The sequence below is a fragment of the Tripterygium wilfordii genome, chromosome 2, assembly GCF_013401445.1.
Source record: "Tripterygium wilfordii isolate XIE 37 chromosome 2, ASM1340144v1, whole genome shotgun sequence".
Lineage (NCBI taxonomy): Eukaryota > Viridiplantae > Streptophyta > Magnoliopsida > Celastrales > Celastraceae > Tripterygium > Tripterygium wilfordii.
Window position 1 is genome coordinate 8068781 of NC_052233.1, and position 131315 is coordinate 8200095.

The window sequence follows — 131315 nt, forward strand, 5'->3', positions numbered from 1 at the left end:
TCAACGATTGTAGATTTAGACGACTATAGTAACCATATTTACTCCGTCAAATCACGTGGATGGTTAAGATATGTTATTGTAAATTTTTTTTTTTGAAATACCACAAATGTTATTGCAGCACTTACTGCTGAATCAAATATTATAGAGGCGGGTCTCTCATGTCTGGCTAGCAATGGAAAGACATACGAGTTTCATAAGTAAAATTTAAAAATCCTTATTTAAAAAAATCCCATATATATTTCACTTAAATATATATTTGAGATATTTAATAGATTTGTTACTTCTTGAGTGAGATAAATGATGTGACGAGACTGATGACAAAGAGGAGAGGCGGGGGCTACGGCCTTGAAGTGTTATTTAATGGAAATAACAGGGACAAAGACGTAAATGCGCCGAAACAAAAAGAAACCAAATTTACTGGGTAAAAGTTGTCGGTATGCGTGCTATGAAATGAAACTGCCTCTCTCTCTCTCTTTCTTCGCTGTTTCAAGAGCTCAGACTTCTTATGTTCTCTTCTTTTATCAGTCATGGCTAGGGTTTCACCATCTCCTCCCATTCATCCTCTCTCCCGCAACAACACATAAAACCTCTTTGTAATGCCCAAACTACTGCTCTCATCGCGCACAGAGAGCCCCAGATTGTTCTCGCTCCCTCGAGATTGCTACTTCTCTGGACCTTAAATTGACTTTGATCCTTTTTTTTTTTCACTGTGATTCAGCTTGAAATTCGTCATAGAAGCGCTTAGATTCAACATCTTAGAGGAACAGAGTCACTGGGTTGGATTGTTTGATTTTTATTTTTCATATCTTTTTTGTGGTTTTTCAAAGCTACTCTCTGTTATTGGGAGTTTTCAGAGAAGTAGAGCTTCTCTGTCTGTATATTGAGTCATATATCCATTCAAATCCAACCATTTGGCTTTTACTACCTTCACTTCTCTCCAAGCCTCTTCGCCTTTTCTTTTCCTCTAAGTAAGTTTCGAGATTTTTTTTTTTTGTGGACGGACTTTACTAAGATCAAAGGAATCTTGCTTCTGAAGCCGTAAGTAACCCAAAATCAGCCAGCAAAGCTTCTGTATCTGCGTCTGTTTTTCCAAGCGGATTTGAGGGGGTTTGTTGAGATGGCTATGGCGGTGGCGCAGCACAGAGAGAGCAGCAGCGGGAGTATCAACAAGCACCTTTGCGTTGATACCGGGAAGTATGTGCGGTATACGGCCGAGCAGGTGGAGGCGCTTGAACGGGTCTATGCTGAGTGTCCCAAGCCGAGCTCTCTGCGTAGGCAGCAGTTGATCCGGGAATGTCCCATTCTTTCCAACATCGAGCCCAAGCAGATCAAAGTCTGGTTTCAAAACCGCAGGTGAAAAATATGAAGGAAAAAAGTTGCCAAATTCTATCATTTTTGGCTTTTTTGGTTTGTTTCTTGATGGTGGAATTTGGCTTTGTTTGGTTTGGACAAAAGTTTACTGTTTAGTTATTCCATCAATCAAATGGCAGAGCTAGGAGTGTTATTTTTTTGATAATAATGAAATCTCCGGCTTGGAATTGTTTATTCGGCGTACAGGAGTCGAAGTTTATTTGTTTTCTCCGTTGAGAGTTTAGACTTTAGTGAAATAGAAATTTGCTTGATTTCTTTTATTTTTGGGCGTAAAATTGTTTTAGGTGTCGAGAGAAGCAACGAAAGGAGTCTTCTAGGCTGCAGACTGTGAATCGGAAAGTGTCAGCAATGAACAAGTTGTTAATGGAGGAGAATGATCGACTGCAGAAGCAGGTGTCTCAATTGGTGTGCGAGAATGGCTATATGCGGCAACAATTGCAAACGGTCAGCGGTTGTCCTAACCTTTTCCATTGTATAGTTGTTGTCTTTTGTTGTTCACGGCCCTGAATCTTCTTCAGCTTCTACTGTTTTGCCTTTTGAATTCATATTGAGGTGCTTGAGTTATTTTCTAATGTGTTTCTTAATATCAACTATTATGCATCTGCAGTGTTTTTAGGTGCTACTGGATAAGATAATTGTCCCAGAGTAACAATCTTCTATACAGGAATTACCATCTGGGACCACAGTTGTTAAAAAATACATTTCATTTTCGTTAATTTCTCTATTCTAGTTACATGGTCAAAGTGATGTCTAATTTATATGATTTGGGACAGATTAATCTATATTGTCCTGTTGCCTTTTAAGTTGATATGAGTATTGGCTGACATTCCTGCAGGCGTCTGGGGCAACTGATGCAAGTTGTGATTCTGCAGTTACCACTCCTCAGCAGCATTCTATGAGAGACTCAAATAACCCTGCTGGGTAATATCAGTCACTGATGCTTCTTTCTCCCTCAATCACCCACCCTCCTAGTGCCAATATATTGACCTCTCTCTTTGTTGCCGGTCTGCAGACTTCTCTCCATAGCGGAGGAGACCTTGGCAGAGTTCCTTTCAAAGGCTACAGGAACTGCTGTCGATTGGGTCCAGATGCCTGGGATGAAGGTATCCATTCTTTCAGGTCAACATTATCTGTGCTATGTTTCTTACTTCTATACCTGTGTGTCTGACCCACTGCTTTAATTTCTGCATCAGCCTGGTCCGGATTCGGTTGGGATCTTTGCCATTTCACAGCGCAGTGGTGGAGTGGCAGTTCGAGCCTGCGGTCTTGTAAGTCTAGAGCCTACAAAGGTATGTCTTCTGATTTGAAGTAATTTAAAGTTATGTCATATGTGTGTCGTTTTTCAGAGTTGATTTTCCTTTTTCATGTGGATAATGCTATTGTGCTGTGTAATGTGTGTCATTGATGACATTTGAACAGATTGCGGAGATCCTAAAAGACCGTCCATCTTGGTTCCGGGACTGTCGGAGCCTTGAGGTTTTCACCATGTTTCCAGCAGGAAATGGTGGAACAATAGAACTTATATACACTCAGGTAAATAACAGTTGTTAAGATTTGATTTATTCAGTCCTGCTCTGTGGGTTACCTTTTCATGATTGTAGTACTGCGATCAATTTTTTTTTTTTTTTCAGACATATGCTCCAACAACTATGGCTCCAGCAAGGGATTTCTGGACTCTGAGATACACTACAAGTTTAGACAATGGCAGCCTTGTGGTATGTTTGTCTTCTGTAGTCCAATATGTTACTGTGTTGACTTATTAGTATATTATATGTGCTTATCAACAATGTAAATCCCAACTGGACCATTTCAAGTTTCAAACGTGGTGCTTGCCTTGCCTGACCTATCTTGATGGTATTGCTCAAAGTACCATTTATATCATGTACAAGAAAAATTTAGTACTCACGATGTAATTCCAAATAAACTCAGAGGATTCTGCTGACTTGTGCATTTACATGCGATGATAATAATACATCTCTGCTCTCTGAAGGTTTGTGAAAGATCTCTCTCCGGTTCCGGCGCTGGCCCTAATGCAGCTGCTGCTGCTCAGTTTGTGAGAGCCGAAATGCTTCCCAGTGGTTATTTAATTCGACCATGTGATGGTGGTGGCTCAATTATCCATATTGTTGACCATTTAAATCTGCAGGTTTGAAATGCTGGCTAGTTAGCTACATATTTTTGGGACAAAATTACATTATTTAATTAGTTGTGTTTTCTCAGGCTTGGAGTGTGCCTGAGGTGTTGCGACCTCTGTATGAATCATCAAAAGTAGTGGCCCAGAAGATGACAATTGCAGTGAGTAGACTATCATTGATTTTATACATTCTATTCATAATGGGTTTTACAGTTTTTGCTGTTTTAAACAACATTTACTTTTTCCGATGACTAAACATGCACTGGCACACAGTGTAGTCCAGGCTCTTTGTTTTTGTGAGATAAGCATGCCTCCAGTCTAGATGAAACTTGTCTAGTGGGCGGAGATGATAATCTGATCTGTCCAAATGATCTTGCACACTGTGTCTGGGAAAACTCTCCGATTTAGAGCTCTTTATTTGTTTACCGTTTGTGGTGTCAAGTTGCTGAAATTGAGAGGATTTTTTTTTCCTGCCATGTCTCTTTATTGCTCTCTTATTCCTAAAAAGTGGTACTGAGTCTGTTTTTTTTCATGAAGGCATTACGTTACATTAGGCAAATAGCTCAGGAGACAAGTGGAGAGGTTGTGTATGGTTTGGGCAGGCAGCCTGCTGTTCTGAGAAGTTTTAGCCAAAGATTAAGCAGGTATTCCTTTGGCATTTGTATTTGTATTTGCATGTTTCAGTTTGATGTATCTGTATAAATCCATTATTCTCTATACTCTTCTCATTGGCTTTTAACTTTTTTTGATGCGTCTGTAGGTTTTATTCTAATGATTCTACATCTCTGATTTTCTTGTAGAGGTTTCAATGATGCTGTTAATGGGTTCAATGATGATGGCTGGTCATTAATGAGTTCTGATGGTGCTGAAGATGTAATAATTGCTGTTAATACAACCAAGAATTTGGCCACTTCTAACCCTATCAATTCTCTTTCATTCCTTGGAGGGATTCTTTGTGCAAGGGCTTCCATGCTGCTTCAGGTAGTTTTGAAGCCACCATTCAGTAGTTATTTTGGTCTGCAACCTTTTTACTGTCATTTGGTGTTGTGAACTTGCTATATCACAACCTTATTGTTGTCAGTGTCGCTGTTTTGTAGTAAGCACATGATAGGGTAATCTAACATTGTCGGAGTGTTGTATGTTTATTTAACTAAAAATGCCCTTATACCTGGCATATTTCAATCTTAACTATTTGGTGATGTCAACTGCCTGAACCACTTGGTCACCATGCCTTTTGCTATTCATATTTAGTTATTTACTGATTCTTTTTCACATAGCTCAATTCATATTTGTTCTGGTATATTGTTTAGGTGCTGAACGCCCTGTTTTCATTTGTACCCCTCTGGCCCTCCCATGAGTCTTGTGAATAATGCTTGGAACATACTTAAGACTTTTTACTAATGTATTATTACACCGGTTTGATGCGCTTAAGCGTGAATAACACTTGCGATTGATGTGCCAAAGTTTGCACTGTATTTTGTTGATTTCAAAGGAACACATACTGTGAACTTAGGTGCAAAGTCTGGAAATCATTTTTGATGCTGAAAGGAATGAAGTTTATATCTGGCTGTTCAACTGCTGAATTTGAATTTTTCTATTTCTTGGCAGAATGTTCCTCCTGCAGTGCTAGTTCGCTTTTTAAGGGAGCATCGGTCAGAGTGGGCTGATTTCAATGTTGATGACTATTCTGCTACATCATTGAAGGCATGTTCATATGCCTATCCGGGTATGAGGCCCACAAGGTTTACTGGGAGCCAAATTATAATGCCACTTGGGCACACAATTGAACATGAAGAGGTATCTTCTCTAGTAGCGTCCCCTTCGCATTTGAACTGAATGCATGAGGTTTATGCAGTTTCCTTTACTTTTGTTTTCCACATTATTAGGGTACAGCCTAACAGGTGTCTGGTTTGTCTTCCCTTGTAGCTTTTAGATGTTTTGTGAATTATGAGGTTGAACATTGTTTATATTTGTGTTTCATGCAAATTTCGGCAGTGTTTGGGTTACGACATTGTTGTCAGATGATATTCAACATATTATCCATGTGGCAATTCTTCCTAAATCTTAACTTTACATCTCAGATGCTCGAAGTTATTCGACTAGAGGGTCATTCTCTGGCACAAGAAGATGCTTTTGTATCGAGAGATATTCATCTCTTGCAGGTATATATGTTGTGTAGTGACCTATTCATTTTGGCGCAAGAGCCAGTTATATATTGCTTGCTGTTATAAAATTATGCGAAATCAGCAAGTGTCAATATCCTGGTTCACATATAACTTGGGTATTTCTATGCATAGAAATGGTTGAACAGTGCACTAGCAATTTGAAAGGAAATCAATGTAAGCACAGTGGCACTGGTGGTGCATGTGTAAGTAGTGGGCAATGCTGGTCTTAGTAAAATGTGAATAAATTAAGGGTTATTTTGTAGTACACACAATATTTCATTCCCAATTAAGACATAAAAAACCGATTACTTCCACCATGAATCAATGGAAAGACTGGTTAAAATGGCCATTATCAACACAATTTATCTCAGATAACATGGTCTAGATTAGTACCGCAACAATGGCACATGTGAATGGCTTGGGATTGAGCTATTTATCAAACAGCATCTTTCCTAATGTTTGTCGAACTGAACCTGTTTACCATAGACCAAATCTGCTATTATTGATGAGTATGTGGCGTATTTGTGCATGCTAATTAATGTATAAGCAAACTTGCGGTGATGCAATGTTGGGCTTTGTGCGTGATAGTATAGTTGTGGTAAAGGCTTTTTGAAAATTACAACCTAGCGTTGTCTGCAACTGAAAAGTGCCATGTTGTCTATGTCTTCATACATCTAGTTACTCTAATAGTTTGTTTTCTGTGACAGATTTGTGGTGGAGTTGATGAGAATGCTGTGGGAGCCTGTGCCGAGCTTGTTTTTGCCCCAATTGATGAAATGTTTCCAGATGATGCACCACTGCTACCATCTGGTTTCCGCATCATTCCACTGGATTCAAAATCAGTTAAGTGTGGTTCAAAATGATTTCGTATTCATATTATTCTCCTATCCTTATAAACAAAGATTGCATTATGGTTGCACAAAATAGTAAGAACTTCTGCAGTTCTGCTGCCATAGTTTTTCTATCATCTTTATTGTTGGCTGGCAACCCCTTGGTGCCTACTTAATTAACTGTCTTTTTGGCTGCTCAAATCAAATCGGGAAAAATTGTAGAAGATGTGTTTGTTTTTGAGGTTTTTGATATACCACTTTCTGTTTCTCTTCCAACTTCTTGTGAGATCATAAATGCAATCTCTTCAAGCCAGGGTTTAAGCATGGAGTTCTTACTTCCAACTTCCATGGACCAAAGATACTGCTTTGATTGTAAATTTTCCACTAGTCGTTCATAAGAATGCAGATAAACATTAAGATTTTGATGCATTGGAAACATGTTTTTGCCATATCTATTCCAGACCTTATTTTGGTGTATTCCTAGGAGAACATACTGATATACTGATAATGCAGGGTGATGGCCAGGATAAAATGACTTCGCATCGCACTCTTGATCTCACTTCCAGTCTTGAAGTAGGCCCTGCAACCAACCCATCTTCAGGAGATGGTTCCACGTCTCAGGGCATGCGATCTGTGCTAACAATTGCTTTCCAGTTCCCTTTTGAGAGTGGTCTACAAGAAAATGTTGCCACGATGGCACGCCAATATGTTCGAAGCGTGATTTCCTGTGTCCAGAGGATTGCCATGGCCATATCTCCATCAGGATCAAGCCCTGCTATGGGATCAAAGTTATCTCCAGGTTCACCAGAAGCTCTTACTTTAGCTCAATGGATCTGCCAGAGCTACAGGCAAGCTATCTTTAGTGTACTTATGTAATGTGGTTAAGTTAGCGTTGTTCTTTATAATTTAGTTGCATGATCTGTTAATAGCCTTTTGTATATCTGACGGCTGATGGAGATCATCTTCTGCTCCTGCAGTTACTATTTAGGCGCAGAGTTGCTGAGGTCCGGTTCTCCGGGTGGTGACTCAGTGTTGAAACATCTTTGGCATCACCAGGATGCTATTTTGTGCTGTTCATTGAAGGTAATATTACACTGTTAAAGGAAACATCTTGATTATTGCTGAACATTTAGGCTAAGTTCTGTAAAAAGTGTGCTTGATAGAGCTTCTGATTTCACACACTTAGAACTATCATCTGTCATATGGTGCAGTCGCTGCCAGTTTTCATCTTTGCCAACCAAGCAGGGCTTGACATGCTAGAGACTACACTAGTGGCTCTTCAAGACATCACACTGGATAAGATATTCGATGAGTCTGGCCGCAAATCATTATGTGCTGACTTTGCGAAGTTAATGCAACAGGTAATCTTTTCATTGAATTGTCATGTATTCCTTTTGCCTATAATAAGCATCCATTTGTGGTCCAAAATAGTGGCCATTTTTCCGTTTTCTACAATCAGCCATTGCATGTGGAGCCACATTTTGCTGTGTCTCAACTCTCAACTAGTGCAGCACTTTCTTTAGTTGATGTTTATACCTTGAAAACACAATGTGATGCCTGCAAAATGCAAATACACCTTTAAGGGACTGAACCATAAGCTATGGAATCCATGCAGGGATTCACTTACCTGCCTTCTGGAATATGCATGTCGACAATGGGGCGCCATGTTTCATATGAACAAGCGATCGGATGGAAGGTCCTTGCTGCAGATGAGAACACTGTCCATTGTCTTGCCTTCTCATTTGTAAACTGGTCTTTTGTGTGAATTTCTAATTTATTCATCCAAAAGTCCTCTGGATCTGGTTGAAAATGAAATCAATAGTAGGGGAAAAGCAAAATTTTGGAAAGAAAAAAAAACATTTTTGTAATATTGAAAACTTCCAGCTTCAGGTTTGGATTTCAATTGTATTATTTTTTTTTAATTCTGTTTAGTGCGCCCCACTCTGTTCCGTTAGCCGTGTAAATATGATATTAATTTGAGGTCTGAGTTTTGTGCTCCACTTCTGGGCTTCTGTTGAAGTCTGGCTTTCCTTCCTTCATGCAGAATTGATCGTTTGAACATTTTTGTGTCGAATCGAAGATGAAATAGTGTATGAACTCTCTCCAACTTATGTAGTACTTGAAGAAAGAGAGTTGATTTAAAAAACATTGAAATATTATTAGTAGTAAGCATTAGTTCATTAATTAGCATTACAATAGATAATCCCAAAAATATCTTCTACTATTCAATGCGAGAATTGACTGCTACTTCAACCGTTCAATATGATAATTTACCAATCATCCATCAAATTTTCAACATTTGATTTAAATGTTAAAGCAAAATTTGATTATTAATTAACGTAAAACTAGCCTTTGACCTCAAAAAGCGACTTCATGCGGTAACAATACAAGCTTTACTCCACAAAACTTGCGGTGCAGTCTAGCACAGGTCGCTCAAGGTACACAATGGCCACGCCCGCAAGATAGAGCACAGGTTTCAAATCCTGCCAGAGTTAACAAAAGGAAACAAATTTAAACCCTAAAGGCGTAAATTATCGAATTGTCACGTTTTGATTGTCAGGGTGCAAATTGAAATATGAGTTATCTTTCCATGATGAAATGTGTTATTAACCCCACGTCATACATGGTCATGTACAACCTGGATGAGCGGGGTCTTCTCTAGAAAAGAACGACGGATCTCGTTGTATTAGCTTTCAAAGTCATTATAAAAAGATTAATAATTAACATGTTTTTATAGGGTTTATGATTCTAACATATATTTTTTTGTCTAAAATAAAAATTAAATTGAACTTGAAAATGATATAGAATGTTCAGGTTTATATTGAACAGTATATGGAGTAGAATATTTCGGATTTATATTAATTTTTCAATTTGAGTTTTGTTTGGAAAAAAAAATAGTGTTGAAATTACAAATCCAATCAAAACAATTTTTACAAAAACAAATAAATAGAGCGGGTCATACGACAATCCCAATACCCATCAACAATTCAACACAACATAAACAAAAAATTTTCGTTAATGTTGTAAAATCCGGAGTCGCTAATTTGTACTTTCGCAAAGCCCTCTCTACTCTCTAGTCTCTCCATCATCAGCACATATTAGCCTCCCTTGTTCGCTCGCAGCTGCTGCTGCGATATTTTTTTGGTGCTGCCTCTCTCGATCTTCACGGACTGGCTTCTGCTCGATCTCACTCTTTCCTTTCTATCTCCAGGAAAGAAAAAAAATTAGGGTTTCGTTCCGAAAAAGCAACAAGCTCGCTCTCTCGAATCTCGGGGGTTCAAAAGGAAGACCTAGATTCGCTGGTCCTGTTAGGATTCACAGATATACACGGCTATTTGCTTCCAGCTTAGTTAAATCTTCGCCATGTTTTGGAAGCTCCCGTCTATCTCTGCCTCCTCTCCTGTAAGCCAATTTGTTATTCACCTCTTTATTTTCAGCTTCTCTGCGTGCCAATGGAGTGATTATATTCGTGCTCTAGAATTTCTCTGTCGGATGCTGCTGATTAGTTGGAAGATGAAAACTGTTTTGAATTCGTATCTGCAAATCATGTTCGCATCCAATTTTTATCGTTCAAGTGGCAGTTGTTAGTATCTTTCTATTTTTTTGGTTAATGCAATGTAATAATAACTTTACTTGGAACTTGCTCTAGAGTTAGCAACTGAGCTATGGTTTTTTTTTCTGCTGAGATTCACGTACTTTTTTTTTTCCTTTAAAAATAATAGCGAATGCTATTTGTGATACATGTGATTTGAAGAATGCTAGCGATATATGTCATATTTTGTTTAGTATCTATACACCTTTATCATATGCCTCCAATTTGAGGAAGACTTTACGAGTTCCTTGAATTCCTTTTGCTATGCTGGACCGTCTATTGGTATGGATTTTGTTGCAGTGGAGAATTTTATATTTTAGCTTTGTAAGATAACTTTATCTTGTTAACTGTTCCCCATAGTTCCGCATTGGACCTACTGGCTGTGTGCTATGTTGAAACCTACTGGCTATGTGCTATGTTGAAACCTACTAGCTGCGTGCAATGTTGACAATGGTGGAAGTAATATTTATGGTGGACATTCTGAGTCTTGTACTTTTGGAATTGGTGCTTCAATGGAGTAAAAACAACCATAACACATTAAGTCTGTTTTGTCGTCTGCATCTCATTATACTTTTCTTGTGTTGACTTCTGCGTTGTTAACAATGAGCGTTTTTAATCACAGATTGAGTAAAGTGCACATCATTGTTCACATTCCATGAATTCCCCCTCCTAACTTGCTTCCATTTTTGTAGGTGGACTCACTATTAGACAAAGAAAATTTTACTTTGGACGAGCTTCTTGATGAAGAAGAAATTATCCAAGAGTGCAAGGCTTTAAACAGTCGTCTCATTAATTTGTATTTTCTTGTCATTTTCTTTCATATTTTTCTTCTCCTTTACATTTGTTGTTGCTCAATTTTTATGTGGGTGCTATCTGCTTGATTTGTCTACCAATTTCTCATTGAGGATCTGAGATGTTACTCTATTTTGAAGTGAACGGGGCGTAAAGGAAATAAAGTGCATTAGCTATGCAATCAAGCTTGTGAATCCGTAAATCTAGAAATCATTTGTATTATGATTGTCCTTCAACGGCCGTAAATGGGAAAAAGTTTTGGAGTCATATTGTTATGAGTGAAGAATAAGTATTCGAATATATAGCTTAATTGGGTTGTCAATAATTCCTTGCACGTACTTTGTCGTAGAAGCTACGTAAGTTAGCCTGGGCGTGTCGGTGACACCTCATATGGCTGGATAGAAGTCAAAGAGCTCATATGATCGGATTTCTTGATTGCGTAGGATATCTAAAATTGATGGCAGTGTCTTTGGAATGAATTAAGATGCCTTCTAGAGTTTAGAGGATCCATTTTTAGTTTTACCTTGTTTCTTTGCTAAAGTTGTTCTTGTTTTCTTCGTCTTTCTGTACCGCATTTGTTAATTTTCACCAGGAGGTACAAAAACTGACTTGAGAAGAGTGAAAAGCAGTCATACACTTGATTTTTTTTTTTGTAATAAGGTCAAGTGTAATCAATTTCTTTGGTGTTTTTTGTAAGTTTTCATTCATCTGATGAAAAATGTGTAAGTTGTTCTGATGGATGCTTATAATATCTTCTTGTCCATAGTCTTCGGGATAGAGCCCAAGTGGAGGGACTGTTGCGTTACATTATAGAAGAGCCCCTAGACGATGCTGAAAGCAAACAGACATTCAAGTATGCTATTTTTTACCATTTCACCCCATTTCCCTACGCATTATTTATGAGCTTTCTTCCTTTTTGATAAATTTGTTTCATTCTTTAGATTCCCTTTCATTGCTTGTGAGATATTTACATGTGAAATTGACGTTATTCTCAAAACACTAGTGGAGGAAGAAGAGGTATGTGCTCGAACTATTTTTTTATGGCCATGCATCTATATTTTAGAAATTACGATGGCATTGTTTCTATAAGTTCATATTTTCCCTTTGTGACTGCAGCTGATGAACTTTCTTTTCTCCTTTTTGGAACCAAATCGTCCCCATAGTGCCTTGCTGGCTGGGTATTTCTGCAAGGTATGTTGTGAGGATAGTTTAAATCTAAATATATACCGTACTAGTTTAATTTAAATTTCTTCTCTTGTTTCATATTTGGTTAAAATCCCTTTGTTAATTATGTCTTCTGTGAATTTTAGGTTGTTGTTTGCCTGATGATGCGCAAGACGGTTCCCCTAATGAACTATGTTCAAGTAAGTAACTTTGGGGCTTCTATGAGTATTTTGTAGCCCTATGGCAATTGGTAGAATGTTTTTGAGGGATTATATGATCTACCATACCGAAAAACCTTGTTCACAAGTCTCCTGCCCTCTGTGTGGTTCGGACAAGGAAAGTATCAATGAGTTTCCTCTCCCTCCCTCCCTCCCTAAACCCTATTGTGCATTGCGACAACATTGATTATTGACGATTAGTGTGTAGAAGTTTAAGGATGTTGTGAGCAGAGAACATGCTCATGACAGCAGGCTGTTTTATCATGAACTTTTGATGATTACCTGATGTCCGACCCCTCACCCCTTCAATTCTGTTATAGAAATCTTTTGATTCTTCTATACTTGATTTCGTACAGGCCCATCAGGATGTCTTTCGCCAACTGGTTGATTTAATAGGAATAACATCCATTATGGAGGTAACTGAATGTTCCTCCCCGCTGCTGTGGTTTCCATATGAATAATATTCATGTTACAATTTTTGGACTTTTGATGTGACACGAGTTCTTTTAAACAGGTGTTGATTCGTCTGGTAGGTGCTGATGACCATGTGTATCCCAATTTTTTGGATGTGATGCAATGGCTGGCAGACTGCAATTTGCTGGAAATGATCGTGGATAAGTTAAGTCCGTTGGTAAGGGGAAAGTTTAATCATAAGTTGATCGAGAAAACAATCTGAGTTATGATAAGTGGATCAGTTTACATGTTATATAAAAATGTGTAACTGCTTATGTACTCTCGTTCCTGAACTTTCTACGGGCTGTTTATATTTTCATTTCTTTTGTTGTTACTGATCATACTTATTGAAGATCCTTTGACTTCAACGTATATGCATTTTTCTGAACAAGTTTCATCAGTTCTGAAGATTTAACTGTTTTTGCTTTCTTGTATTCCATGCCTCTGTCAGGCTATGCTGAAGTTCCTTTTCGCTTTTAGGTTCATTGTGCCTTTGCTATATATTTCATTTTATCCATATAAATTCGGGTAAATTGTGATTCCCACATCAAAACCTTTAGAGACAAGCTAAGCGATGTTTCTATGGTAATTTTTCTATCTAAGAAAAGTAGTTTCTATAATTATTTGTTTGACACCAAAATTGTATAATTTTTAGTTGTGAGTGTTTGTTTCTTAACTAAAGAGTCATCCTTTTGTCTTCCTCCATTTCTAGGTTCTCTAATTTTGTGTGTGGGGCATTATTATCATCTCAAGGATGACGTGGACTTCATTTCACTTTAAAATTTCAAGAATGTTGTAGGCTAAAACGTTCACCCGCAGTAGTGCAGGGGGTCATGCACTTTGTTGCATTATAGTCAATACTTCTTAATATCCTCCTTATATATTACGGGTTTTTCCTCTGATTATTTGGAAAAAGCTGGAGGATAAACAGATAGTTTGTTCTAGAGAGATAGAAATTAGAAAGAGATGATGTAACTCTGAAGAATGGGACCAACATCATCACTGGGAGATAATTGAACATGCAATGATGCAATTGTACAAATCATGAGACAGAAAATTTTTAGATTAAAGTATTCAATGACATTTGCAGTAAAATATTTGACAACCTTCATTTCATGTTGAGCAGAGCCCTCCTGAAGTCCACGCTAATGCAGCAGAAACGCTCTGCGCAATAACTCGAAACTACCCATCAGCCTTAGCACATAAACTCTCTAGTCCAAGGTTTGTACGGTTGACTTCAACTTCAACTTTGAAATCACATATAAGTACTACTATAATCTCCTTCCTTTCAAGCGACCTTCTCATTTATGTGAATTTTGCTCATTAATTTAAAATTTTCATGCAGTTTTGTTGCAAGGATATTTGATCATGCACTGGAAGATTCATGTTCAAAGTCTGGTCTCGTCCACTCGCTTTCTGTGTGTATCTCTTTGCTTGATCCAAGAAAATCTGCAGTATCTTCTGGGCTGATGCATTCTTTTCGAAATCAAAATTTCTACGAGTCTCCAATCCCTGTTAATCCAGATACCATTAATGCAATGCTCCCTAAACTCGGTGAGCTGATTCATATTGCCAGCATATTTATTTTCTGGCGTAAAAAAAGTTATCTCTGCTGTTGCTTGTTTCAAGATTCTTTCTTGTATGCCTATTGATATTTCTTTCCACTATATTGTTGTTGATTATGTTCATATAGTAGAAATGTGCATCTATTTGGTGTGAGCATTGTGGAGCTTATAGTATCACACTTAGTCGGATGTCTGTAGATTGCTGCACCTTCCAGTATGTTGCATTGTATTGTTGCTTGTTACCTTTTCTTCCTTTATGTTCTTTTCCTGTAAACCTGAACATGGGTATCAAGGACTCAACGCCAATATGGAGGATTGGACTTGATTGCTCTCCCTTTCTCTCTATAATTCCCAACTCTGGGTGGTTTATCTTCGAATTTTGTAGTTACTGATTTTAGAAGTTTTCTATTCTTTTTTTCAAAATATTCGTATAAGTCAAATTTTCATTCCAGAACAGCGATTGTACAAAAGGTATGATTGGGCAGTTCGTGAAAGCATTTTGTATTGTTGATATTTTATTGTGCATTTGCTTTGATGTTTCCAATTCTGTAATGGCTATAAAACTAAGATTCATCTTCTTGTGGACAGGTGACTTGCTTAGGTTACTGAATGTGTCGTCTGATGAGAATATCTTACCTACAACATATGGGGAACTGAGGCCGCCTCTGGGGAAGTATCGTCTAAAGGTGAATTTCAGTTTGCTTGTGCTTTATTGAGCTAAGCATAATGTTTGTAAATCAAGATTGTCTAGCATCATGAAGAAGTGGACACCACTGAGATTTAATTCTATATTATGAATAAACATTCTGTGTTTGAAGAAATTCCAACCCTCTGAACTCTTCTGAATTCTAATATCCATTTTAGATTGTTGAGTTCATTGCGGTGCTATTAAGAACGGGCAATGAAGCTGCAGAAAAGGAATTGGTCAGCACGGGAACTGTTCAACGTGTTCTTAATCTTTTCTTCGAGTAAGAGTTTGTTTTGTCATGGGATTAATGCATAATTGGAGTTACCAGAGTGACATCAAGAAAAACATTGAGGAGATGTAGTTTTTGTTTTTATTACTTTGGTTTTTCATCCAAATAGTTGGGATTAAGGATGATGATTGCCTAAAACACATCACTAATTGCTTTAAAATTGCAGGTATCCATACAATAATGCATTGCATCATCATGTAGAAAGCATTATATTGTCATGTTTGGAGACCAAGAGTGATACAATGGTTGATCATCTTCTTCGAGAGTGTGATTTGATTGGTAAAATTCTCCAAACTGATAAACACCCCACTATCTCTAATGATTCTAATCAGGTACATGCACCTTAATATATGCAATGCGTTCATTACATTTATGCCTTATTTACTTCTCTTAATTGTGATCTTGCCTCGTGTATGCAGCCAACTTTACCGGCTACTGGAAAACCGGTCCCACGGGCTGGAAACCTTGGACACGTAACACGAATTTCTAATAAACTTGTTCAGTTGGGAAGCAACAACAGCCGTATTCAGGAATATCTTCAGGTGGGTTCTGGATGGATGTATTATGTTGCATACCTTTTCAAGTGTTTGAAATTGAACCAAACCCATTGATCCTAAGGTATGAGGTTTACTTTGAAGTTTGAATTGTATAGTGAGTGAAATTAATTGACTAGGTAGAGGATATGCTTCTTATTAGCCCTGTAAAAATATGTTGAATGCTTGCCACTTGGTAATGAAGTAACTTCTATTTTATCTTGGAATTTGATATTCATTTCAGATATTGATTGATGGATACAATTCTTTTGCTATAGAAGATGGACAATTTTTTGTAGGTTTTGCTATCTATGTTGAAGCTGATGTCTCTTTGCCTTTTTTGTGACCTGGTTTTCATTTCTTTTTCCCACTCTCTTCTTGAAGGGCAATAACGTAAGGATCATCGACATGTAGTGATGTATACATTGTAGAAAGAGGGATGATGTATATAGTTTCTTAATATCTTTGGAATCAAACACACTTGCAAACTTTTAGGCACATTTCATTTCCTGCATCTCCTTACATGCTCCAGAGTGACGGTTTAGATGAGCTTCTCTTGTTTCCAATATCCATGTGTTCTCATTTTAACTCACTGCTCTAGTATTTGCTGAAAATCTTGATATTAACTGTTAAATATAGCCATACACTCTCAAAAGGACCTATTAGAGAGAGGAGAGGGTACCACATAATGTATATACTATTCACCCAAACTAGATAATGTGGGACATTTATCTCTTAACATTGCCACTCACTTGTGGGCTGGACAACCGAAGGTCCAAGAAGAAATGGGTGGCGGTAAGGCCGTCCAAGAATACATCGGTGGCCCGCTCCAATACCATGTTAAATTTGGTCATGAGTGGTCCATACTCTCTCTCTAATAGGTCCTTTTAGAGAGAGTGTGTGGCCCACTGATAAGCCAAATTTAACATTAACCATGGAATTTTAGTCTTCAACAGCAATGACATTGTTTTAAATGATACTCTTGATTTGTTCATTCCAGGGAAATGCTGAATGGTTGGAGTGGCAAAATACTGTTTTGCAAGAGCATAATGCAATTGAAAATGTTCACCAATGGGCTTGTGGGTACGTCACTAGCTCGTATTTGTTATTCATTGTCTATAATCTGACATGCAGTGACTGTAGGCGCACACACTTTACAAACAGTTGTTTTGGTTGTGCTTCAGCCTGTGGGTTACTCTGAACATTAAAGGATTTATGTTTAACAAATGAGGTTGACGTGTCTGAATGATGATTATAAGCGATAACAAGTTCTGCTTTATGAACTTATGTCCTTTCATTACCCCCATTCTCTCTATCGTGCTTCACCTCTGAATTTTACGGTGTATTGATATATATATTCTATTTTATGAGATAATTCTTTTTGGTAAATACTCTATCGTTACAAGCTTTATTTGTGTATTACCATTCGCCTTTGTAGGTTATGATTTTGTTTTACTTTTTGCGGTGAGCTGGTGTTGTTTGAAGATTGATGTTTCTGTTGCTTGCAGAAGATCTGCTTATAGCAGACCACCGTTGTTCTCCTTTGTATCAAGCAAATATAGCTGTGAGACTGATGGGCCATGTATTCTCTCATGATTTCGACCTCCTGTTCTTGTGGATAAACGTTTTCCCTCTATTTCTAATGCGCAGGCGCCCAACGGCACTACAAGATAGGAGAGATAGCGATGAGGATGACCTTCATGACAGAGATTACGATGTAGCAGCTCTGGCTAATAACTTGAGCCAGGCTTTTAGATACAAAATATATGGAAATGAAAATGCTGAAGAGGTATTATTCAGTGTCTTTTATTTATAGTTTTTGATTTTCATCCCCTCGTAAAATTTAGTTGATGAATACATTCTTACTTACTGGTTACAGGACCATGGAGCTCTCGAAAGAGATGATGAGGTAATTATGTGAATTTATATATCCATATTCATAGAACTCTTAATGGGTAACAATGGTAATTTCCTTTATTTAAAAGTTTTGTAATGGTAAGAGTATTGCAGAGTAACCATACTTTTTTTCCCAGAATGTTCATCATTGAAAATGTAATGGAAATTGTCACAACTCAATTGTATTGTTTTATATATTTACATAGAATGTATTATTTTTATTATACAGGATGTTTATTTTGATGATGAGTCTGCTGAAGTTGTTATATCTTCCCTGAGGCTTGGTGATGATAAAGGGAGGTGAGCTTTTTATCATTATCCAGTGGTGTTGATTATTAATATGAAGTCTGTTGGAAGAATTTCTTTGTCCTAGTTGAGTTGTGGATATTATACATGTGATGTGCACCTCTAATTCCCCCAGGCTACTGTTTAAAGTGTATGTGAACATACTATTTTGCTTAAGCTTGGACTTAGATTTTGTATGTTCATTATTTAGCCAGGACCAGAAGGGATGCATTTAGAAGGATTGGCACATGCCTGCAATATGCCACATTGGTCCAAAAGCTCTTAATAATTTATTATATGTCTATTAACCTGGTAGGATAGGTTGCTGATGTGGTTAGTATTAATGTTTGGAGAGAATTTTGTAGGTCTAGGACTTCCAGGTCTTCCTTACATTTTGTCTGTATAAGGTGAGAAAGTATCAGGACTCAAGTCTGTGATTGACTGGGCAGAGGTTTGAATCCGCGTCCCCATTTAGCAATATAAAAAAGAAAGTTTCTGATTGAGCGTGACTACATGGCCTAGTTAGTCTCTGGCCCTTCATTATTTTTGTGTTGAATTTTGGGTCTAAGTTGCTTCTTAACTATTGGTTAGACTGGGTCACTTATAAAAGTTGCATGGCAAGTGTACTGCAAAAATCACAAGTCTGATCAAATTTCTTGACCATTACTTTTCAAAAAAATTTCTTTATCAAATTTGTTACATTACTTATGAAAGAAAATATTTGATCTTTGCGCAATGCAGCAGCCTCTTCACTAATTCCAACTGGTTTGCGTTCCAAGATGACAGAATGGGTGATGCACCGATGAGCACATCCCCCTCAGAAATGATGGATGAGATAAATTTGAATGAAAATGCAAATGGTGGTGATAGCGGTAGTGATGATGAAGTAGTGGTTGGCGAGGATGATGAGCTCACTGAAAGCAAAGATTCTTTGAATGGCACATCTACTTCCACTGAAAACTTTCTTAATGGGTTCCCAGGAAGTGGTTCGGGGAACATTGGCGACTTAAATCTACAGAGTGAAACGGTAAATGCTTCCCAAGATATGGGGGGATTCTTCAGGTTTGAGACACCAGAAAATGAGAACTTGTTTGGAGATAGGCCTTTACCTGAATGGGTTGGATGGGGCGAATCATCAGAGTTGCAAGTAGGTGGATCTAGTGTCAATCCTTTTGAAGATCATGGTAATCCTGATCATTCCCATGAAGTTGAAGCAGTGGCACCTGATGTTAGTTCTCCCTCAAGGGAGGAATCCTTGCTTCCCAATGGGTCGCCAACTAGCATGGGGCCTATTGATGGATTAGGGAGCTGTGATTCTTGTCAGAAAGCTGCATCTGTGCCCTCGCTTTTTGAAGAGGATGTTGAATTTGTAGGTGTCGAATTGGAAGGGACTGAGAAGGCTATGGAACAGGCTCTCAAGGAGGGGATAGTTGGTGAAGCAGGACCCCTAAAGAGAAACATGGTTCCGAAGGTTCCAGAAAAAGATAATCCTGATGATGGTGGGGTTGGAATTAAGGAATTCAATGATGCAAACTACTGGAGAGTTGATCAAGAGGTAGCTGTTCTGAGTGATGGTTGATCCTTTTTGGGTTGGCTGAACCTGACACTTGGATACCACAACCAGAGACCCAGTTTTGTTTGGTGACGACTTATGCAGCAGACTTATGTACAGTATATTTTTTTTGTTTCCAAATGGGACTGGATGGTAGGTTGTGCTTAAGGTCTTTAATATTTTACTAATTATTACTCTTATTGTTTATTCAGGGTTTTGTTTCTTCCTATCACTGACTTAGTAGGGTTTTGCCCTTCCCATTCGTATTTCTGTTGTGCTGCATCAAGGATCATTCTTGTTGTTATTTTTTTTTTTTTTTTTTTTTTTTCACTTGGTTACGATAGTGTATTTTGGTATACTTAATTTATTAGCTCCTTGCCGTCTGCCTGGCCTTACCTTCTGGGTCTGAAACTCTCTCCACCCATTTTCACTGTTGGGTTTGAGTGTTAGTTGATGGCGGTTCACCTTCGTTTAATCTGTGTGGTGGTTGAGTATGATATGATGGTTTATGTTTTGCTTCTGGAAAAACTCTAATCTTGATTTGTGTTCACTTTCAGAGATCTTTGGTCCTGCTTAGGGCCGTATCTTCTCTGGTATGAGCTTGAGATTTTTTTTGGGCGGTGAATGTGAGCTGCTCAAGGATTTCCAGGATTAATTTGTGGTGGCTAAATGGCCATTCACTTGAGCAAAGGAAGTCATCACATGTTAGTGGAAATTTGTGAACAGTGAGAAAACTAATGGAGATAGAGGAAGTCATGCATCTTTGCACAATGTGCTTTCTGAAATGTTAAGATGATTGGGTTGATGGAAATCTGGAGGGGAAATGATGGGTAAGGGAAGTTAGTTTCTCCACTCTTTTCTTCTATGTAGGTATAACGAGATCTGTGCATCACGCCAGGCGAACAAGACTCCTGTAGTGTCCATGGGTTGGAGAAACGCAAGTGTGATCTGTAGAGCATTCACAAGGCCGCCATTCCCCCTTGGTATTTTTATTTGTCTTCTGTGATGCTTGATTAATCCTTTTGATTTCTTTGGACTTCTTTTATTTGTCATGTGAATGTCTACTTCAAGGTAAGGTGTAGCCTGCTGTTATTTTATGTTTTGCATTCTTAGGGTCTGTTTGGCAAATAATTTGAAGGAGCAAGTATGTTACTTTGTAGGATGGCACTCCACTCGTCGGGCAATTGTACCTTTTTATGATCACCTAGTTTCCTTTTCTTTGATATGATATCCTTTATGAACTTAGTATAACTGGGTATTTTTTCTAATGCTTTGGCGAAGGATGTTGATTTGAAGCTTTTTGAACACATCCAGAAAGTTGGAGAATTTATCATCCACCTTTTGTTTCCAAAGTCTCTGTGGGAAGGAGATCGATGGCATGTATTGTTTCACCGGAACATGTTTTTCAATATTGGGCCAATCATGTGCTGTGGTCTGATTTTTCTAGTCTAGTGCGCATTTCTCGTTAGAGTCTGATTTTCGCTTGAGCGGTTCTTGGCCTTGCTCAAACGATAATTCTTCTGTCAGAGAAGTCTCATGGAGTCGCTCAAGCGACTCATCCATTCGCTTGAGCCTGGGCAGCTTCATGATGGAATAGGTTTTTCCTTTTAGTCTTAGTAGTTTGGCTCAATCATACGTTAGAGAAGAAGTGTTCTATTCTGAATTTTTCCTAGCCATTCTGAAGAATATTGAATGCGTATCGACCGGCCACACCCACATGGGCTTCTGCCTTTCGAAGTAATTAATGGATGTGAAATTTCCCAATATACATCAGAGTCGAAGAAATTAGCATCTTGAAAGTTTGAAGCACATAGATTCGAATTCAAGATATATTGGTCGTGGAGGAGTTTTGTCTTTGTCTTGGCAGTCTTTCTGGAATTCAAAATTGGCCTCCATTTGTGTACCTGGGAGAAACATCAACATGAGAGCAGCACATAGATTTTTAGATGAACGAACATCTTTGTTCAAACTTAGCTTTCATGCTTTTCTAATCGCCAATGATTCTTAGTAAAATATTTATCATCATATATGTTTTATGGGTAGTGAAAAGACACTACCAAACAAACAAGTATGGCTTTAAGGCCTTGTTCACATAAAAAAAAAAAAGACAATTTGGCCAGAAAATTCATGATTGCCATGACAGACAGTAGCATTACATATTCTTATCACATCATGCTCGCAGAGATGCCTGCCACTTGTCCAATAAGAGATTTTTTTTCCTTCCAAATGCCACTTGAGGACTGACTTGACTTGGCCGTCCAACATTATTTTTTTATGACAGGATAATGAGGGTAGGATTATAAATCATTTCATAAATCATAAAGTGGCTTTGAAATGTTTTTGGATCGATCGGCACACTGTGGCTAATGGAAGTATAGTTCATCATTTAGGTTTTGACATTACTTTCTCAGCTAAACTGCTAAAGCAATTCAGATAAGAAGCCCCCAATTTTCCCATGAAATTTTCTTTCCCATTTTCCAGATTCTCTCCTCTTTTCACCGTCGCCAATCACCTTTGGATTTTCATGTTCAATTTCTCGTGATGGCGTTAGGAATCAAATTCTCGTGCTCTACTTATCGCGTTTTGTTTGAGTCTTCCACTGGACAAAGACAAAAAGGAACAACATTCACGTCCATGCGTCACCGATATGTCAACATAAGATGTCGATCAAGACGCGAGCGAAGCCCATGGGGCCCAACGCACGAGCGGGCCGCCTTGGGCCCACGTCATCAAATCTGTGTCGTTTAATTATGATCTCTTAGACTGTTTTTGACCGACTTCCCTCTGAATTTTCAACGTCTTTGAAAATGGGATTGCATTCATGATATTGGACATGAAGGTGACCTTGAAGAGATGGAGATGTATATCCCAATGAAGTAAGAGGAAGACCAGATCCCAACAATCTATGGGCTGGGAACTGAAATCATGAAAATGTGGAATTGGAAAAATAGATCAATGCTTTTAAATATGTTTTGTAACTTCCATACCACTTTGACTCTTTGACTTCAACCTTCATGACTTTGAAGAGAGATGGAAAAAAAAAATCGGTTTCGAACCGGATAACATCATGTGTTTGTGAAATATTTACATGTCTGGATCCTAATTTAGATTAGATTTTGAACGCACTAAATTGACTAAATCCGGAATATGTTTAAATTCGAAAAAATAAAACAGACAATCATCTAATCCGGGTTAGGGTCCAAGCAAGTAAACTAGGCAATGTTTTTGTGTTTGGACCCGGATTTCAGATTTATAACCTCTGTCCAAACTTGGTTTAATCCGAGTTAGACAAATTCGATCATCCGAATCGAATAGGATTTTACCATCCCTAACTTTGAGGAGCTAAATTTGCTTCGTGGATTGTGTTAAAGAATAGATTTGAAGGTAAATACAAAGCCCAACAGAGACCAAAGTCCCGCCCACCAAAACTGCGACACAAAAGGGACTGCACGTCGATGTTCTCATTTGACCAGTTCAATCTTCGACTCTCACGTGCGTGCATTGAAGGATTTGAGAAATTTTGTTTGCGGGTACCAAACATCTTTGAATAAAACAAGGGTTTGGGGATTGTAAATTGTCTGTATTGTGGAGTTGTTTGGTCAACACAGGGATTGCATTTTACTGATCCCAAAGGCTTAGGTTCTCCATTCAAGTAACAAAAATGTTAGGCATCCCGGTCATTTTAAAAATTCATCTCGTCCCTTGATTGATGTAAGTGTAAAGAGCCCACAAAACTTGATAATTGAACCAGAGAGTGACATGTCAATCACTGGAATGACTGTGATCCTATTTAGTGGCATCCATATCACTTTCTGTTGAAATAATGTGAGAAAATGTACATGATGGATGGAAACAGTTTTTATTCCAATACAAGCACTCCCTCTAGCCAAACTCTAATGATCTCAAACTCATTGCCGTGAGACATGTTAAAAATAAATGTTCTCTCGTGAGCGAACAATATCCTTATTAGTTGTTTCCACCAGATGACGAAATGAAGACAAACAATGACTGTCAGAATTTGGAACCTCAATTCAATTCAAGAGTTCGTTAACCATAAAAGGCCAGGCCAATAATAAACTAGTGTTTGATCATTGTAGGGCTGAAATTAGGAACGCAATTTAGAGTAGAAACTGAACATAAAGAAAACAGTTGCCTCACCAAAACAGATGAAGAAGTTTCAGACGAATAAACATTAAAATTAGAATAATCATAGCAATCCAACCATTGACTGAGATATAAAGTGCATTCACACAGAAGAATAATAGAGAACATAATAATTCATAATCCAGTACAACAACAGACATATCAGCATTTAGTAGAATAGCTGGTCAATTCCATCTCACCACTTATTAAAGATTGGAGTTCTGTGTGTCCTTAATCCCCTAAATCATACATGATGAATAACCACAAACTCTTAACAACTTCATTAAATATCTCCAAACTAAGCAAATATGCTCAAGGGACCAGTCTTATTTGATGCTTCTAGTCCGTTTTCAGCACTCCGCATTCCTGTAACCCACGTCCTGCAAGACATACCATAAACCTAATAATCATCCAGAAATTGCAAAGAAAGTTTTTTTATTATGGATGCATTGCAAAGAGTCTTAATACATTGCAAAGAGTCCTAATAAACCTAATGCTCAAGGATTATTTTTGCACTCACCTTTCAACAATATCATTGCCTGATTTCAGGAGAATCGTCAGACTTTTTGTTGTTTTCACAAAATCACTGCATTGCAAGAAGTGGAAAATGAAGTAAATCCGGAATTAAAAATTCTAAATATCACACTCATTTGGAATTCATAAAGCCAAGTTATATAGTACTCTGCAAGGCAAAAATGTGATGCATGAAGTAAAAGAAGTTTCAGCGTACCTGAATGGCTCATCTCCAGTTCGTTTCACAGCACCTGTTGAATCACGGTAGAGAATATGGCTCATCTCTGATCTTCCAATTCCAAACATGTTGGCCAGCCTCCCGTACAGCTCTTCATAAGAACTAATGAGCGAAAGGTCAAGGGTCCTTCCCAAATCCTCTGACTCCAAGAATACCTTGCAAACAATGTCAAGGGCAGAATCAGTAGCATGAAAACTCTGGTGCCATGGGTACCAAGCACTGGATGACTTGTCTGGTGAAACTTGCAGCTCAAGTGCCGCTCCTGAACTATCAGAACTTTTTTTCTCTAGTTCTCGAGTCCGGTCAGATGAGCTCCTCTCTGTAAGAATTTGTGAGACTGCATCAGTGGAACAGCTACGAGACATCTGCTGCTCAGTTAATATTGGTTGTCCAAAGAGTAAAAACTGGTGTTTCTTCACATTATCAGATTTCTCCAAATTCTGACTAGAATTCCCTATTGATAGCAGGCAAGATAACTTCTCATTGCTATGTTTGACACCTGTCATGATGCCATCAGAAATTCTAGAATGTGAATCAAACCGCTGGAAACTGGACAAAAAATGCCCTGACTGCAGTTTGCTGTTAAGCTGAAGATCCGATAAAGAAATTCCATATTGAGCATGCCTGGCTCCCTGTATGCCTGCAGGAGTGTTATCAGATGGATAACACAAGGAGCTGCTTGGCCCAAGGGGATTGCCTGTGAATGATGGCAAAGGAAATTGACCACCAAGAGGGAAATCCAAGTGCGACTGGAACCGCAACTTCTTTCTTGGAGGTGAGAACGGTGACATGTTGATGACAGGCATGTTTGATACCAATTCAACCAACCAAGGGCTGATACGTTTTACATTGGGCAGCAAATCCGGCTCATCCCATGTCACCTAAGACGAGGTTTGCAAAGTTATGTAAGAAGAAGAAATGACTGAAAGAGGCCCTTGCACCAAATAAATTTAGATTGAATTTAAAACAATTTGAAACAGAAATCATTGTCATATACCAAAAGGCACAATCAGCAAATTGATTTGGGTTTGGACTTGGTATAAGAATCAGCAAGGTAGACTCACGAAGTCATAATAGCATCGCCAAGCCAAAAGCACCAAAGAAAGTTCTACTATCTTCAAAGTGGGAATACAGTGAACAAAAGACCATCAGAGAATGAACATCTGAATAAAATACAAATGGTAAAATGTACAATGAGAATTAGGATAACTCCTCTAAACCCATTTTCTTTATGACTCAGCAAAGATTACGCAGTTGGGATATTGTTATAATGTTAATTAGTCTGAAGAAAGATATCCCACTTCAAATAATATTTTATAAAATAGACCTCACACGATAACTTTCTCACTTCCTGTACTGAGAAAGCGGTATTTCACAACTATAAACGAATTTTAACAGCTTGTCAGAGCCTATATAGTAATTATACGTTCAGATTATAGCTTAGAAAACTCCTAAACATTCACCAGACAACAAACAGCAGAGGTCCTTATCAAGATGATTAAAGCACTGACCTTTTGGAATAAATGAGAGGTCTATGACACATAATGTTGTTTTAATAAAGTCATCAGAAACAAAAATCCAAATAATAAATGCTCTACGAATAATTAAAAGCTCCTAATACTGTTACTTAATATACAATGAACTAAATGAAATGCTCTAAGAATATCTACAAATAACATAACAAAAACCTTGGGCCAAGCAAATTAATTTTGAAGAATGGACTAGGTGTTGATGCCAGAAAGATATTTCAATAACAAACTAGGCGTTGCAAATGAATGGACCGGAAAAGCCTTGTTGCTTCCAAATCAAATTCTGGCATCTGTTTTCATTACCGTCCCCAAGACAAGTTTACGAGCGGAAATAAAGTGTACCAATCAAAAGATTTAACATCTCATCAGACACATCACTTGTGAACAGAAATGAAGAAGTGAATTCTTCGGATAACCAAAAAATAGTATCTAAACGAATAATCAATCAATAGATGAGAAATTTAAAAGATGCTAATAACAGACAAGCAGAACCTAGGAGAATCTAAACAAATACCAATCAAAGGGACAAGGAAAAAAAACCTGAAGAAGCCGCCAAGGTGAATTAGGCCAGCGGATGGGATCAGCAACCTGAACAAACGAAACAGTTCCTGAGAACCAACTTATTCGTGAAGAATCCTCCGTCTCAAATGCCATCTTGAACCTCATCCCAGAGCACCAATGCACCCTCATCGCAGCCCTCACTGCTGCTGCCTTCACAAAGAACTCTGGCGTGCTTGCACGTGGATAGTAAACAACCTCAACGGGCTGCCAAGTCACAGCAAGCATTGCCGCCTCCACAACTGTCTCTGGCCTAACTTTCCCTTTACCTTTCAAACTACCTAAACCAGAACTCAAATTCCCATTACAACCATTCCTCGTCATCTTTCCCTCATCTTCTCTCAAGAAAACAGATAATCCCGCATACGGGTTGATACAATTTCCCGGACCCGGGTTCCATCCAGTCACGGAATCATTTCCATTACCCATCCCACGCTTAGCACGGCGAATCCCAACACAGAGATCGCCATTCTCGGCTCTCAAGAAGACAATGGAATCCCCCGCAACCAATTTCTTCTGGTTTACAAAAGTGCTCCACCCAGTAGTCAACAAATGCCGCCTCGGGGTCCCTCTATATATGTGTCTAAACTTCCAAATCTCTCCGTGCACGTCTTTCGCAATCACGGTCTGCACTGGAGGATCCGCTGAGTAGTCCAGTCGCGGAAATATAGTCTCGGCACAGTACCGCGGCACAGAGAAGCCCCCACCGTTGTTGGCGTCCGACTGAGTGAGTGTTTTGGCAAAAGAAGCAGGCTTTTCGGGGTTTTCAGTTCCATTTGGACCCACGACGTTGTCGTCTTCAAGATCAAGGTCGATGCTGTCTGGCAATGGTATTAGCGTGATCTTGGCATAAACTTCATCCGTTTCGGGATCAGCCAGGAACTTAACGGCGGCGACGCGGCAGAGAACGAGGGCCGGGATTCTCTGGGAGGAGGGGAAATCGACGGTGGTTTGGGTGTGCTCTGCGTGGCCTTGAGGGAAGTACAAAACTTTGGAGTTCACTGGAGGGATCTGGACCATGCTACCTGCGCAGGCATGCCATAGCTGAGGATCCAAACTCTTCTCTGCTGCTTCCTTCATTTTGATGACCTGTGTATTCGTGAGAGAAACAGCGAAAAAACCACCTCACTGTTGCAGAAGTAAATGCTGTGAAGAACAAAAGAGACGAAATTATTGAAGCAAGTGAACAAATGGAAAGTGAATCAATTCATTTAATTCCCATAGAACCTAAAGAGGGTTGATGACTAGAAACTCTCGCTACCTTTTTGTAGCAAAATAAAAGCTCCGAGAGGCAGAAGACTCCGACCAAAGCGCGCTTAGTCTCAATTTTCAGTACAAGAAAAGCCTAAAGTTTGTTGCCAATTCTGGGTCATCCGGTGTCGAATTTGCGCAGTTATTTCACTGTGGGAGCCTAGAAGACAAAACCTCCATCCACAAGAGACCTAAAATCAAACACGTTGCCTGCGTATGATAGACATCGAACCCAAAATGTCCTTATCAACCAACACTCTGACTCTTCATTACACTGGTCCGGGTTTTTCTTTACAACTCAAAAAGGGGCATACCTTCTATATTTCATGCATCGACACAGGGACATTAATCGCCGATCAGTGGATAGCAGCTGATACAGTGTCGTACATAGAACAGCTAGCTACGATAGCGTTCAGTCTCAGACCCTCCGATTTATTTCCATACCAAATCAAAAGATGAAGCGAAATCAGCTTCACAATCCGAATTTCCCGTTCTCCTGTCACACAAAAACACATACCCACATGATCTTTTGTGCTTATCGGATCTCAAATCAAGCAAGCTCTCTCTCTCTTCCTGGTTTCTCTCTTCTCTCTCCAGTACCGAACCGGAACAAAACAAACAAGGCAATCTCTCTCAATCTTAACTCCCTTAACCAAGATATATATATAATGCTAAAACAAGAGAATTTATTAGTACTAGTTAAACTTTGGGTTCTGACTTTTGAATCTCGTTTCGTGAAAATATCGCGAGTTTTTTTAAAGCCATCTGATCCCAGTTGGTTTGGACTATTTGAGAGTGGCCTGCACGCGCTTGAAAAAGTAGTACAATTTGGTCCCCTCAAAAATGGGACCCAAACGACGTTACCTATATGACTGTGAATCTTGGCCCCGTGACGTGGACAGGTTCTTTAACTATCCTATGATTCTTCCTGAAAAGAAAGTTTCTTTTGATGACCCAATAGAATTTTGATACGTGTCATATGTATTATTGGGCTCGAAGCCTCCAACATATTAAGCCAAGAAATAAAATTAACAAATAAATAAATGTCAAGTTTAGGACTGGAGAAGACAAAACAGTAATCATTTTCACATGACGTTCGATGTTTTTTTTTTTTTTTTGGTCATTTTGTCCTAAATTTCTTCGTTTTGTTCTTCTCTTAACATTTCGTTTAAGAAATACCATGCACGTAGGATCCATGTAATAAAACATGAAATTATTATAGATAATATTATTGACGTGTATGAGTCGATCGTAAATATCTAATAAACCTTCAATTATTTATTGTAAAGTAAGTGCATATATATGAAAGAAGAAATATATGTAGGAAGTGAAGATTGCCCTTGATGATAAGGTGCTAAGCTTTGATTGTGTCTTTTTCCTTCAATGGTGATGCGCTTTTTCCCTTTCGTTCATGTCAAAGTGCTCTATCTCGCTAACAATCCTCAACCGAGATAGTTAAAACATATATTAAATAGGATGATAACCAAATTCAAGCCCCCGCTTTCGCTTACCTACCTAAAAAAGAACTGCTCTCCCTCTCCCGTTGCCTCTCTTCACATGGTGCGCATTGTGTATATATATATATATATTCTTCAAATTGGTATATATATTTGTTTGTTTGTTTATCTGGTCACTTCCAATGTGACCGTTACATACACAGCTGTTTGTATATATTTGGATACATATGGTTTGGTCCCAATATGGATGAGATCCTGCACCTGCAAATGACTTTAGTTAGTTGAAGAAACGACAGGGATACCGACACAGTACATCAAACGGCATTAATAAAAAAGACACATGGGTTGGCCACCTTGTTAACAAAATTAATGTGGCATTCAATTAAGGCCAATTAGGGCCCTTTCTTATCTTTATGCATTTAGATTTTAGACTATACGTATTATTCATAGACTATACGTATTATTCATACACATGCATGATCAAAGAGTGTGTATTGTCCTGATGTGCCGTCTCTGGACAACCCCACCCAACACACAATGAATGATAATACTTAATATGTTGGGTTTGTCTTACTATAGTAAACCAAATAGTCCCTTTTGGAGGAAAGGACCCTCCATTTGCACCAATTTGAGTTTGTGTTTGTTATGACCTTTATTTAAGGTTCAAAGATCTAAGCATGCTTTTGGTTTTCTGGTAAAGTTTGAATTGAATTGAATAGTTTCAAGTCTCAATGACAACAGATTCAACAAAAGAAGGTACTCTATATCTACTATATTTAAGACTTTTCAGGTTCTTAAAATGTGCAAGATTTCATCATAATTGATTAATGTGCAACCCCAAAATTTGGTTTTCCATTTGAGTTTAAGTTGTTTTACAACTTTTAAATAGAATTTGACTACAATTCTCCTATTTAGAAAATGATATTACGATTTAATTTAGTGTTTAGGGTTGAGAATTTATAACTTAAGAATTATGGTTTTGATTTTTTTTTTCTCCTTAAAAATTTATTATATTTTAATATTATCAGCACTCAAAATACTTAATAACACATTTTAAATCAAGATTTAGCCTGATTTTGAAATAAATTATAGCTAATTCTAACTTAAAAAAATTGTAGTGGCCATCCCCTGTTTTACAAGGCAATAGTTAAATTTACTTTAATTAGGTAAACCCTATTAAAGGTGGTGTTTAGGTAGATGAGAGACCTAGATATTGACTAGGCAGGGTACCCATCCCATCACCTCCACACCAACAATCACAAACTCAGGACTCAGAGAGAGGCAGTTTAAGCTCCGCTCCCTTCAAAATTCTGTCGATTTTAATCGTACAAAACAATTATTTACGGGGCCCACTCTCATCCCCTACCCCTATTATACCCTCCCTAGTCTTGACAGTCTAAAGCGAGACACAACTGTCGCTCTGCCAGAAAAGATAAAACCCATGCTTTGAGAGCTCTCTAACATGCGCCTTGGGCAATCTTTGCTGCACCACAACCTTGTTGTTTTGGCCTTACTTCCAGATCCAGTGAACCGTGGCTGAAACAAATGGGCTGACGATGACTGGAATGGGTGAAGTGGGCCTCCTTCATGATGCTGTCTGTGAGAGGACGCTATAATGAACGGTAGGCCCAACTGAGTGAACAAACAAACCCAGGAGCCTGTCGGTTTTGTACTCGCTCAGATAATGAAGACGTTGCAAATTTTGACTCACCCGGGCTGATCTGTTACTCGGGTTCTAGACTCTCTTCTTTTACCGGGAAAGCCCAACCCACTGGTCACTTTGTGACCAATGGACCAGTTTTAAGATGACCGCCTCGTGGACATAGGGGCCACTAATTTAGTCTTAAGATTGAGCCGAAGCTTAGAATAGGACTTTTAAACCCTCTTAAGAAGCATGTCCGTGCCATTGACTCTCGGCCCACGAAACTCCAAAAAATTAAGTCCCATTGGCTCGAATGCTCAAGTGGCAGTATAGTTTACTAAACACACTAACACAGGCAGTTGAATTTCATCTTTCCTGGATATGTTAACAAATCTAGATTCAGAGGACAGAACGCACCAACTACATTCACAGCCCTAAAAAACAATTACTAGAGGTAAGAGGAATGACGTAGAGCCATCAAAAAAGAAGGCGGCATAAGTAATCTTTACTGGAAAACGCCAATCAATTTCCGGATAAAATAATAACCAAAGAAACTATAGAGTATACAAAACATATAAATAAACCACAAAGTTCATCATTCAAGAATAAACAAATAGTGCATATATTTTTAAGACCTAATACCTCCTCCTCTAAGCTCCACTGCCTCACTTCTATGACTTCTCCAACTTGCTCCCTTTTCCTAAAAGGGCTAAAACATGTCAAGCATCACAATAGGGCATACAACACAATTACCCTCATCCCAACATCCATCTTTAATTCTCTAGCTACTTCAAATAATTTCTGGACTGCTCCCTGCTGCCAAATATGGGGGTCATCTAAGTCTCCTAGCTCTTATTCGATTAATGTACAAGAAACAAATCAACTTAAAAATTGAATAGAGACTACAAGAGGAGAAACAGGAAAACTCCTTACTACAAAGCTTGTCATCCTAATAAGAATTAAACAAAGTGCTATCCAGATGAAGCCATTGTAGTCTCCCTTGCAACTGTATTTGGCAGCTGACAAGCTATAGTTCTCATCTCCACAACCTTTTTATGAGAGTTGGAGTGCAATGACGGGACAAAGGTTGGACTTGCAGCAGGGCGATACTCTGGGAGGAGGCGACCAGACCTGTAACGAACCCCACAAGCATTGCAAAGAGTTTTTGGCCCAAGTGGCCCCTCCCTCCATTGTGGGGTCTTTGTAACCTCACAATGAGTGCATTTTCTCGTTGGACCAGGTGGCTGAGAGGATGGACGCCGCGAAGATGATTTCTCAAGCTCTGACGTACATGAAAGCAGAGTCAGGTTCTTCTTCTTCTTCTGTTTCTTCTTGGCAACATCCAATGTTTTCTCTGCATAATAGGTTTCAGATTCTGACTCCAAAGCAGCCAAAGAATGAGATCTGGAACCTGAGAAAGTGGAGGTGATAAAAGGGATCATACGACACGGATTGAAGTTTGAAGGCCGTGGACGCTTGTTTCGTGGGCGTTTCACTGGGATAAATTTGGGGTAATAGGATATGGGATTTTCAACCAAGGAAGAGCTGCTGTTTTCAAGCACAGACACTGGACTTGAGGAATGAAACACGCGTGAATGTTTTTCATCAGAAGCATCACTATCGAGGTGAATGCTTAGGCGGGAAGAGGATTCAGTAGTCCCAGACCATTGTTTTGCCTTAGGTTCACTTCCCTGAACGTCCACGAAAAGGAAATTACGTTAATGAGAACGATGAAACAGGCCCAACAAGAAAAAGAAAAAGTGAAAAACAATATGATATGGGATACAAATATCCTACATTTAGTCACCAGAACAAATAATACCTTGCTCTGTATTACAGAAAAACCTTGAAATAAAATAGTTTTAATTTCTTCTAACAAGTACAAGTAAAACCAATTTAATAAGAAAACTTGAAAGAATTTCGCTGCCATTTACCTTATAATTTGCATAACAAAAATAAGCACAAAGGCCATCAAGCCCTTGAAGCCAAATGAATGTATTAATAAACTACTTGTGTTTTCATGTTTGTGGTCACAAACAGAAGGTAAAAAATTTCATTTGAGAGTTGGAAGATGTTCAACAGCTGAAAATATGACATCCAAGGACAAAAACCCAACAACTAAGGCAGCATAAAAAAGACAAGTAATTACAGTGATTGTAAACAGTGAAAAAATATATAGACAAGAAAAAACAGTACAAAGGGAACTTAACTGCTATAATGTATGGTCCATCAGAATACTCTCTTAAAAAATTATTGCAAGCTAAGACCTATATAAGGGACAATATGTACACCGCACTAGTCGTCATTTAAAATATCATGCATGCAAACGTGCCAAAGTCAAGAGTAAACTATGTCCTGCAATACTTTTTTGTCATTGCATATCCCCTTCCCAGTCGTACAATCTCAACCCCTTGAATTTACATCCGAAACCACAATTGGTTGGGGGAAGTTAAATGGAGATCTGCTCAACTAGTCCTGCCCAAGATGTGTAAATCACGCAATATGTGGTAGGCTAAAATAAAAACACCCTGCTTCAGCCTGTTTATTTATAAAGATATATAGTATATAAGCTTCTTATTTTTTGCATATTTCATTGGATATACATGCATACATCTTTTATATAAAGAAACAAATATACATGTATATATGAACACCTAAGATTAGAAAAGTCTAGAAGACAGACACTTCTTAACAAGTAGTCAAAGTATATAATCCATATTATTTACCTACAATACTTGAATGAATGAATACGTGAAAAGAAAGAAACCAAAAATATATCAAAAGGGGCAGCATTGGAATGGGGACGAATCGAAAATTTGGGCAAATAACAAGACAAGTATTCATCAGTTATGGGTATGGAACAGGGATTTGGCATGGAAAACCTTCCATAACTGCCCCCTTATCATCCATACATCAGTTTCAAGTGGCAATGACCTGAGACAAAAGGATTTACCAGCAATCAGAAATAATCTCATATATACCACGATCCTCTCAAGGATTTATCTTGTGGAAAGTATGTTCAAAAGTTGAGCTTGAAATTATACTACAACATAAACCTACTACTCTAAATCTGAGTAAGAAACTGCTTGCTCCAAGGGTATTGTGCCGTCGAAACCATGAACTATGAATAGACTAATACGTAAAATGTCAACGACATGCTTTCAATGATGCTTAACCACTCTTGGAGCAAAGGTGCTTGCCTACCAATAGCATGTTCAGTTGATGGCAAGAAAAATCAGCCATAGAATATCCGCTGGAGGTGTAAGTGCATTTACTAATACTTGGATATTATGGTCAATGCAATAATTTTCTCACAAAGCAATATTTACACCCAGAGATAGTTTACCACTTCTGCTTTGATCAATAATAAAAGTTAAATATTAATACATTGGGTGGCACATAAACTTTAGCATGCTTCTAAGGTCACCCAAACTTTAGCATGCTTCTAAGGTTTATTCCGCATAGACCAAATACTAAGATTATAGATATCAATTGACCCTCCAAAGTACACATTCAATTGATACAATTGTAGGTGTAGTCGTGTAAATAAATAATGAAAGGCAAAGCACGTTGGACAACATATCACCTTTAGACCTAAATGCACAGAATCAAGAACAGCATCTTTATCATGTCTAAACTCAGTAACTCACCAATCTTTCTGAAGCTTGAAAATCATCCTTGCAACCATCATCAAAAAAACCATTGGACAAACTTGCCAAAATATTCGCAGATGGGGGTTCAAGACTTTGGAATTCGACTTCCCAATCTTCTCCTTCGTTGTTTGGTTCCAGGTCTTCCAAGGGAAAATCAGCTCGTTTAATGAGGTCATCAAAAAACTCATCCGGGACACCATTGAAATTTCCGTCAAAGAACCAAGAACCATTCATAGTCTCTGAATTCTTTGGAGCAAGACCGTATAAGAAACAAAGCAACGTTAAGAAATACCCAATTGTGGCAGGATAAAACGTATAGCATTTAAGGACTGTTGTTTAAATAGGTAAGAGATCGAGAATACAGCGTAATTAAGGATTGGGTAATATCACGTTTTAATTATATCCAACAAGGATTTACTTATGGACAGCTGCTTTAAAAGCAACAAAATCCCAGTAATAACTCTCCAAAGCAAAAATCCAAAACAGTCAAATGTCGAATTATCTGATAAGATTCTATTACTTATTAATCAGAAAATACAAAAAAAAAATCCGCGCTTAAATGAATACGCGTTTTCTCCACGTTTTGGACTTAAAGATCGACCAATGAACAAGCAGTAAAGCAGAATACTGCAGAATGTGGTAACGTTAACAACATAATCAAACCTCTAAGGCCTGTTTGGCAACTAAGAAAACGAAGGCAAAGTCCCAGAAATAAACGTTTCGAGTTAATTTTTAAAAAATAAAATTATAAAAAAAAAGAAGGAAATCGAGCCGGAAGAGAGTATCTACAGCTTTAACTAATTGAATTATTTTCCCCAAATTCTCCTCCATTTCCACAGAAAACAAAACTGAATTCAAGCAATGCAAGCACAACAGTAAAGAGTATCAGAGCAATAACACAAACCTTAGGCGTCATAAACCCTAATTGCGAGAAATCAACAATACAACCCGTTCTCACATCAAAACTCCAAAGCGAAAGGGAAGAAACCGAGCAGGAGACTGTCCATCAGAACCACAGACCTTGTTGCAGTGCGAGAGACAGTCAGAGATAGAGAATGAGATAGAAAGAGAGAGATTGAGAGGAGACGATGGTTCAGATCTTGTCCAAGCTAGGGATTTTTACTTTTTGTGCGAGAGAGAGAGAGGGGAATTTCTAAGGATTATTAATAATTATATGAATCCGTGATTTATGAAGGGATGGTGTGGGGTCTTCTCGTTAACAGCCTCCATTTGTTTGTCACGCTTTGTATAATGATCAAATCTCATTATACTGCTAATACGTGTGTTAAATAGGAAACTCCATTATTTTCTACCCAAAGCAGAGCAACGCAGATAACGACAATGGATTTGATCATTTGACAAAATGAGATACCTATTACTAACTAAACCATTAAATTTATAGGAACCAAATAATAATAATTATTATTATAATTAGATAGCGATAGATCTGCATGACCTGACCATCTGATCGACATCCATATGTTGAGAATTAACGATCTGAGAGAGCTGTCATGATTTTCGCTTGCTGCTGGGTCCCAACCCTTCATTCAGGGCTTCGATGGTCAACAAGATATTATTCGCCACAACTAGAGATTAGATTAATTATTCCAAAACGACAGACAGACAGGCAGAACATAATTTTGAGAATTAACCTGCATCATCGTCATTCAGAAGCTTAATTATAATGTCTGTCCATGGCCCTCGAAGAATGAGTTATGGCCTCATTCTTTTGTCTTTTTTTGACGCAAGAGAACAATATTTACACTGAGCAGCTTTAGGAATTCTATTTGCAGAAAGCTGTTTCGAAGGCTTCAGCACCAGCAAAGTATAAAGCAACACATTAACAGAAGACAGGTTTATATAGACAATCCAACCAAATGGCTTCTACCACCGTATAAAATATATGTAATCTGTAATGAAAGTTTATATTCACATCTTAACCTTTGATGTTCTTCTTCTTCTTGCATTTACGAATACAATGGCGACTAAAAATATTATGACAATGGAAAACGCAAAGGTTAGTTCCCAGTGTGTGAAGCCACCTGAATCGCTGAACATGTTCTCCAACCTCTCCTGCAATTTAAGAAATTGAAAGGCATTAGCCGCACAAGACATGATCGCTATTTTACTTTAGGAGGTAAATCACTCTAGACAGTTCATGCCTCAAATATTAAGCAAACGTAGATAGGAAATATTAAGCAACCAAAGTTTTCAATCATCATCCAAATTCACACATTTTTTTCTCGAATAAAAAGCTGAAGCCTGCCTGGCAGCTTTTGCTTGCATGGAATTTCAACCAGCTTTTTAGCTTCCACCACGTATATGTAAAAAATATCAAGTCCATTTTAACCAACTCAAAATACCAGTTTGAATAAGCGCAGACGTCAAAAAAAAGTAGCTGGGCATGAGAAAGCTTTGGCATGGAACTTCAACAAGCCTTTTTAGCTTCCATCAAATCAAATGTAAAAAATCTCTAGTTCTTTTCAACCAACATGCAGTACCAATTCGAATAAGAGATGTCAAGAAAAGAAGCTGGATATGAGAAACAAGAGAGAGAGAGAGAGAGAGAGAGAGAGAGAGAGAGAGAGAGAGAGAGAGACTTACCATGGAACTCAACTTTTGAAGGGAATTTTCATGCTGTTTTCTAAAAATAACCTGCGCATACTTGTAGAGCTCCAAGTCGAGATTGTTAAGCGATCTTATTTGCTGGAGCACCACCTCAGGAACTTGACGACGAGCCTGGAAATTTTTTATGAACCACAAATTGATTCAATGATTCAAATTTACTGGGAGAAGACTTGGCTATGTACTTAATTTTGCAAGGAAGTTTAGGGACATCTTCACCCAACCTTATAATGACATCAGATTAGTACAGATAATTTAGTCACTGGCTGAAGCTTCCATCCATTTAGTTCATTGCCAAGTGCATCAACCGGGCTAGAAGGCACCCAAGTCAGCCACTTGGTAAAAGTAAGCAATGTCAATTACCCATTATATCTTCTAGGATTAATTGGCTCACGCCATGAGTATGTAAGGCTACCACTACAGGAGGGTCTAGAGAGAATCAACAGTCTTATGTATCCATTTTTTTTTTCTTTTTCCATTTTACTTCATTCATTTACTTCCAATCCTTATCCAATAATTTAAAATTTTCTAACAGTTTCTTCTTGGACGTTATTTTGTTATACAATTCCTCTTTTACATCCACAATGAGTTTTCTGAATTGTTTTTCCTTTTTACTAATTACAACTAATTCTCATTTTAATAAATAATCAGATTGGTGTGAATCACTACCAGTCCACCAGATCGATGAACCAACTTGATGCAAGGCATAGTACCAGAAAATTTATATAGATTAGCAAAACTACAGCTGACGACCCATTAAACAGCATTTTAATAATGCATTATATTACAGGGGATGAAATACAAGATTAGTCTAACATAATAAGCTACTAGGAAAAACTTCTAATTTCCAAAGCATACCTCTTTTGAAAATTGTACAGGGGAGATTCTCTTCAAAGAATTAGTTCGGCGTTGTGATTGGGCCTTCCGTAAATTGGAAATGCAGGATTCATAACCTCCCATAAGTTTCTCCACAGTCATCTAATATGGTGAAAGAGATAATTCAAACGATTTTCTTATCCCTTCAAATTGGGGAATGGTTCATTTCTACATGAATATAAACAAAATATAGCATATCACTCAAAATGGCTTACATTTTCTTTATCTGCTTCAGCATCTGTAGAATTCTCACTTTCAATATGGTCTATAGAGCTACTCTGTCTCTGTCACACAGGGTAAAGGGTCAAGTTACCAGATGAGTAAAAAAACCTCATTACCAAGCCTCTTACTTTGCAGCCAAAAGGGTCAGAAGCTTCTTACCTCACGACCATTGATACTATCTTCAGCAGCCGAAAACGAAGAGATTTGTGCTGAAGAAGCAGTAAAATGATTTTCCTTCAGAATTTCTATTGACCACTAAAACACAAGTTTGATAAAGGACAAAGTTTTGTATAACATGAACCTGATTTATTGTCAGTTATGCTCTCCATACTAGAGTTTGACGCTTCCAGCTGAGAAATTACCTGTGCACCAACCACATTTGCAAACATTGTAGCAGATTCTCTGTGGTCTTCAGTAAGACCAACATATAACATATTGTCCAACCTCTTCTGCAAGATTTACCAGCATCTACCATGAAGATAACCATAAAGAGCAAAAATAATATCAGAGAATCAATTTGCAACCAACGTCGTTGACTATACTGCACCTAAATTTGATTACCTTTGCAACTTGAAGTATGTATTCCCCAAGAATCCTATGTTTCTGCACACAATGGCGCACTTCATGTGACTCAGAAAAATAAGAGTTGTTTGTCAATCCTGCAACCTATAAGCCAAAATAATCAACCTCGAAGTTGACGATTCCACGTAAATCACAGATAATGACAATTGACAAATACTTGATTCAGTGATTCAAATTTACTGCGAGAATGCTTATGTACTTAAATTTCGCAAGGAAGTTTAGGGACATCTTCACCTAACCTTGTAATAACATCAAATTAGTACAGATAATTTAGTCACCAGCTGAAGCTTCCAAGTTCCATCCATTTAGCTCATTGCCCAATAATCAACCGGACTAGCAGACACCCAACTCAGCCACTTTGCAAAAGTAAGCAATGTCAATTACCCATTATATCTTCTAGGATTAATTGGTTCATGGCATGAGTATGTAAGGCTACCACCACAGGATGGTCTAGAGAGAATCAACAGTCTTATGTATCCAGGTTTTTTTACCATTTTTCGTCCTTCATTTACTTCCAATCCATATCCCATAATTTAAAATTTTCTAACAGTTTCTTCTTGGATGTTATTTCGTTATGCAAATCCTCTTTTGCATCCACAATGAGACAATGAGTTTTCTGAATTGTTTTTATTAATTACAACTAATTCTCATTTTAATAAATAATCTTAGCAGCAAGGTTCCACCGCTTAACATAGAGATTAAGTAATGAAGGAAAAATGTTCCCCCAGAGGAATGGGTTTCCATAGTAGAAAAGAGATTTGATTTCTGAAGGTTTAGATTAGCATGGATGAAAGGTCATGGTTGTCGGCAAATTTTTTATACGAAGAAACTTAGAAAGACGCAACTGCAAAGAGTGTTGCGACAACAATTTGACAATGCAGTTGAAGAGGATATGGTTAACAGAGTACATATTGCATGCAAACGAGAATGGCAATTGATTTACTCAACAATAGACATTACTAAGCAACTAAAAACCAATTAGAATAGAAAGAAAAACAGAAAGGAGGCACGAGTTGAAGAGAGAAAACACGGGCAAATATCTGGAGCATCAGTTTATTGCAAAAATGTCAAAAAAGAAAAACCTAACATCAACTAGAATAGAAAGAAAGAAACCCACAGGAGCTGCAAGTTTTAAACGTGAAAACATAGGCAAATACCTGGAACGTTGCTCCATTGTGAACAATGTCAAGAGCAGTAGGGTCAATGATGTATTCATGCAATGGCATCAAAACTTCCTTCGTATCGTAGGAGTCATTGCTCCTCACATCATTTGAACCTCTTTGCTTTCTAGCATCTCTCTGTCCGTAAAACACACAAAAAATCATTCCATGCAGAATAGAATATCTAGTCACTCCAGGTACCAAATATCTAGTCATTCCATGCATTATTGAAATGCATGGACATAGGATGATTTGAAGCAATGTTGTAGTTGTCATCAAGAATATAATCATATGGGAACTGATAACATAGACCATAGATGCATTTGATAATGTACAATGGATAAAAAGAACAAAAATCTAAGAAGAAAGAGTACCTTATGGCATTAGAATGCAAAAAAGAAACAAGAAAAGATGCACATCAACCAACATTCCAATGAAATTCATACCCGAGCAAATAGATCTTCTCTCATCCAAGGAACCAAATACTTCCAAGGCCATATATCCAGTGTACTTATTCCATTAGTCTTAGGGCGTAAGCGTCCAGCCATTCGTCTGACGGATGTTAAATTAGGATGCACCAAAAATCTTGCTGCTACCTCAACTGAAAATTCATAGGTACTAAATACACGGTCAACTGGATCTCTAAGTATCGTCACCACTGAAAGCTTTTCCCTCTGAAGTTTAGACATCATGCTATAGTCATCATGAGTAACCAACAATCTGCACTTTGGTTTGCTGCACACACACAAAAAAAAAGAAGCAATCACGTAAACAATTAAAACATCCTAAAGAAATAAATTGAGCAAGAGCCAAGAGTCGTCCATGCTTTGTTAAAAATCATATAAATAAGATAGTCCAAGCGTAGAATTTTTGTAAACTCAAAGCATAAACCATAATACTAATAAATGAATTTGCAATTCGATTAGTTTTATACTAAAAGAAGTATGTTAAAAACACTAGCATGAAATATGTTAGTTCATCCTCCCTTGCATGTAACATAAAACGTCAATAAAAATGAGCCTATGATAGCTTAAATAAGATGTCAAGAAAAAGAAAAGCTACCTAGGATTGAATCGTAGCTTATCGTAAGATCTGGGACATTCCTGAGAACTGGAGTACAACTTTTTCAAGAAACTGCAAGTGCAAAATACAGTAGAGGCAGAAGCTTAAGTGGTTATAAGTTATAACTTATAAGAACTACATAACTTAATCAATACTTTACTGTATAGCACAAGTTAAATTACCAATGGAAGTATGTTCGCCCTCCAGTTCTTGGGACGTGGAGGAAAAACAACAAATCTTGAAGTGTATGTTTGTCATCTTTAACTTCTACATCAATAGCGGAAGAAGCCCACCTTTTGACAATTCTTTCACACTGCCCAAAATCACTATTGGTAGCAGATGCACTTGCTGATACAGATACCAAGGGAAGAGTCGGAAAATCCACAAACCAATTCAACAAGACATTAAGTTCAAAAGGAAAAGAGCTGATGCAGATAACCAAGTTACATTCGCAATGCATTAAGCTCATCTCTATATTATTTAGTACCCAATCACTAAATGCCTTATCGATCAGCCTAGCATCATATTTGACAATGACAACCTAATAACAAGCCACCGATGCAAAATCAACACAACTGGCTATCATCTAGTCTGATATAATATCATGGGGTTACAAAAATATCATTTCCCTGAATAGAATAGAAATAGTATTTCAAAACATAACCATTTCATCCAGAATAAAAAAACATAAAAATAAAATAAAAAAGAAGCTGAAAGAGGGATTCAGAAATGGTAGTACATACTACATACCCAGCCCAAGAAGCATCAGCACAGCAGCACATTTTAGAGTGAGATCCATCTGCTTAGTTGTGACTCCAACTACTGCTACAGAGGCAAAATCACAATTACTGATAGCAGTATAGACAAAGGTAAAAATAAGAACATGTTAAATACATAATAGTTCAAAAGCACAAATACACGAACAATCTGCCAACCATATTAACTAGGGAAAGAACAGAAAAAATGATAGGAAACAAACCAAAAAGCATGAAATGTGCAACTAAATATTGCAGACATATGTATCGCAAGAGTTTGTAGGTTGTCAAAAGCAATCATTCTCTGGCTAAGAATTCCGAAAGTCCTTTTTCTATTCAATTATCTTCTACAACAGGCCAATGCCAACTTCCTATTGCAAAGATAAAAGTTAACACAACTGAACCAAAAGTCCTTAAAGAAAAATTTAGAGACACGACCCGCACCAGATTATATTTCAAATCAATTGCCAGAAACGGAAGAGAAAAGTTTCATTAACACAAAAAAGAAGAGCTCGCCGAAACGTACCACCACTACTAGCCAGGGAAAGGACAGATTGATACAAAAACACGAAGTCAAAGAAGAGAAACAGAGATTGTTACACGAATTCCATTGCGTTCATTTCCATTAACAACAAAAGTAGAAGACAATCGAACGGAGTGCCCTACCAGTATCGGGTCCCGGGATCTCGTGCTCATAAACCTCTAACCGCTGTTGGAGCTCCACCCGACCGCCCTCGCGGTTAATCAGGACCCACCACAAAGCCGGATCAGAACGAACATTCCCGAGGCAGTTATTCGAAATTTCCCTCTGATTTTCTCGCCGGCCAAACACAAGGTGCAGCCCACGAATTTCAATTTTCCCGGCCGATAGTAAACCCTAGGTTTACTTGCTTGACCTGTGAAGACTCTGTGCTCTCCAGACGAACACAGAATAGGGAGGAATCTTTAAAACCGAAACGACCGCGAGGCATGGTGGGAAATAGGAAATGAGCAATTGGCGCTTAAGGGGTAGAAGGGTAAAACCAGTTTTTGAAAAAATAAATTGCCATCTCTACATTTTAATACAAAATCAAAAATAAAATTTTATATACATTTTATTAAAATAATAATTTTGTATTCTTGGGGATGGTTTGCGTACCCCAAATAAAACCTCCACCTATTTTGACGTATCAGTTAGGGTATTGTCGTACTGGTTATATGCAGCCGGTTTGGATGACAATTTTTCATCACAATATATGGCTTTAGTATCATAATGTTCTCATGCACCAAACAACATTTTCCTCGAGTATTATTAGGCAATTTTTAGACAATATTATGGTGGTTTCAAAATTGTCTATAAATGAACAATTCTCTTCTTTTTTGCAACCATTTTCCATTTGTGTCTGACATTATATTTGAACCGACTACATTGCTTTTATTATCATTTGTTTCTTATTTATTTTATCATTTATTTTAGTATGTTACAACCTTAATACATAACTGTTTTAGCATCATATATCTTATCAACAAAAGTACAATCAAACATTATCAGCATCTCATGAACTATATCTACTAACATTTTTATCACCATATATACTAACACAATATATGCTACTGTCAAAATTATATACTAAACAGACCCTTGATGTGTTTTAGAAAAACGATACTTTAAAATAGATATAAATTAATTTTAGAGTATCGGTTGGACATGCTTTTAACGTGCACACTATTCCACACACACCGTCTCCCATTTAATTCATTGGTTTTCTTGGAAATTTGGGAATTTATTCAATGACGGAAATACCCTTAAGCGATGGTGTGTCAGGTCAGTGCCTCTTCTTGTTTCCTTTTCAGTTTTGGAGAAGGTGGAATGTGGGCTTTTTGAGAGAGACATAATTCTGGAACCATAACTCCATATTCGGTAGAGTCTAGACAATGTGGGCCCATAAGACCACAAAGCTAAACCATTTGGGCTCAGACAATGCTGGTTGGTTGCTGCCCATTTTTTGCTAGTTGCTAGTGCAGTAGTGCATAGTAGAAAAATCTTGCAGTAGTGCATGGTACAAAAATCATAGCATAACAGTCTGAATGAAGAGAACCATGGGGTTGAAACTTGTGAGCCAGTCAGCTATTGAAGTGCAGTGATGTTTCCAATTTTCACAGGATGGTTACTCTCCCATAGATTGAGGAGGATAGCCTTGCCAATTTTTCTCAATATAAAAAAGTGCACTAATGCTAAGAGGCAGAACGAAGATGTGGAAGTTTGCCCCTTTAAATATAATGCACACAGACCCAATATATCCCAATAATGAAAGAAGATGTGGTAAAATTTCCATCTCAAGTGACAATTAACACATTTTTATACTCTGATTCGTGTACAGAGCAGTTCTAGATCTTATGACTTTCTACTCTCCTGTTGCCCGTACCTGATTATAACATATATTATATAATCCTACGGAGAGTGGTAGAAGTTATTTTTGCGTCTAGTACAATACAAAGATAGACACATATGTTTTAGTTGGTAGCTTTCACCAGCACAAAGGAGTCTTAAACAAACAACCCTGGAAGGTAACATGAGCGTTTCTATTATAATCTAGGTGAGGGTGAGGGTATCTGCCAGTGCAAGCAAAACACCATGTCTTCCTCAAACTCAATTACAGTGTTCGGTGACAAAGAAACTTCCGTTTCACTCCAAAAAAGTCGGCCATTTTTCCTCCACTTCTCTGAACATCACCGTCTCCAACAATCGGGTGCAGTCAAAATTACAATGAAAAAAGAAATTATTTTAAGCCTAAAATTCAAGTTAGAATAAACTTGGTTAAAAAAAATGTCAACATATTGGAAGATCACACCAGCAGTTTCGAATTCCGGTAAAAGAATATAATTGAAGACACCATTCATCTTTGCTCAAATATGCCCTCCAATACAGCAAAGCGAGTATACAAGACAAAACAATTTGGGGAGACACATAAAACTCTCCTCTCTCTCATCTATAACTACGAATATCTATGAATTACACAAACTGAGGCTTAGAAAATAAGCCCACGGCCTCGATCAAACCCACATGACGAACAGGCCTCTAAAGACGCATCAAGGCTGTGTTAACATCAAATCGAGACGTAGGATACCCATTCAAGGCTACGTGGCAGATGTTCAAATCGAGCCAACACTTGGTCCACAATAGATTACCCCTTCCTGGTGTGAGACAGATATGCCCGGTCTGCATTAGCAAGTCGATTCTGGAATAAGGACCACTCGCTTCTGCACCGTTCTCTCACCTGAAAATTGGCAGGGGTGGGCGAAGAAGATAAACCCTTAAGACATTGATTGTTTTTTTTTCAAAAGAGAAAAAAGATAAATTGAAAAGTAGAGAAAAACAAGTAATGAGAAGTTTGCACATACCCCCTCCCACGGGGCTTTCCCCTTCTCTCCCTTCCCCTGAGAATTTTAGACAAGTAATGAGACGACAAACAAGAAGTGAAAATTTTGAATATAACAGAGAAAGGAAGTGTGAAATCATAAGCTACGAAGTCTCATGACTAGAGAGACTGTTATGAACCGTAGCAATCCAGAAAGTAATGCCATGTCTCGCATGATGGCGGTTGAGAGTTGAGACCGTATGAGAGTGATCCAAATATAGATCCTTTGACAAAGATCTTTGCTGTAATGCTATGCTAATCATTGTTAACAAATTATTACCGCAAATTTTTCCGCATCCTTTCGTTAGATGCACATGCAATTACGAAAATCTTGCATTCAAAAATACGCTTTCATAAGTACACGTGAGTGGGTGATGACTCACCTGGCCACCTAGAGAAGGAATTACTTGATGAATGATCCACTGTGAATCAACCACTCCAATTTTCTCATGGGCAGGCTGCGTGTTAAGACGGACAATTAAGATTTAAAAGTTCAAATACATTAGAAGGCAATAACCTAGTCAGAAGTATGCAAAATTTTCATCTAAAGCATGAAGGTTTCATTATAAAGGAATAAATAAACGAAGCTTACTACCAGTATAAAACATTGTCCAGAAACAAGATATGACTAACCTCCATACATCTTCTAAGAGCAAAATCCAAGCCCCATCCATGCACCAAATCATTCTACCAGAAGAGACAATCAAAGCATTATATTTAGTAGCTTAAAAAATGAAAAATCCCCGATATATATACTAGACAAGACCACATTTACATTGTTTCAGTCTCTCTTCCAAAAACCACCATTTTTAAATGGTGAGGCAACTGAATGGATAAGATTTATCTTAGTACTGGTGGACGAGCTGAAAGCATTCACTGTTACTCTTACATGGTAGACACGGAGATGGATATATCTTGACAACTACAAAAAAACAACACTCCCTGCACAAGGCTCCTGCATTTAAAGCAGGGTCTAGGCGGGACAAGCTGTACACACTACACAGCCTTACCTCACATTGCAAAGAGGCTGTTTTCATTGTTTGCACAACTGACCATTTGGTTGAAGTGAAGCAACTAAACTGCGAAGCAAAGGTTCAGTCTACAAAAAAAGCTGAAAATTTCAACGCACCTGAATCATATGCCACACACAACGCCACGCATCCCGAGAAAATACAGGGGCCATAATTTCCACGAAGCTGATAAGACCCCCAAAAAAATATAAGCAGCAGGAAAAGGAGAACCGTAATCCTTTTAAAGAGTAGTATAAAGTTATAAACAATTAAGCGCGTCCCAAAAATTTCCACTTTTAGAGCTAATTAGTGAAAATTTACAGATGAACACAATATCCAATATTGGAAACTTATGATTCTTCATTCAAGTAAAAATTTACAAACGGACCTTAAAAAGGCAATACAAAGCTTTTTTTTATGAGCAAACAAATATATAACACCAAAAAAAGAGAAAAACAGCAGGGCATCTGATAGGATGGCCTGAAAAAAGAGGGAACAAAGACAAAACAAAAGCAGAACAAAAAAGAGGAAGTTATTGAGCCATTTGAACATCCTCAGTGAACATTTAGATTACAGAACCACAAAATTTATGCAAACCATTCATTCATTTGGTTTACATGTGAGATAAACTAAAAGAGTTCCTTCTTTTAGACAAAAATTAGAGGGTGACGGGTTTCGTCATGCATCCAACCGAGAAAGTTGATGTTTCAAGTACATAAATATATGCAACATGTTTGTTCCATGTAGAAAGAGAGAGAGAGAGCGAGAGAGAGAGAGGAGGGAGACATACGCGGCACATGGAGGCAAAAGTGGGTCACTGCACCAGCCTGGTTTCTCTTCTGTAATCCTTTCCAATTCAAACAGGCAAATTAAAATATGCACATAAATGTATTTTTATATATTTTCATGGTAAATCTTACTTGTGCACCTCCCTGTCACCTCTTCTCTTTGTCATCTGCCATGTCAGTCCATTGTTGGGTTCAAGACCTGGTTGTGATATCTCAAGGCCATGTTTTTTAACCAATTCAATATACCTGTTAATATTTATGAATCAGACTAGAGCGCAGGCAACTGTTGAAAATCTGACTAGGATATAGTACTTTTTAGAGAACTTACTTTTCCCCATTAAAATGTTCCACACCAAGATCTTCATCCCATATAAAAATATATTCATAAGCTGCCACAACATCAGGATGCAAAAACCTTTTTGCATACCACCTAGAAAACATAAATGGATCAAACAGTTATAGCAGGCTACAAAGAATCTCCCACAGTAAAAGAAACATTCTCCATCGAAAATAGTCTCTATTCGAAGGAGCTACAGAAGAAGGAGCTTGATACAACCAAAATCCACACTAACCACTTTGTTTGTCTCCTCGTGCTAATATGGATTGCACTCCTTGACCACTCAAATTCGTCCCATTCAGTTGTCCGACCATCATAATGGAAGAGCAGAATCTGAAAATCTTCAGAAAACTAACATATGCAAAATATACAAGCCTCAGTATTTATAGAAGAAAACATATCAGCCACAGAATATCCAATTATCCATTAGTATACCTTTTTAACTGCTGCATTTATATTGTTCCTCTGATCATAACCTACAGTAAATGTTACTAGGTACTTTGGCTTCTTCTTTAGATCCTGCCAATATAAGGAAATCAGGTATTAGTGCAAGCACAGTAATACATCTTTCAGTGGTGTGGGAGAGTTGGATGGGACTTGCACCTAAAACTACATGATTTTAGGTTTTTAACAAAGGGTAAGGGCAAAACAAAAATACAATTATACATCCGTTCTTGAAAATTAGGGTATGATCTTAAGCTCCCAAAAGGATGCAATACAAATACGTAAGGCATCAATTCTCCTAAGGTGAGTTATGGGGCACAACTGCACAAGCTTCAAGCTGACAATAATGTCATTTTGCCCAAACGTAAGAATAACAGCAGCCATTATTTCTCTAGTAACTCAAACAGTGAAGACATTGCTTTAGGTATATGGACATCAGAGAACGGGGGAGCTCAAAACTTTGTCACTCAACGATAATAGTAAAAAACACGAAAGTTATCGAAATTTAATCAGGTAGAGAATTGCACGCCATACTTCACTGGGGTCACCCCATAGTCTACGCAGGTAGAGGTCAGTTTCTGGAACTACAATCCCTGGAGGTAACAATTCTGCACCACGTGGATTTGTTGGGACATAAATCTGGAGCAAATTCACAAGACCAAATCATCAAACTTGGTCAGCAATTGAGGGACGAAAAAACTACTTCTAAAGGCAGCAAGGAAAAAAATCAACGAAGGCAACCTGAGCAGATTAAGATAACTTTGCATGCAACATGCACATAGGCTAATAGGCTATACACATAGGAGCTACTTTGCTAATCACACTATACTATACTATCACACCAGACAACATACAAGATCTGGCAGTGTGTCTCCAAAAGTTAAAATCTATAATCCATGTTCATTCATTGGTTATATGATAATAAGTACCTTGGATAGCTTAGGACCATTTCCTGATTCATCATTCGCAAGAGGACTGCTTCTTGTAGCTCTGTTTTTATTAGTCAAGGCCAGATCAAAAGACGAAATAATGCCTGAAGGTAAGTGAATCTGGAGAGTTCAAACGTTCAAAACAAATCAAACTAGTTATATGTTCCTAAGGCAGCGTAGGCTAAAGTCACAAACTAGTGGAGGAAAATTTACCTTATCAAAGGAAACTGATGGAAAGGATATACCAACAAAAAATCCAAAAACAACTCCCAGAATTGCGGTCACAACAATCTTGGCACCATCATGTGTTTTCCTACTACCTCCACTACAAAGAAAATATGACAAACAATCAAGCAATTTGAACAAATGAGCTCAAAATAGACTACTACAAACTCACCCCAAGAAGACATAAGATAACAATTTATAACACTATTTCCTGAAGAAAATGCTAACTGGCAGAGAGCAAAAAAAAACCTGCGGTGTATTGTGACCATCTTGTTATAGTTTCTGCCAATTGAACCAAAAATTCAAATCGGCAGAAAATGTAATCACTTCTTCAAGCACCTTCGAGAGCAAATTCAGGATTGTAAAGCTTCAGGAAACCAGATGGAATCTTCAACAAAATCTGAGCCCATCACAAATAATCAACCTCCAGCTTCAGGGTTAGGAAAGAAATAAAAAAGTACTCGGCAATTGTTACAACTCAAAAGACAAAAAGACTCAAGTGAAGCAAATATATTGAATTGCATATTTAGTAGAGACGCCTCCTTCAGGCAATTATTCCAAACTGAAGTTACCTTTTATTTTTCATCATTAACTACCATATTCAGGTGACTATATTGTTTACTAGGTCTAGCTTTTAAAAAAAATGTTATACAAGTGCTTGTGAATATCAAAAAGGAAAAGATTCTGTGGTCCTGTACCAGGAAGGAAATGGCTGCATCCATACCTAAAGCTAGAGGCTAGAGCCCGTCAAAACAACTCAGATTCACAATTTCAAAATTATATCAACCAAATCGTTATCACCTAAGCTAATTTTATTTCCTCTAGTAAGACTATAATTCACTTCCTGTTTAAGAATCATCTGGCAAAATAGTATGGAATTTAATCACATTCAAAAAAAGACACAATGAAAAAATGCAGATTCAACAAAGTTCAGATTCAACTACTGCATAATCCTCGATCTGCACCAAAAACAAAAGGAGATAAAGAATATCAAAGCATCAATTTATATGATCTCCCGCACAAGAAAGATCAATTGAACACAGAAACGTTAACTAATACAAAGAAGCTTTGATTTCGATGGAGCCGAAATCAATTTCAAGTTATATATCTCTAAATACACATAATTAGACAGAATCAATACATTATAATTAGGAAAAAGAGAGAGAGAGAAGGACAGAAACAGATCCCGTCCTTCACGAACATAAACTCAAATTACAGAACAAAAATAGTGGAATAAGATTGAAAATGCTAGGTGTCGGAGCTTACAGTATTCGCGATCCTGTACAGAGAGGGCTAGATTTTGAGAGACGGAGAGGGAGATGGACACAGAAATGTGAACGAGCAAGGCACTTGTGTTGCGTTTTGTGCTCACACTGTGAAAAATGTAAAATGACCAAATTGCCCTATCATCGTATTCGTATTTCCAATCAAATTCCTGACAATGAATGGTAGAAAGCCACGTGGTGGAAATTCTGGAAACATTAAAAGTGACAATAAACTTTAATATATTAGGTGATAATTATTAATTAGGGGTTTTATATTATTTTTTTGGTATAAATGATTGTCTATTTACTCTTTATTATACAGTTAGTTATTAGGTAATAAGACTTGTCTTATACCAAAAAACAAGACTTCCTTCTCTATCTAAATTCTTAAGGCCGGCAATTACAGGTTTTTCTAAGGCAGCATTTATTGTTGAAGTTTTCCGTTAACACAGAGGATTAGGTGCACCGTTTGCCGCATTTTGTCACAGTAAGATGTTTGACGAGGCCCAAAATAAAAATATAATGGGCCTCTTTACTGGGTTGACTACTTAATATAGCTCTGGCATAGCCCAAGAAATGGGCCTACAAAGCCGCAGGTTTAAGTCATGTTCATGTACACATAGAATTCTCTCCATTTATTGAGGAAGAAATTGCAACACAACTGCAAGGCAGTTCCTCTTCCATCAATTAATTTAGGAATTTCTGATTTTTTTTTTTGAAATTCCATTGAGAAATATGTTTCTCATTAGAATCAAACATTAGACATATATATGTCTAACTCAGCCGATTGTCAACCGAATCACCTCTCGTTGGTCGGAAATTTAGTGAGCACTCCAATAAATGGAGTTGAGAATTGATTTAAGTCATTGTTGACAATTAATACATACCTAAAGCAGTTTAAGAGTTGTGATCTAAACTGCAAAACATTTTAAAAAAAAAATTAGCAGCAAAAACCTAAGAAATTAAGCGTTGAGGTTGTTGTAGGTCAAAGTTTACTCGGAAAGCAAAGAAGAAAATAAATCCCTACTGGAGGAACATTTTCAGTCATCTAAAATTAGTCCTGCAGTCCTGTGTTTTCTACTTTCACCTCTTCACATTTCTTCACCTTGAAATATCACATTTTGGGGTGCAGCAGCCTAGTTGTTCAATCTCCCAGCTTAGTTTTGAGGCTACTCTTTCGTGCCGCGGAAAATATTCCTGGAATTTAAAGAATCATTTCCTCCATTCTAGTGTAAATCTAAGATTATATGCTATATATATATAGGATTGGGTAAGTTAGTACCTCCATTTTCTTGACCAACTCGTTTGGGGTAGGGGCAGAGACAATGATATGTCTTGCAGTTGGACAAATGAAGCCTTCCTCTACTGCCTTGTCAATGAATGACAACAAGGAGTTGTAGTACCCATCCACATTCAATAATCCAACCTGTAAACACACAGTTCAGGGAACCTTTGGTTATTCAGTTTATGGCAAAAGTTTCATTCATGCTAATTATATATATCATGTATCAAACTCAATATATATATATATGATCCGAGTGCTAGAATCATCCGTTACCGGCTTGTCGTGGATGCCAAGCTGAGCCCATGTTATCACTTCAAGAAGCTCTTCAAGGGTCCCATAACCACCTTCATTTACACACAGTAGAACTTGTTTCAGATGAGATGCTAGGGAAAATCCAATTATCCAAGTATGAATTTTAACTAAACAGCTTATATGTTATTTTATTGTTGTTTTCTCTTTGGGCTGTTAAAGGTCCCATTCAAGAGCCAGTTTATAAGGGTTACTGGGTTAGATCGTTTTCAAAATGCACTGCCCTGGCCTTAAATTACTTGTTTCGGCCCGGGAAGGAACTGAAGATGAGGCCCAAAAGCACTGAAAATCTGGCCCATGCAAGTTTGTAGCCGGCAAAAGGACCAGATTTGATGGACAAAAGACTGAAATTCTCTCCTTAATTAATCTGCTGAATAAATGTTACCGTAACCTCACAGACAAAGGACTAGTTGCCTGGTTTGTACTAGAGTGCCTCACACCACAAGTTAAGCTTTCAGTGCCAGCTTTTTTTTCTGATAAATCATGATAATGAACTGAGAATTGCAAGACCAGGGTATTAACTATGAAGGGGAAAGGCAGCAGCTCTCTAGTCATTTGTCTCTCATTTGGGTTTATAATGCCTTGATGATTACAATCTTCACTCCATTTGCCATTTCTTCACCTATGCTTTAGCATATATTTTGACATGAAAATCATATTTTTATTATGGTACTTAGTACTATGTGCAAAAATCTCTCTCCATATGTGGATCATATCATATGTATATATATGTATACTAACCAGGTAAGGCAATAAAGGCATCTGACTGTCTAGCCATCTCTGCCTTCCTTTGGTGCATATCAGCAACTGCCTTCACTTCCCCTACTGTTTCTCCTGTTATCTGCATCAAATGCAATCAAGTTCATCAGAGACTCACACACACACACAATAAATATGTGGACAGTGGACTTCATCATGTAAAAAAAAAGAAGAAGACCAAGTGTAAGAATCTTGCAAGTTGGCATATAAGGTTATTGGAGAGGGACAAAAGACATTGATGGAGCAAGTTCATGCAGAATCCCAATGTGAAAATTGAGGACAAGATTCATAAGATCCCATGCAAGAAATACAGAAGAGACAAGTGTGTGAAATTCATATTTAAAGATAACTAAAGTGAGGTAGAAATTCATGCAAAAGGAGCTACCACATGAATATCTAAAAGATCCACAATAAAAAAGAAAAATAAAAGCAAACAAGATTATGCATATATAAATATATAATGAAATTAAGGATATGTAGTTATGTACCTCTCTTGGCATGAGTGTCTTGGGGATAACTCTGCAGACAATAACAAGACAAAAATTACTAAATTAGTAAAGAAGGATGAAGAACAAACCAAATCCTATCCAAGAAATTCATTGGTTATCTAATATGCAAAAAATTAAAGAAGCAGATAAAATTGAAGAAAAGAAAAGAGAAATTGAGATAAGATTCTTACCCAATAACATGGCGGCCACCATCATATACAGCTTGAGAAATCAAACCCATCAACCCTATGCTCCCTCCTCCATAAACCAAATCAATATTTCTTGAAACCTGAAAGAGAAAAAAAGAAAGGAAATATTAGCTCATTCAGACAAATTGTGCAGTAAACCAAGTTCACTGAAAATGAATTCCAAGTTCTGCTTTCATTAAGCACCCAATAAATCACATTTTACTTTCAAGAAATTCCCTGGTAGATTCTTCTACAATACCCCATTTTTGCCACATCTTGCTCCTAAATAATATTTTGATTGGTTGGAAATTAATGTTCTTTCTCAGCATAAAAAAAGCAGAGTTCACTTATGAACCAAGAAACAGAGCCAGTAATGGCAGAAATCCCACAAAGCAAAAAAAGCACAAACCAACCAAATTAAAAGAAAACCCAGAACGAGAAATCAACAAAATCACAAAAAGAATAATAAGATTAATTGAAAACAGATTTAAGAATTCGAAACAGAGCCGAAAGACCAGACAAAGAGCAAAACAGAGAGGCAGTACCAACTCCTTTCCAAGCTCAACAGCAGCATCTTTATAGCTACTCTTCTTCCCTGGACTACTCCCACAAAACACACAGATCCTCTTAAACTTGGATTGCTTCATTTCCTTCTCTCTCTCCATCTCTCTCAGACTCACACACTTTTCTTAAAACCTATTCGCTAGTATTATATCCTCTGTTTCAGACCTCCACTGTTTGACAATTGGAGAGTGGTTCTAGTGTCGTTGGTCGGCTGTCCATATATATAACGGTTCGCACAGGCGAGCGCACATTAGCACGAGTACGTCCCTCACTCTGTAAATCCATCCATATATACCTTTAAAAACAGAGTACAGACAGTGATAGTCTATGATTGCGTCACTCAATTAGCCCACTTAACCCACCAATGAAATTGCCTTCACCATTTGTGCTCTATAGACGTCATGCTCAATTTACTAATCAAAAACGCGTGAAAGAAAGCATTGAGCTTTTTACATATTAGTCCCTCAAATCTTAATTATTGTGAGTTTAATCTTCACATTTTGGTCTAATTGGAAGTCGGGACTGCTTGCTAGTTTTGGTAGTTGGTACGGTAAAGAAAATATGAAAAGGTTTGATTTTTTTTTTAAAAATTAGAACCACGTCGTATAAATTTGTTCTTTGAAAATTTGATATGTGCTTAAAACTTATGTTGTCCGGTAGCATGACTACAAGAGTATTACTTCCACTGAAAATCTAATTTATGACCTCTCGAAGTCGTACGGTTTGACCTAAAAAAATTCACCGACTAAGTCATCATCTAAGTGGTTTGATTGTTGACTGTGCAACAAAACTTATGGTGACTTCTTGTAAAATTGGTAAAATAAGCTTTCACAATCAATAATTTTTTAAACTTGGTATCCTTCACACTTGGTTACATAAGAAAGTAAAATTGAAAGCCCTCTTTCTCAATAAATCGAGAAAAAAAATAGTTGTCTTTTCTTGCACTCTTTGTCATCAAGCTTAGAATGACTAAAATCTGGCGGTGGAATAATTTATTTTTAAAAAATTATTTTGGAGAGTTTGCATCAACTAGTTATATATATATATATATATATAGTGAGTTAATTACTAGTATTGTATGAAATTCAGTGCTCTGAAAGCATCATCCTTGTTTGTTTAAGTTATAGAGACATAATGCAGAAGAGAATGTAATGAAGTTATATGCAAGGGTAATTGACCCATCTTTACAATGTACCCCCAACTGCCTTCACTCACAAGACATAACTCAACTGTTGTATGCATAGGAAACATTTTATAATTTTATTACAAAAACCAACAAATTCTTTCCATTCGCTCTCTCACTCTCAGCTGGAACCAACCACGTTGTCCCAAACCCCACTATTTCGTGCTCAATATATATATATTTTTTATCCTATTACTAGCTAGTAATATAATTTACTCACTGTATTTTAGGAAACAACAATTAACTCTCTAACCCAAATTTGACTATCATTATAAGATATCATCCGTATTCCCAAGCCCAACTCATCACCAAGCCTTTTAGAACCTTCTAAAACTCACGTCTTTAAAACACATCTTACTAAGTTAAGGAAATCGTGGACTTATATCATATCCATTAAATATTTGTTTTCATCTCATCTTGATATGATCAAGACCTGGTCAAGATGAGTGTAATTTCGTCAACGGTACTGTTTATTTTTTTGACTGGGAATCCATATCATGGCTTCATTTCCTTCCACACTTATCCGTGCATCGAGAGTCGAGACCTAATATGCGCCTTCATCTTCTTATGTTTTGCTTTTGATGGAGTTGCTATTGTGGGTTCATTTGATTATTTCTTTCTTTTTCTATTTATGTTGGTGGTGGAAGGAAAAAAGGTGTTCAAATGTATATGCCTAGCTCCTTTGAATCATCACCAACTGAGCCATTTTTTTTCAACGAACAATGATGTTTAAACTCTCCTTTTCTATGTGGTCACAGCAAAAAACATGCCGAAATTTGGTGGTTTTCCAGTCCACCCAAATGAAACAAGCAGATCATCATGATATCTGAAAAGGGTCATGCATAATGTGTATATATATATATATAATAATATATAATGTTCAGTGAATGTGCTTTTATAAGCAACGTGCATCTTTGAAGAAAACCTTGAACCTAGCTACAATATTATTCATACATATATGTATTTTTCTTCTTCTAGCTATTTTATATATATTTATATATTTGGAAAAGAAATGCAATGCGTCTCCTTTGACTGACACGTATAAGACCAGCAGGAAAGCCAAACATTGAAGACATAAACATGTGCCACTTTCTGCTTATGTTCGTGCATTTGTTGCTCTCTATCTTCCTATGTATCTTCTCTTAAGTGGAGCATAATGGGGAATACTGTTGGACATGAATTTTATTCTAGGGTATAAAGAACACTGTCTATTCCATCTGCAACAGATCCAAGTTGTACTGTGATCTCAGTGATTGCTTCGTGCAATTTATCTGGGTCATGAGTACTTGCTTGTCTGCCCCATGACATATATCGAACACCTTGTATGGCATACTTTGAAACCATAAATTGTCTTTTGTAGTCTTGAACTTTGTCGGTTGCTTTTTTAAGTCTCCTTTTGGTTTCCCTCAAAGCTTCTTGTAGAGATTCGATGGTTTTCTGGGGATCGTCCTCGTATACGTCTTCCCTTATAGTGGAGAGGTTGAATCTGGGATCATTTCCACCTTCATCTTTTTTAGAAGTAGAACCTTCATCAGTTCTAGACCTTTTTACAGGTGGAGAGTTAGGAGTATCCATCCTTGAAGATTTCTTGAGGAAGATATTGATTTCTGTTGATTCTTACTTTTGAATATTTATACGAATGGAATATGAAGGAAGTGTTGGACCAAGACTTACTGTCTAGGTCAACATTGTGTTTTTGATGATTGTGTATGATTGTATACTAAAATGTGTGTGAGCATGCTTGACTTGAACATATCCTAAAATGCTAGAAAACATGCTTAAATGGTTATTTGGTTAATTGTTTAATATCTTAATTGTGCATATACACTTAAATGAAGGCTTATGCATATCTCTATGTGAATTTGATATCTATATATTTTTGAGATAGTGCTGGAAATTAAGTTTTGAAAACAAACATACATGGACTAAGTTAGGGCATTAATCTTCTAATGATCATAACTTATCTTAACCAACTTAGGTCCAAATTACTTGAAACTTGAACCACATGCACATGAAGGTTTAATATATGTTCTAGGACTATAATCATGAGAAATTAAGTGCATCACATATATATTTGGTCATATGCTTAAATTCCGCCAAAACTAGGTTTTACCTAATTTTGTGCATATGTGTTCTTTGTGAACGTGGTGAACCAAATGAACTCCGATTTAAATGAAATTTCGTGTGCATCTTTGTTTCATCACTATGAACATATTTGATTTAGTAAAGTTCAAGAGAAAAGGTCATTTACACTAAGTTTGCAAAATGACTTTGAATTTACACTTAGAATTTATCGGTTTCACTATTAGTGATCTAATTGCTTGGTTGAGTGACCAAACGATCTCCGATTGTTATGAAATTTTACATGGACATTCTAATACATATAAAATGATTTATCATGCAGTAATATGAATTTTCTGGGTTGTTTTTCTAATGTAATTAACCTATGCGCTCCATATGAAGCTCTTTGAGCTTACATACAATTGGGGAGTTCTACCTCCTATTTCCTTGTAGGTTAATCATCATTGTGGTCTCATATGACTCAGAATTCAGTATGCTCAAGTGAATTGAAGTCCGGTTTTCGAGTATGAGCTTGGATCTCTAGAAAACCAAGAAAAACCTATGTTCATCAACCTTCCACTAAGGCATTTTGATTGATGATTGGAACTAGCCTTAGGGCTGTATAATATGGATATATTGGTGCTGCCAAATTCAGAGTTTGAAGTCAAGATTGGAGGGACATGTTTGGTCACGTGAAGGATCTCTTGTCTTCATCAAACAAGATCTTGCACATGCTTCCTTTATTGAGGTCAATGATCAGATTTTTGTGAGAAGACAATTGATGAAGCTAAAGGACAAATGCAATGGTTGAAATTTGTAAGAGATGAGAAAGTATATTTTGCAACTAGACAAGACTTAGATTATGAAGATATTCTTGAAGACTACAAGCTCCAACGGTACACTAATCTATGGCCGAGATTGAATTGTTTTGAATTATGAATGGATCATATTACAACAAGACTTGAAGGGTTAAGATGATCATTTAAAGGTGAATCCAATGGTTGTGCATAAGACAACATTCTTGCTTGCAATTTTTGACTTAAAAGAAGATCTTACTTGATTTTTGGAGTCAAAGATGGCTGCAAGTTGCTACACATTTAAAAGGAAATTGTTGGAGATACCAATGCCAAGATTTGGTGCAAGTTTGATCAAATGGTCAAAGATGACAAAATTGTTGGAGATACCAAGGTCAAGATTTGGTGCAAGTTTAATCAAATGGTCAAAGATGGCTGCAAGTGCACATGACAACTCAAATCTTGCAAAGCTAGACTTGGAAAATAATGCAAGTGCAACGGCTACATATTGCAAGGTTGAGATTTAATGATCTATCCATTCAATGGCCAAGATTTGCACATGTAATTGAAGGTCGAGATTTGAAGATGGAAAAAGATCCAATGGTGGAAATCACAAGAGCTTGGTAAATTATAAAGAGGGGTTCTTCCTCATTCCAACTTGGAGAAGCCAAAAGTTACATTGAAGAAATTCTTGCTCTCAAAGCTTTCAAGCTAGTTTGTGCCATTGAATCCAAGCTTCTACCCAAGCCACTCTAAAGGCTTCCTCACTATTTTGCTTTTGCAAAGAGGGAGTGCTTCTTATTTGACTTCTTATTTTCAGATTCGAAAATCCTCATTATTCTTCATTTTCTATCCAACCCGTGAGGTGATATTGTGATTCTTGAGTGTTCCTCAACCCCATTTGCTTAGTGCAAACCTTGAGTGAACCATTTATACCGAACACTTGTAAAAGTCCCTTCATTGGGCAAAAACCTTGTTGAGGTTGAGTTTAAGGGAGTGCTTGAAACCCTTGGTTGTAAAGTTTGAAGATTATCTTGAAATCTTCAGTTTTAAGGGTGACCTAAAAACCCTTGTGAGTTTTGTGGAGCTCTTGAGAAAACCACATCCTTAGTGGAGGTTGGAAAATCCTAGGTTGGTGAACCTAGGTAGTAGATGTAGGAGAAGAGTCTCCGAACTACTATAAATTGCTGTGTGGACTTTCTTGATTGCATTGCTTGCTTGTTGATTGATTAAGTGTTTTGATTGCAGAATTTTCTGAACCACTAGTCTGTCCGTGCACTGTTCACATAGCTAAACTTTGAATTTTAATTTGAATTTTTGATATAGTATTCATTAGGGTGTTGTGATACTGCATACCAAATTTCATTGAATTCTGACTTGATTTGCTAGGTGAAATTTGAGTTGTAAAATCTGTGCGCAGTGTGTTGTTTAAAAAATCTGTTTTTGCAATTCCTTGATTATTTGATAATTGATCATTCACCATATTGTATCACATCTTGCATTGAAATGAATATTGATTAAGATAATTATTAGAGTCCAAGTTTGTGTGCTAATTGTTAATTGACATTGATTTCCTTTTAAATTATAAAAAGAGATTCCTATCGGAATTTGGGGACACAATTCACCTCCCCTTTTGTGTTAAATACGATCCATCAAATACTAATTATAGAAAGCTTGGAAAAATTGGCTTCTCCAAACTTGGAAATTTGGCCAAGTATACTTTAGTAATTTTCAAAAAATACATGAAGGAATTAATGAAAACCTTTATATATATAATTTTAAGCATAAGAAAATATGAAGAAAATAACTAGTATAACACAGAAGGAACTAATTGAATTAGTCGAGATATTAGTAAAAAATGGCCTAGTTATAATATAAGTAAATATATTATTATTTATCCCAATAAAATGGTGGAATTCCTAGTCAGAAAAAACAAGTATTTCAGTGCATATACAGTTTCATCCCACTATCATTTATATGAGTTAATGATTATGAGCCTTTATGGGTGTATGTTATTATAGTTACATTATGGCCATTTTCCGATTTCCACTTGGACAGTATTAAACCCTCTTGTAATCTGTAATCATACTTGTCCCTCCTATTAGGAATTGAACCCTAGCTACCTATTTTGTTCTTTTCCTCTCATATATATATATCATAAATTCATCACACACACAGACATGCATGCATACATACATATATACACACACACACATATATAACTATTTTGTTCTTGTTCTCTCATATAAGATTGCTCATAAGGAGGGACAAAAAAAAAACTTCACAAAGAAAGACTACGCCACAAAAATATACACACACGTACACCTTTTTGGATAAGGCACATGCATGCATCTCTTTCATGGAAGGGTCGACCACTCTCACTCAACGAAAGTCTAAAACACAAAGCGTAATTAATGCACCTACTTTGGAATAATTTGAAGTATCACAACCTATAATTAAATTTGGTAATGATTAATTATTTGAAAATTTTGACTGTAGAGAACTAATGAAATATTGACCAAAAAAAGAAGAGTCAACTAACTAACTACCTATGTACTGTACCATCATGTTAGGTAAAAACCATAAGGTCTAGTGATTTTCAAAGTTAATTTTGACAATAACAATGTCTGTTAATTAAAGGGATCAGCACCGACTTCCAATTTGTCTGAAGAGAAAGAATGAATGTCACGTTATTTTTCTAATTGACTGCTCACTTTGCTACATCAACATCGGAGGCCAACCAATACAATTTGATAAAAGTAGACAAGGCAAATATGTTTACGTAATTTCAGATAAAACATAACCATATATGGCTTTTATCATCGATTATCACATATGCCTTTTCCGTCAGACCACACGGCTAGAAAATAAGGATCTTGGACCACTTGGGTGATATGAACCTTCATAGGATCAAACCGTATGGAATCGAAATATTTTAAATTGATTTTCATTCTGAGCAATATACCCTTATGACCATGCGTTATGTTTTAACCCAACTTATTATCTCGTTAAGTGAGAAATTTCTGTGCGTGCAGCTTAATTGCTCTAGTTTAGATCATTTTGAATGTTTAAAGGACAAGTTTGTATAGTTGTAATTGGATTGATTTTTGAAACATTGAGTTGCAACTATAAATGTTTAGCCGCTTATGCTTATCCATCTGCATGTGGTTCTGTACCTTCAAACGTGTCTTCTGGTTCAGTGACCAGTTGACATCACCAAAATATTACTCTGAACAGGCCCCCCTCTTTCATGAACCACACAAAAATATATATATATATATATATATATATATATATATATATATATATATTCTCACGTAAGGATTTAAAATAAGGGTGTAAAATAAAAATCTATATTTAATGGTGCGGATGAGTGACATGACAAGTGGGGGTCATTCTCTTCTTTTCCATTAATTCCATTGATTTTTTTGCTTAATTTCCCACGTATGGTGTTGCATTGATCAGTTGATAAATTTAAACAACATCAATGTGAAAGAGGGAAATTAAATTCAACTGTCAATGAGAATTTTCAAGTTTAAATAATGATTAAAAGAATCAAAGAGCACCTGATCACCTTGACTTAAATGTCCAAATGGCAAAATCTGATTATTTTTTTCTAATTAAGTTAATGTATCATTGTCACCATCATTTTCAAGAAGACAAAGAGAATAAACCTCCTCTCTCCCTCTCCCTCTCTCTCTCTCTCTCTCTCTATATATATATATAGTCATGCATGTGAATGAACATGAAATTATCTAAACTCTACTTCACATCCAACTTTCTGCTAGAGTTAATTATTAATTGGTCCTATATATATATATATATATATAGAGAAATTCTCCTATGTGGATCAAAAGTGTGGACCAAATTTGTGGACTTGTTTTTCAACCTTAGATGTGGTGGGTCCCATAATAAATGTGTGGCCCCCACCTATGTTGTGTTTTATTACAACCATTGGATTTTGGTCCACAAACTTGGTCCACACTTTTTGATCCACATAGGAGAATTCCTGTATATATATATATGATTAGTGATACTCATGTGTATATATATATCTTGAACAAACTTGATCTTCATATATCTTTTTTTTTAAAAAAAAGAAGAAGAAAATCAAGTGTCTGATTGAGCAGCAACTAATCAAGTACACGTGCATGCTAATATGCTATTGCTATTGTAAAAAGAAAACACATGAAATCGTACGATTAGTAAGAATACTGCTAGCTCCACAAAGTCATCATAAAAGAAAATTAAAAATAAAAGGGGGTCTCTATTTTGACAAATTGAAGCAAAATTTAAACCTTGTTGACCACATTTGGAATCTTTTTAATTTGCATATTATAACAAAAATACAATACACCATGCATGAGCTTTTGAGAGCTAATGGAAAGCATTGCATTACTTGTGTCAGAAATTGAAATTCTAATTGGAAAATCTTTAATGGGTTTTAATTTGAGAAAAATACTTTGAGACTCCCAATTTATCATCTTCATTTTATTCTCAATCCATGCGAAGTGTTAGATATTAAGGAGCCCTACATACGTGTTTCTAATCGATGGTTTTCTCACAGACCACCTAGTTTGAGGGTAAAATGAGAGTAAAAAATTGAACAAAAATGACATGTAGCCCACAATTTGATAGTCCATGAGAACTCAACAGGTTTATTCCATTGATTTAATAAATGGAACAGTTTTATTTCCACTCTTTTATCACATAATTCATTGTCCAAAATTGATTGTTTTAATATAGATTCTATTGTTTTTTAAAGTACAGTCTAAAATTCATTGTTTTAGTTCTGAATTCCATTGAAAAAACAATGGAATTAATATTTACCCAATAAAATTTATCGACAATGGATCTTATTAGAAAGAGTTTTATGCACTGATTTTGAATATATAATTTTTTTTAAAATCTAACATGTATTTTGAGGGTTAAAACGTTTTAAAATTTCGTTTTAGAGACTTGAGTTCTCATAAACTATCACTATATGGGCTACCTAGTACTACTGTAAATTGAAAGTCTGTAACATATGCTCGTAATTTAATTTATACGGCCAACTTGAGGAAGTGGTTTGCTTATCATCAACAAATGAATGATATTTTTTTGTCAAATTAACAAAAAGGTTGTCATCCATTAAAGTGTACAAATTACAACTTTTCAATCAGCTAATCAAGTGTGTTCATAGGGGATTCAAATAGTATACTCAAGTGATTAGTTAAGATTATTGGCAAGTTTGGTGACATGTTTTCTTGTTTAATTGAAGATTAGGTCATCAACCCCCTTTTTTACTTTCAACACAACTAATTATACATATAGTTTCCCTCTCTTGCTGGGAAACTAATTTGTCAACGGTCAAGGACAGAAATTTGTTCCAAGTAATATGGCTATAATCAAGTTGTCTTATACCATTAAACAAGGAAGACCATATTGATCCAACAAGTTAAAAACCACATGTATATTTGTTCTTTAAATGATTTGAAGCTCTAATCACTTTTGAAAATTGAAGTTAAAAGGGCTTTGTTAGTTCATACTTTTGATGTGAAATTAATCAACTTTGGTAGAACTAGTCAGAGTGGGCCCATGAGAAATGACTAAACCCACTTAAAAAAGATATGAGTGTTTACGCTCAGTTTGTCGACATAAATTTAACCATCCGTTCAATAGATTATTGATTGTAGGACGATAAGGGCAATGGGACCCCATAAAGTGTCCCATTTAGCAAAGGGAGGGGTTGGTGACTTTAATGTTTGCAAAGGAATGTGGGACTCTGACTAAGTAATTGGGGCCCATTTGGGTTTCTCTTTAAGTGATATTTGTCCCACTTTTGGAGGTAAAATTCAGATTTCACCATTTCAATTTGTCTCTCATCATCACTATTTTGATCTTTCTGTGGAGCTTCTCTCTTATCCTTTCCTCTGTGTTTTGTCTGTTTCCATGTCGTAGAGGATTCCACTTTTTAGGGTTTGTCCTCTTGTTTCTCTCCAAGTTTCTAAACATGCCGTCATCATGACTTGTTAAAATAACCCCAATCCCTAAATTCAATTACTTTATGTTGATAATACCAAAAATACCTTTCACTAAAATAACAACGCATGACGTAGGTCACGACACATGACATCAAGATACGGAACTAACACATTGGCGAGTTACCGAATAAGTTCCCATCGAGCCATCGACCAAGGTACAACTGAGCAAATGGTAATTAAGGAGTTGCTAAACAATGCATCCGAACAGTGTGGTCGAGAAGAGAAGACATCTCAATACTAAATCAAGCAATATCACATCAGAAACCCTAAGTAACCAAAACCCAAAGGAAATGAGTTGAAAAATAAAGTTACTATTGTCTATTGCACTTGAATACTTGATCCAAGTTGCTTGGAGTATAATGCTAGTTTAATCCAAATAAAGTTTCCTCTATTTAAATAAAAAAAAGTTGGAATTTTTAATGGGTCAAAGATTATGGGCTCCGAAAGCAAAGCTTCTGTTCTTAAAACTGTAATAATAACACCTCTTTTGTTTTAAAATTTATCCTAAAGCACTTTTGCTAATTGACTACTGAGGTTCAAATTTTCAGATTGAATGGCATTGGCAATGGTGACTTCTTTTGTGAAAGCATACTAAGTTTGTATATTGTTATATGCTTCAGCCTTCAGGTCATCAGGTGCAGGTGCTTTTCAGCGAAGAATATCTAAAGATTGCTTCTATTCCTACATTCACACTAATAGGCTACTGTGTTTGGGTTTGAAAAAAGATTGGGATCTGATTAGAAATTTACATGGGCTTTCATATGGGCCTTTTATTGTATTCACAGTTAATCGCTACGAAACCATAACCGGGCCAAGCTTAAGAACCCATGGGTGAAACATGGGCCTACAAAGATATGAACAACCCCGTCATACATTATTTTGCGACGCTCTCATGCTTTTAAACAGGCCGAGTCCAAAGCCTTAGTATAATATGTGGACGAGAGCCCTTATAGTGACCATCACAGATGTTCAGTCTGTTTATAAAATTCAAAAATTATATGGATTCACACTGATGAACAAACGGAATGTCTGTGATTAAAACGACAGGAAAATTGGAGCGACTTCTACTAGGTTCTTAACCCATGGAAGATGTTATCGAGCATCAAGAAGTGAAGTTTAACATGCAATTATGCCTTCTACTAGGTTCTTAATCCATAAGTTGTATTTATTTTTTTGGCTTTTCTACTATAAATTACTGCCTCCAATATCTAACTGAATCACCTAACTATATCCTTATAAGGTATATGAACACCAAAAATAAAACAATAACATTAGGGCATCCCTGCTTCTACCTAGTTAGGAGAAAGGAAAAAATGTACAGAAAGAGTATTCCTCTGATTAATATATAGTCCATTTATTCCTCGTCAATAGAAAAATCCGGCTCTGCCGGTTTCTGCAGTGAGCTCACAACACCAAAACTGGATCTAGAATGATTACTTGCTCCCCTTTTGGTGCTTGCTACCAACCTTGCTACATATGTGAGTAAGCCTGACCATGATGAGGGCGATTCGGGCTCAGTGGCCATGGTGTTTTCATAAGCCTTTAATTTAGCTGCTTCCTTTCGTTTTTTGAACCGGCGCCACGCTGCTTGTATGAAACAAGCAGCCCACAATCTCCACTGGTGTGAGTGGAACCTGAACTTGTGTTTGATTTGCTTACTGTGCAATCTTCTAAATTGTGCCGCTACAAACTTCAAGTCTTCTGCTTGTAAAGCAAATGCCTCTACTTCTGAAATGGGCTTGATTGTGCGAGTGGACGATGGGAGGATGACGCTAGGACGGGGATCCAAGGCCCATGTAAGCAATTCCTCACCACAGAAGTCTCCAGGACCAATGCGGCAAGAGTTGAAGAATCCAGTGCGACCACCATCAGTGGTACAGGAATCAAGGTGTCCGCGGATTATGAAGAGCATCTCATTAACAGGATCTCCTTCACGCACTAGAAATGTGCCTTCAGTGCATAAGGCCGGTTTAAGCCTTCCACATATTGCATCTAGCATCCTTTCATCCATTTGATCAAACAGCGGAACCTTTCACGAAAGGAAACAAGATTATGTATAAATTAACTGATGAAACATAATCGTTTTCTGTGGTTTTGGAAGATTGACTGAGAAAGATATAATTGAAAGTATCATCGACCATGCATCAGTATAACAGATCAAATCATGAAAATGACTCTTTTTCTATCTTCAATAGGTTTGCCTCTCAACTTAATTGAAGTTACTCAAGTCCGCTTTTGTCATGGGTTATACAACATCCATGCCAAGTTAAGAACATGAATAATAAGAATGTGGGATGGCTTACTCGTCGAACTAGATCAAGGCATAGATGACGCTTGATAGCTCTTCTAAGATCCAAAGGAAGGCATTTGAGAACAGTTTCTTCATCCACTCCATGTGTAGCTACCCACTTGTACTGATCATATTTCACAACGGACTGCTTTAACTCTTGAGGGAGCTGCCTGTGATGCATCCAAAGCTCTGTATCAGTTCTCTTGATCCTCCATTCTTCTAAACGAACAGTTATCGACTGAAGATAAGTCTGGTAATTATAGAGTAGATGATCAGAACTTCCATAACAAGCAAATTTAAGGAACCTAGGAAAAATTCTGTAGGGCAAATGCTTTAGATAAACACATAAAAATGGCTGTGCATGGCTAGGTATCTCTCTACAGCCTTTCCTTATTGAATAACCTAGAAAGGCAACCACCCCAAGATAACAGTCAGAGTTTTGAACCAGATAAACATGAATAGCAGTTACAATTGTACCAGTTTAAGAACTTACTCGCACATTGCCGATCAGCTTGGCAAAGAGAACCAAACCTAGCGTTACGACTATGATGACAAAAATTATTTCCCCTGCATATGTGCTCGTGGAAAGATTCTGACCAAAAGAGCTGCAACATTAGTGGAAAACGACATTAAAGCTCAATTAGCTTCTGCATCAAGCTGGCACATCGGCATACTTAATCTCACATAGAAAAGTTTGATGATGTTATATCTCATGAAGCAAATTTTGATAGGAAAATTCAACAAAATGGTCAGACTAATTTTAGAAACTGATTACCTCAGGTTCCTTACGCCCCACCAAAGACAGTAGAAGTATTTGTTGAAGAATGGTGCAGTTGTAACATGCAAGGTCACTGCATCACCATAGATACCGAATTGATAAAAGTTACTAGCCGGATCACATTGATCTGTAATATTGCTTGATTTAAACCAAGACTCCCTAAGAGAGTCGTAAATACTGTGGCAGTCGAAGAATCCATGCTGACACGATGGCTTCTCACTATCACAGACACTTTTCCAGCATGCTTCTTCTCGCTCAATTGAGAGAATATACCAGCAAGCTCCCATAACCTTTCAAAGATATGGAAATTAACATGTTTGAGTGTTAAAATCCAGCTAATCAGGAACATAAAGGATAAAAACATTATTTGTTTTGATCAGCTTTTCTTTTCTGATCTAGATTTCATGAGGAAATAGGAAGATTTTCTACTTACATGGCTTGCCAACAAGTAAAGTATCACGTTATATGCAGCTCCAGCCCATGCTGTTTCGGTCACAACTCCAGCGGCATCGATAATTTCCGATGAGAGTGGAAATATAAGAAATAGTCTCGGAAGGTATTGGAAAATGATGAAGAATCTCAGAACATTTTTTGTATATGTCATTGTTGAACCCCTAAGATTGGGGATAATAACCCAAATTAAGACCTGTAAGACAATAACAATTTCCAACGAATTATTGGCACTCAAAGTTCATCGAACCACAATCTGAAACAAGAAATTCATATCAGTTTCCTACCTGAGGAAGGGGCAGAGCAACAATAAGGTCAATCCAGAAATTCTTGTGTAGGTACCTTGTAGCAATCTTTGAAGAATCTATCACAAGCTCCCCTCTCCCAAAAACACGGGAAGAAGGTGCAACATAAGCTGTGCGGAACCGAATGAAAATCTGAACCATGTAGGAGATATCAGCAATTGATCTAACAATTGTAAGAAGGACTTTAAGAGGTATGTCAATATTTATACACGCTTCGTCTGATACTCCTGGTAGGAAAAAGAATAGAGGATCCACAAACAATGAAACTAAGCTCGCTGCCAAAAATATCTTGTTCCATCGTCGAATAGTTGGTCCACAAGGATCTAATATCTTTCTCTTCACTCTCTCATAGTCCTCGGAGAAGACTCTCGATAGCACTTTGACTTTCAATGATTTCCTTGATTTCCCATCTGCCTCCTCCTCATACTTGTTGCTTGAATCTAATATTCGGTTTCCCTTACTATCAAATCTATATTTAACTATGCCATCTCCATTGCTTGTTGGCAGCTTTTTTAATTGCGTATCATGTTGAAACCTGAAGTTCATTTCATAAATTATGAAGCTAAATAATCAACCCCAAAGCAATGGAAGGAAAAGATAAGGAAGTCTAGTGTAATCATGTCTTTAAAGTACAAACTTCACTGACTTTGAATTATCATATCCCATTGCACTCTTTTCAAATCAGCTGCTGCAGCTTCAAACTATGGATTCGATCTGCGATGCAAGAAACGATGATGAGGTCAATATATATATGTATAAGCCAAAGATGAACTTTTCTTTTAGCAGATGTTAGGCTCTGAATCTGAAACTGACCAGACATCAACTTAAAGCCACTAGTGCAAGAGAAAAATCAACGGAGGTTATCAATCATCAAGGATCATGCGAATAAATGACATAAAGATACATCAACTTGTATAAGAACCTTAAAAGACTGTCCCAACCTTTGAGGCCATAAGTTCAAGTCAACATGTGAACAATTTCTTTATTCAAACACTTGATCTTCATTATTTTGTTATTGCAAACAACTTTACAAAATATCAAACTTTCCTTAAATTCGACATCTCGTATCGCAAAAAGGTTTTCAAAACAGCAAATCTCTGTCATATTGTCATTACAATGAAGACGTCAAGCTGCGACCAGACCCAGAATCAAGAATACACACAATAACGAGAAGGAATCCCTCAAAATAAAACTGAATGAAATTAAAAAAAGTTTTCAAAAATTAGAATTTTGAATTGGGTAAGCGTCATGTCTTACAGAGATCCCAACAGACACGGAGGAGACTGATGCCAGACACAGAGAGCCAGAGAGGCTGAGGAAGTGTTGACTTCCAAAATTTGTCTGAAAAACCTACTCTTTTCACTTGGTTTCTCTATCTCTGACCCAATCTTGTACACAGATTTCCATCACAAATAACCCAGAAGCCAAAAATTGAAGATTCATATTCATGGACACTTTGTAATTTGTGATTGTGGAGCTGTTTCCATCATTGTACACCATGGAAAATTGTTATTGTCACCGCAAAATGGTTGAACATATGCAACTTGGAATTGTATCGGGAAATAATATTGTTTAAAAGAAATTAAATTTATGAAAATGGATTAAAGAGAGAGAGACAGTATCATATGATTGTGTCCAAATCGAAGATGGAAAAAGATTCTTATTTGACTTCGATTATTTTGAATTTATTTGTCTCAATCCGAGAAGTTGACTACGATGGATTTGAGCACCAATAGAATCTTGACATGTGTTTTGCCGGCTATAATTATTTTTCTCTTAAAAAAAATCTTATTCACATTCTAGTGTGTTTGGATTGAGTGATTTGGGAAAGAGAAGATAAAGAGAAGGGAAGGGAAGTGTGAGATGCAAAAAAAGGTGATCCACTTTCTTGTATGCAAAAATGGATCCAAATGAGAGAAAATGAGAAGATGCAAAAATTAGTTGTGACTTGTGACACATTATTTCAAATTTTGAAATGGGTTAATTTAAATGTATTTGATTATTTAAATTGGAGTTGATGATTTTTTGAGAATCCAAATAAGGTATTGTAGCGGTAATCAAATGGGAATTTTGATTATCCATTTTGTATTTTGTGTGATCAAATATTTATAAACTTGTGTGACATTAAATCCATAAAACCTAATCACAAGCAAAGATAACAGCTTTAATGATCGCCTTTTGAAGTTCTAGGCTATGTTTGGTGAGGCGGACAACAGAGTGGTACCGCTTTAGTGGTTCTGGTGTTGACGTGGGATTCATGCCTTTTTGGCGTGGGTCCCACACCTACAAGTTGTAGATTTATTTTTTAAAATTTTTGCTATGTGGGTCCCAGATTTGTATTGAATAAGGTATATTTATATTTATATTATATTTTACATGAGTTAATAATGGAATTTTATAAATTAATAATTATAATTATACTTAGGGTGCGTTTCGTAAGAGGGTAAGAATTTAGGGGTATAATTTATTACTCATGTAAATGTTACAAGGGTAATAATAATTATGGAGAATAAGTGTTACCCTTGTTTGGTAAGGAAGGGTAAAATTTACCCAAGTATTCATTACTCTTGTTTGTTACAACTATACATTACTGGTGTAATACCATTACCCTTGTTTGTCATTATTGTAATGAACCAAACTAGAAAAAAGTGAGATTATGTTTTTTATTGTTACGACTATCATGTACCAAAATTTTAAAAATATAGATACATATGCATATATATACACACACAGCCAGACATATATATATATAATAACAATTGTTAACAATTTCAACAAAATAATCTGATAACATTCAAATCCATGACAAAGACGTAACACAAGAGTAGGGGTCATCATTTGACCCGCGGGCCTAGGTCCAAGCTCGGCCCTGCCCGACACCTTAGGCGGGCATGTGCTCCATTTTTTGGGTCAGCCCAACCCGAAGCCAGACACCTCAGGCCAATTTTGGCTCAGCCCGAGCCTGACCCGAGCCCGACATTATTTATTTTTATATATATATAATATGTATATATATAATACACACACATACACAGACAGTGCATGCACTGTCTGTGTATATGTATATATGTATGTGTATTATATGTATATATGTATGTGTATTATATATATATATACACAGACAGTGCATATGTATATATTTATATGTGTGTGTATATGTATATGTGTGTATATATATATATACATATATATATACACAGATAGTGCATATGTATATATATATGTGTGTGTATGTATACGTGTATATATATATATGTATATATATATATGTATATATATACACAGACAGTGCATATGTGTGTGTACGTATATATATATGTGTGTGTGTGTATATGTGTATATACACACAGACAGTGCATATGTGAGTGTGTGTATATATGTGTGTGTGTTTGTGTGTATATATATATATACATAATATATAATATATAAGTGTATATATATACGTATATATAATATATATGTGTATATATAACTTATGAGTTTTTAGAATTTTTTATTTAAAGGAGTAATAGGTTGGAGTAAAACTTCTCATTACTTTTTATTACCCTGGTCCCCCCACTAGTAAACTTTACGTGTAAAAAATAAGCTCAATTACTAAAATTTATTACAGGAGTAAAAGTTATACTGACATAACAAACACAAGTAAACTTAAAATTTAATTACCCTTGTAACTATTACACCCCATTACCCTCGTACCAAACGCACCATTATAGTTAATAATTATATTTTTTTTTGAGAAATTAATAATTATACTTAATTAAATAATAAATTTATATTTATAAGTTAATAATAAATTAATAATTATACTTATAAGTTAATAATAAATTTATAATTATAATTATTAAATTACTATTTACATATTAAATTAAAGTAATTATAATTTTTACCTAATAAATTATACTTATAAATTAATAATAATACAAACAAAATATATTTTATACAACTTAACAGCTAACAACAGTTAACAGCTTTACCAAACATCTCACAACTTATTTCAGAGATTTAAACTCAGTTTTTTTTTTCACAGTTTAAGGACTAACGTTGAAAATTAACACGATCACTCTTGCCAAACATATACCTAATTATCGATCGCTGATCGGGTGTGACCGACACCAAAGTGTGTGTGTACTTACCCCAAGTGTAGGGTATCGTCAAGTAATAAACCGGTGAGTCCGGTATCAATCCACGAGGAAGCATTGCAAATTTGAAGTGAATGATATGCAAATGACTAGCTAACACTAATAAACACAATGAATATCAAATAAAAGCAAGTAAAAGAAATGGGCCGAATGACTCGGTAGCATGAGCGATTTTGTAATCAAAGTAAGCACAAATTGGATTTAAAACAATTAATTAAAAACCTAGTCTCTAATCCGTCCCGGTGGTTACTCGGTTCTCATACTCAAGGTATCATTGCAAACACACACAACCATACACAATGCATTGTGTGATACTATCAATCATGCATATGCAAAGAGAATTGGGATATAAGACTTCAATTCATACATGTAGGCCATCGGGTCTCTTAATCTACGATGAACGCAAAGTGATAAGCACCTAATATTATGGATTAATGTTCCCCCTTGGGGCTCGGCTTGGCTAACACCCTAGTTTCACACTCAAAGATCAATTAACCATAACTCTCCCATGCACATTCCTAAATTAACCCAAAACCCCATCATCAATACACATAATTAATAGCTATGCAATGGAAAACTCAATTAATTAAGGAAATCATGCAATGGGTTTAACAATTCTCAATCAAACACATTAGATGCAATCCCTAGACTAGACAATCCAAGAACACAATCAAATATGTCATTCTTATATATCCACTCACACAACTATCACGAAATTAAAAGAGAAGAATCGAAGCTACGATTCTTTGAACATATCTTGAGTAATCGAAACCTTGCATCCACCTTTCGGGATTAGAAACTAGAGAAGAGAACTACCCACTCATGATTGTTGCAATAAACATCCAATCTATTATCATCTAAATCAGAGTTTATACAAAATCAAGAGAAATCACCAAAAACAACAAAGAAAACTTAGAGAGAGAAACTAGATCTACACTACTCCTATGGTGGCTTCCTCTTGGAGAAGTCAATGAATAATTATTAAATCTCAACCTTGCAATATGTAGCCGTTGCACTTGCATTATTTTCCAAGTCTAGCTTTGCAAGATTTGAGTTGTCATGTGCACTTGCAGCCATCTTTGACCATTTGATTAAACTTGCACCAAATCTTGACCTTGGTATCTCCAACAATTTTGTCATCTTTGACCATTTGATCAAACTTGCACCAAATCTTGGCATTGGTATCTCCAACAATTTCCTTTTAAATGTGTAGCAACTTGCAGCCATCTTTGACTCCAAAAATCAAGTAAGATCTTCTTTTAAGTCAAAAATTGCAAGCAAGAATGTTGTCTTATGCACAACCATTGGATTCACCTTTAAATGATTATCTTAACCCTTCAAGTCTTGTTGTAATCTAATCCATTCATAATTCAAAACAATTCAATCTCAGCCATAGATTAGTGTACCGTTGGAGCTTGTAGTCTTCAAGAATATCTTCATAATCTAAGTCCCGACACCTCACAGCAAAAAGTGCCCAAAAAGTGCTCCAACTTGCCCGAACAATGTCCGATTCCTACAAAACCAAGGGGAAACATTTGTAAGTGTAAAATTAAGCTAAAATGCAATCAAATATATTAACTAAGTGCTAGAACATCCTAATTAAAGGACATTAGAACCTCAAAATAGAGGTCCAATCAGGCTGCATAGAAAAAGTTGCCACATAAAGTTAACGGAAAAGCCAACAATCACACGTGTGGTGCATATATATATGAACTGATATAAGACAAGGACGTACGCAAGGAACTCTTTTAACAATTTCTTGTTTTCTTCCATGAATTCTGGCCGGATGCTTAAATAATAATGTAGGTAATGACGATGATGGTGATTATACTGTTGGCTAATTCTTGTGCCCTGACACTTGGAATCATTCTAATTGTGTTTTCAATTGTTTTAATTGATTCATTCCTGAATTATATGACCAAAAAAGCATATACATGTACCAAAAAAAAATCGTCAGGTCTATGTGAAAAAACTAACCGAATCAAATGAAACAGGAGAGAAATCACTTGGGTGGTAGAGTTGGCTAGAAATAAATCATTCCAATTGAGTAACTCAAGTTTAATCATCCAAATCAACATCGAGTGGTTTACCAAATATTTAGGGAGAATGAGACAATCTAAATATTCGGGATTTATATATGACAAAAGGGAATGGTTCCTCGATCGTCATAAAAAGACTAATTAAAAGAACAAAGAGAATGAAAAGGGTCACCGGTTTAACTCCTTAAAAGCAACATGAACTGGCCTGCAAAAGGATTGCTCTCTCTTGTCCTTTTGTGTCTTAGGAAACTTTGAACGAAATTATTTCAATAAAAAATCACGAGGCCAGCGAGATCCCGTGCGTACCAAGCTTGACAGTTGACACTATTAATCTATTTGGCCTTGTACTCCAATCCCGAAGGAGAGAGGAACAAATGACATAAGCTATCTGTATAAGTCAATATAGACTTTTCCCATCTTTTCATTTATTTATTATTTTAATGGAAAAACTGTTTGATTACAAGAGGATGAAGGTGACTTGACGTCGAGACCTCAACGAGATATCACACATAAGGACGGAGCCTGAAATTCATGTTAGGGGGACTTCTAAAAGTTGACGGGGTTCGTTGCCCCCATAATTTTTTTTAAGGCTATTTATATTACACTTATTTAATTGACAGCATAGGTTACTGAGATTAGTTGATTAGGCATTTAAGCTTACCACTGCCGTTAGTTGAGAGTCTTGAGACGAACCTACGAAGCTACACGGTTACATGCTTGCACTAGCGAAGGAAAGTAGGTACTAAGTGTGTTTTTATTTAGGTGGCTAAGTGTATATTTAGGTATCAACTTATATATAATTGTATATAAGTGTGTTTTTATTTATGTATATATAATTGTATATGTATGTATGTATGTGTGTGTGTATATATGTGTGTGTATATACATACTTACCAAACATTTGGGGGACTACAGCCTAGTGTAGTCCATGAATCCGCCCTTAACCACACACATGAGTTTCATGTGAGCTTACTCGTGGTTTTCAATATGAAAAAACTATCTTAATGGTGCAATTAGCATAAATATTATAAAAAAAACCCCAGCATCATAAATTGTTAAGGACATGGCACTAATAAATGAATGCATGGCACCAACTCTATCTTCGATGTGGTTGTTATAATGGTAAAAAATAGCATCGACCCATCAGCAACGAAAGCCTAGCAGAAGCTCAGGCCAGAGTCGGTCCGAACAGCGCTATCGAAGACTCGTGTCTTCAACCATCGAGGATCTAATTCAAATGTCGAAGTCGACGACGACGTTGGCTCCTCCTCGACCAAGGATTATTAATGCCTCATCTTCTGATTCTCTGTTTTATATATATATATATATATATATATATATATATATATATATATATGATAACTAAGACGTTTTGCAGGAGGTAATCAGATCGATCCACCTCTGACATGGGACGATTTCCTCAACTTCCCCACTGATACAACTAAGATAGTCATTGACACGCAGTGTCGCCTCATGTCTCTTGGGTCAAGACCCTTCTCCAAACGGCTCACTGGATCAATCCGTCCATGGCCCTCGTTATGGGAAACATAATAGATTGAGCTTTCCTCATGCACGTGCAGTACATATGGATATACATAATTAAACCATGATTTGTTATAAAAATATGTAGTCTATATTTGGTAGTTGGCAGACTCACTGAGAAGTGAGAACCACCAATAACTCAGATATCACACATGTGTGTCGTATTTCATAAAGGTATCACATGTGTATTAAAAAAAAAATTCAATAACTTCGCGAATTTGGCATTTCTGTTTAATAAATACTATTTTATTTTTGAGTGGGCTGGGTTCAATTTTTTACGGGCCTGTAATTTGCACCATACTATCCGAAAGTGAATAGGCCAATCCTAATAAACTCTGTTGAATTGAACCTAAGCTCACAGCCCAAATTTAGGAAGTTCATTAGTGGGCTTAGGGAAATTTCGAAAGATCTAGGCCCAAAATTTAAGAGTTCATTACTGGGCTCACGGAGACTTCGAAAGATCCCGGCCCAAGATTTAAGAGTGGCAGTGTCCTCGTACCCAGTTTTTGGAAGACCGAGTGCATTAAGGCAATTGTATTGAGGAAGTAATTCATAAAATTGAGAGTTTGGATCGTGTCACAGAATGTGATAGAATCATTGAATTTGAACATTCATGTCAACGAGGAAAAAATGATCGCTCAGGGTAGAAAATTGTGCCCTAGAATTTACAGAGAAATGCATAAAAAATGAGTATTTTTTTTCTTCATAGTGAACCGTTGGACAAAGAAGAATTCAAGAAATCGTCTCACTCTTGAGTCTCTGACACGCTGAGCACGCCTTTCAACGTTGAATTGAAAATCCCTTGCTCATTTACCACGTCATTAGTGCACTGGCTCTCCATCGATTAAAAACATCTCTCCGTCTGTTTGTCCCTCTTGAACTCCGTTTTGTGCTTCTTTGATGGCGAAAATTTAAGCTGCTGAGCACAGCTTCCACATGCATTCCTGAAATAGAACCAGCTTTTCAATTTCTTGCTTGCCGATTGCATTGTAGTCAGGTTAGTGTGTAGATTTAAAACTCATTCTTCGTTTTTTGAGATCTCACGGTTCAGAGCAATACTGTTCGATTTACCCTCAGCCTCTCTCTCTTTTTCTTCATCAAAAGACCCAGAGCTTAATGTTTAGACTTCTGCAACTATTTGATTCTAGAATTAGGAAGAACAGTCACATTGACGGCGATTTCAGAGTCTCTGCGGCGGCGGATTGCCGGAGACAGCATCGGAGAACACAAAAGTCTAATTTCTCCTCATCTGTATAACCGTATTGACCATTGAGGTACGCAATATTGAATTCTTTATTATTTCTTTTTATCGTGACGGTGACGTGGCGGCCTTTGGCCGATTCTTCTATATTTTAGTAATTTTCTATTTTAATTAGAGATTTAATTAAAGATTAGACGGAGTGATCGTCATTGGGTTTGATTAGATTCTTCTACTCGATGCGTGAAAATTTTTAAGCCGTTGATCCTAAAGGGGTCCTCATCATGATTGAACTCCGATTAGCGAGGGCCCACTATATCCGTCCATTACCGACAGCCGACACGCCCTAAGTGGGTCCCGTTTGGAGCGCAGCGTTGAAACTTCTCTTTTATAGAACGTCTTTGTTGCAGAGCCAAATGTATACGTCTTTGAACTTTGAAGCCAAGTCTTTACTGTTGCCCCTCTATATTTATTCTTTATTTCTATATTTTAATCTCAGAAGTCTCCATTTTTAAGCATGACCCCCCCATAACTAAATTGTCTTTTTCTTTCCCTAATAATGTGATTAGCCACTGTAATGTAAGAGATTATAAAGTTTCACGGTTGAGAAGTCTTTTTCGGGGTTGAGTAAAGATTGCTTTCAAAAAGACGGGGATGACAAGATTTAGATTGTATTCTATTTACATTCTCTTCATTTCTACTTTTGTGTATTTCCCACTATTCAAGTTTCTTTCTTTCCCTAGATGGATGCTGTCTCCTTTTGCTTGTTATTGGCTTGCCAAGTGTAATGACTATCCATCACTCTTAGAACATCTGATTATGTTTTCCTTGGCTTAGCTTTCGTTTAACTTCCTTGTCTGAAGTTGGAAGGTTGAACTTATATCACATAGGTCATCTTTACACGCATTTCATCTATTCTTCAGTTAACTGAGTGCCCAAGACTTAATACCATCGATCTGTAGTTCTGTACTGATTTGCTTCTGAGGTAACTTCTACTACAATTGGTGGTGATCATATTTCTTGAATTTTTTTCCCTCTTTTTAATGTAAATGAGGCAGCAGACAGGAATAATGACATTTCAGAAAACCCTTCGTTGTATTTTTTTGGCTGTGGTTCTTGGCAGGTTATGGGAGTTAAATTGAGGATGTCACTAGTCAATTGATTAGTCCCCTCATCATCAGAGTCTTTGCTCCAGAAGTGGGCTACATGAATTCATAAGAGAAATCAGTTGGAATCCACTAATTGCATTCTTCTTGTTCGCCGTATCTGGTAATCATTGTTTTTATATATTTTGATGTAACTATACGATTGCCACTAGCCCACTACTTTTATTGAATGGGTCTACTTTGCTTCTTGATTTGGACTATAGAGGATCTAAGACCTTTAGTTATGTATCATTATTTTATGGGCTGCACTATTTATTCGTGTTGCAACTAATATGGAGTTGTACTTTTAATGTGTAATTTGAAATTTGTTTGGTAGTTTTCTTGCTTGAATAATTTGCACCATAGATTGGAAGCTTTAGATGTTGGTTGGCCAACCACGAGTTTGAAATTCTTTCCTATATTGCTTTATATTTTTATTCTTGACTACTTGCAGTGTAGACGCATTTTAGATTCTCTGAGAATGACACATTCCAAACTATGGGCCAGAATGAATACAAAATTTTTTTTTAGCTCAATTCTAGTTTCTTCAACTGCAGTTTGCATATTTGATGTTTAAAATTTTCAACCATAACTATTTGACCCTTTATCAGTGTCATGATCATAAAATCTGTAATTTTGGACTGTTTAGCGTTTCTTTGCAATTGTACTGCCCTTTTTTTTTTTTTATTGAATTAAACCTTTTTCCAATGTACTTTCATTCTTCACGACTTTGCTAATATTTTCACATTTTTTTAGTGTGCGGATTGATACGATGCATCAAGGACTCTCAAAGAGTAGACTTCTGCTCTATATCTAATAAAGGTCTTTCCTCTATACATTTTTCTCTAAGATAATCATTTCATGGCACTTTTTCATTAAGATTTTCGTGATGATATGATATTTACATACTTAGTTTCATCATATTTCGGAGGTCTGGGAACTCCTCCTTATTGATGCTCATACATATATATATCAATAATACTTTTAATTTTACAGGATTATTACTGAAAGGTGTTAATTGAATGGCCGAGAAAATGGTCATGTATGTGAGGAACTAAAATATTTTGTTTGATGTTTAATTGTAAACTGAGTGAAGTTGGTCTCCATGTTTCTCTTCTTTTCTGCTAGAATTAACAATAAATTTCTTGAAAATCCATTAGATGGTTAGATTCCTTCAGTTTTTGTGGCAATTTGTATTTTGAACAATTAATTGCTACATAGAGTTTATTGGCTTTTATCTTTCACTTCAGTCTTCAGCTTGGATTATACGAACATAGAGTTGACTGGCCTTTTGTCTTTCAGCCTTTAATTTGGAGTAGATGAATCTCCAAGCGAAAGCTTCCCTTGCTTGTCTCATTGGCTTTATATTAGTGCTGCCAACATTTTGCGGTTAGTATAGTTTCTTTTAACCATATTTGAATTTGAATTTGTATCATATGAACAAGCTTCTTTGAAGCTTGTTGTTTTGCTGAAGCTGCTTCCGGGGGTATTTTTGCTTCATTAGTTGTTTCTTTTCTTGCAATGTGCAAAAGTCTTTGCTGTGAAAAGCTTATATACGTGGTGCTGCTATTGTCTGCGCATCTACATGATAGCTATGAAGCTTACTTCCTAGTCAATCCATTGGTGGCAGATGAACTTTACAATGCATCAGGCACAAACAATTGGACTTGTACATGTTCATCCTCAAATCAAGGAAATCAGAGTTATCTTCATGCTTCCAACTGTTCGACATCCTGTGATTGCAGTCCAGGTATACCGCTGGTACTTATTTTCATGGCTCTGAAGCTTTCAGCTGCTGTTGAAACAAAATTGCTTCCCCTAAGTGAGCTTGCTATTGTTGTCATGCACTAATTATTAAGTGGATATTTCTCGCTAAAGTTTGACTTTAGTTGAAGTAGGCGTCTTAATAGCTTGTCAAGCAAACAGTTTTCTTCCAAGATATAAGCTAACTTTTGCTAACATAGAAGATTAGAGAAATAAAGGGCTGATAGATATATCAAACCAGAGTGGTCCACATAATTTCTTTGGAGCAGTTATTTTGGGATATATAAGGTTCTGAAATTTTCAAGTAAAATATTTGTCTTGCAATTTACAACCTAATGTACTTTGGTACCACTGGTGATAGATGGAATGTTCTCTGCTGAGATTCAGCAATGCCAAACTCATGATGTGTCATCCTTCTTCCATGTATTCTATTAGTCCAGCAGCGACTTTTAGGAGAAGTTTGAATCTTTTGAGTTGTGCTTTCTAAAAATTTTACACCACCCGATATACTGTGTAAGCTTGTCTGTAACATTAACATGTGGTAGCCTTGGTGCTTGTATCATATTTAAGAAATTACTGTCGCCTTATCTTGTCATATCAGAACGAGGACCTATTGAAGGTGTGTGGAGATGCATGTGTGCTGCTGATGGATTTCCTAAAGTAGCTGCTGACAGTCATGAAGCGACCTGTTTTACCTCCTGCAACTGCACTTCTGGTATCCTCCATTTCCGTTTTCCCTTGTTACTGTCCATGTGAATGTGCTTTTGATTAAAGTGTTTTCTCTGCATGATTCTATTCTCTATAGACCACTTGACACTTGTGACTTGATCTTCTACTAAATTTGCATACATAATTTGGGTAGTTTAACATTATCGAAGACGTATATCTAGCTGGATTATATTTGTTGGTGTTTGACTGGTCATTGCTTTGTTCACCTTTATCATTTAAAAGAAAGGAATGGTCATTGCTTTACCAAGAACAGTTAGCCAATCCGCCGAGAGTTCAATATTTGATTATCCTCAGATCTTCTTGTTGATCACTTGACCACAGGCCTGTTTTATGTTCTATGATATCGTGCATTATAGTTTTGGTTATTGCTCATGACAATTGAGACTGTAAAGCAAAGCCTTTGATTATTATTTTTTCACCATAACAGGAGAGGCAAAAAAGTAATGCCTCGCATTAGATGCGCATAGTGAAGTTACAGGAAAGAATAATTAGTGGGGTTCCTTCTCAAATGAATTGCACTAATACCTTTTGACTTCTTTAATCTCATTAGCCATTGTTGATATGAAGGTTTGAGCTGCACTGACTAGCATTTCATTGATTCTCAACAGGGTTTCCTAGTGATTCAAAACCTCCAAGAAAGCACATCTCAAGCAAAGTTGTTGTGATTATTCTGCTACTATGTGTGATACTCACAACACTTGCATTTCTTGCTTCAGTAATATGCTATGTCTATCGAAAGGAGAAGTTCCCCAACCTGCCTCCGTTGTTTTCATCAGTGGGAGAAACCAGTTGGAATAGTGCTACCAACTTAATAAGTCGTACAAATTATTCATTCCCAGAAACTATAGTCAGTATCGGTTCTCCGATTAATCCAATTGCAGGTTGGCAGTTCTAATTATGTTTAATGATTGGTCCCCCCCGCCCCCGCCAAAAAAAAAAACCGCACTCATCCCCTGTCTGTGTACAGTGTCCTTAATCCTTTTCCAAAACTTTATTCCTTTTGACCGATTGATTTGTGTTGAATGGAAATTTCTCATACTAATTTTGAATGAACGCTCAACTAATTTTCTATGTCCATGGATCATGTTTCCCTCTGGGCACATAAAAATGCTGTGATTCTTTTTTGCAGGGTGTTTTGGCCGTGCTTTTTTATGTCGGAGTGAAACAGGGACTATATGCGGTACTTTTGTTAGATTTCCATACTCTGTGTTGGAAAATGCTACAGATAAGTTCTCCAATTCCAATCTTATAGGAGTTGGAGGAAGCAGCTACGTATATCGTGGTCAGCTAAATGATGGTATGAGTGTGGCAGTCAAGCGTCTAATGACTCAGGCAGGGCCTGATGCAGACTCTGTCTTTACGACTGAGGTACTAACTCGACTTGTCATCATTTTCTCTATCACTTAAACAACATCTCCGTCCTGTCCTTCCTAAAAGGACATACAGGGTATGCTTCATTACTAGGGCCATTATATAAGCTGTTATTTTTTCAGGTGGAATTGTTATCGAGACTCCATCATTGTCATGTGGTGCCTTTGCTTGGTTACTGCTTAGAATTCCAAGGGAAACATGCTGAGAGACTACTTGTTTTCGAGTACATGCCTAATGGTAATCTAAGGGATTGTTTGGATGGGGTTTCAGGGGAAGACATTAACTGGGATACTCGTGTTGCAATTTCCATTGGGGTTGCAAGGGGTTTAGAATACCTCCATGATGCTGCTGCTCCAAGAATTTTGCACAGAGACATCAAATCCACCAATATTCTTCTGGATGAGAATTGGAGGGCAAAAGTAAGAATCTTTGTTGCTATTAACTGTCATTTGAAATATAATCTTTGTTTAAGAAAGACATGAGCATGATCCATATCAACTTTAAATGCAGTGGAAGAATGAAGATAGCTTTTTTTATATGATGTCTAGAGTTGTTTTCCCTCCTCCTTAAAAATTAAATCGAATACTCTGCAAGAAATGATTCTGTTGTAGTTTTACATCCCCAAGTATATGTCGATATTTACCGAATGCTTGCGTTGTTATGTAACTAATGAACATGTGCAGATAACTGATCTTGGTATGGCCAAACCTTTAAGAGCTGATGGTGTTCCTAGCAGTTCAAGTTCACCAGCAAGAATGCAAGGCACTTTTGGCTATTTTGCACCAGAGTATGCAATGGTTGGAAGAGCCTCACTTATGTCGGATGTTTTCAGTTTTGGGGTAATTCTTCTCGAGCTTATCACCGGTCGGAAACCGATCTACAAGTTGGCAAATAAAGGAGAGGAGAGTCTTGTCTTATGGGTAAAGTAAATATTTATGTACAAGATATAAGATGATTTTCATTACCAATTTTCCACCATGCTGTCAATCTATAATTTCCACTGCTATTGCAACATTGGATAATGATGTAGTAATTAACTTGTGGGCCTACATACTAATTGGGAAGCTCCATAAGGACTTTTCAATATCTGATTTCTCGTGTATTCTGCAGGCCTTTCATCAGCATTTTTCTTTGAGTGGCTTACATAACTTCTTGTTCTTACAGTTATTTTCTGTCTCAACTAACCCTTAGTTCTTTCAGTTGGCAAATGCCAGCATTACACTTGATGATGTCTCTAAATTTAGTTTGACGAAATGTTGATTTGTTTCTATTTCTTGTATAGGCTATGCCTCATTTACAGGACAGCAGGCAGGTGATATTGGACCTTCCTGACCCACGTTTAAAAGGTAATTTCCTGGAAGAAGATATGCAAATAATGGCTTACCTTGCGAAGGAGTGCCTGCTCTTGGATCCTGATGCTAGACCGACCATGAGTGAGGTTGTACAGATTCTCTCAACTATTGCACCAGATAAATCTAGAAGGAGAAACATTCCTGTAAACCATTTTCAGGTACTTATGACTCTACTATTCTTAACTTCATTGTTTCTCTAGGTTACTTTTGCTTTTCAGCTGGTACATATTTTATCGGTATATTGACTGCAGTCTCTGCACATTTCAATTTGCTGGATAATTATTAATTATGATGTATTTTTTCGTCCACTTCTTGCGTGTCAGAATCATCCATAGTCCATAAAGAGGCTGGGTTAAAACCCAGTATTTCATCTTCGCTTCTGATTACAGATATTAAAAGTGATGAATCAATATGTACAAAAACATTGTCATAAATGATACTATGTGGTTTGTTTGTCTTCAATTGCTCAAGTTTTTGGTTCCTTTCGAAAGTTGCGTTTGAAAACCTATTACTACTTATATTTTGGAACTTATGCTTGTATGTTGATAGACTTGATAGACATTGAGAATGTAGTTGGCTGTTGTGTACTCAATTGTTTTGTTATGGAGAGAAGAATCTGAATCTGACCAGGTTCTTGATTTCTTATTGCTGATCTTCTTGTGAGATTGAGTTAAAAGATAGTGGAAGTCAATGTCATCTCACTTCCTAGATAACCCAACTTCATCTTTTTGTTTCCTTTTCTTCAATTATTAACTCAGTTTTGCAAATTTGCAACAGTGTTTTGGCCTGTAATTTGAGATGTTTTTGATGCATGGTGCAGATGTCATCAGCTGATAGTATGAAAAGTGAACCACAAAGAGAAACACCAGCTGATATAGCTGAGCTCACTGCTGGTACAGCACAGCAGAGACAAGCTGTGTCGAGTGGATGCTCAGCTGCCCAGGATTTGCTGCCCGTAGATACTAAATATACTTTATGTCTCGATGGCAATAATGTGGAACCAGATGGTGTTCCAACCGAGTATATGGAGAGGGTGACCGTTATGCGTTCAAAAACCGAGAGTTGGTGTGCACTGGATGATGAAATAGTAGACTTAACTGAGCCTCGGTATGAATCGTTCAGTGTGGCAAATGTTAATTAGTCCCCCTGACAAAAGGACTGGTTGGAGTAACCAAAACCATTTGATCCAAATTACAAGAGCTTTTGGCGCACACGTTTAGTTTCTGTGCAGTCATAGCTTTTCAAGCACGAGAAGAAGAGTGTCCTAAGAAGGGAACGAAGCATGCTTCTTTTTTTTTGTTTCCCACCCTGTTTTAAGAGTTTTGGTTACAACAATAGATGATCTCGTAGTTTGATCACGAGACTGCCTTCCCCCCAATATTGAATTCATTGTTTTTCAATGTACAGAAGATTAGTAAATTATTCATGGTGTATTTCGCATGGTAACGGTTTTTTTTCAATAGGGAAGGCACCTCAGCTGTGAAAAGTTTCTGGGTAATAAAATCAATTTTGTTTGTTTGTACGTGTAGCACAGTATCAGTTTCATTGTTCCTCATAGTTATTGATAAATACCTTTGTGTCATTCTGGCTGACTGTAAACTCCTGACAAGCTGAGTTTAGGTTTAGCAGTGTCATTCTGTGTTTATGCTGCGGAATGGTCTCTTTTTGTTCCTTTTTACGTTGGTTCTTGTGTTTTTCATAAGAGCTGGTTCATGGTGGTAGGCAAAATGAGTCTAGGCAGGTCAGAGTAGTTGCACTCTGTTCTTTTTCTTTTATTCGGGTGGTAACCAGCTCTACCTAAAAAGGAACTTTATTGAAATGTTGTTTGTCAAGGGTGACATTTGACAACTTTGTAGATCTTTCCTTTGAATGGTAGATGAGGATATCATCCGAGAAAAATAAAATCAACATTCTTCTGCATATAAACCGCTGACTCCCATCTACCTGCCCAAGGAAGAAGTCCTTTTGTAACCTGCCAAGTAGAGGTAGCACTGCCAGTCTACTTCTTGGGTCAGTAATGGATCCACCTCCACCATCAAGTGCACCACTCATTGAGCCGCCACGACCAGCCCCAGGAGGAGGATGTTTTGAGTCATGGTAATACTTCCTTTTCACTCTTTAACCACTTGTGGCTTTTATGCATCTCCTTGTAAGACAAATGCAGTGGGGGAATTTTGACATTGTTGTGGTGTGCAGTTTGTGGTTACTGTGCTGTTGTGGTCCGTTTGGAAGCTGCTGCCCTCCACTGTTCGAGCCTGCAGGGCCACCACCTCCATAAAGCTGCATTGGAAATGTATTTGTGTGTTTGCGAGAGCAGAGTAGGTAACAGAGAAAAAGACCTGATGATTTGAATGTAACAATCATGGTTGTCACTGGATGGTGTGTTCTTGGAATGAACGGCTAGGATGGCTTTTCAATATATGATATTGTACTTGGGCTTTTCCGACTGGAATTGCCAAAAGAAAGGGTACCCCGATTTTTTCTAAAGACACGTCAATCTAAGTTGATCAGCCTTTGTAAAAATCAGTTGACAGGGCGTCTTTAGAAAAAAACTGGGGTATGACTAAAGCTATCCCAAAAAGAAAACCTTGAGTATAGTTCATGGGCCATAGGTGACTGTATAGGTTTTCTTCTCTTTTTTTTGTCAAGCCTGTAAAGGTGTTCTTCGATGTCCATGAAAGAAGGTCCGGAAGCCCAAAATGCAAATAATTCCAATTGGCCCAAGATTAAAAACCACTTGTTCACCACCAGATTTGTGGGCCATAGAATTCAAGATTTGGGCCGTTTGGCAAACAGTAAAAACGTTTATCTTTCTGGGCTCAATTATAGCGTTTTCGACGTCCAAAAAAGAAGGTCCCTAAGCCCAAAATTCTGGTAATGCCTAAAGGCCCAAGATTAAAACGCACCGTCTTGTAATGCACTTAAAGCATAGCATAAAACCTCGGAAAGATCAAAAGCTTCGCCGAGGAAAACAGAGAGGTCTCCAGCTGCGAAAGTGTCCGTTTAGAGAAGAAGTAAAATAGGACAACGAAGAAGATATAATGACGACGAAACACAGTGCAGTTCCGACCACATACTCTCCGTCCCCGACCTCTAGATCAAAACCGTCAGTCTCCAAAGACTCCATTGTCGATTGGGTCCGACCCGACGGTCGCGGCTACCGTCAGTGCCGGCCCGCATGTATGCCCCTTTTATTCATATATGTACACCTCGTTCTACGGATTATGTTTTCTTTTTTCCTTTCTGCTTCTCTTTTGGAAACCCTTTTGGGTTAATTCTTGCTGGGTGTCATTTGACATGTTGATATTGCTAATCATTCTTTGGATTATTCTTAGTCTTTTGGCTAGTTTAGTCTTGAAACTTTGATTCGTGGATGCAAATTTTAGATGATTGTTTGTAGGCGCTGGGGTTTAAAGCAAATGTATTTTTGTATTATGTGTTCCTCGCCTGTTTGGCTGGCTCACAAGTTCATGGACCCTTGTGCATGTTTAAATTTCTGTCAACACATTACTCTAATCCCTTCTTTCTTGGCTCTGCTGAATTATCTTATCTTTCACCAATCTTCGACTTTGTATGAAGTGTTTATTATATGCAGTTTTTAGGACTGGTGCTGTGAATGCTGCTTCAGGATCTGCATATGCAGAGTTTGGAAATACCAAGGTCATTGTGTCTGTGTGAGTGGGTCTTTTCCATATTCATTTCATCTCTCTTAGATGTCAAATTTTCCATCAATCCAAAGTAATGGATTTCTGATATGGCTCCATGCCATAGGTCTGTTGTCCTTCAACAATTAATGTGTGGTAATATTCATTGCGGTACAAAACTTTACATGCTTTTCATTTCATTGTTCTCTCTTCGATCAGATTTGGGCCAAGGGAAAGTAAGAAAGCAATGATGTACAGCGACGTAGGGCGGCTAAATTGTAATGTTGGCTTTACAACTTTTGCTACACCGATTCGTGGGCAGGTAAAGAACATAAAAGATTTTGGAACCTGGCTGCACTCTTTGTATATTTTTGTTGACTTACATTTGATGGTTGTAACTAGTATTTGAACTCCAATTCATAGGGGTCAGACCATAAAGAGTTTTCCTCCTTGCTACATAAAGCTTTGGAGGGTGCAATAATACTGGAGACTTTTCCCAAGACAACTGTAGACGTTTTTGCATTGGTGTTGGAATCTGGTGGCAGTAAGTTAACACTTTCATACTCTATATAGTTTGGACTTTGGGTGTAGGTATCCAGGTGTCATATTATTCGAACTCTTGCGGGTTCTCCATTATGAGGGGATGCTTTGGAATATCGTAAGCTAATTGGCATTCCAAGTATTAGTTTAGGTGCATGTCATGTGGTGCAGAGTGAAGTGTCTAAGCATTATAGTTTGTCATCAAACTATAATATGATGAAAAAAAAGAATGGCTAAGAACATCATGATGCATATTCCCTTAGGAAAAGAGAGAGAGGTTAAGTTACTGGGTAATTTAGATGCTCATATAACAATGCTGTTTATGTGTCATCTAGATGTATTTCCAGCATTCCTTTTGCATATGTGGCCCTCTGGAAAATATATTTTTCAATTTGATAGAGTTTGGTGCTTGATAATACTAGTTCCTTGCCCATTATGTTTCGGATGTGTAATGGCATCTAAAGATGTCCCTGTTCTCTTTGCTTTAAAAATGCTATTGATAAGGGATGTTGATGAGTTATACTTGTATGCATCTATCAGAAAACTTATAAGGTGCATACTTGAATAAAAAAGAAAATAAGATCACGAAATAATCTGGCAGCTGTACTGGATTCTTTTTGTTCTCTCATATATCTAGCATAATTATTCAATTAGACTTTATTGTGTGTCGGTAATTAATATTTTCGTATGAACCTCTTGATGTCCTTCATCATTTCTGGTTACAGGTGATCTTCCTGTCATAATATCTTGTGCTAGTGTTGCCCTAGCAGATGCAGGGATTATGATGTACGATCTTGTTGCTGCAGTTTCTATGGTATGCATCTTGTACATAGTTGTGCTTTCCTATGAACTGTTTTGTATTTTGCAAGTGGCATTCAGGCATCATTTTTGTTATAGACAATCATTCCCTGTGAATATTGCATATCTATTTATCATATTTCATGGGTAGGACAGAAGGGGAAAAATCTATTCAGAAGAGTGCAACACAGAATTGAGAGAGAACAAGTGTTATTTGGAATTATCCTTTTGGCTTTATGGCTTTATTATTTGTTCTCGACTTCTTTCAATTGACCATGGAGCATTTGTATTTATTCATGAATACAGTATGTTGAAAAAATATGCCTAAGAAGGCCTGCCAATTGGAATTTTCGTTCCACGGTGAATATATATGTGCTAAAATTGTAGTCAACTTTAGTTCTTCTGTCAAATTTACATGATCCTAACAGTCTTTCTGTTTGTTTAGTCTTGTCTTGGTAAGAATCTTGTCATTGATCCAATTACGGAAGAGGAAAGCTACCAGGACGGGAGCCTCATGATTACTTGCATGCCTTCGCGTTATGAGGTTACTCAGCTTACTGTTATAGGCGAATGGTCAACCCCTGAAATAAACGAGGTATATAAGATTTGATGCAGGCTTCGTTGTTTCGTTTATCATAGATTGGCCACCAAAGGTGATCTTTTTATTTGGCCTGGAAATGTGATTCAATTTACCATCTTCTTACTTCTATGAGCATAATTATTTTTTTTTTTTGAAATAAAAACAATGAAAATATGGATGGTTGTCTGCATTATCTATCTGAAATGGTAGATGGGTTTTGACTTTTGAGGGTTCTTTTGTGCTTCTCCAAACAGGCTATGGAGCTTTGTCTTGATGCTTGCTCAAAGCTTGCAGAGATCATGAGATCATCTCTGAAAGAGGTTGTTTCTGGTTCACAAGAATAGGGAACAAAATACTGCAAAATTTTGCTACTATAATGCTGTCACAGTGTTTGAAATTGATTTTTCTTTTCTTTTTCTTGGCCATTGAAAGAAATCTATATATATTTAGTAACAATTCTTCAAATGTATTTCGAAGTGGTTGAATGTTTGAATGTATAATTTTTGGAGTGAAAAAAAAAATCCCTCATCAAATTAATTTTGCCAAAATTAATGTCTTGGTCTTGGACTCATGAGACTTTTGGGATAACAGGAATATTAATGAACCTGATTGTGTTTAAGATGCCCTTTTTTTAGCTTCCAGAATCTTTTTTCAGTTCAAGATCCTTCTTACTATTTGGAATCAAAGAATTAGTCGATCTCTTCAACCCAAAAGGGGAATGGACTAAGGTTATGAACTTGTAATATGATGATCGACTCGATTCCATGATTACAAGTGCATTCAATGCTATGCTGGATCGGACTAGGATTCGAGCGCATCTAAATAGATACTATGTTTACATATGTATCCTTATGTTATGAATCCTACATCTAAAAGATGTGATAATCTCATTGGGTTTATAAGAACAAATCCACCTCTTTACAATCAACTAAGCATTTTCCATTGGGCTCTAGTAACATTAAGTGAGACGGTCCAAGGAAGAAATAAAGCCATGCAGACAGTAAACTCACAGAGCTCATGCAACCCGATCATGAGCACACCAACCAAAACATTGTTAAAAAAAATCATGAAAACACAGAAGAACTTGGTTGAAGCTGATTGTCGCATGTCCTATTTCCACTTCCAAATTACAGCACAAGAAGTCAATTGTTAAAAGAATCATTAGTAGACACCCATATCCCATCAAGTGAAGAATTGATCTCAAGTATCCCCACCAATTACATGACCATACCCTTCCTTTCTCTTGGAAAAAAAATAAACGTATATAGGAGGAACATATTTCTGAACGAAACAACGTTGGCGACATTGTGCTCTTACCAGTGATTATATAGGAGGAACATTTCAAGCTTGACAAGGCACTCCATTCCAACTCTATAGCAATACTGAAATGATAATAAACGAGTTTGAAATAAATACATTAGATGATTTACATGTACAGAACAATTCAACTTGTCACAGGTGCATGATCCTTCAGAAAGGCTACAACAAACTATAATGCTGCAGCTATGCCACTTTGCAAGACACATTGGAATTAACTTCAAAACTTCTCCCTAATAAACGTATTCTACAGGTCAGTCATCAATCTTCATCTGATAAACATACCATGTCAGGATGGCCACTCGAATGTGATGTGTTAGCTTGTGTACCACTGATGGGGCCGCCGAATTCAGGTAGGAGCAACGGGTCCAAGTTTGAAAATTCGAGTGCGGGAGAGGGATAACTTGGCGGACATGGATTTACAGCGGTCTGATTCTCAACATCCACAAGCAAAGCAAGCGCAGAAAGAGAAGAATCAGGAGGAGTTGGCAACCCTCCTGCAGTCTCAGGCTGGTGCACTCTATTATGTGGACCAGACTGGTATGTAGGTGGTGGCTGCCATATCGTAGGCTGTTGGGGGAGCAAGGAAGAAGCTGCAAAGGGATTAGAAAGTTCTGGCTGACTTGGCATCCCACGTGGTAGGGATGAAAGATTGGTTGCAGACAGAGATGACGGATGTCTATAAGGTCGCAGGTGTGGGGCACGAGCACGGATTTGACATCCACCTTGGAGATTAAGTGTAGGAGGGGGGTTGGAGATAATGTGTGGTGGTCTTGTTGAAGTGCCTGAGAGAAGATGAACCGCATGCAGGAATGGGGCTGAAGCCCGAGGACTGACTGGAGCAATGGAAGTAGTTGGCGGGCTGGGTGCCAGGTCAGCAGTCGTCCACGGGAAACCACAATGAAGGCCAGCTGCAGAAAAACCAGCAAAATTATAAGGCATCTGACATGATAGCTCAATCAGCTGCTGCATGAAACTTCAAGTCATCTCTACCAAGAGAACATTAGTGAGTTCACTGGATATGACAGTATACTAGTACACACGCCAAGTATCATACGCATGCATGATTTGAAGTATGTGACCTTGGAGATTACTTGTAGGAGTGGGGTTGGAAATGCTGTGTGGTGGTCTTGTTGAAGCGCCTGAGAGAATATGAACAGCCTGCAGGGATGGGGCTGAAGCCTGTGGACTGACTGGAGCAATGGAAGTAGTTGGCGAGCTGGATGCCAAGTCAGCAGTCGTCTGCCGGAAACCAAAATGAAGGCCAGCTGCAGAAAACCCAGCAATATAAGGCATCAGTATAGTTTATTGACATGATAGCTCAGTCAGCTGCTGCATGAAACTTGAAGTCATCTCTACCAAGAGAACACTTGTGAGTTCACTGGATATGACAGTATAATATTACACACAAGCAAATATCGTATATGCATGCATGATTTGAAGTATGTGGATGCACATGATAAGAAATAATAAAACGCACAGGAAGCGAGAGCTGAGTAGCACACATCCAATCTTTTCATGCAAGCGCATAAGAATAGGACCCCAGTACTAGGATCCATCCTCCACACCCCCTTCCCACTCAAAAAAGAAAGAAGAGACATGGTGAATTTTATGACTGAGTCAACTTCAGTTGGCTCTTAATTCTGTTCTATTCCAAGTTCACTGTTTTATGTTGTTCCTCCTTGTTTGCACCTGCTTGTTGGTTGTTATTATGGTTTGTTCCCCACAAAACAAACCCATCAGTCATAAGCATGCAAAACCTAGTTAGTGTTCTTGAGAACTAATCCAGCATAACTAAAACACAATGAGATACCACAATAAAGGTTCTCGGCTAACTTTCATTAAAATTACCCTCACCTTATCGACTTAATTTTTCAAACATCGAAAATATTAAATACCTTGCCGTAATCCACGTGTAGTAGACACCCTTGTATCCATGCATTTAGACCTGAAAGCCTCCGCCAAAATCTTGTTCATGAGGACTTTGTTGAGATTTTCATCCATATCCTTCTTCTTGGTGAGGAATTCAGCCTCTACCTCTTGAAGTTTGATCTCATAATTTTTACGAATTTGAGCTACAACTTCTTCAATCTCCTTGTCACAATCAGACTTCAGCCGCAGCTTCTGCTCAACAAAACACACACACAAAAAAAAACTTAGTTTTTAGCAGAAAGAGAACATTTAAGGTTTATGGCCACCAGAGAAAGCAGTCAAGTAAACAAGAAACTAACCGTTTCGTCATGTTTAATTATGCTTTGGTCCCTCTCGTTATGTATTCTCTCCATTTCACTTTGGAGAGGATCATGATAGGACAGCGGCATCTGGGGCACAAATGAGGCGGCATTTTGTGCAGGGCGATTGCTATTTCTTGAAGTGAAGGAGGCATTCCTTGTATCTGAAACAGGCATTCCCAATCCACCTACTGGAGCATCAATAGGTAAATGTGGTGCCAAACATGTTGCAGATTGCAAAACAGGTTGATTGGAAATCTCAACACGATTCTCTAGCAGTCCTGGTGGCTGAGAAATCTGGTTAATGATATGGCGTTCACCACAAGGATGACTCCTCTCTCTAGTTGAAGGTAAATATTGCACACTGAAATTTAAAGGGCAATCAACAGAAGATGTCAACTGCTGTTGAACTAGAGGCTCTGTGACACGTGCATTGCAATCAAATGAATCGGCCAGTGGAGTCTCAACTTGCTGCAAAGTAGTCTGCTCTCCACTACCTGATGCATGTCCATTTGCCAGTCTAGTGGTTATTGCTGGTGGGGAACTTTCATCATGGAGTACCTGAACAGACGCCAATTCATCAGTTGCCAGATTATCTCGTTTTTCTAAAGTTTAGCCCAACACATACGTGCAACTCATTTCAGAATGACCTCAGGATATAATGGAAGACAGAGGATATGGAAACAAAATAAACAACTTAACATTAATTTATTCAGAAGATTCCTTAGGATTGTTACAGAAAATTCCCATGTAATTTATCAAGACTTCTAGAAGCCCTTTCCTTTGCAACAACAGTTTTATAATTACTTCCAAAACAACTCTTTAGGATTTTCAGCCAGCATATCACGAAAATTAAGATAACTATCAACAACAAAAATCTATAAAGGGTCTAGAGTATTAATTTTCCATTGAGCTATAAATGCATAATAACATAGACACGATGCTATAATATAATAATAAAAAAAGCACAGAACCTGATTAGATGGCATTGTACTGCTTTGAGCCAGCGTAGTTGCAGGCTGCACCACATGTGAATTTATGAAAGAAAGATCCTGGGAGTGAGAGTCTTGGATAGTGGTGAAAACGACTCCATTCTCCATGTTGACTCCAGCAGTATTATTATTTGAGGGCACAAATTCATCGCTCCTCATCCTCGTGTTAACACCTTCCATAAACTGAGCAGGTGCAGTCCCTTGCACTGTAGCAGTACCCTTTTCCCCCTGCGGATCAGAAATGGGAATGTTCTCCAAGGAATGTAACATTTGGTTATTGATACAACCCAACCCATCTGGCTGATCAACTCCAGTACCATAATCTGATGCTTCATGGTTTGCTCTATTATTCTCTTTGCTGGTGGAAACACTTTCAGTCTGCTGCTCGACTCTATCGGAGGCCACAGAATCATCATTACTTGTCCTTGTGCTATAGCTTTCCATTAACTGAGAAGGTACAGGCTCAGGCACTCTAGCTGCAACCTCTCCACCCTGCTGGTCAGAACCAGTAATGTTATCCAAGGAGTGGGGCATTTGATTAACAATAGAAACCACTTCATCCAGCAGGTTGACTCCAGTAGTGTATTGTGATGCCACAGGGCTTGCTCCATCGTCGTCCCTGCTGGCGAAGACAACTCCATTATGCTGGTTCATTGCACAAATACTATTTTCTGAGGAGGCAGCATGATCTTTGTTCCTTGAAGTTGTGCTAGATCCTTCCATTGACAGAGAAGGTGCAGTTTCAGGCACTGTAGATGAGACCTCTCTGTCCGGCTTGTCAGGACCAGTAATGTTATCCGAGAAATGGAATATTTTATTGATGTTACGACCCACTCCATCGAGCTTATTTTCTTGTGGAGAATCTGATGCCCCGGAGTTCACTCCATTCTCTCTGCTGGTGTCACCGCCACCGTCCTTTGCAACATCAGCAACAGAACTCTCAGGCACTTCCGATGGAGGATTTCCATAAGACACGCACAATGAGCCCTTGTTAGAAATTTGTTCAGAGGATGAACATTGATTCCCAGAAGCAACAGCCCCCATGCCATTGCTACAACTAGCAATCCCAGGGACTTGCAGCTGAACCTGCCCATCAGGCACATTTGACATTGGGACAGCAGGAGATGGTCCTTCAAGTGGAAGTCTACTCACAAACACTATGTTATCAGGTCCATCAGGAGAACAAAGAGTCTCAGACCCTTTTCCTTGTTCACATGAACTTGCATTCTCAAGGACAGCATTTCTTTTACCGTCTTCACAGTTGAAGAGCATGGGAACTCCAATTGGAAAGAGACTTCCAGCTAAGCTTGATATGGGCCCAATTGTCTGTCTTTCAGGCGTACAGAGATTCACTGGGAGCACTTCCTCCTGACAATCACTTACACAGACAGTTTCATGGACTTCTGAACGAACCTCTCCATCTGGCTTAGTCAACCAAACTACGTCAGGACTCTGTTCTTCAGAGCAAAGATCGACAATATTTCCTTCCTTAGGATGATCTTTATCTGAAGGTCGCGCATTCAATAATTCAGCTTGTGCCCACGACTTCAGTGCCTCTACCCAATGAACCTCCCTCTCTTGTAACTTGTTCCTTGCAGTCAACTGCATTGCCTCAAGATCTTTAAGACGAATGTCCTTCTGACATTTAAGTTCTTCAATTTTTTGTGCATAGTCATTATCCAATGACTTTAAGTTATCTGTCAATATAGAATTACTTGCATACGAACGTACAACAGCCAACTCCGTTCTTTTCTTATTCTGCAGCTTTGCAATTTCTTCCCTGTACTTCCTGTCTAAGTCCTCTTTTTCTTCTTGTTGCTTCTCTAGGAGCTTTGACATCTGCTTCTCACATTTTTTACGGATTATTTTGATACTTCTTGATAAATCTTTCTGTGCTAGCTCAAATTCAGGCTCCAAACTGAGCTTGTTAACAACCTGTTTACAGGAGCATCCTTGGCCTTGTGGCAAGTCCCTAACCTCTACTTCCCCCTCTTGCAGCTTATATGTTGCTGATCGAGTAAAGTTTGAGCTTGAATTTTTCTGGCTAACATCTTTAGCTGACAGTTCAGGTTCTTTACAGCAAGCTACCTTACACTTTTCTGTATGATATAAAAATGTTGTCTTCAGACACCTCAACATCGAGTAAATATAATCTGCCTCTTCTTTCCTGCAGCTAAACTTCAAATGTCGTTTGGCAAGTCCAAGTGATTCCTTGTGATCAATTCTATGCTTTAACAAGGATGCGGCAGTCCAACACTGGATGTTGTCAAGAAATCAAGTAAATATCATTAGAAAGGTTGAGCAAGTAGTATGCAATGATACACGTCTATGCAATGGCTTAATTGAAGTGTTACGAGAGGATTCAGAAAATAAGAAATGAAAGTCGGACAACATTGGTTCTTCAAAGAGTGGAGTAGGTGGCTCAGACATAAACAGGGCTCCCTGGATCATACTGTACAGTGCATAGATGATGTGAGGTTTTATATAGTGATGTTAGGATTTCAATAGTAAGCTAGATGAGTAGATGTATCATAAGTTTGTATAACCTAACATAAGGATCTTGTATTCTTTCAAGAAAGGAATAAGAAAGAAGACTTCCGTTCTTTGGATATAGGCATAATTCTGAACTATGTTAATCATGCCTTTTTGTTGGCATGTTGATCTTTATGTTTTTTGTTATTCCCTAAATAAGAGATGTAGACTACATATAACTGGACATAATCAAGCAACCATAAAAGAAAAATTTTAGGCCAATAATCAGAAATAATACATATACGCAAAATTTAAACGTGAACTCCAATACAAAATAAAAGAATACACGAGTTCATTCAGAACAAGAGCACTAGACAAGTAATAAAATAATGAAATAGAAGTAAAATTAAGTGAAAGCAGTTTCGAACCAAGGATATCTGAAAAGCCTGCAAGATGGTCACTGGTTCCTTATCGACATGATGATTATTCGTTAAATACTTGAGAAACTTTTCAACCATACCCTTGACATCCTCCTGCAAAATAAGGTTAAGATATGTGAGAAAATATGAATAATGAAGAAAGCAGCATACAGCAGAAAGCTGCAGAGCACAGACTTGTATTTATCAAAGCATAACATTTCTGAAGATCCCTTTCTAGGATACATTGAAGAAAATAAGAGTCAATAAACAATATGAAAAATATGCTTCCTAGCCAGACCACAATCATTTCACAGGTTGAACCGTTGTAACCCCCATATTGCAATTAAGCAAACCTACCACTAGCCAGCGTTTGCCTTTACAGAAGGAAAATTAATACATACCGGTAATTGCAGAACTTCACAAAGTTTTACTATCTCTGGCTTCATGGAGAGATAGAGACTCTTCTGCGATTCATGCAGTTTTGTACCTTCTTTGGGCCCAATCCAATAAGATTCTTCCTCTTCTGAAAGCTTATTAGCTAAATGAAGAGAGGTGGAAGCATAAATTGTTTTATCCTCGCAACCAAATAACAATGGCAATGATTGAGACACATTATGCTCCGGAATTCCCAATGAACCTGCAGAAATATGATGTTCTTTCAGAATGACAGATTTTGGATGTACAGTTGTAACACCAGCATCCGATTCCTCTCTATCCTAATTCAACATAAAAAAGAATTGATTACTTATTGGTCAATAAATTATTAGAATAAAAGTAACAATTTATCAAAAGCTCGCTCCATTTACATGGCATGAAAAGATAAAAATACCAGTAATGCTAAAATTGAAATAAAATTTTTAAAATAACATCAATGAAAAAACAAGATTTCAAGTTAAAAGAAGGAAGACAGAGAAAAACAACGATGATCCAACCAAAAAAATAAGTGAAAAAAAAAATGCAATAGGAAGCCATTAAAAACAATCCCCATAACCCACAAGCTCTTTGTCAAGAGAGATTTTACAGATAAAGAAGTATTTTAACTAAACAAGTTCTGTATTTCCCAGAAAATTTCTAACAATATAAATAAAACCACCTCAATAAGAAATCACATAATACAATTCCACGGTTGCTAAGCAAATTCTCTTAAGTCTTAATCATATCCTATAATGCATTTAAAAAAGCAAATGAATAAACAGCTAAAACCACATTACATAGGATGTACCCATAGAGCACAAAATACTGAATCTCAGAGTCATTTATACAAATAATCCTAATTGACATCACAGAATCTCATCACCATTCATTATCAAAGATAAAATAATCTACCAATTCATCATCTCCCTACAACTAAAGTATCTATTCGCCAAAGTTATTAAACTTAAATAAAGGTTCTCATATTTAATATTATTTCACACGAAGCTTCCCAGGCAATCAAAGGTACTTTGTAGGCACTCTCAGTTTCCATACAGCTTTCACAAAATTCTTCTTCCCTCCCGCATTAACTTCGTATGGAGGCATGCTACATTAATTTTCAACTCTGATTGTCACTCCAGAATCCAGATTCATTCTTTTCCATTTGAAAATAATCTTTAACATACATAACATCTACAATTCCCATTCCATAATTCCAGTTACAAATATTTACCCATTTGCCACTCCATATGTAACTTCAGTACTATCCCCACAAAAGCATCCGTAGCTCTTGCCATCTAAAAAAGCACCACAACATGCAACTTCAAGGAACCCATACCACACCAAAAACCATGTCAACATATCACCCTAGTCCTATTCCCCACATAGAGGTGGCATAGGTGGACCAGTCCACTCCTTTTGTATCATCCTCTTATGAACACTCACTCAATAAGATTCTCTCTTCTTCTTTGAAACCCAGCATTGTTAAATACCCCATATTTTTGCGACAAAAATCCTGTTCCAAAAACTAGAATTTTCATCTGTACCAGTATCAGTGGATCACATTGGCCAAAATAAGTAAAAGTTCGTAACATAAATAGGATCTATTATAAAAAGAAGATCTGAGCACAAACTCATCATTATCAGAAATAGTACTCTAATTCTAAGGCTCTCCAGAAGAGTCAATGGAAACATAAACACAAAAAATTAACCAAATAAGCTTCCCTCATGAATTTTGAAATGTCTTATACTTTGAATCATGAATCAAGCATTCAAAATCAGAGGAAAAATGTTTCTAAAAAGCATGACACAGATTTCAAACGGAAACAGGTGCTGCTAATTTGGGCAAAAGATGGAAGTGTGGAGGCACCTCTGCAGATGGAAGTCAGCAGCAAAGAGAATTCCCATAGAAAGGCATATGCCAAAGACAATAGAATCCACACCAGACACAAACACACAAATCAGCAAACTTTCGATAAGACATCTACGGAGAAATGAAATCAGACTGGAAAAAGTGAAGAACCCAATATGAGGCAAAAATGGAACCAACCTTAGAAAGAGAAGTATTGCACATCCATGGGAATGACTTCACTTTGCAAGAGCAAATTTCTCCTTTTTCCAAACCAAGGTCAACCCTGAGAAGTAAAAAAAAATAGATTTCATAGAATGTTGTAGAAAATATTTGGATTAAACCTGTCATGTAATTATAGCAGTGGCAACCAATCCATCTACAGAGGCCATGTTAAAAATCCACTAGAGTATACGATTGGGCTGCCAAAAGCAAATCATCTCAGAACATGAATAGGACAAACATCACTAAGTAGTATCATGCATGAAGAGGATTAACACATTCACATCCCAGACAGCACAGAGCTATACTGGAATCTAATTTACAAAAAAGGTCAGAATGAACAAGTCAGGGTAAATGTTATGGGAACACAATGAGTACATCCATAGACAATTGCAGTTTGAGAACTCAACTAGACCTTTTCCTTGAGCCATTTATTTTCAATTTCAACCAAGCAAGTCAGAACTTATCCAAGGTAGGGCCACCTTAGGCCCACTGCTGTAGTGCAAACTGGATACTCACACAGAATATATGCTCACACAAACTATTATGTAACTAGCATAGAGAAGGTAGAATGGTTGATCAATGTGTGCTATTGTGTATGATAGATACTTTGGATCGTAAATGCCAACAGAGGAAGGTACCTTCTTGGTGTCTTATTGTGTTTCTGCCAATAAAAATGTAATGCTCATAAAAAGTTCCAACCTAAAGTATATAGGTCCCCCAAGTTGGCCCACCTAGCTCCAACATGATCCGGTTGTCCTCTAAAGTCTGCCTAGGTAGTAGATATTTGAATATGGTGAACTGGGGCCAGAGAAAACACAAGACACAAAGCTTTTGGATGCTTGTGCTAATTTAAATTATAATATCAGAATCAAAAGATACTCAAAAGGACTCTTAGATACCACACTATCAAAAAAACAACACATAAATAGATAGAATCATAGTTCATTTTTAATGCTATACTGTCTTTTCTCCGCAAAAGATGAGACAGAGGGTAATACTGCAATTTCAACTACAATTTGGCCAAGTGAGTAAACCCAAATCTAAAAGAGCCAAAGAATTTCAGCTATATTGCCATAGAGCATTTCATAAGATATTGTCGAATAATGAAAACAATTGGATGAATTCGTCTATCACATACCTTCGCCTCTTCGAACATGAGACACATATCTCATCACTTCTGCACCCAGATGGCGATGAAGCAGTGGCAATGGCTATCTCAGTGCACGTATCTTCAAGTGCAACCGAAGCAACAGTATCAGGATCCGCATCCACAGAATTTATTTTTCTTTTAAAAGAAATTCTTTCATTACCCCTTTCCAATCCAATAGCAACATCACCTGTAACCAAATTCATTACAGAAACTATCCTTTGTGGTTGCAAGTTTTTCGGTGCTGCACAATCCAGCTCAGCCATTCCAGCACCATCACTCCTTTCCGTGACAGCATGATCGGATGAAAGCAACACACACTCAGTGTCCGAATCTTTTAAACCATCCCCAACAGTAAGAGCTTCCCCATCAGATTCATGCTGCTGATTTGAATCAGATCTTTCAACTTCAACATTACTTTCTGATATTTCCTTAACATAATTGGATTCTTCCAAAGCTTTGCTGGCATGATCTTTTCCTAATTCCTCACCACCGCTTTGGCTGCACTCATCATCACCATCACCTTTCTCAGACAGCCCACCCCTGCAATTGCGGTTATATCCCTCGGCAGACTTATCATTATTACTAGTGACCTGTACATGATCTACAAAATCAAGAAAAGTGGTGCTCGAATTATTTAGAGAGGAAAAAAAATTGCACAATTTTCACTCGCTCGTTACATCCACAGCTGCAGCAGAACACTATTTTATATTGCTGCAGGCCTGCAGCCTTGCAAGTGAAACTTTTCCAACAACGACCAGAGAAAGCATAGTTTTAAGCAAATGAAATTTGGAAAAGAAAAGCAAATTCATCTACCTGAAGCATTAACTTTTTTCGGTAGCCGCTTGAACATAGCCCTATATAGTTTTAAGCAAATGAAATTTGGATAAGAAAAGCAAATTCATCTACCTGAAGCATCAACTTTTTTTGGTAGCCGCTTGAACATAGCCCTATATGTGTGAGCATCCATTCTCTTTTTGGCCACCTGAGCATTTTTCATACCATTTTTCCCATTTTTGTCAACTTCTATAGTTTGTAATGTCAACTCCTCAACTGTATTCTCTTTCTTCCCATTTCTTTGTTTCACATCAGAGAAGGCTGAGCTTTTACCTATCTTTCCTGATCCAGAATAAATGCCCAAAGAGTGGTTCCTACCCCGCTCAGACCTCCTCAAAGGACTCGATATGTTTGCGTTCTCAACTCCCTCATACTTCCTCTTAATTAGAGTAGTTGTCGGAGTTTGCTTCTCCAGACGCTTAGACTTGCGTGTACTGGAAGGACTAGGAGTTGCATTTTTCTTTGATGGTGTTCCCCTGGGTGACCTTCTTAGACCAGATGTATCTACAATTGCAGCAACTGAACTAGGTTCCAGTTTGCAACTATTTTGCTTCCCTCTAGAACTATCAGTTTCGTAATTCTTTTCTCTGCGAGTAGATCTAGCATCATCTGCCATCACTTTTGCTGCAAATCACACACAAAAGAATCTTCAATGCAATTAGATGAAGAAGAATGCAACAACATGGCAACATTTAGTCTACGCTAAATTGAAAGATTGTAATCACTGAGGCATGAAGAAAAAGTAGAATATATACAGACCCATTCTAAAATGAGGAAGAAACTACTCCGAAACTGCAAATACCCTATACACCAAATAATATCCAAAATAACCCCAAATGGTTATCCACCAATAAAATCCTATCCACTGATCAGCTTCAGTCACAAACATCAAATAATAGCGATTATCTGAACTGCAATATCTCCATTCAAATAAAATTGTACTGTCAGGTTAGGAATTATTATTATAATTTATGTGGCAGTTAGAAACCCAAAACCGAAATTATTCCACAAAAACAACAATTATTTGTGTCCTGCCACTTATTCAACTAATGTTTAAGTTAAATCCTAATTCAGTAGCAAATTAATAAGTAACATCCTATTTAAGCCTGAAGATTGTGAATCAGGTAAAATCCAAGCTGATGATTAGCTTCAGTCACAAACAGCAAATAGTATCAATTATCTGTACTGTTATATGTGAAATAAAGGTGGCCAATAATTTAAATTCTCACCAAATACCGATTATCATTATCATCATCCCAATTTTTATTCCAAGAGTTTGAGGTCGGCTACATGAGTCTAAGAAAATCAACGGAAATCCACTGCGTATATTTGTTTCCACCATTCATTTCTATCTAAGATCATCTTTTCATCAACTCCTATTGAATCCATATCATTTCTTACTACATTAAGCCATGTATTTTTAGGTATTCCTCTTCACTTTCTACTCACTCCTATGCAAATTCTCTCGATTCTCCTAACCACCGCATCGTTATGTCTATGTTGTACATGCTCATACCATCTTAAACGGTTTTTTCGCAACTTATCTTCAATTGATGTTACTCCCACCTTAGATCTAATAATCTCATTTCTCATCCTATCTTCCTTCGTGTGGCCACACGTCCAACGAAGTATTCACATTTCTGCTACATGCATTTTTTGAATATGTTGTCTCTTGATAGCCCAACACTCAAAACCATACATCATTGTGGGTTATATAGCTGATCTATAAAATTTCCCCTTCAACCTTAAAGGAATTTTTTGATGACATAAAATCCCTCATCCACGTCATCCACTCGTTTTTAATCATACTAACTACATCTTCACTAATGTCTCCATCATCTTGAAAAATCGGGCCAAGATATTTAAAAACCTTACTTTTTATTACTTCTCTCCCATCTAATTCAATCGTTTGTTCGTAACCTTGTTTGCTCTTAATAAACTTACATTTCATAAATGATGTTTTAGTCATGCTTAATTTAAATCATTTAGACTCTAAGGCTTGCCTCTAAATCTCAAGTTTTGAGTTAACTCCCAATATTATCTCATCTATTAGAACTATATGATCCGCAGACAACATGCACCAAGGTGCCTCACCTTGGATATGTCGTGAGTTCATCCATCACTATAACAAATAGGAATGGTCTTATTGCGATCGTTGGTGCAAATCTGTTGTGATGGGAAACTCCCTTGTAACTCCTTTATTAGTCCTAACACTAGTTACAGCTCCTTCATACAAATACTTGATCATAGTAATATAACTAATCGGGATTCCTCTCCTTTCTAAAATCCACCACATTACTTCCCTAATCATCCTATCATACGTCTTCTCCAAGTCTATACTAAATGGAGATCTTTTCCATTTTGTCTATATTTTTCTACAAGTCCCCTTAATAAAATATTCCCTCAATAAAATATTCCCTCCATTGTAGATCGTCCAGGCATAGAACCAAATTGGTTTTTAGATATCATATATACCAATCTCAATTTCCGTTCCACAACTCTTTCCCAAAGTTTTAATGTGTGGATCATAAACTTGATGCCTCTAAAATTGTTACACCTTTGGATATCACATTTGTTCTTATATAAAGTTATATAAAGTGTACCATAGTGCTTCTTCTCCATTCATCAACTATCCTATGGATCTTAATAATTTGATTAAATAACTTAGGTTGTCATACTATACGTACATTCCTATGCATTTCCATTTTCCACACTTAAATTGGCATTCCATCAGGTCCCATTACTTTATTGTCTTTCATTTTCCTTAAGGCTTCCTTCACTTTAATCACCCTAATACGTCTTTATATACTAGGGATCCATATTCTTAGAAGAGAGATGAAAATCTTCAATGTTCCCTCCGTGGATGTCATTAAACAGCTCATTGAAATAACTTCTACACCTCTCATTAATTTATTACGTCGTTCACTAAAACTTTATCACATATATCTTTGATACATTTTACATGATTTAGGTCTGGTTTTCCTTTATCTTATTTTAGCTATCTTCTAAATATTTTTTCCTCCTCCTCTGAGGTGTCTCTCCTATAATCTTTTAACTAATTTTCATAACTATAAATATTACAACCAAACAGCCTCTAAAAGGAAATCGGAAACTCTATTAAACTCACTCAAGAAAAAAGTGACCTATGAACAACTGAAAAAAAATATAGTGTTGACAAAGTCGCAAGACAGAAAACGCACTTCTCCGAACGCAAATTGTCGAAGACGATCATGCATCTGGCAAAAAAGTTGGCAATTATGATAATGCGGCGATTATAAATACCGAAACACTAAACTACTACTCAGAAACAACAAATTAGTTGCGCATCCACCACTCATTGAACTTAGGATCGATGTTACAACCCTAATTTCGTAACAAAAAAAAAAATTCAATGTACATTCTAACATTCTCTTTCTGAGGTAAAAAAAATAAACAGAGAGTGGAATTACTTACGACCATTGAGAGCCGAGTTGGCCTTCGCTTAGATTCAAGAAGAATCCGCCACTCAATTCCCCGGAGATAGTAAGGGAACTAAGATGTGAAAAAAAAATGTAGCAGAGGATGGTTTTTTTTTTTTTTCGTTTGGTTTTTCTGTCCGTTCTTTAACTTTCGAGGACAAAAACGCCCTTATAGGCTTTATAGCATTGTAAACTCGCGTCTTGTCGACGCTTGCGTCAAGGTGTGAGATTGTCAGAATGGGCGTCACTTGCGTTAGGCAACCGATCCGGAGTTTTTTACCCAAATGGCACTCTAACACATAATATGTCTCAATATAACACCCGAGTGAAAGTATTTGCCAAAATAACACTACACGCCACTGTCAGTGGCGTGTTCTTCATATGTTTTGAACGATCACGCCATCAGAGATGGCGTGATTCATTCACGTCATCTCTAATGATGTGAATAATGTATAAAAACCAGTCACGCCAACTATATTGGCGTGACTATTTGCTTTGTAAAGGTCACGCCAACCCCAGCCACACATTAAATCATCTTCTCTCCCGTTTTCTCCTCCCCACCCGTACCACACACAAGCTGCAGCAAGCCTCCGACCAATGAGAGAAGCACCACCAACGACCAGCTGCAGCAACTCTGATCCATGGAGTAGCCACCACACCCTGCCGGACTGCCGATCCGTGAAGGTGGTGTATGTGTACACCCACACCCGTGTGAGATCAACAAGAGAGGTGAGAGATTATAAATTTTGTTTCCCAATTTAGGTAGCATGGTTTAAGGATATATGTTTATTGATGGATCTGCATCATGAAAATGATATATGTTTATGGATATACGTTTATTTTTCACGATGTATGTTTATGGATATATGTTTATTGGTGGGTCTGCATCATGAAAATGATATATGTTTATGGATATATGTTTATTGGTGGCTCAAATTTGTATATGTGGTATTTCTGTATATGTTTATGGATATGATTATGAAGTTTTGTTACAATGGATATGCTCATATTAAAATATATAGAATTGAAAATAAGGTTTTAAAATGTTGGACAAAATACACAATAGTTGTTTGTTTTATGACACAATTATTATAATCTCATGTAGATTACAGAATATAATGGCGTCAAATTGGAATCGAAATGCAAACTTCTAGTTTGCGGATGATTCTGATAATGACGAAATGCAAACTTCCAGTTCGTATCAGCATTTCTCACCATCCGTGAACCTAAATTTAATCCCAGAAATGTGTCATAATGAAGATGATAATCAGTTTGAGGGTGCAATTGCTAATAATGATGCGGAGTTGGTAGAACAACAGGAAATTGAGTTTGATTCTAGCGATGATGAGGAGGGTGATGGAAACGTGTGGGTCAATATTGAGACAACCACCGGGGATCAGGGGAGGTATCTAAATGTAGTTTATCAAGTACCCGAATTTGGCGATGTCAGCCAGTCAAATTATGCTGTCTGTCGAGATTGGGGTATGCACCACACTGATCAATTTGATACAGTGGCAGTGAATGAAGTATTTGAGAATAAGAAACAATTACTTCGAGCTGTGAATATGTGGCACATTCAGAATAACTATCAGTACAAGATGCAACGCTCAAATTCAGATGTAATACAGTTGAAATGTGTAAAAGAGCCTGTTTACAATTGGTATCTTAGAGCTATGAAAAAGGAAAAACTCAATGTATGGAAGATAACAGTAATTAGAGGGCAGCATACATGCACAAATGTTTCACTGCATCAGGGTCATCGACAGTTGGATTCAGAATATATCGTAGAGGAGGTGCTACCTATGGTAAGAGCAGATTTGAAAATAAATATAGCAGCTATTCAGGCCTTTGCTAGTTCTCAGTTACAGTACCCGGTTTCGTACAAGAAAGCATGGAAGGCCAAACAAAAGGTTATCGAGAAATTATTTGGGACATTTGAAGCTTCATACAATGTCCTCCCTAGATTGTTGCAAGCAATACAAGTTTCAAATCCAGGGTCGGTGGTTAATTTTAACTATAAGGACATTGTCAGCAATCGGGCTACGTTTGGTCGTGTATTCTGGGCATTTTGGCCTTCTATAGTCGGCTTTCAATCCTGTCATCCTTTGATAAGTATTGATAGCACACATTTGTATGGAAAATACAAAGGCAAATTGTTGATCGCGGTTGGGTATGATGCAGATAATGGCCTTTTCCCGTTGTGCTTTGCTATTGTAGACGAAGAAAGTGCTGATAATTGGGGATGGTTCATAGCATGCATTCGTTCTTATGTTACCGATCGAAGAGGCATTTGTGTGTTGTCTGATCGACACGCTGGTATTTTGGCAGCAATGCGTGATGGTTGGCCAGAACCATTTGCTTATCACAGGTATTGCTCGAGACATTTTGTGAGTAATTTCAACACCCATTTTAAAGATAAAGATTTGAAACAAGCGGTTGTCACAATGGCTAATGAAGAATCTAAGGAAAATTTTGACTTTTGGATGTCGCGTGTTAAGGATTTGAACATTGTTGCGTGGGAGTACCTAAATAGTGCCGGGAAAGAAAAGTGGAGTAAAGCATATGATGATGGCCACAGATACGGTAACATGACTACTAATATGTCTGAAATCTTCAATAGTGTTCTTAAAGGTGGGAGATTTTTGCCTATTACAGCACTGGTTCAGCTGACATTTTACAGGTGCAACAAATATTTTGTTAAGAGGAGGATTGAAGCAGAAGAATTTAGATTATGAGGGATTGATTTGCCACCGCAAGTTTTTGGACATATTAGTTGTGAGACTACGAAGTCTAAACGGGAACAAGTCCGAATGTTCAACCATAATCCTCCTACATTTCAGGTGAGTACGAGAAGACGTGGTGCGGAGGACAATCAAAGTTCCAATCATTCATACGTTGTATGTCTTGGACAACAACGTGAAGAACAATATTGTTCATGCAATATGTGGCTTCTTTATCACCTTCCATGTAGTCATCTTCTATCGTGTTGTTCAGCTAATAGAATCGATTGGAGTATATATATGGAGCCATATTTTACAATTGGGGCATATGAAAGCACATATGCCCCAGTTTTTAGTCCGATACCCGATGAGACATGTTGGCCTGATTATTTAGGACCGATGGTTGTCGTTGATGATGCACAACGAAGGAAAAGGGAAGGTCGTCCCAAGTCAACAAGGCTTACGAACGATATGGATGCACGGGAAGGTCGCACTACAAACGAGTGTAGCGTGTGTGGGCAACGAGGACATAACAAGAAATTTCACAAAAATTCGGGACAAAGTAAAGTATTTTTTTTTATGAATAAGTTTTTTTTTATATTTATAAATAATATAAAAATATCTTCATATTTTTAACATATTTATAAATGCAGGTTCAAGGAGCTGACGGATGGCGCGGACACGGGGTGGAGGATCATCGAGTCATGCTAGAGTACCCGGTGTCCGCATTACTAGGGAGTCTCGTCCTGGTCCAGACAATCAATCTGTTCTTCATATGCAGTCAAACCATCATTCGGAAGACATTTGGCGTGGACAGGTATATAACAATAAATACATTGAAACTTATGTTTAACTATCTATGTGCTTTTAAACCTAAAGTATATGTTCTAAACAGGATACAGGAGAACCAATCAGATTTAGGCAGCATATGTTCTGGCCATTGGATCCACGAGTTAGACCTTATGTTATCCAGGCAGGTTTCTATGGTATTACCCAAATAGGTAACATAAAACTTGATAATGGATTACTAACTGCACTTCTCAAGAGATGGAGACGTGAAACCCCTACATTTCACTTCCGTGTTGGAGAGATGACTATAACACTAGAGGATGTTGCAGTTTTATTGGGATTGAGGGTCGATGGACCAGCTGTCACTGGTAGCAGTATATATGAGTAGGATGATGTGATGATGCAATTATTTGGTAGAGTGGCGAATACTGAAGATAGGGATGGTGCATCTTTGTCGTTATCCTGGTTGGTGTTGAACTTTGGTGAACACAATCCTCCAGCGGAGGATGCTCCTGAGGTGGTGTTGCAACAGTATGCCAGGGCTTATATATTAGCCATGTTCGGGAGTATTCTATTCCCATCTACTACGGGGGATAGCATTCCACTCATTTTTCTACCACTTTTAGCTAACCTTCAGGAGACTAGCTCATATAGTTGGGGAAGAGCAGTACTTGCATGCTTATATCGCAATCTTTGCCGAGGATGTTTGAGTTCTACTCGTACAATAGGTGGTTGTAGCATATTACTTCAGGTAACATTAATTTATTGAAATTTAATTATGACAATAAAAAGCATTTTTTTTTTTAATATTATATAATTTTTTTTTTCAGTTATGGTCATGGGAGAGGTTGCATGTATGTCGACCACAAATGCATACTGGGGCACCACCTATATTTGGTCCAGACGAGCCACCCCGTCCACTTGGTGCCAGGTAATTTTTAAAAAAATATGTGTATAAAGTAGCTAACATTTTGTGAAATATTGTAGCTTAACATTTTGCTAATTCTTATTTTTGCATATTTGTAATTGGCGTGGACAACGTACATATAAAAGAAATCCAAAGCAAGTCCTCATATTTGCTAGAGATGAGCTGGATCAGCAAGAGCCTAACCAGGTACAGTGGATGCCTTATACACCAGGGAGATTGGCAGATGCACCAATAATATGTATTGATGGTAGCAGAATCTGGAGAGTTGTAGTGCCTTTGATTTGCTTTGAGATTGTGGAGTTTCAATTCCCAGATCGTGTTATGAGACAATTTGGTATATCACAGCATAAACCGACTCCAGTGGATACGAATGATACTTTACATAATCTAAATAGGAGAGGGCGGGATAATGTCGATTGGGTGGTCAAAAACGCTACATGGTTGGCATATTGGGATGATAGACTAGCTCATATCGCGCAGGAGCAATTCCCTCGCACGAGCATTGGCGAGTATATGCATTGGTATTACTCGATCACCCGACGGATTATTAGTGCTCCATCGACTGATAGGCCACAAACAAATTTGGATTATATGCAACGGGAGAGTCGGATACGACGAGTGGTAAGTACGTTGACATTTTCATATTTTATTTATGTAAGTTACATTATATTGTAATGTAATAAACATCAATGCATGCTGCTTTGGCATTAGAGGGAGCAAAAAAAGTTGTTTCTGCATTGCGTGATGCTCTTAATGACTCCACTGCTGCCATTGCAAATAATTGGTTAGGAAATTGTCGTGACATTCTAGACGAGGTTGGTGAGGGACATCGATTTGAAGAAGTTATAGGCTCTGATGTTCAAGCTACGCCCCAGCATGGTGGTAGATATCCTCTTGGTCAATCGCACAAACGTGGTCACATTTCCTGGGCAACTGACTTTACCATGCTTCCATCCCAATTGACGCAAGATGATGTTGGTCCATCCAGTACTCCTGCTGAATGGAGTAGGCACAGGACTATATGATTTCTCTAGTTTGCTTGAACCATATAACTATCTATGTGTTTATTTTTCATATGTCTTTATGATTGATAGTTCGTATTTGATGAAATATTTTGCTAGATATAGATTTCTGGATATGCATCTATATGTACTTTTGGCATGTTGGTTTTTTTTCCTTTTTTTTCCCTGTGTTTGTTGATCACGCCAACATGGTTGGCGTGACCGAAGAAAAATGGATGATCATGCCAACAACGTTGGCGTAATCATCATAAATATGATGATCACGCCAACAATGTTGGCGTGATCCAAAATATGTATTGGTCACTCCATTGGCAATGGAGTGATCGTCCAAAAATATACAAAGAACACGCCACTGACAGTGGCGTGTAGTGCTATTTTGGCAAATACTTTCATAAGGGTGTTATATTGAGACATATTATGTGTCAGAGTGTCATTTGGGTAAAAAACTCACCGATCCGAACATTTTTGATGGATCAATGTGTAACAGCATCCACATCAATTATATACATGAGTCTCTCAAAATAGAGAATAATTATAGAGAATTTGTCAAAAAAATAACTCTACATCAGATTCTCTAAACCTCCCTTATTATACCTATTATAAAGACGGACAATGCTAGAGACCCATAAAATTTGACCCCCAAAAGTTCCCCAAATCTATGTGGCATTAAAATAGTCATTGATTAAAAATACACATGTAGAGCCCACTTCACATCCAACACTTCGCATTAAATGGGGGTCTTTTGGGGTCACTTTTTGGGGGTCTCAAGCATTATTCTATAAAGACTTACTACAATGTCTAGGGAACCACTATAGCATTATGTGAATAAACAATAATATTTTCTTTCTCTCTAAGAATATGATAGATAATCTGATATAATGTTGGTGGCTAAAGAATTTGTAAAGTGTGGGGGAAAAGTGACATTTTGTGTGTAGTTTAGGAAATCTGTTAAGGAAAACTGATACAAGTGCTCTAAGTATGGATCATAGGTAGCTTAGTTTGTTCTTTTTATTTTATTTTGGGTGAAAATTATAAAAATCAAGGAAACTAATATAGCAACGATCAATGATTAATAAACTCAATAACATTCTATGAAAATTATTTGTGAAAAAATTTTCGATCCGAATCTGTTAAATCTTGTAATTTTTGGGTACTTGTGTGTGAATCCACTTTTGTTTAGTCCACTTTACTACTAACTTGTATGTGAGTTTTGGTCATTAACCCTAAATCATGTATAATGCATCAAAAATAACAAATGGGATCATAGAGCTTTGATGAATAATGTAGAAATTATTTTGGTGAATAATGTAGAAATTAACGAGATGTGATAAAGTTACTTTAATAAGTTGTTTAATGGTGGCCACGAATTAACGTTGAAAATCTTGATATATGTTGGAATCTTACCTCTCTATCTTGATCACTGAATCATGAGGAGTGCGCGGGAACAAGGGCGAAGCTACATGCAAGTGAGGGGGGTCCTCAAAAAATTTTAGTTAGTGTTAAGTATATTGTAATTTTAAAAAAACCCCCCTGAATTTTCAATTTAAACTCCCTCTTGCAAAAAATTATGCTCAAAATAGTTGAAACAACAACACATGTGACAAGTATTACTCATTCTATTTTATAAACTTTGTATTTTATAAACTTTGGATTTTTAGTGTTATTTTTCGTATTTTCAATGATATAATTAACATATAATCCCAAAAAAAATCCGGAGGCGCTGCCCCCGGACCCCCGTTTAGCTTTGTCGCCTCAACATAAAATCTAGTGTCCACTCCAACGACCCCCCTCTTAGTATGTCATGGCTTCGCCCCTGCGCGGGAAGCCATCCAATGACGAAAACAATTACCTTTTTTAGGAATGTTCATGCCGTGATTTAGTACTAGACTAGATTCAACAATCTTCACAGCACAAAAACCTCTCAAATGTCACCTAAGAATGGAGTAGAGAAGAGGGACAGCTCAAGAGGGTGGTATGAGAGAAGTCCTAGAAAGGAGTCTATTTTGAAGTGATTTTTTCTCTCTACAATCTCTTCTATTTATAGAGGGATGAGTAAGAATCACACTAGAAGTCCAATGGAGTGTTCTACTTTATCTAGTATATAATCTCCATCCTTTAATTGGATTAGACAACTACCCTTATACAAACTTGAATTCATATCTTAAGTTGGATATGATTCTATCTCTATCCCTATCCCTTCAATATATATTGGGGCTTTGTTCAGGATAGGGATCCATGGTACATAAGAAGTATTAGCGTCATTGACATGAAGGAAACCTTAAGGAGGATGAATGGGGCTAAAATCATGGGACCTAATAAAATTCCAATTGAAGTGTGAAACTACATAGGAGTGTAAGTATAGTATGGCTAACTAAGCTATTTTATCAAACTATTAAGAATTATAGGATGTCTGATGAATGGATGAGAAACAACTATATGGGTATCAAATTTATGAGCAACACATTTAACTTTGGGAAATGGTGGTGGAACGAATATTTGCAATTCAATGGTTTGAGAGGTGTGTCATATCACACTATATTTTTGTTTTTTCATTTTAACAGTTTGTCTTACTTTTTAGCCACCATTATATAGGAATTGTAGACTCTAGGAAATTGTGGAGCCCCATATTCGGCTGCCAATGTCTTGATCACTATTTTCCCCACATTGTTTGAAATGTGTCAATGGTATTACACAAATTGGATCCTTGAGATTGGAGAGAGGAATCTGATAAATGAGAGATGGCCCCAAATGGAATTTGGAAGCTTGGTCTAAATCAAATTATGCCATCAAACTAGGTTTGGTCATCAATTTCATCCGCTGATTTAATAGAATGAAAAGTATTTGAACTCCAGAGTCATGATTCATTTTTGATTTGTCATCTGGGTCTGCTTCATTTCAAGCAATGGTTAACAGTATTATTACCCTTCGATAGGAATATTGCTCTCCCCTTACCAATCAACTTGTGATTCTTTTCAGAATTCTTGCCATACATTTGTTGTCTACAGAGCTAAACCAATGTTTTAATACCGTCTCAAATGTCTTTGATTTGTTTCACATGATAGGAGCTAATGAGTTACTTGGCCTGAACAATCTCACATGCATCTCCTCTAGAGACCCTCCGATCAGGCAGAGATGTTCTTGTTCCTGTAAATTGTTCTTGCACAGGCCAGTTCTTCCAGGCAACTGTCAGTTACATTGTTTCCGAAAGCACGCCACACTCGGATATTGCTTGTGGAGTTCTCGAAGGATTGCTCAAATCACTCACGCTTATTCAGCAAAACCCTCCCAAAGTAGATGTCATCGACGTGGGCTCAAAGCTTAATGTGCCATTGAGGTGTGCTCGTCCGGACAATGTCACTAGTAGAAATTCACATACCATGCATTTTGTGGAAGGAGATGAACCAGTTATATTGAGCTTGAGCAAGAAGTTTGGCATCAATCCTGATGATTTGTGGGCAGTTAATCATGTGGAATCTCGTACTACAATTTATCCAAGAACAACCATCTTGGTTCCCTTGAAAGCTAGCAGAACCAGTAATTGATTTTAAGTATCCCAAATTCTTCACCTCCAGTTCCTGGTTTTCTTCCCACAGTTACTGTCGAAAAAGCCAGTAACAAAAAATTAAGGATTCTATACATTGCAGGATCATTTGTTGTAGCAGTGATTGCTTGTGTCCGGCCTGCATGTGAAAACTATAAACAAATGGAAGGGTGTGAGAAGTTACAGCCTCTGAATGGTAGAAGCCCCCCACTTTCATGCTCAACCCCGAGAATTGAAGCTCCCTGCTATCTGGTCGAACCTCCACAAATTATTTTCTGTCTCCTGATCTTCTTCATGGTATTAAGTACTCTTTGCGCAATTACAGTATGGATGACATCAAGAGAGCAACTAGAGATTTCAGCGACGAAAAAAGAATCGGCGGCGAAGCTTATAAGGGATCGATCGATAACCTTCAAGTGATGATCAAGGAACTGAGATTTGAAGACACTCGCCACATTATCGACGTGCACTCAAAAGATCAACGTACCACATCAATATTTTGAATTTGCATGGTGTTTGCCATGGAGAGAGTGATTTTTCAAGGTCATATTATATACCTTGTGTTCGAACTTCCTAGCAATGGATGTTTAAAGAAACTCTCAGTGGGCCATCCAATACTGGGCCCGTAAACCCAAGTTAATGGTAGACACTAGACGCCAGGTTAGGCCCATAAACCTTCCCATAAAAGGCTGGCCCACGCCATGTCCTATGGACTACTACACAACAGATTTATAAAACTTTTTTCTCCGAATCAATCCATTTTATTATTTGAGAAGAATTCTTCGAATGAATTTATTATTTAATATGAATCTGGAATAAATTTCGTACAAATATGATAACAAGCAATGTGATCGACACCAATAGAAAAATAGAGATATAGATACATAAAAAAAAACGCTATATATATTCCGCTCGTTTTCAATTTTCACTTGGCCTATAAAGCTGCACTGGACGCTTGTTTATGGGTTGTAGTGGTCTTGCATTTGAATCTGACTCCTGAAGAAAGGTTTTAACATTCACACAAAAACATAATTAATTAACTAAACATGCACCCGATTAATAAATTAATTACGTAACGTTATGAATCAATCGCAAGCAAACTTACATCGTGGATCGCCACACGTAACAATCTCACTTGTTCTCTAGTAACAGTCCTCACCTACCACAAGAAAAATGAATTAAGATTAATTAATATGTGATTAGATTTGATGATCAGGACGTATTGGGTACGTACGGACGTACCTTTCTAACCATGGTCCAGATAACATTTTCAGTACAAGGAGGAACAGTGAGAGATCCAATGTATCTGTAATACTTTCTGCTCCCAAGTTTTATGTCTCTTGGGTTAACCACACCTATTACTTCCTCGTGTTCTTCGTTATCGGTAACCACTGATAAATGATCGATGATCTATACACACACACACACATATATATATATACACCACAGGCAAGACATCAGATCAAGAAAAAGGAGTGTATAGATATATATGTAGCTATAGGTAGGGTTAGAGAAGAACTAATTAATTTATACGTACAGATGACAAGAAAGTATCTGGCCTTCCGATTGTGTACATGATGCCAATTACAGCAACCTTGCCTTCTGGGCTCTCGTGAACCAGGTGAGCTTCTAAGTCAAAACTACACGTACAAATATACATATATAGATGAAATTAATTAAGATTGATTCCCATATATATATACATATACGTGTATGTATGTTTTTGTGGGATTAAGTACCTCTTGCCATTGATGGTATGTTCAGATGGTGAATGCCAGTGGCACTGTTGGAGTACATATTCAGTTCCATTTATTTCAAGAGTTCCTGCACCATCTACCCATTTCAACTGCACCCACAAATAATGATTCAAACAAATTGAGTTAAAAAAATAATAATGGGAGAATTTAATAAAAGAAATATATCAATTACTGACTAATTATTTAATTAAAAAAATGAATCACTAAAGTATTACTAATTTCACCTTCTTCATTTTTAAAACAATTAATTAAGCAACACTTTCAGGTGACCTACTTAATTACGTACTGAAAATTACATCCCACTCCCACCTAACAGACACATTTGCCTTGCGTATACCTAGTAGATTAAACACAGTGATAATATATATTAATATATATAAGATTATGACATGAAAAAGTCTATGAGATAATATTAGATTAGATTAGATTAATATTGTGCTTTGACTAGTGCAACTAAAATAATATTTTCTACATTGAAATCATAAAAAAATGTTGAAGATAGTACTGCAAAACTTGTAGGTAAGGTATGCAATATCTTGTTTGGTTTATCTCTTCTTCTTCTTCCTTGAAAACTTGCACGACTCTCAAATGCCATTGCCTTGAAAAAGTTGCATATCCATAACCTATCACTACAGCACATTTGGAGGGGAGGAAACTCTCTAGCAGATTTGCTTGCCAAAGAAGGGATCAGAATAACTTCAGATTTCATTCTCTGGTTATGACTTACTGTCATATATAGTAAGCTGATATATACATGCATGTACTTACTTTGTATAAGGTCATCCATATCGATGCCCTTTTGTATTTTCTTCTTCTATCAATATATTTGGCTGTTTATCAAAAAAGAAGAAGAAGGCAATTACCATTATATCATGGCCTCTGTTTCTTATGGTAGCATTGGAAGGCTTGTAGTCTCTGTGGATTCTCCCTAAATGAGGAACAACTTCAACTCTCTCATTCAATAGATCTATTGGTGATTGCATGGATCCGTGATTGCATGCGCTCCATTCGGGTTTAATTTCCCCCCATCGATGAGGTCCAATCTCTCCATGATGATTATAATCAAACTCTCTCTCATTTTCTGCACATATATCATACCAACAAAGACATAAAAATAATAAATCTCAATAATATATATCATGCAGTTTCATAGCTAAAGAACTAATATATTTTGTGTCTGTATACATATACATATACATATATATGTGTGTATATATGGCATGGAAAAAGCAGGCTTACCAACTTCTTGAGGTGTGGCTGGAAGTGAACAATATTGGAGAAGAAGAAGAACAATGAAGAGGCTGCAAAAGAAGAGCTTCATTGTTGCCACAACTAGCTTTAATTTCCGCACTTCTTTTTTGAAAAGGCTATTATGTTATATTACTGTGTAGGATCGAGATGTGTAGAGCAATAAAGGTGGGTTGAGTAATGAGTGGTATATATATTGATTTCAAGCAAATGTGAATATGGAAAAATGAACTACTAAAGCATGTGTGGCAAAGACAAGACTTTCTTGGTTTCTTCTTGGGTTTTGTCCATTTTACCTTTGCAGAATTCCTTTGACCTTTTCGAAGGCTCAAGTCTTAACTCTTAAGAGAAGTTTATTCCAATTTTATTTTATTTTTACTTTGTTTCTGATATTCCCAAAATACCCCCACTAATGGGAGAAGGTCACGTGGCAGAATAAGTTCCAGTGAGGACAATACGGGTGACGTACCGAAGGGTACACTTCGGTTCTCGACCGAAGTGTATACTTCTGCACTATCAGACCGAAGACCATACTTCGATAACCGTACTACAGAAGCATGTACGCACGAAGTCCAACTGATGAAGAGTCCTCATAGGACGTCAATTCTAGACAGAGTCCTACTCCCCTTTGGAGAGGGATACAGATACAATTTACCATCCGAGAAACCCTCTGGAAAACCAATGAGGGAGAGTCCGACTCCTACTACAACTCAAACACTTCAAACTCGTATAAAAGGGGAACCTCTGCCCTCAGGTAAGGAATCTAACTCCTGCACTCTAAAATACTTACTGAGCAAGAGACAACGCTCGAAGCAACGAGCCATCCTCCCAAGTTTAGTACCGTACTGACTTGAGCGTCGGAGAGGTCCCCCCGAGTACACCCTCGGGGCCCTACCGAAGCTTACGTTCGCTTCTTGTGCAGGAAGGAAGGAAGAGATCACGTACCAGCAAAGGAGAAATTAGTTATACCAGCTCAGTCTGACTTGGCTGATTTGTCTGATAGGGTAGACCTGTTTTAGACATCATCAGTTTGGCGCCGTCTGTGGGAAGGAAGTACACTTCCCTAAAGAAACTCACAATGGTCAGATTGAGAAAGAATGTCGCTTCTACTTCAGAAACAAGCCGTCGAGTTAATGACCCTAATGCTCCCGACCGGGGGCAGGGTGAACACCCCCATCATGAGGAGGTAGAACACCAGGAGGATGTTGCTGACCGAACCAACCAGCATAACCAGGACGCTGGACCGTCCCAAGTACCTTGCACTCAGGAACAATTCCAACAACTTTCCCAGCAGGTGCAAATGTTGACTGAACTAATCATGAACCAACAGACACAAGTGAACCAAGAAATCCCGCACAATGAGGAGGTGCGAAGTTCACACTCAGGTAGGTCTAGAGAACCAAGCCGAAGGGTGAATCCCGATGGTACCATTGGAGAAAGTACTAGAAGGGGAACTACCTACAATGAAGATGTCGGTCGACACCTAGATGAGATGAACAAGAAGATTGCAGCACTACAAGGAGTGTCCCCAATGGAGGGAGTGTGGGACAGTACGTTGACCCCTTTAGCTCCTGAAATACTTGAAGCTGAAATGCCGCGTCACCTTATTGTTCCAAAGCTGGAGAAGTATGATGGGTTAACTGACCCCTGTGATCATATCCAGGGTTTCAAATCAATGATGGAGTGTCGGGGGGCAAATGCCCTGATAATGTGTAAGATATTCCCATCAACCCTTTTTGGACCAGCAAGAACTTGGTTCAATCGATTACCGAGACACAGTGTGACTAGTTTTGGAGACTTGTCCGAGAAACTTGCGCTTCACTTCTCCGCCGCACGAAGGACGGCAAAGACTAGTTTGGATTTGATGAATCTTGACCATGAGCATGGAGAATCACTTCGATCATTTCTTGCAAGGTTCAATAGAGCATGCTTGGAAATCCCACATGTCCAGGTAGAAGTAGCTATTTCGGCCCTGGTAAGGACAGTAAGGGATGAAGCGTATGTACGCTCATTAACGAAAAAACGCCCGAAGACTATGGGAGAACTCTACGCTAGGGGAGATAAGTTCATGCAGTCAGAGGACATGATGAAAATTTCTCAGTTCTCTTCTTCCTCGGCCCCTGCCAAAAAAGGCTCGAGCGCCCTGGGAAAGACGGAGAAAGACTTACCCCCTCCAAGCAAGAAGCAAGGAAGAGTAGAAGGAAAGAATGACAAAAAGAAGGATGATCAATCTAGTAGGAAGACTGACCAGGGTCCAGTCCCTCGGTATAGTTCCTATACTCCTCTTAATAATTCATTGCATAATATCCTTCTTGAAATAAGTAACAGGGATATACTGAAGTGGCCTAAGAAAATGAGGGCCCCGGCAGAAAAGCGTACTTCAGATAAGTATTGCCTGTTCCATAGGGATCATGGTCATGACACTGAAGAATGTAGGCATCTCAAGGATGAGATTGAAGGCCTCATAAGGCGAGGCTACCTGAAGCAGTTCACTTCAGATAGAGAAGAAAAGAGAAGAAGAACCGATGGTGATGATAGGGATAACGACCGAAGGAGACAAAGAAGAAGGGATAGGTCTCCTCGTCACCAAAGGGGGACTGCTGGGACAATCGGAGTTATTGTAGGAGGTCTGGCCGCAGGAGGAGAAAGCTCCTCAGCTAGAAGGGCTTATGCTCGAATAAATGAAGTAAGTAAGGAAAGAAAGAAGCCGAGAAGGGATGAAGAAAAAATTATTTTCTCAGAAAAAGATGCTGAAGGTATCCAGGATCCACATGATGATGCCCTAGTGATAGAAGCAGTCATCGCAAATTTCACAGTGAAAAAGGTTCTGGTGGATAATGGAAGTGCAGCAGATATCTTGTTCTATCACGCCTTCAAAGAGATGAAGATCTCAGAAGAAAAATTGAAGAACTTTTCGGTTCCTTTATATGGGTTCGCAGGCGAATCCATAGTTCCCAAGGGAGTCATATCCTTACCTGTTACTCTGGGAACCTATCCAAGGACGGTTATGCATATGATCGATCTTCTTGTAGTAGATGTTCAATCCCCCTACAATGCCATCATTGGCAGACCATTGCTGCACAAGGTTCGGGCGGTGGTCTCTACTTACCACCTCAAAATGAAGTTTCCAACTTCTAATGGGGTAGGAGAAGTGAGTGGGGATCAGAAGTTAGCTCGAATGATGTACTATACGGACTTGAAGGACAAGAAGAAGACCTTCATATCAGTTGGAAGCTTAGATGTTCGGGAAGAAGAGAAGATACTGAAGCCAACACCGGTTGAAGCACTTCTTCCAATAACTGTGGAGAAAGGAACTGAAAAGAAGTTATTTCTAGGGTCTCTTTTAAATAAAAAGTTAGCTGAGGAGGTAACCAAGCTCCTCCTCTCTAACATAAAGAACTTTGCATGGAGTGCGCATGAGATGCCAGGAATTAGTAGGGAAGTCATCTCCCACAGTTTGAGCATCATACCGGGGACTAAACCGGTCAAACAGAAAAAGCGTAACTTCGCCCTAGAGAGACAAGCTGCTATCAAGGAAGAAGTGGGGAAGTTACTTGAAGCCGGTTTCATCCGAGAGGTGCGGTATCCAGATTGGTTGGCCAATGTGGTCATGGTAAAGAAGGCAAATGGAAAGTGGCGTATGTGCGTTGACTTCACGGATCTAAACAAAGCTTGTCCTAAGGACTGCTATCCTCTTCCTAAGATTGATCAATTAGTGGATGCAACTTCAGGCCACGAACTCCTTAGCTTCTTGGATGCTTATTCGGGGTACCACCAGATCAAGATGAACCCAAGAGATGAGGAGAGCACCTCATTCATAACTCCAGAAGGGACATATTGCTATAAGGTTATGCCCTTCGGACTTAAGAATGCTGGTGCCACTTATCAAAGGTTGATAAACCATGTCTTTGCTGATCAGATAGGAAAATCAATAGAAGCATATGTAGATGATATGGTCGTGAAGAGTAGAAGGGCGGAAGATCATCCTTCAGATCTTCAAAAAGTGTTTAACACTTTAGATAAGTTTCAAATGAAATTGAACCCAGACAAATGCGCTTTTGGAGTAAGCTCAGGAAAATTCCTAGGCTTCCTTGTCACTAGTAGAGGAATCGAAGCAAACCCAGAGAAGGTTGAAGCCATTCTTCAGATGGAACCTCCGAAGTCTCCGAAAGAGGTTCAGAGATTAACGGGAAGAGCAGCGGCACTTGGGAGATTCCTTGCTAGGTCGGGTGATAAGTGTAGACACTTCTTCCAGGCCTTAAAAAAGGCCAAGGAATTTCAATGGACTGAAGAGTGTCAGAAGGCATTTGAGGGTTTAAAGGAATACCTCGGACATCCTCCCCTACTAACATGTCCAAAAGAAGGAGAGGTATTGTACTTGTACCTTGCTACGACAGATCATGCAGTAAGTGCTGTCCTTATCCGGGAAGAAGATAAAATTCAGAAGCCAGTGTATTATGTTAGTAAGGTCATGATAGATGCTGAGACTCGTTATACCGAAGCAGAGAAATTTGCCTTAGCATTGGTTACTGCGGCTCGAAAATTAAGACCCTACTTCCAAGCCCAAACTGTAGTAGTTCTTACTGACCAACCATTGAAGAACATACTTCAGAAGCCAGACACATCAGGAAGATTAATAAAGTGGTCCATCGAGTTGAGTGAGTTCGACATTCAATACAAACCAAGACATGCGATTAAGGCTCAAGCCTTAGCAGATTTTGTTGTTGAATGTCGTCGCCCAACCTTAGTGACACTGACCGAAGAGGACTACCCAAAATGGAACCTTTACGTTGATGGTTCTTCTAACCAAGAGGGTAGCGGAGCCGGAGTACTCCTCTTCGGTCCGGGGGGCATATGTATTGAACATGCACTTCATTTTCATTTCAAAGCGTCAAATAACGAGGCAGAATACGAAGCGGTACTAGCTGGATTGAGACTTGCTGTAGAACTTGAAGTTAAGTATTTGTTGATCAACAGTGACTCTCAGCTAGTAACTGAACAAATGAAGGGAGACTATGAGGCGAGAGGCTCAAATATGGTCAAGTACTTAGCTGCGGTCAAGAAATTACTGGCCAAGATTCCCAAGGTAGAGATCAATCGAATACCTAGGGAGGAAAATGCAAAAGCAGATGTCCTTGCTCGATTAGCTTCAACCTGTTCAGCCAAAGGACCTACTTCTGTCAGAATTGAAGTACTTCCTCAACCAAGTATTTTGGCTGAACTAGAAGTTGCTCCGGTTGAAGCTGAACCAAGTTGGAAGGACCCGATCAGAGAATTCCTGCTTGAAGGGAAACTTCCTGAAGATAGGGATGAAGCATGGAGTCTCCGGAAAAGGGCAGCAAGATATACTCTGATTGATGGAGAATTATACAGAATGTCCTTCACACTTCCATACCTGCGATGTTTGGCGCCCAGAGAGGCTGATTATGCCCTAAGGGAAGTGCATGAAGGAATTTGTGGAAGTCACATAGGGGGGAGAACATTAAGTTATCAGGTGCTACGTTGTGGATACTACTGGCCTACAATGGTGTCAGACGCCAAAAAGCTTGTTCAAAAATGTGATAAGTGCCAAAGGCATTCCAATGTACCACACCTTCCTCCCAGCCAGATGGTGCCTATTCAGAGTCCGTGTCCATTTGCTCAGTGGGGTATGGACCTTCTTGGACCATTCCCACCAGCATCGGGTCAAAGGACATATATTATAGTAGCCGTGGACTACTTCACTAAGTGGGTAGAAGTGGAGCCGCTTGCAACTATTTCCGAGAATAAGGTAATAGACTTCATCTGGAGAACCATTGTCTGTAGATATGGGATACCAAGAACTCTTATTGTTGATAACGGCAGACAATTTGTCGGAGGAAAGATGAAAAAGCTATGTGAAGAGTTGGGGGTTGATCTCAGAGTCACTTCGGTCAGTCACCCACAAGCTAATGGGCAAGCCGAAGTGATAAACCGAGTGATCCTCCAAGGTTTGAAGACAAGACTAGATAGTGCCAAAGGAAGATGGGTGGAAGAACTACCGAGTGTGCTATGGTCCTATCGAACCACAGCACGAACTTCTACTGGAGAAACACCCTTCTCCCTGGCATTTGGCTCCGAAGCCGTGATACCTGTAGAAATTGGAATCCCATCTACAAGGATCATTAACTTCAATATCCAAGAGAATAATGAAGCACTTCTGAATAATTTAGACTTGGTGGAGGAAGTTAGAGAAGAGGCTCGAATCAGAACTGCTGCGTACAAGCAGAGGACGGCCCGGTATTACAACCGAAGGGTCAAAGAAAGAAAGTTCAACCCAGGGGACCTTGTCTTAAGAAAGAAGGAGGCCGCAGGAAAGCACCCCGGAAAGCTAGGGGAGACGTGGGATGGACCTTTCAGAGTAATTGAAACATTCAAGGAAGGGACTTACAGGATTGAAGACCCAGAAACCCCGGGGAAGAAGATGCGTCCTTGGAATGCTGATAACTTGCGTAGATATTTTGTTTAGTTGAACAATAATTTTTCAATAAGTTGTTACTTGTTAATCAGCTTAATAAAACAACAGTTCAGAAGTTGTTGCATAATCTCTTCGCCCCAAAACAAGACCCTTCGGTCCAAACAAGACCTTCGGTCCAAACAAGACCTTCGGTCCAAATAAGACCCTTCGGTCCAAACAAGACCTTCGGTCCAAATAAGACCCTTCGGTCCAAACAGGCCCTTCGGCCCAAAACTTAGAAAAATTTTCTAAGTCTCAAAATTAGCCCACTTCGGTCCAAATAAGACCCTTCGGTCCAAATAAGACCCTTCAGTCCAAACAGGCCCTTCGGCCCAAAACTTAGAAAAATTTTCTAAGTCTCAAAATTAGGCCACTTCGGCCCTTAGACCCTTCGGTCCAAACAAGACCTTCGGTCCACATAAGACCCTTCGGTCCAAATAGGCCCTTCGGCCCAAAGCTTAGAAAAATTTTCTAAGTCTCAAAATTAGGCCACTTCGGCCCTTAGACCCTTCAGTCGAATCAAGTACTTCGATCTTGAAGTGTATACTTCATCCGAAGCCAACCCTTCGGCCACGACAAGTACTTCACACGCGAAGTACACTTCAAGCATCTTCAACCGAAGTAAGGTCAAAAAAAAAAATACACTTCAAGCATTCACAACAAAGTAGAGCGAACTGAATATGAAAAGAGAAAGATATCATTACCAAAAGATACTTAATCGTTTACAAAAAAAAAAAAAAAAAAAAAAAAAAAAAAAAAAAGGAGCTAAATATCTTCAACTGAAGGAGGCAGTTCAGTCTCTGAAGGCTCATGCAGGCTAGCTTCAGGCTGGATAAGATCGGGAGGATTTGAAGGAGGAACATCCTCAGGAGTAAAGGCACGAACTTCACCTGGCTCAGTTGCTTGAATAGGAGAATCACCTTCAGCGGGGATGACACGAGGAGGATCTTCATCGGATGTGACTGCGGTAAGGTCAACAGTTGAAGGGAGTTCATCCCCCTCCTCGAAATCTTCTTCAGAGTTCTCCTCATCTTCAGCCTGACGACGAACTTCTTCCTCAGCCCTAGCAAGTTCAGCATATATCTCCTCTTTGGACTCCTCCAGTCCGTCCTTTCCAACCAAAACTGGGCAAAGCTTATCAAGAACACTTGGATCTTGCCCAGCCTCAATTAGAGCCTTCCTGGCCATTTTAAAGGCACCACGACCACCGAAGTAGCCTTCTTGACGAAGAGTTAACTTGAACTCCTCAGAGGCTTTGAACTCTTGAACCCCCAGGGCCTTGCCTTTGGCAATAGCCTTCACTCGTTCAGCTTCAGCAGCTTGGGAAAGCCTAGTGACCTCAGCCTCCAGCCTGGATTTTTCCTTACGGTATTTGAGCTCCTTGGCGTTAGCGGCATTTAGAGCTTCGGTCCTCTCCGTTAGTTCGGCCCGAAATGTCTCTAGCTCAGCTTCTGCCTTAGCCTTTGCCAAAGCAGCTGCTTCAGCCCGCTCAATGGCCGCTGTTTCATTATGAGCCATGTTGGCAATACCTCCAGGCAATGTGGCAAGAACAGAAACAACCTACATAGGTATGAAGACGGACTTCATTACTTCGGGATCAATTTCATTTGTAAAATGAACAAGTCAAAAAAGCAAGACTGAAGTTAGGTGAAATTACTATACCTTCATAGCTGCAACGTTCAGCTCTGACACCTTGTCTGACAAAGCAAGCGCTTCGTATCGACTGAAGTCAGCCGGAGTTGGAGCCTTCGCAACCATCCTACCCGCAATAGTTGGGTTATTGGCAGAGTCACTCACCAGAACATCCCAGTTCGGTGTATGAATAGTGAGGTCTTCAATATCCATCCTTCGGGGGGGTTGGGTCACTGGAAGAGGGACGTTGACAAAATCCGAAGTCCGAGAGGGGTTTGATCCCAGTTGAGTCACCCTGACCGAACTGTGAACAGTGGTGGGAGCGTTGAGCACGTTGGCTGCAGTCGAAGTCTCTCCCGTTGTGTTCTTCCTTGAACGCTTCGGGTTCGGCTTCCTCCTGTTTCCCTTACCAATGCCGTGCTTCTTGCCCTTCGAAGCCCCAGCGCTGAACATGTTGACGTAGTCCTCCATGCTCGCCATATCTGCACAAGGGATGACCGAACATGTTAATAAAGAAGTAATATAGACAAGTGAATTTCTCTAAGTCTAAAAAGACCAACCGAAGCACACCTCTCTGAAGAATGACCGAAGAGTAGGTGTACGTAGAGTCAATCCTACTAAAAGATAGGTTGACCGAAGGGTTGGGAGGAAGGTAGGATTTTAGTCGGTCCAATAAATCCCTATCTGTCTCATGCCTTAGCTCGCGAGGGTTATTGAAATGAAAGATGTGTGGAATGCCGAACTCAGTTCGAAAAGGGAGGTGTTCTCCAGGTTGAAGGGGCGCCTTCACAAAGAAGTAACCCTTCTTCCAATGCCTGATTGAAGCCTGATAACGAGGAGACTCAATGGGTGGCCGAAACTGGAAGTAGTATCGACCGACCTCCCTACCATGGCGACTTAATCTGAGAACGTGTTGGATGATAAAAGAATTGAAGGGTATAGTATATTTGACACAAAGGTTAAGAACGGTATTAAGGAAGAGCCAGGAGTTCGGGGCTAGAAGTGCGGGACAAATATTGAAGATGCGGAAGAAACTGGTCAATGCAGGAGGATATGGAATCCTTGCACCGTATTTTATGGAATGGAGCGAGACGGCGAATTCCCCTTCCTTTGGATGAAGGGGGTGTTCGTCTGAAGGTATACGACGGCAGGCCCAGGGGATACCGAAGTCCCTCTTAATATTTGACACCCCACGATCATCTAATCCTGAACCAGATAGACATGTCGGTTCGAAATCAACCTCGTCTCCCCCCGCTTGTTGATTTGGGGGAAGCTCACTTCGATCAGCAACTTCGGGATAATCTGACCGAAATACTGAAGCCTCATTAAGGCCGGGTGTAGGATTTTCGGGATAAGAGGACTGAAGGACTGAAGCCTCGTTAAGGCCGGGGGTAGGAGAATCGATGATATTCACTTCAGAGTCAGACGCAGTCCGTTCACTCGAAGTAGAGGAAGAGGACGCGTCCCCCGAAGAGGAAGATGAAGTGGAGGAACTTAGAGACATAATAAAAACAAAAACAATAGAAGGAAGTAAAGACTGACCTTATGGTATGGAAACTGAGAGAACTAGAGATTGAAGTATGTTCGGTTTTGCAAAGGAAGGCTTCGGTCGGTCAGTCAGATTAAACGCTCTAAATAGTAAAAATGAGGCGAGTCAAAATCGAAGAGAACTGCAGGCCACCTATTTATATAGGGGGAAGATCTGATCTAACGGTGCGTAGGTTGAGACGCTCTGCATCCTTCGATCTTGTCCGCAAAGATGAACCGTCGAACAAACATTATTACACTCATACCCAGTTCATCGTTAAGATACCTCGGTACGAGTGTGGGGGGCAACTGATATTCCCAAAATACCCCCACTAATGGGAGAAGGCCACGTGGCAGAATAAGTTCCAGTGAGGACAATACGGGTGACGTACCGAAGGGTACACTTCGGTTCTCGACCGAAGTGTATACTTCTGCACTATCAGACCGAAGACCATACTTCGATAACCGTACTACAGAAGCATGTACGCACGAAGTCCAACTGATGAAGAGTCCTCATAGGACGTCAATTCTAGACAGAGTCCTACTCCCCTTTGGAGAGGGATACAGATACAATTTACCATCCGAGAAACCCTCTGGAAAACCAATGAGGGAGAGTCCGACTCCTACTACAACTCAAACACTTCAAACTCGTATAAAAGGGGAACCTCTGCCCTCAGGTAAGGAATCTAACTCCTGCACTCTAAAATACTTACTGAGCAAGAGGCAACGCTCGAAGCAACGAGCCATCCTCCCAAGTTTAGTACCGTACTGACTTGAGCGTCGGAGAGGTCCCCCCGAGTACACCCTCGGGGCCCTACCGAAGCTTACGTTCGCTTCTTGTGCAGGAAGGAAGGAAGAGATCACGTACCAGCAAAGGAGAAATTAGTTATACCAGCTCAGTCTGACTTGGCTGATTTGTCTGATAGGGTAGACCTGTTTTAGACATCATCAGTTTCTATTAATCCGAGCCCTCAAAGACGGTAGAGAGTGGCCAAACATTCGTTTAATTACATAACTTATATTCAATCTAGAAGATTGAGGGTATCACTGTGACACTGTATATACTTTTAATCAATTTGATTTTTATAACAACATTTTTCTCATTTTAAAACAATAAATCTTTGATTATGTTTGTTAGGATAAAAAATCGTGATCTAGATTAATCAACGATCACAAATCAATAGCATGTATCATCTAATCACCACTATTTTATTCTTTATCTGTTATCAATTTCTAGTACCCCAGATGCAGCCCATGAAGACCAAGGGCCCATAACGTGCAAATATGGCCCAACATCATATCAGCATCATCAATATTATACCCCCATGCCAACGACATCGAAAATTACACCTATAACACCATACCCCCGTACCCTCAAATATAAGCCACATCATCTTCTCTACTTCGACCATACCTCTAACCTACGTGCATCTGACGTGACCCATTGTCACTAGTTTACTTGGTAAACACCCCTTAAAGCTTACGTCACTCTCATTAATCACCTCATAATTTTCTCGAGACATCCACTATTTATGACAACAGATTCCGAACAACTAACATTTTTCTGGAAAGAGACCAAATCCATGGATTTACTCTGACACGTGCGCCTAAAATACTCTAAACCCAATCAATTCTCAAGATCCTTATCTTGGGCAGTATAAATCAACCTCCACTATAAAAAGGAGGCTCAGACATTAGGTAAGAGGATCCTTCTTGGACTCTAAATACTACGCTTCTTATAAAGAAATCGCATGACTGATTTGACCGGAGGGGTTCCGGTCAACCACATTCCAAATCTTTAATTGTGAAAATTGCCCCCACCATGTTGACATTAATTGTTTGTTTTCACCTATTTATAGATATTTTTTTATATTTGCATTGTTTTTCTTATAAAAAAAAAAAAAACAGTATCATGTTTCATGTTTGTCGTATAAAGAAAGTGCATCATAGACTATGATACCTAACACGAGTCATGGCCAAAGGTTTTTTTTCAGAGTTGTTGAATTTGAAATAAATTGTCAAAGAAAAAGTGATCAACGCCATTGTTTATATGATTGCAATTGGAAAATCTGTGGAACTTCAAAGATATTAATTATGGTCGGATGTAAAGTATGAAATCTCTTCACGGTTTTGAAAAAATCTAGCCTCCTTTGACCATTTTCTTTCTTCACAAGATTCACATCTCTCCTAGGCTCCTAGCCACACAAGAATTACTATTCATCCACCTAAGAACGTGTATATACTATATAATCAGCCCAACCTCATGTATATCATCGCAATATGAACAAAACTATATATATATCTGTCGTACATAATTACATTTACAGGTGAACGAATTGTAATATTCAATTTTGGGCACCTCTCTTACAGTGGTTGAGAATGACTGAACCTTAATTATTTAGGTGTCGTAATGTTATTGTTATATATGTAATAATGCAATAAGACATGGAAAGCCGCCTTCTCCCTATGGCGATGATCTTAATCGTCAAAACAAAAATAGGTTTTAAAATCTGCAAATGACGGTCCGATCTTGGAATCAGACCCATAAAATCAATATTAGTGATTCAATACTTCAACGTATGTAATTAAAATAAAAATAAGATTTCATTTATGTCTCGTGTCAAAACACAATTCCTCTTACATTGAACATGCATATAAATAAAATTTTGAGGATAGACCGACATACACACAATGAATCGGAGCTCAAAGAGAACTGCATCTCTTGTGGGTTTAGTGTTGCCACTACGTCATTCTGACCCTTTGAAGACATGTTTTCTGAGTCTAAATATCATTAACGACGGTTCATAAAAAATAAATCCGTGCGAACCAGTGTCCCAGAGCGGACAATATGTTGAATGTGTAATTGGATTGAGAAATTCAATATCTTGAAACTGTGCATGTAAAAAAAAAGTGTCCAACATTTCAATATATTATTGATACAATTACAATAAATTATTGGGAATGCAATCATGCAGTCAATTTAATATGTTTCCCAAACTTTGGTAAAATGAAAAGGAAGTGGTCAAGAGGTATAAGTATGGAATTCCCAGTTTTGCTTACAACATGGGATGTTTAATTAATTATGGTAAACAGTGACTTCCAGGGCAATATTGTTCACATTTCTCAAGTCTTACCGACTCTATTATTTTCTAATTAATCATGAAAGAAAGAGACTAATTCACCCCAAACCCATTTGAAACTGCCATTTCTGTTTGAATACTCGATTAGCTATTTGATTAAGTATGTAATCAAATATTTTTTTTTTTTCTTTTGAGAAGAAAACTTCCATTAAGAAGAAAGAAAGAGACAATCAGTCTCAATTACATGACGGAGGAAGGCAGGCTTCTCTCCCAACCACTCATGAGAAACATAATTAGATAAAGCATACTTAGCTAGCGTGTCAGCAGCATAATTTGCTGATCTTTTAACATGAGAGAAGCTGACATGAACGGAGGAATCAAGTAGATTTTTTGTAGAAGCAATACACAATCCATTCTCAGATAAGTCCACTTCATTTCCCTCCAGCGCCTTGATAACCAACAGAGAATCCCCTTCCAGCACTACATCATGACAGTTGAGGGACTTGGCAAAAACCAAAGCCTCTCTGGCTGCGATACTTTCTGCAAAAAGGGGGTTCAAAGGCCCCGGAACACAAATTGTTTTGGAAGCAAATATTGATTATTGCGATAACATTACATGATGTTGGCATGGTGTGATAACGTGTGTTGTGACTTGTGACGCCTACAATTGGGCCTAAACTGGGCCTGTCATTGTGACAGTTGGGACTTGGGATCCAATAGTATTTGGGCCAGATAGACTAGATACGTGGGCCTGGTCGAATTAGATTCCTTAAAAATTGTACGGTTGAAATTATATCTAGAGTTTCTTATCAGCTGTTTACATGAAAGTAAGTATTCTCGTTTTGCCTAGTTAATTAAAAAGGAAACCCCTAATTACGTATTAACCTGCTAATTTCATTTGGACATCTCAGTATATTTGGGCATGATAATTGTCTGGCGAGTGGGGCATTAACCAATATAATCGTAGTGGGAGAAATGACTAATTGTGTGATTAGTACACTAATGATGACATTAATTCCTGTGTAGGTGGTGGAATTAATGGAAAAGAATAATTGCATTCTGCGAAAATTCAAAATCATAATTAATACATTGAATCTTTTAACCATGTCTCTCAATGGGCTTATGTAACACCATCGCGTAAAAATCACCATTAAATATGTACATGAGCCAATTAGCGTAGTAACACCAATTAGTGGGCTTGACCTTTCCGAGAGGGCCCATCGGAATCGAGTCCTCGAAGAAATATAGAAAAAGCCCATGGACTTATTTCACAGTAGTCGCCTTGTGGTCCAAATAACGACCCTTCAGGCTTTTAATATTGTTGTGATGATGAATGCGGATGCTTTGTAATGTAGGGATATCAAAACTCTTTCCGTTCCGGATTATCGAATTTGTTCGACCTAGATTAAATCAAGTTTGGACATAAATTATATATTCAAAATCCTAAACATATAAATGTTGTCCGAATTTAAACCAATCTAAGTTTGGTCAAAAAAGTACGTCCGAAATCCAATTCAGATTAGGATCCGGACATATAAATATTTCATAAACACATGTTGTTGTCCGAATTTAAACCAATCAGGATTTGGTCAATTAAGTACGTCCGAAATTCAATCCAGGTTAGGGTTTGGACATATAAATATTTTATAAACACGTACTGTTGTCCGACCCGAATCTGACTTTTTGCCACCTCTATTGTAATGCCTACAACTGGGCCTAAAATAGCTACGATTCCTTGGGTTTAGCCCACACACTATCCATATTGTCCATGTTTTAGAGAAACCCAATCCAATGATAAGATTGGGCTATTTTGGTAAACAAAAGTCCAATAGTAAGAGGTTAAATTGGGCTGGGCTTAAACTTCATCAGCCCATGGCCCATGACATTAGCATTTCGAAACAAGAAACCCCCACAGAACCAAACTGAGGTGTCAAATGGAAGAAAGTGTGATGTTGTTGTAGATAAGAGAAATGTATTGATTGCTGGCTTTGCTGGTTTTTTTTTTTTGAAACAGGGGTTTGGGGAGGGAATGAGATTTAAACTCACGACCTAATGGGTGGATGATCCCTTACATATAATGTGATTGTCGTTCAACCAATGGTTCACTTACAGCTTTGCTAGTTAAGGAAGATAATCCATCTATGTATAAAAAAAGGAAGATAATCCATCTGTCACTTCCTACAAATTACTTGCGTTTTGACATCACGAAGCAGCCACAACAGCCAGCCAGCCATATGCAGCAAGCAATTTGTACCACTAAGATGGATTTTTCCTATTTTCAGTCTGGATATCGACAAAAAATTGATCTCTGTAGTTCATCATATTCTTTTGCACTACGATTATTACAATTATTACAATGCCATGCCACTTAATCTTGTCTCATTTTGGTGGAGACCCCAATCACCAGCATTACCTTGTATATTTGTTTTCAATGGAAGAAACCCTGCCTTCCCAACTCTATATAAATAGCCTAAACCTTTCCTTAATTCCTCATTATCTACAACTCCTCTTTGTTTTTTCTACTCAGGTAAGTAGAATTTAGATTACCTAATTGTTTTTAACGTTGCGATTACTTGAAGTCTGAATAGGTCATGTTACGAATTTTGGTGGCAGGGAAAGCGATGGCAGCAGCAAGAATGATGTCAATTCTAATGGTTGTTGTAGTTGTGATTTTGATCTGCTCCTGCATAGCCACGAAAGAAGAAGACATGGTCGTTGAAATGCGTAGGAG

The 131315-nt window shown here is 37.8% G+C and overlaps 14 protein-coding genes across 32 annotated transcripts; 6 read left to right on the plus strand and 8 right to left on the minus strand.

Moving 5' to 3' along the window:
* Window positions 1-443: 443 nt before the first annotated feature.
* LOC120017130 (homeobox-leucine zipper protein REVOLUTA-like) lies at window positions 444-8559 on the plus strand. Of its 2 annotated transcripts, none has more exons than XM_038870239.1 (18): window positions 444-1353; window positions 1656-1815; window positions 2207-2292; window positions 2384-2474; window positions 2565-2660; window positions 2791-2904; window positions 3003-3086; window positions 3362-3517; window positions 3592-3666; window positions 4043-4149; window positions 4306-4486; window positions 5114-5302; window positions 5587-5667; window positions 6378-6512; window positions 7026-7348; window positions 7478-7583; window positions 7712-7861; window positions 8116-8559. In XM_038870239.1, exons 1-18 carry the CDS (start codon window positions 1118-1120, stop codon window positions 8263-8265), a joined length of 2520 nt encoding a protein of 839 aa, XP_038726167.1. In that variant the 5' UTR covers window positions 444-1117; the 3' UTR covers window positions 8266-8559. The 2 variants fall into 2 exon arrangements, with proteins under 2 accessions (XP_038726167.1, XP_038726160.1); XM_038870232.1 differs by having other exon boundaries at window positions 445-1353; window positions 7014-7348.
* Window positions 8560-9507: 948 nt separating this feature from the next.
* LOC120017113 (serine/threonine-protein phosphatase 6 regulatory subunit 3-like) lies at window positions 9508-19807 on the plus strand. Of its 4 annotated transcripts, none has more exons than XM_038870192.1 (20): window positions 9508-9902; window positions 10785-10888; window positions 11651-11737; window positions 11826-11901; window positions 12001-12075; window positions 12195-12248; window positions 12623-12682; window positions 12781-12897; window positions 13846-13940; window positions 14065-14273; window positions 14873-14970; window positions 15149-15252; window positions 15428-15593; window positions 15681-15803; window positions 16795-16877; window positions 17303-17350; window positions 17445-17583; window positions 17674-17703; window positions 17920-17990; window positions 18717-19807. In XM_038870192.1, exons 1-20 carry the CDS (start codon window positions 9864-9866, stop codon window positions 19552-19554), a joined length of 2616 nt encoding a protein of 871 aa, XP_038726120.1. In that variant the 5' UTR covers window positions 9508-9863; the 3' UTR covers window positions 19555-19807. The 4 variants fall into 4 exon arrangements, with proteins under 4 accessions (XP_038726120.1, XP_038726129.1, XP_038726139.1 ...); XM_038870201.1 differs by having other exon boundaries at window positions 9864-9902; window positions 18720-19807; XM_038870211.1 differs by lacking the exon at window positions 17303-17350 and having other exon boundaries at window positions 9864-9902.
* A 3904-nt stretch (window positions 19808-23711) lies between these two features.
* Window positions 23712-28395, minus strand: LOC120015611 (auxin response factor 10-like). The gene is made up of 5 exons (XM_038868111.1): window positions 27770-28395; window positions 26491-27654; window positions 24401-25302; window positions 24191-24256; window positions 23712-24050 (listed from the first exon to the last, which is right to left on the minus strand). The coding sequence occupies exons 2-5, from the start codon at window positions 27586-27588 to the stop codon at window positions 23969-23971; spliced, it is 2148 nt and encodes a 715-aa protein (XP_038724039.1). The 5' UTR covers window positions 27589-27654; window positions 27770-28395; the 3' UTR covers window positions 23712-23968.
* Window positions 28396-31399: 3004 nt separating this feature from the next.
* LOC120012370 (GATA transcription factor 11-like) lies at window positions 31400-35741 on the minus strand. 4 transcript variants are annotated; one of them, XM_038863776.1, is made up of 4 exons: window positions 35416-35741; window positions 34509-34750; window positions 33741-33792; window positions 31400-32549 (listed from the first exon to the last, which is right to left on the minus strand). In XM_038863776.1, the coding sequence occupies exons 2-4, from the start codon at window positions 34739-34741 to the stop codon at window positions 31830-31832; spliced, it is 1005 nt and encodes a 334-aa protein (XP_038719704.1). In that variant the 5' UTR covers window positions 34742-34750; window positions 35416-35741; the 3' UTR covers window positions 31400-31829. The 4 variants fall into 4 exon arrangements, with proteins under 4 accessions (XP_038719704.1, XP_038719700.1, XP_038719721.1 ...); XM_038863772.1 differs by having other exon boundaries at window positions 34509-34757; window positions 35416-35735; XM_038863793.1 differs by lacking the exon at window positions 33741-33792 and having other exon boundaries at window positions 35416-35720.
* Window positions 35742-36351: 610 nt separating this feature from the next.
* LOC120012346 (protein-tyrosine sulfotransferase-like) lies at window positions 36352-42752 on the minus strand. Of its 4 annotated transcripts, none has more exons than XM_038863762.1 (13): window positions 42460-42752; window positions 41789-41860; window positions 41221-41386; window positions 41039-41110; window positions 40423-40711; window positions 39974-40114; window positions 38796-38900; window positions 38536-38683; window positions 38394-38443; window positions 38228-38290; window positions 37995-38114; window positions 37116-37250; window positions 36352-36584 (listed from the first exon to the last, which is right to left on the minus strand). In XM_038863762.1, the coding sequence occupies exons 2-13, from the start codon at window positions 41835-41837 to the stop codon at window positions 36441-36443; spliced, it is 1482 nt and encodes a 493-aa protein (XP_038719690.1). In that variant the 5' UTR covers window positions 41838-41860; window positions 42460-42752; the 3' UTR covers window positions 36352-36440. The 4 variants fall into 4 exon arrangements, with proteins under 4 accessions (XP_038719690.1, XP_038719673.1, XP_038719682.1 ...); XM_038863745.1 differs by having other exon boundaries at window positions 38228-38296; window positions 41789-41863; window positions 42460-42751; XM_038863754.1 differs by having other exon boundaries at window positions 38228-38296; window positions 41789-41886; window positions 42460-42751.
* A 1834-nt stretch (window positions 42753-44586) lies between these two features.
* LOC120017052 lies at window positions 44587-50343 on the minus strand. Its single transcript, XM_038870114.1, has 15 exons — window positions 50191-50343; window positions 49174-49324; window positions 48913-49024; window positions 48700-48819; window positions 48305-48409; window positions 47762-47845; window positions 47562-47677; window positions 47318-47419; window positions 47122-47235; window positions 46992-47048; window positions 46321-46387; window positions 45825-45878; window positions 45575-45649; window positions 45175-45210; window positions 44587-45050 (listed from the first exon to the last, which is right to left on the minus strand). Exons 2-15 carry the CDS (start codon window positions 49191-49193, stop codon window positions 44958-44960), a joined length of 1155 nt encoding a protein of 384 aa, XP_038726042.1. The 5' UTR covers window positions 49194-49324; window positions 50191-50343; the 3' UTR covers window positions 44587-44957.
* A 692-nt stretch (window positions 50344-51035) lies between these two features.
* On the minus strand, window positions 51036-54105 carry LOC120017061 (cytokinin riboside 5'-monophosphate phosphoribohydrolase LOG1-like). Its single transcript, XM_038870124.1, has 7 exons — window positions 53764-54105; window positions 53222-53319; window positions 53031-53061; window positions 52525-52624; window positions 51748-51818; window positions 51472-51615; window positions 51036-51386 (listed from the first exon to the last, which is right to left on the minus strand). The coding sequence occupies exons 1-7, from the start codon at window positions 53881-53883 to the stop codon at window positions 51291-51293; spliced, it is 660 nt and encodes a 219-aa protein (XP_038726052.1). The 5' UTR covers window positions 53884-54105; the 3' UTR covers window positions 51036-51290.
* Window positions 54106-64992: 10887 nt separating this feature from the next.
* On the minus strand, window positions 64993-69228 carry LOC119980811 (protein CNGC15b-like). Its single transcript, XM_038823603.1, has 8 exons — window positions 68924-69228; window positions 68313-68380; window positions 67649-68201; window positions 67345-67557; window positions 66909-67201; window positions 66627-66738; window positions 66147-66383; window positions 64993-65872 (listed from the first exon to the last, which is right to left on the minus strand). Exons 2-8 carry the CDS (start codon window positions 68330-68332, stop codon window positions 65198-65200), a joined length of 2103 nt encoding a protein of 700 aa, XP_038679531.1. The 5' UTR covers window positions 68333-68380; window positions 68924-69228; the 3' UTR covers window positions 64993-65197.
* Window positions 69229-76037: 6809 nt separating this feature from the next.
* Window positions 76038-84467, plus strand: LOC120014606 (receptor-like serine/threonine-protein kinase NCRK). Of its 4 annotated transcripts, none has more exons than XM_038866633.1 (14): window positions 76038-76383; window positions 76491-76660; window positions 77508-77569; window positions 77708-77853; window positions 78486-78551; window positions 79032-79118; window positions 79360-79479; window positions 80095-80208; window positions 80831-81103; window positions 81352-81590; window positions 81716-82012; window positions 82277-82513; window positions 82876-83103; window positions 83766-84467. In XM_038866633.1, exons 6-14 carry the CDS (start codon window positions 79049-79051, stop codon window positions 84084-84086), a joined length of 1899 nt encoding a protein of 632 aa, XP_038722561.1. In that variant the 5' UTR covers window positions 76038-76383; window positions 76491-76660; window positions 77508-77569; window positions 77708-77853; window positions 78486-78551; window positions 79032-79048; the 3' UTR covers window positions 84087-84467. The 4 variants fall into 4 exon arrangements, with proteins under 4 accessions (XP_038722561.1, XP_038722537.1, XP_038722553.1 ...); XM_038866609.1 differs by having other exon boundaries at window positions 76535-76660; XM_038866625.1 differs by lacking the exon at window positions 77508-77569 and having other exon boundaries at window positions 76535-76660.
* A 1344-nt stretch (window positions 84468-85811) lies between these two features.
* LOC120014633 (exosome complex component RRP41-like) lies at window positions 85812-89044 on the plus strand. Its single transcript, XM_038866644.1, has 7 exons — window positions 85812-86125; window positions 86541-86619; window positions 86809-86911; window positions 87013-87133; window positions 87855-87943; window positions 88373-88522; window positions 88762-89044. The coding sequence occupies exons 1-7, from the start codon at window positions 85987-85989 to the stop codon at window positions 88849-88851; spliced, it is 771 nt and encodes a 256-aa protein (XP_038722572.1). The 5' UTR covers window positions 85812-85986; the 3' UTR covers window positions 88852-89044.
* A 710-nt stretch (window positions 89045-89754) lies between these two features.
* Window positions 89755-104000, minus strand: LOC120015025 (helicase protein MOM1-like). Of its 6 annotated transcripts, XM_038867244.1 has the most exons (13): window positions 103861-103993; window positions 101167-101210; window positions 100480-101031; window positions 99761-100174; window positions 99562-99652; window positions 98400-98484; window positions 96340-96654; window positions 95948-96052; window positions 93030-95303; window positions 92056-92616; window positions 91723-91948; window positions 90907-91092; window positions 89755-90735 (listed from the first exon to the last, which is right to left on the minus strand). In XM_038867244.1, the coding sequence occupies exons 2-13, from the start codon at window positions 101168-101170 to the stop codon at window positions 90086-90088; spliced, it is 5463 nt and encodes a 1820-aa protein (XP_038723172.1). In that variant the 5' UTR covers window positions 101171-101210; window positions 103861-103993; the 3' UTR covers window positions 89755-90085. The 6 variants fall into 6 exon arrangements, with proteins under 6 accessions (XP_038723172.1, XP_038723167.1, XP_038723140.1 ...); XM_038867239.1 differs by having other exon boundaries at window positions 90919-91092; window positions 99562-100174; XM_038867212.1 differs by having other exon boundaries at window positions 99562-100174.
* Window positions 104001-105046: 1046 nt separating this feature from the next.
* Window positions 105047-106600, plus strand: LOC120010800. The gene has a single exon (XM_038861665.1). The coding sequence runs from the start codon at window positions 105047-105049 to the stop codon at window positions 106598-106600; it is 1554 nt and encodes a 517-aa protein (XP_038717593.1).
* A 1174-nt stretch (window positions 106601-107774) lies between these two features.
* Window positions 107775-109327, plus strand: LOC120010807 (serine/threonine-protein phosphatase 7 long form homolog). The gene is made up of 4 exons (XM_038861679.1): window positions 107775-108125; window positions 108205-108305; window positions 108428-108927; window positions 109014-109327. Exons 1-4 carry the CDS (start codon window positions 107775-107777, stop codon window positions 109325-109327), a joined length of 1266 nt encoding a protein of 421 aa, XP_038717607.1.
* Window positions 109328-113643: 4316 nt separating this feature from the next.
* On the minus strand, window positions 113644-116009 carry LOC119981681 (alpha carbonic anhydrase 7-like). The gene is made up of 7 exons (XM_038824774.1): window positions 115862-116009; window positions 115486-115703; window positions 114605-114711; window positions 114403-114505; window positions 114108-114275; window positions 113971-114024; window positions 113644-113861 (listed from the first exon to the last, which is right to left on the minus strand). Exons 1-7 carry the CDS (start codon window positions 115941-115943, stop codon window positions 113784-113786), a joined length of 810 nt encoding a protein of 269 aa, XP_038680702.1. The 5' UTR covers window positions 115944-116009; the 3' UTR covers window positions 113644-113783.
* Window positions 116010-131315: the final 15306 nt, after the last annotated feature.

Excerpts from the sequence above, each read along its gene's own strand:
- LOC120010807 (XM_038861679.1), top strand. The coding sequence starts at position 107,775 with ATGCAATTATTTGGTAGAGTGGCGAATACTGAAGATAGGGATGGTGCA. Across the intron at positions 108,306-108,427 it reads CCCCGTCCACTTGGTGCCAG|AAATCCAAAGCAAGTCCTCA; the intron begins GTAATTTTTAAA and ends TACATATAAAAG. Across the intron at positions 108,928-109,013 it reads TCGGATACGACGAGTGGTAA|AGGGAGCAAAAAAAGTTGTT; the intron begins GTACGTTGACAT and ends CTTTGGCATTAG.
- LOC120017052 (XM_038870114.1), bottom strand. The coding sequence starts at position 49,193 with ATGGTCACAATACACCGCAG. Across the intron at positions 47,678-47,761 it reads TAAATGCAGCAGTTAAAAAG|TTTTCTGAAGATTTTCAGAT; the intron begins GTATACTAATGG and ends TGCATATGTTAG. Across the intron at positions 45,211-45,574 it reads TTCCTTCTCTAGGTGGCCAG|GGGAAGGGAGAGAAGGGGAA; the intron begins GTGAGTCATCAC and ends TAAAATTCTCAG.
- LOC120010800 (XM_038861665.1), top strand. The coding sequence starts at position 105,047 with ATGCAAACTTCCAGTTCGTATCAGCATTTCTCACCATCCGTGAACCTA.
- LOC120014633 (XM_038866644.1), top strand. The coding sequence starts at position 85,987 with ATGACGACGAAACACAGTGCAGTTCCGACCACATACTCTCCGTCCCCG. Across the intron at positions 87,944-88,372 it reads TTGTTGCTGCAGTTTCTATG|TCTTGTCTTGGTAAGAATCT; the intron begins GTATGCATCTTG and ends CTGTTTGTTTAG. Across the intron at positions 88,523-88,761 it reads CAACCCCTGAAATAAACGAG|GCTATGGAGCTTTGTCTTGA; the intron begins GTATATAAGATT and ends TTCTCCAAACAG.
- LOC120017061 (XM_038870124.1), bottom strand. The coding sequence starts at position 53,883 with ATGGAGAGAGAGAAGGAAATGAAGCAATCCAAGTTTAAGAGGATCTGT. Across the intron at positions 53,320-53,763 it reads TTGAGCTTGGAAAGGAGTTG|GTTTCAAGAAATATTGATTT; the intron begins GTACTGCCTCTC and ends TTTCTCTTTCAG. Across the intron at positions 51,616-51,747 it reads TTGGCATCCACGACAAGCCG|GTTGGATTATTGAATGTGGA; the intron begins GTAACGGATGAT and ends GTGTGTTTACAG.
- LOC120017113 (XM_038870192.1), top strand. The coding sequence starts at position 9,864 with ATGTTTTGGAAGCTCCCGTCTATCTCTGCCTCCTCTCCT. Across the intron at positions 11,902-12,000 it reads CACTAGTGGAGGAAGAAGAG|CTGATGAACTTTCTTTTCTC; the intron begins GTATGTGCTCGA and ends TTGTGACTGCAG. Across the intron at positions 15,594-15,680 it reads TCTCTAATGATTCTAATCAG|CCAACTTTACCGGCTACTGG; the intron begins GTACATGCACCT and ends TCGTGTATGCAG.
- LOC120015611 (XM_038868111.1), bottom strand. The coding sequence starts at position 27,588 with ATGAAGGAAGCAGCAGAGAAGAGTTTGGATCCTCAGCTATGGCATGCC. Across the intron at positions 25,303-26,490 it reads CACCTTGGCGGCTTCTTCAG|GTGACATGGGATGAGCCGGA; the intron begins GTTTTTTTTCCT and ends ACCTCGTCTTAG. Across the intron at positions 24,051-24,190 it reads GGCAATGATATTGTTGAAAG|GACGTGGGTTACAGGAATGC; the intron begins GTGAGTGCAAAA and ends TATGTCTTGCAG.
- LOC119980811 (XM_038823603.1), bottom strand. The coding sequence starts at position 68,332 with ATGGGATATGATAATTCAAA. Across the intron at positions 67,558-67,648 it reads TTGCTCTGCCCCTTCCTCAG|GTCTTAATTTGGGTTATTAT; the intron begins GTAGGAAACTGA and ends ATTGTCTTACAG. Across the intron at positions 66,384-66,626 it reads AGCTGATCGGCAATGTGCGA|ACTTATCTTCAGTCGATAAC; the intron begins GTAAGTTCTTAA and ends TATAATTACCAG.
- LOC120014606 (XM_038866633.1), top strand. The coding sequence starts at position 79,049 with ATGAATCTCCAAGCGAAAGCTTCCCTTGCTTGTCTCATTGGCTTTATA. Across the intron at positions 82,514-82,875 it reads AGGAGAGTCTTGTCTTATGG|GCTATGCCTCATTTACAGGA; the intron begins GTAAAGTAAATA and ends TTTCTTGTATAG. Across the intron at positions 83,104-83,765 it reads TTCCTGTAAACCATTTTCAG|ATGTCATCAGCTGATAGTAT; the intron begins GTACTTATGACT and ends TGCATGGTGCAG.
- LOC120012370 (XM_038863776.1), bottom strand. The coding sequence starts at position 34,741 with ATGGTTCTTGGTTCTTTGACGGAAATTTCAATGGTGTCCCGGATGAGT. Across the intron at positions 33,793-34,508 it reads TTCAAGCTTCAGAAAGATTG|GTCATTGCCACTTGAAACTG; the intron begins GTGAGTTACTGA and ends CTTTTGTCTCAG. Across the intron at positions 32,550-33,740 it reads TAAGGGGGCAGTTATGGAAG|GGAAGTGAACCTAAGGCAAA; the intron begins GTTTTCCATGCC and ends GTGGACGTTCAG.
- LOC119981681 (XM_038824774.1), bottom strand. The coding sequence starts at position 115,943 with ATGAAGCTCTTCTTTTGCAGCCTCTTCATTGTTCTTCTTCTTCTCCAA. Across the intron at positions 114,276-114,402 it reads CAGATACTTTCTTGTCATCT|ATCATCGATCATTTATCAGT; the intron begins GTACGTATAAAT and ends GTGTGTGTATAG. Across the intron at positions 113,862-113,970 it reads TACGTGTGGCGATCCACGAT|GAGTCAGATTCAAATGCAAG; the intron begins GTAAGTTTGCTT and ends ACCTTTCTTCAG.
- LOC120012346 (XM_038863745.1), bottom strand. The coding sequence starts at position 41,837 with ATGGATCTCACTCTAAAATGTGCTGCTGTGCTGATGCTTCTTGGGCTG. Across the intron at positions 41,387-41,788 it reads GCTGATGCTTCTTGGGCTGG|CAAGTGCATCTGCTACCAAT; the intron begins GTATGTAGTATG and ends TATCTGTATCAG. Across the intron at positions 41,111-41,220 it reads GGGCGAACATACTTCCATTG|TTTCTTGAAAAAGTTGTACT; the intron begins GTAATTTAACTT and ends TTGCACTTGCAG.
- LOC120017130 (XM_038870232.1), top strand. The coding sequence starts at position 1,118 with ATGGCTATGGCGGTGGCGCAGCACAGAGAGAGCAGCAGCGGGAGTATC. Across the intron at positions 7,349-7,477 it reads TGGATCTGCCAGAGCTACAG|TTACTATTTAGGCGCAGAGT; the intron begins GCAAGCTATCTT and ends CTGCTCCTGCAG. Across the intron at positions 7,584-7,711 it reads TTTTGTGCTGTTCATTGAAG|TCGCTGCCAGTTTTCATCTT; the intron begins GTAATATTACAC and ends CATATGGTGCAG.
- LOC120015025 (XM_038867212.1), bottom strand. Across the intron at positions 91,949-92,055 it reads TAATTAAACATGACGAAACG|AAGCTGCGGCTGAAGTCTGA; the intron begins GTTAGTTTCTTG and ends TTTGTTGAGCAG. Across the intron at positions 90,736-90,906 it reads TCCTACAAGTAATCTCCAAG|CTGGCCTTCATTGTGGTTTC; the intron begins GTCACATACTTC and ends GTTTTTCTGCAG.